Source organism: Saimiri boliviensis, chromosome 17 (assembly GCF_048565385.1).
Source record: "Saimiri boliviensis isolate mSaiBol1 chromosome 17, mSaiBol1.pri, whole genome shotgun sequence".
Classification (NCBI taxonomy): Eukaryota; Metazoa; Chordata; class Mammalia; order Primates; family Cebidae; genus Saimiri; species Saimiri boliviensis.
The window spans coordinates 71130564-71262268 of record NC_133465.1 but is presented as its reverse complement, the minus strand read 5'-3'; the positions used below and the strand labels follow the sequence as shown (position 1 = coordinate 71262268).

General features: G+C 57.3%; 11 protein-coding genes, 1 long non-coding RNA gene and 1 pseudogene across 32 annotated transcripts in view; 10 read left to right on the top strand and 3 right to left on the bottom strand.

Moving 5' to 3' along the window:
• The window catches only part of MAFG (MAF bZIP transcription factor G), a 5618-nt gene extending 5284 nt beyond the window's left edge, over positions 1-334 (top strand). For all 6 annotated transcript variants that reach the window (XM_039475835.2, XM_039475837.2, XM_074389066.1 and 3 more), the window contains exon 3: positions 1-334. This exon is cut by the window's left edge and continues 920 nt beyond it. The gene's annotated coding sequence lies outside the window, so the exon portion shown is untranslated.
• A 3505-nt stretch (positions 335-3839) lies between these two features.
• Positions 3840-10150, top strand: SIRT7 (sirtuin 7). 3 transcript variants are annotated; one of them, XR_005581334.2, is made up of 11 exons: positions 3840-4043; positions 4115-4252; positions 4365-4469; positions 6444-6514; positions 6612-6684; positions 7394-7492; positions 7566-7802; positions 7927-8007; positions 8215-8321; positions 8796-8882; positions 9481-9571. XR_005581334.2 is itself a non-coding variant. In XM_039475834.2 (10 exons), exons 1-10 carry the CDS (start codon positions 3840-3842, stop codon positions 9677-9679), a joined length of 1314 nt encoding a protein of 437 aa, XP_039331768.2. In that variant the 3' UTR covers positions 9680-10150. The 3 variants fall into 3 exon arrangements, 2 of the variants coding, with proteins under 2 accessions (XP_039331768.2, XP_074245166.1); XM_039475834.2 differs by lacking the exon at positions 8796-8882 and having other exon boundaries at positions 9481-10150; XM_074389065.1 differs by having other exon boundaries at positions 8796-9573.
• A 536-nt stretch (positions 10151-10686) lies between these two features.
• PCYT2 (phosphate cytidylyltransferase 2, ethanolamine) lies at positions 10687-17784 on the top strand. 2 transcript variants are annotated; one of them, XM_039477041.2, is made up of 14 exons: positions 10687-10867; positions 12625-12713; positions 13192-13353; positions 13586-13652; positions 14310-14394; positions 14568-14612; positions 14916-14969; positions 15274-15412; positions 15658-15740; positions 16045-16122; positions 16458-16523; positions 16706-16771; positions 17001-17089; positions 17164-17784. In XM_039477041.2, exons 1-14 carry the CDS (start codon positions 10779-10781, stop codon positions 17273-17275), a joined length of 1224 nt encoding a protein of 407 aa, XP_039332975.2. In that variant the 5' UTR covers positions 10687-10778; the 3' UTR covers positions 17276-17784. The 2 variants fall into 2 exon arrangements, with proteins under 2 accessions (XP_039332975.2, XP_039332976.2); XM_039477042.2 differs by lacking the exon at positions 14916-14969.
• Positions 17785-18959: 1175 nt separating this feature from the next.
• NPB (neuropeptide B) lies at positions 18960-19651 on the bottom strand. The gene is made up of 2 exons (XM_039477043.2): positions 19337-19651; positions 18960-19245 (listed from the first exon to the last, which is right to left on the bottom strand). Exons 1-2 carry the CDS (start codon positions 19577-19579, stop codon positions 19117-19119), a joined length of 372 nt encoding a protein of 123 aa, XP_039332977.1. The 5' UTR covers positions 19580-19651; the 3' UTR covers positions 18960-19116.
• Positions 19652-22094: 2443 nt separating this feature from the next.
• LOC104651978 (anaphase-promoting complex subunit 11) lies at positions 22095-28918 on the bottom strand. Its single transcript, XM_039477039.2, has 3 exons — positions 28836-28918; positions 27370-27489; positions 22095-22437 (listed from the first exon to the last, which is right to left on the bottom strand). Exons 2-3 carry the CDS (start codon positions 27476-27478, stop codon positions 22292-22294), a joined length of 255 nt encoding a protein of 84 aa, XP_039332973.1. The 5' UTR covers positions 27479-27489; positions 28836-28918; the 3' UTR covers positions 22095-22291.
• A 115-nt stretch (positions 28919-29033) lies between these two features.
• Positions 29034-32787, top strand: ALYREF (Aly/REF export factor). Its single transcript, XM_039477038.2, has 6 exons — positions 29034-29353; positions 29829-29960; positions 31309-31456; positions 32056-32119; positions 32220-32397; positions 32491-32787. Exons 1-6 carry the CDS (start codon positions 29096-29098, stop codon positions 32503-32505), a joined length of 795 nt encoding a protein of 264 aa, XP_039332972.1. The 5' UTR covers positions 29034-29095; the 3' UTR covers positions 32506-32787.
• Positions 32788-46790: 14003 nt separating this feature from the next.
• ARHGDIA (Rho GDP dissociation inhibitor alpha) lies at positions 46791-50390 on the top strand. Of its 3 annotated transcripts, none has more exons than XM_039477037.2 (6): positions 46791-46889; positions 48170-48386; positions 48502-48585; positions 48713-48789; positions 48871-48934; positions 49029-50390. In XM_039477037.2, exons 2-6 carry the CDS (start codon positions 48197-48199, stop codon positions 49226-49228), a joined length of 615 nt encoding a protein of 204 aa, XP_039332971.1. In that variant the 5' UTR covers positions 46791-46889; positions 48170-48196; the 3' UTR covers positions 49229-50390. The 3 variants fall into 3 exon arrangements, with proteins under 3 accessions (XP_039332971.1, XP_074245164.1, XP_074245163.1); XM_074389063.1 differs by lacking the exon at positions 46791-46889 and adding an exon at positions 47149-47555; XM_074389062.1 differs by lacking the exon at positions 46791-46889 and adding an exon at positions 47578-47778.
• Positions 50391-57622: 7232 nt separating this feature from the next.
• P4HB (prolyl 4-hydroxylase subunit beta) lies at positions 57623-74748 on the top strand. Its single transcript, XM_039475753.2, has 11 exons — positions 57623-57882; positions 58805-59011; positions 62556-62689; positions 62847-62984; positions 70808-70912; positions 71069-71194; positions 71505-71705; positions 72127-72247; positions 72377-72558; positions 72904-72990; positions 73821-74748. The coding sequence occupies exons 1-11, from the start codon at positions 57732-57734 to the stop codon at positions 73899-73901; spliced, it is 1533 nt and encodes a 510-aa protein (XP_039331687.1). The 5' UTR covers positions 57623-57731; the 3' UTR covers positions 73902-74748.
• A 7936-nt stretch (positions 74749-82684) lies between these two features.
• Positions 82685-83914, top strand: PPP1R27 (protein phosphatase 1 regulatory subunit 27). Its single transcript, XM_003931647.4, has 3 exons — positions 82685-82998; positions 83107-83257; positions 83600-83914. The coding sequence occupies exons 1-3, from the start codon at positions 82809-82811 to the stop codon at positions 83721-83723; spliced, it is 465 nt and encodes a 154-aa protein (XP_003931696.1). The 5' UTR covers positions 82685-82808; the 3' UTR covers positions 83724-83914.
• A 211-nt stretch (positions 83915-84125) lies between these two features.
• On the top strand, positions 84126-95495 carry MCRIP1 (MAPK regulated corepressor interacting protein 1). Of its 2 annotated transcripts, none has more exons than XM_039475750.2 (5): positions 84126-84185; positions 93343-93398; positions 93492-93610; positions 94389-94490; positions 94588-95495. In XM_039475750.2, the coding sequence occupies exons 2-5, from the start codon at positions 93391-93393 to the stop codon at positions 94650-94652; spliced, it is 294 nt and encodes a 97-aa protein (XP_039331684.1). In that variant the 5' UTR covers positions 84126-84185; positions 93343-93390; the 3' UTR covers positions 94653-95495. The 2 variants fall into 2 exon arrangements, with proteins under 2 accessions (XP_039331684.1, XP_039331686.1); XM_039475752.2 differs by having other exon boundaries at positions 84154-84180.
• Positions 84562-93222, top strand: LOC120366833 (uncharacterized; annotated as a pseudogene).
• Positions 95496-100853: 5358 nt separating the features above from the next.
• GCGR (glucagon receptor) lies at positions 100854-113517 on the bottom strand. Of its 10 annotated transcripts, none has more exons than XM_039476755.2 (15): positions 111154-111369; positions 107714-107822; positions 106327-106554; positions 105887-105989; positions 104075-104182; positions 103877-103998; positions 103677-103783; positions 103430-103604; positions 103195-103354; positions 103062-103122; positions 102755-102824; positions 102342-102430; positions 101942-102080; positions 101826-101867; positions 100854-101396 (listed from the first exon to the last, which is right to left on the bottom strand). In XM_039476755.2, the coding sequence occupies exons 3-15, from the start codon at positions 106381-106383 to the stop codon at positions 101169-101171; spliced, it is 1461 nt and encodes a 486-aa protein (XP_039332689.2). In that variant the 5' UTR covers positions 106384-106554; positions 107714-107822; positions 111154-111369; the 3' UTR covers positions 100854-101168. The 10 variants fall into 10 exon arrangements, with proteins under 10 accessions (XP_039332689.2, XP_039332691.2, XP_039332694.2 ...); XM_039476757.2 differs by lacking the exon at positions 111154-111369 and adding an exon at positions 110367-111146; XM_039476760.2 differs by lacking the exons at positions 107714-107822; positions 111154-111369 and adding an exon at positions 113368-113517.
• LOC120366881 (uncharacterized) lies at positions 111901-116063 on the top strand. The gene is made up of 3 exons (XR_005581403.2): positions 111901-112618; positions 112957-113658; positions 113807-116063. It is a non-coding gene; the product is annotated as an uncharacterized LOC120366881 (long non-coding RNA).
• The last annotated feature ends 15642 nt before the right edge of the window (positions 116064-131705 follow it).

Sequence of the window (131705 nt, the reverse complement as noted above, 5' to 3'; positions counted from 1 at the left end):
GGCATGGCCTTGAGGGCCCTGATGGGTGGACCGCCAGCCTGGGCACAGTGGTGCTGGGGCCTGCAGCTGGGGCCAGGGCCTGCGCGCTCAAGCCTGACCCGTTGCACTGAACAAGACCAAATCGCTGGTTGTGCGCTTACGTGAGGGTGAGTCCAGTGTTCCCTGCGATGGGCCCGTGTCACTGTTTACATGACCTGTTTGTGTGATTATATAGCCCTTTATTTAAAAGAGAGAAGTTCCTTTTACAAAGTTATTAATTATATGTTTAAAAGTTAAAGAAAAAAGCTGCAGAGTATTTATAAAACTGTCTTTTAGAAAAAAAAAAAAAAAACAAGCAAGAAGACCATTTGACCCTATCAATGGAAAAAAAAGAAAGTATAATAGAAACTTTGCTAGTTAAAAAAGAAAAAAAACAAAAAACAAAAAAAAAATCCCTTTCTTGTAAACTTATGGACAACTCTTTGTGGCTGTTGGAGTTTAGTTTTTATATACACAGAGTTATCAGACATTATTTATAAAACTTAGTTTAAAAAAAGACAAAAAAAAAAAAGCCAAGCGGCGAACCGACCCGAAGGCCGTCCTCTTTGATATCTTTTGCAATTGTACCGAAAGTGACTTACTCCTCTGCCCTCCTGCTTCCGTCTCTTGCCGGTGCCGTGCTGGTGTCCGTGCCTGGTGAGGTTTTGTGCAGCGGTAAAGTGCTGGTGCTTCTGGTGACCTTTGACCTGTGGGTGTCACTTCTTGTGTCTGTTTTCCCGTGTGTGTTTTTTTGGGTTTCGTTGTGCTTTTGCTTCTGCTGGCTTGCTGGACCTGGGCTGGGGTGCCAGGGGGTGCCTGCTTCGTCACAGCTCAAGGAGTCTGTGCCCACCACCGGCCCCTGGTCCCTAGGAGGTGAGATGTGGGGCTCTGTCACGCTCACCCCATTGAACCTTGGCTACATCTATGTCTAGGGCTGGGGCTGATCCTGTGGCGCGGTAGGTGACATTGGGGGTCCCTTGGGGCCCCCCACGCTGCTTCCACACCCACCACCTCTGGCCTTGGGTGGTGGCATTGCAGGGACCAAGGAGTCACTGTGGGTGGCCACAGGACTGTGGCCACTCGTTCCCTGGCTGTCTTCCTCTGGCCTCTTCACGTGGGGCCTCAGCTGGGAACCCCAGGGGTCCGCACCGTGGGCTGCAGGTTCCACCGCCCACTTGACCCCTGAACTGTTTCCATGCTGCGGGGTGCTTCCAGGCAGAGTGGTGGGGGGTCTCCACCAGTGCAGACAAGGGCTACGATCTCCAGGGCCGGGTCTTATCCCTCTTCTCCACTGGTCCATCCTGGCAGCTCTTGGCTTCAGGCCTTCCTTCTGCCTCCCTTTGGGATCTGTCTTCCAGGGATCAGTTGCTTGGCTTCACTGGGGGTGCCTCCCTCTGGGGGCCCAGCCTGCCTCTTGCTCCCAGTTCCTCGCCAGAGGCTGCTGCCCTTCCCGGCTGGGCTCAGGAGGCTCCTGGTAGGCATATGATGGGGAGGGGTGCCCCCACCCACCCCCAAGAGGCTGCAGCCCTGTGTCTGGCCGTGTGAACCTTGACCTTTCACCAGGGTTGCTGGTTTCTTCTCTGTGGGGCCCAGTCCCCTGTAAAGCACAGAAATGTGGGCTGGTGAAAAACTGTGGCCGACAGGGCTTAACCCTGTGGGTGGTGGGATTTTCATCCAAGAGTTTGGCCTGGTGTGCCCGTGAGATGTGAACAGGGATGTACCATCAACATTTGTCTTAATGAGCTTCTCTTTGCTCTAGGTGTTCAGAGACAACTCTTGTTTCTACCTGGGCCAGCCTGAAAATGGAAATGTCGACTCTAGTCCTTTAGTGACTTCATCCTCCTCCCCTCAGTCTAGTTTTGTCTAACTAGAATCCAGGCATTAGTTGGAATCATATCATAAGTATCTATGAAGCAAACGTCATGATCTGCCTTGGAGCAGGGAGGAGCAGGCAGGCCCCCCTTGTCCTTGTGTGGCCCCCACTTTTGTCCTGGCTGGGGTGGCCATCCATTTTGAGCCCCTCTGCCAGGCTGCAGACCTGGAGGCGGAGGGAGTGGGGAAGAGGAGGGTGTGAGGGTGGGCACGGGCTGAAGGGAAGGGTGGTCCTTGATGTGTTGGCAGAAGAGGCTTCTGGAGTGTCGAGGCCATACCTCCTTTCAAGAGCTTTGGATCTGGAGCAACTTCCCTAGATCCAGGGGAGTGTTCTGTCTCCTGTCGGGCCAGCCCTGTGGAGCCACTCCATCCCTCTTCCCCCTCCCTGGATTTCCTGACATAGATGCTGTGTTCATGTGCACATGTGAGTGTGCTGTCATTCTGATACCTTCATCCCGCTTTCCTACTGAGAAGAGGGTGGTGGCCGCCTCTTCTCACCTCAGCTTTTCTGACACAGCGAATCGAGGGCTATGGCCAAAGCCGGGTCTCAGACTTGTCCGCCAAGTAAACCATGATGTGTGTCTCCCCTTCCACCTTGACTTTGCCCCAATTCCTCCCTTACCCTAACATGGATACTCAGATTTCAGAGAAATGCCCGGTGGGGACAGGTCAGCTCTCACCCAGAGAGGGAGGCCCTGGCTGCTGCTCCGGGTGGTGCTGGTGTTGCTGGGGCTTCAGCTCTTGGTGCGTGTTTCAGATACGTGTGCACACTTCTGAGCAGCAGCAGCAGCCTCAGTGGTCAGTGCCCAGCCCGCAGCCCTGAGGAGCTGCCGCCTGCTTTGGGACGATGGTAAGTTTCCGTGTTGTCCTTGCTGCCTCCCTCTCTGGAGTGGCCACTTGACCAAAGCTCCCATCTGCATCTGGAAAGTCTGAGCCTCGGCCTGCTACACCTTTTCCGCTCTGGGATCTTGTATTACTTTTTTAGGCTGTGGTTTGGTGAAAGGAACCAACACATTAACGATTCCCCCCCCCCCCCCGCCGCCCAGAAGCCACTGAATAATTCTTTTGGCATATTTTTGCCTTCCTGTTGGCTGTCTGGCCTTGGAGCAGGTGGGGAGAGTGGAGTGCATAATCAGTGCCACACAGAGGCAGGGTGTGTCTGAGAGACCCATTCCTGGTCTGCCTCTGGCCTGTGTCCTGGGCGTGTGCCGCACCTGCCAGACCAGTCCCACACATTTCCACCCCGCCCCTGGAGCAGCAGCTTTGATACCATGGGTGTCCCTTGAGTCTGAGATACAGTGTGAGAGTGTGTCCCCTATAGACTGTGAGATCTCCCTGTTCTTGGTGACCCCAGTTGGGCTTTGGCCCCTCCAGCAACCTGTGTCCCAGCCCTGCCCTTCTTCCCATCCCCTCAATCTGCTAGTCCCTGAAGCCTTTAACCAAACAGGAGTGGGTTCAGAAAGCCTTCTCCTGGCAACTTAGGGCAACAGGACAAGGGCTGCCCGCGTGTCCAGCCCTGTTGCTCTCCTGGCGCTGAGAGGTGGGTCCGAGCAGAGTTGGTCAGTCCCTGCCTGCCCTGCCTAGGTCTAGCCAGGGTAGGCTGTGTGTGGGAGACGACCTCGGGATCTGCTGGGGTGGAATGGAGGTTATTAAAGATCCAAGTGAGGAGGGGCTGGGGTTTGGATGCGGGGTGAGGCCCGAGAGCTCACACTTCGTGTAGGGCGGGCGGGGGCCTGACCTCCCGCAGGGCAGTGGCCTTAGTGCCCACCCCTGCCCTGCGCAGTATTTATTGCTAAATTATTGTCCAGGAGGGGCAGCACTGGGCCTGGCCCCCCGGGTATTTATTGCTGTACATAGTGTATGTTTGTGATATATAAGGTTTTCTTTATTTTGTATATGATCAATAAACCTTTTAAAGAGACTGACAGGTGCTTCTTTGGAGTGACGCGATGGGCGGGGCCGGAAGAGGTGGGGGGGGGTGGGAGCCCGGCTCACGCATGCGCCCTGGGTGCGGCCTGCCCTGCGAGGCGGAAGCGGAAGCGCGGGTCTCCCGGGGAGCCATGGCAGCCGGAGGTCTGAGCCGCTCCGAGCGCAAAGCGGCGGAGCGGGTGCGGAGGCTGCGGGAGGAGCAGCAGCGGGATCGCCTCCGCCAGGTACGCAGCCGCCGCTCCCTGGCCCAGCCATGCCCGGCCCCCGCTGCCGCTCACCGCCCGCCCGTCCGCAGGTGTCGCGCATCCTGAGGAAGGCGGCGGTGGAGCGCAGCGCCGAGGAGGTCCGGCTGCTGGCCGAGAGCGGGGAGCTGGTGACGGAGTTGCAGGGCCGGAGCCGGCGGCGCGAGGGCTTAAAGCGGCGGCAGGAGGAGGCGAGTTCGGCGCGCGGCGGCCGCGGGCGCCTCGGGTTTCGGGAGCAGCCGGGGCGACGGGCGGCCCAGGGTGGAGCGACCCGGGGCGGTGACCACCCTGGCGTCTCGACAGGTGTGCGACGACCCGGAGGAGCTGCGGGGGAAAGTCCGGGAGCTGGCCAGCGCCATCCGGAACGCCAAATACTTGGTGGTTTACACGGGCGCGGGAATCAGCACGGTAGGGAGGAGGCGGGGGCTGGCGGGGGGCGCCCCTTCTGGGAGGTGGACCCCAGGACGGAGTACGCGCTCCAGTTGGGTAACTCCCCAATCGCGAAAAACTCGCCTTTAAAGCAGCTCTGAGGTTTTTTCCTTTTTTAGAAAAACACGAAACGACCAAAACGACCAAAACTTACCTAAGGCAAAGACTTGTTAAACGCTTGGCCTCTGTTAAAGCCAGTTAAAAACAAAAAAAGGAGATACGAATGGGATGTAGTAGCCAGCTGCTCTCGGGCACCCCCAGGTTGTGTGGACAGAGCTAAGCCCAAAATTGTCCTGTGATTCTCCACTCTGTTCTCTCCATGTTGAGGGAAGATAAATGGAAAGTGACACAGTCAGAGCCGGAATATACCAGGTAAAGGAGAGAATTGCGATGTGTTTTGAGAAGTTTCACTGACAAGCTCTCCTGGGCTGTGAGACATCACTGGCTTCGAAAATGTAGCTGGCACCTTGTCCATCGAGTCTGATGGGTGAGTGTGGAATGCTAGGCACGCCTGGGCATAGCAGATCTGAATGCCAGGTGATTTCTGTTCTCAGGAAGCCTTTAGATGACAAGAATCAGGCATGTGAACAAACAACTGTAAGGTAAAGCTGACTGTGCTGGGTCACTAGAACAAACCCAGACACACACACTGTCTTCATGGAGTTGGGAAACCCACCTGGGTTGGCTTTTTGTGGGAGGTGGCCATGAGTTGGGTCTTGAAGAAGAAAAGGTGGGAATGAGGCACTCCAAGCAAAGAATAATAGAGGCTCAGCAGCAAGAATGCAGAAAAGGAGTTCACTGTTGACTTAAATACTTGGAGCCCTTCGGGTTTGAGTCTCCTACCTCCACAGTCACATGTGAAAGTCCATTCATGCTGGGCGCAGTGGCTTACGCCTGTGATCCCAGCACTTTGGGAGGCTGAGGCGGGCGGATCACGAGGTCAGTAGTTCGAGACCAGCATGGCCAACATGGTGAAACCCTGTCTCTACTAAAAATACAAAAATTAGCCAGGCATGGTGGCAGGTGCTTGTAATACCAGCTACTTGGGAGGCTGAGGCAGAAGAATCACTTGAAACCGGAAGGTGGCGGTTACAGTGAACCGAGATCTCGCTACTGCATTCCAGCCTGCTCGAAAGAGCAAAATTCCATCTTTAAAAAAAAAAAAAAAAAAAAAAAAGTCCAGTCATATAATTATATAGCAATCATGTGACCTCTTAGAGCTTCCAGTGGCAACTGAGAGCACATGCAGCTTGTGGATTTCATGTTACTGTTTGAGGTTTCCCTCTTGAATGTGACTGTCTGAATACTGCTGTCCAGGGCGGGTTCGTGTTTCCGAGTTTAAGCAGGAGGTGGGAGATGACTTCCCCAGTAGGAAACACAAGACACCTTTATCCTGGCATGTCTTCTCAGTCCTTCTCTGGGCCTCAAGTTTGTTTCACAGGATTGGAAACCTGGGAAGTTAGATGTTTATCTCATCTGGAGAGGTGGTTCTGCCTTTGTTAAGATGGAGCAGGAACCCTTAGCATCAGGATATGAGAATGGACATTTGCCTGCCCCCACCTAGGGATTCACCGTTTGCTAAATGTGTGAGCTGTGGGCTCGGCCCTGGGGACGCTTAGGAACATGACTCGTCTTCTCCTGCCATGCGGAGGACGCATGTGCCACAGAGCCCAGCTTTGTGCTTGGTGCCAGAGAGGCTGCCAGAGGGCGACTGTGTTTAGCCTGGAAGGATGAGCCAGGCCAGGTGGGAAACGGAAGTCCAGGTAGAAGGGAGGGGCCGAATTGCGGTACACACCATATGGGCTCAGGCAGGTCAGCCTGTGGAATGAATAGAGGCCAACGTGCAGGCCACCCGGACGCAGCAGGAGGGACGATGGCTCCCCGTTCCTGGGAATCCTGCCAGTACCCGTGGTCGTGCCTTTTACTTGGCTTGCCTTTTTTCTTGACATGCAGGCAGCCTCTATCCCAGACTACAGGGGCCCTAATGGAGTGTGGACGCTGCTTCAAAAAGGGAGAAGTGTTAGGTAAGTGGGCCAAGTGTGGCCTCCCACATGGGCTGAGCAGGGGCAGTGTGGGCCTGAGCTCCAGCTCCCCTCACCTTGCCTTCCCTCCACCTGGCAGTGCTGCCGACCTGAGCGAGGCTGAGCCAACCCTCACCCACATGAGCATCACCCGTTTGCATGAACAGAAGCTGGTAAGAGCCCAGGGCGGCTGATACACTTGGCAGAGCACCTTGGTGCCCAGTGGGCAACTGCATCCTACCTCTGTCTGCCGCTTGACTCCCATGATGAGCACCCACCAAGTGGGTTAGACCCCGGGTTGGATCCTCCCCTGCTTCCTCTCCAAGACAGAAGGGCAGCGCCCCCTCTGAACCATCTCATCCACAGCCAGCCTCGGGCCCAGAGCTGCTGGTGGCCTTTCCCCTTTGTGATTCCTTTGCATTTTTCTGTGGATCTCAGAAGCCATCCTAATCACAGGGGAGGCTTGTAGAAAGTCTCTGGGGACCTTCTGCTGAACACCCTCAACCAAGATGCGGGTAGGGGTTGATCTGCTTGGGTCCGCAGGGACCTGAAACATCATGACCCATGAGAGCATGGATCCAGGGCGGAGTGGCCCTTGCCAAAGCCCCGAGCCATTTCCCAACCTTGCTGGGATGGTGCAGCCTCTTGCCCTCCCAGCCACTCTGGGTGCATCAGGGCTGGAGGAAGGGCACAGCGCCACCCACCGTAGGCCCTCTTGAGTCTTGGTGGTTGGACCTATGGTGTGTTGTACTTTCAAAGGCTCTCTGTGGGGTCGGCGTTGCTCCTGGTCTTGGGACCCATTGGCTGGGCTCAGAACAACCTCCGTGTGGCCTTGTTCTGACCTCCCCACCCTCTGACAGCCCTTCCCATTCCACCTTCCAGGTGCAGCATGTGGTGTCTCAGAACTGTGACGGGCTCCACCTGAGGAGCGGGCTGCCACGCTCGGCCATCTCAGAGCTCCACGGGAACATGTACATTGAAGTGAGCAGTCCTGAGGGGACCCGGGAACTCCACGGGCAGGCGGGTCGCACTCACTGTGCCCTCTCCTCTTCAGGTCTGCACTTCCTGCGTTCCCAACAGGGAGTACGTTCGGGTGTTCGATGTGACGGAGCGCACCGCTCTCCACAGACATCAGACAGGCCGGACCTGCCACAAGTGTGGGGCCCAGCTCCGGGACACGATTGTGCACTTTGGGGAGAGGGGGACGTTGGGGCAGCCTCTGAACTGGGAGGCGGCAACGGAGGCTGCCAGCAGAGCAGACACCATCCTGTGTCTGGGGTCCAGCCTGAAGGTGCGTGCCAACGACACCAGGAATGAGCCGAGCCCCCACCTGCCCAAGGGCGTCCAGCTCTGCAGCCCGGCGCTCTACAGCCTTGTCCCTTGTGTGTGCCGTGTCTGTCCGTCTGTTCCCACAGGTTCTAAAGAAGTACCCCCGCCTCTGGTGCATGACGAAGCCTCCTAGCCGGCGGCCCAAGCTCTACATCGTGAACCTGCAGGTAACTCGGGTGCTGAGAGCCACGTCCTCAGACCTGGGCCTTAGAATACAGAGCCAGAGACACCTGACACCCATGCACCAGGGCAGTCTGATAGGGCCCCCCGTGGGTGTTCAGGGGGCAACCACCAAGGCCATAGGGGCCGAGGCTGACAGGCCACTGCGAAGGGCTGGGCTGCTTTTACCCTCACTCGGCTTTCCTCGTCCTCAGTGGACCCCGAAGGATGACTGGGCCGCCCTGAAGCTACATGGGAAGTGTGATGACGTCATGCGGCTCCTCATGGCCGAGCTGGGCTTGGAGATCCCTGCCTATAGCAGGTGAGTGGGCCTCCGCAGCAGCCCGCTTCCCTGCACCCCACGTGCTGGGCCTTGTCTGTCTTCTCTCATGAGCGGAGCGTGGAGGAGGCTCTGAGGTGTTCGCAGCGGTGTCTGAGGCGTGACTGAGGCGTGGTGGTCTCCAGAGGGCCTGACCTCGGTGTTTGACGAGACCGTGCATGGGCCGCTCCTGCGCCGGCTGGTGTGGTGCGCAGAACCCCTGAGGGGAGAGGGCTTCTGCCTGCATGCTGCTGCTCCAGGCCTCCGCACGGAGCTCTCCGCGATGCCTGGTGGGAAATGTCTCGAGGGGACGTGCACTCGGCAGTCTGGTCAGACAGAATCTGTGTGCTTGGTTTTGGGAGCTGGCGTATTTTGGGAAAGCTTAAACTTGTGCCTTAATACAGAATTTGTGCTAATTTAGACTTGGTGTATGTATTGAGTAAAAAGTTTACACTCTTTTTCTCTGTGAATTTTCAGGGTCTTATAGGGGAAATCAATAACTTCTTTTAATCAAAGGGTTCAAGAATTAAGGATCCCTTCGCCTTCTGGGCCTGGCACTTCCTTGTATGTTATGTGTGTGGTGTTCTGTGATGTGGGCTATCGTGTACTGTATTTTTTTTTTTTTTTTACATTAACTTAGCTCATTTTCCTTATCAGTGCTTATCTGTATCTTAAGTTACGATCTGTGGTTCTACATCTCAGTCAGACACATGGTTTCTTCACGGTGTCGTCTGTAGGCCACACCTCCCTAGTCAGCTGGGAAAGGGGAGAGGGTCTGGTCCACCTGCCCCTGGCCTTACAAGTCGAAGGTGGGGCCCAGAGTTGCTAGTGACTCATCCCTGGAGACGGAGGCAGCCCCGGGGCCACTGCTGCCCTGCCCTGTGTGTGCACGCTGCTCAGTGGTGGATGAGGACATGGAGTTCTGAGGAGACCAAGTTAGCTAATGTGGGCACTGACCTTTAGTGACTACCTGAGAGGTGACCTCTCCCACATCCGTTCTGCAGCTTGGTAACAAGCTGCTACCAACTGGAGCCCAGCTGCGGTTGACACGGGAGGGAAGGGGATGGGAAGGCAGGGACCGCAGACAGCTTTCCCGAGCTGGGGCGGGTGTGACTGCGAGAGGCTCCCAGGCCCGCCTGATGCAGCTTTCCCTTTTTGGCAGGTGGCAGGATCCCATTTTCTCACTGGCGACTCCCTTGCGTGCTGGCGAAGAAGGTAGCCACAGTCGGAAGTCGCTGTGCAGAAGCAGAGAGGAGGCCCCACCTGGGGACCGGGGTGCACCGCTTAGCTCGGCCCCCATTCTAGGGGGCTGGTTTGGCAGGGGCTGCACAAAACGCACAAAAAGGAAGAAAGTGACGTAACCCGGTGCTCAGTGAAGAACAGTTGGCACTTTGCAGATGGCCAGTGTCACGGTGAAGGCTGGGTTGTCCCACAGGTCTAGCGAGAACTTTGGTGATGACGTTTTCACCGTGATATCTTTAGCCATTTGTCCTTGCGGAAGCCCCTTGCACTGCTGCGGTTGTCTCCTGATACGGCTTGGCCATCGAGGACACCTCCTGCCCATCCATCCTCGATGTCAAGAGGTGGCAGCCGCCCCTTTCTGTGAGAACGGAACTCGGGTTATTTCAGCCCTGGCCGGCAGAGGAAGCGCCCAGCGGCCTTCCCTCACTCACCAGGCCAGTCTCAGGGCCTCACCCTAATTCTACTACTTAGGAAAAAGTGTGAACTTTATAAAACCCTCTTTCTGTACTGAATGTGCGGTGGAGGGGTGGCTCCGAGCCTCGGCTCTATGCAGACCTTTTTATTCCTATTAAACATCTCTCTGCACTGGCCTCCAGTGTCCGCGAGTGGTTGGCGCGGGCTCCCTGGGCGCAGGTCCACTGCCTGGCAGTGTGGTCCTGGCTTAAAAACACCCGTGGCTGGATGGTGGATATTATTGTGCCAAAAAATAAGGATTAAAAAACCCTGCTTGGGACAGCGCCCCGTGGGGGTTCGCGGAGGCGGGGGAGGTGGTGGCGGCGGCGGCGGCGGCGGCGGCGGCGGCGGCGGTGGTGGGACGCCCGGCGCTCCGCACTGCCAGGCCCGCCTTCTGCCAGGTGTAGGCAGTGCGGAGAGGCCAGGTGTGGGCCGGGGGCGGGGCTCTGGCCGCGCGGCACGCGCCATTGGCCGTGCGTGTGGAGGGGGCGGGACCGCGAGGGTCTGACGCTATTGGCCGTGCGCGGAGGTGCGGTGGGGCGCGGCCTTCGAGGGCGGGGCTCGGCCCGGAGGTCCCGTGGCGGGTCGGGGACGGCGGGGGCGGGGCTCGGATGGGCGACTCACGCCATTGGCTGTGCGGAGCGGGTGAGGCCCTCGTGACGGCGGCTGCGCATGCGCAGGGCGGGTAGAGGGGGGCGGGCGGCGGGCGGCGGTTCTCGGAGTCGTCGGGAGTTGCCAGGCTGGCTGCGCCGCTGCTGCGGAGCCATGATCCGGAACGGGCGGGGGGCTGCTGGCGGCGCAGAGCAGCTGGCCCCGGAGGGCAGGCGCGCCGTGCGGGTGTGGTGCGACGGCTGGTGAGCGCATGGCCGAGGCGGGCCGCGGGGGCGCCGGGGCCGGCTTCTTTCCGGAGCGCTGAGCCGGCCGTTGCACGGGGACCGGGCCCGCGTTCTGGGTAGCGTCCGCGTCCGGCGTGGGCCGGGGCTGCCGGGCTGCCAGGCTGCGAGGCGCGCCCGCCGGGAGGGTCGGGCTGCAGAGGCTTCGCGCCCTGCCGTGGGCGCCCCCGTCTGTCTATGGCGGAGGCCTCGCCCGGTCGCGCCGACCCGTCCGGTGCAGCCGCCGCGCCGAGATCTGGAGCGAAGGCCTCCCCGCTTCTCCGTGACCACCAGACGCCAGCTTGCCCGGCTCCGACCCAGGGTTCCCCTGGCCCTGGGCGAGCGCCCCTGAAGCTGGACCGCAGGCGTGACCTGCCTGTTCGGGACCCGCAGTGAAGCCTGCGGGCTCCTGGGTCCTCCGCGGGTCTGGAATGCGATCGTCCTTCTCTCGCCGGACAGAGGGCATTGTTTTAAGAAAAGTTTGGGGTTGTCAACAAGTGAAAGGAAGATGACCTTTACCGATAATTTGCTGTCTCTGATCCTTTCACGTGCCTAACGGATGGCACATGGGTTACCGTGAAGAAAGCGCCTCTTATCGGGTTAGCCCTTCCTAGGAGAGCAAGCGGGACCTTGTCCTCTGTGTCTGAGCCACCTCTTGGGAGAAGGAATGTGGCTTTGTGTCAGTGGACTTTGCCCTTGCCCTGAGCAGGCCCCAACCCCGCGTGCTTACAGGCTGCAGTGGCTAGACCCAGCCCCATTCCGGGCTGCGCTCCGCCGGCCCAGCCTCTGACCCCTCCTCCCCTCCAGCCTGTCCCGTGGGTGCATGGACCCACCAGACTTGACGCTGCGTGTCTGCTGGGGCTCCGTGCGCTGTGGCAGGGGTGCTCCCGCGCATGCTGGGAGGAAGCAGTGACACTCGTGGAGCAGCTCTGTGTACTGTGTGGGGCTGCCAGGGTCACATCTCTCCCTGAAGAGGCAGGGACAGCTTCGTCCACTCTTGAGGGGATGGGCAACTGCTGTAAGGAAGAGGCGAATAACCCAGGGCAGTGGGGCCCAGTTTGTGGCAGGGCTGTGTAGCCTTGGGCTTGAGAGTTCATGTGTTACCAGACCCAGATTTGTGAATGAAAACTCTAGAACCAGGTGGCAAGGCAGTGGCTGCTCACCCTGAGAGTGAAGACTGCTAAGCTTCAGAGACCACTGGGGTGGAGGAAACAGGATCTTCAGGGCCAGTGATTCCCAGGGCCACTTTCTGTGGTTGGGTTTGTTTTGGGTTGGCCCCAGGGACTGTTCACTTGTCTCAAGGCAGTCTAGGATCCAATCCCACCCCAAGAGTTAACACTGGCTTATTTTGAAGTGACTGCCCAGGGCCGTTTATATTTGGTGAGGAGATAGGACAAGGGCAGAGTGCTCGGAGGTGTGGGACACGGGGCCCTGCAGCTTTCAGTGGGTTCCAGTCCGTCCTACACCCACCAGTCCTCTGTACCCTGCCAGGTCTTGACGTCCCTGTCCCCGCTACCCTTTCTAGATCTGGCACAGGGGTCCCACCGTCAGGCCCAGGAGCCACTGGGGTGGAGAGCTGAGCACCTGCACCCTGAATCCCAGCCCCAGGGCTCCCAGCGGCAACTTCTCAGAGCGCTTCCTAAGGAGTCCTCAGAGGAGCAAAGCTTTGCCTTGAAGCCATAGGGCCACCTGGTTCCCACCCTTGGCATGGGGACCAGCTGCTCTGTCTGTCTCCACAGCTATGACATGGTACATTACGGCCACTCCAACCAGCTGCGCCAGGCACGGGCCATGGGCGACTACCTCATCGTGGGCGTGCACACGGATGGTATGCACAGGCAATCTCGCCCACTCACTGCCCCACAGCCGTCCTGTGGGTTGCGCCTGTTGACTGAAAGCCTGCAGACCTGGGACTGCCTTGCCAGGACATAGCTGCAGGGGAGGGCACTGTAGGCTCACCCAGCCGGCCCCAGCTGAGGATGGCCTAATGTCTTTCCCATCTTGCACTTCCTGTCCCAGCTCAAGAGAAGGGGCACCTGCTCCTCACTGCCGCCAGCATGGCTCCCAGTCCCTCAGGGGCTGAGCACCTGCTTGTCGGCAGGAATCCCTGCCTTTGCAAACTGAGACTCTCAAGGGGGAGAGAGACACCCAGTTGACCAGCACTAGTGGGCTAAGGACTGGCAAGAGACACAGTCTGCCCTCCACCAGCTCTCATGTGTGGCTACAGCTGGGGGCTGAGAAGGGGCCTCCTACCCCAGGGGCCGGGTGGGCTGGGGTCCCCAGTGTCTTCCTTGTTCTTTTCCTAGAGGAGATCGCCAAGCACAAGGGGCCCCCGGTGTTCACTCAGGAGGAGAGATACAAGATGGTGCAGGCCATCAAGTGGGTGGATGAGGTGGTGCCAGCGGCCCCCTACGTCACCACATTAGAGACTCTGGACAAATACAACTGTGACTTCTGTGTTCACGGCAGTGAGTGTCGGGGCTGGGGCCTGGGGGCCTGGGAATGTTAGGTGGCTCAGGATCAGATCTGCTGATGGGACATCCGGGGACAGGGGGCCTCCATGCCCTTCGAGGATCTGAGACTACCTAGAAATGGGCATGTGGACACTAGGGCAGGCCAGGGGCTTGGAGGCCCCTGGGCCCTGAAGGTCCTGTGATGGCTTTGGGTTAAGGATCCTTGTCCTTGTGTATTACTGCTTAGATGACATCACTCTGACTGTAGATGGCCGGGACACCTATGAGGAGGTAAAGCAGGCTGGGAGGTACAGGTGAGTCTCCACCTCGGGCCCGGCCGTCCAATGAGCTGGGCACGGGGCTCCCTCCAGCTCGTGCTTTGCTATTTCCTGGGAGGCCATGGTGGAGCGTCTGAGTCCTGGGAACTCGAGGGATGGGGGCAGCATTGTGGGGTGCACCTGGTGGCCCAGGCCATTTGGTGCTGCAGACTCATGGCCCCAGAGCTCCAAAGGCACAGCTTTGTGAGGTGGCGGCTGCTGAGCTCGGGGGATGTGGCTGGCATTGCCGGGGAGCTGGCACTATATCTCAATTACCAAACGTCAGGGAGCTGTGCTCCTGCCTCCCTCATGCCCACGTCCTGCCCAGTGAGCATCTGTGGCCAAGCGAATTCCCGGCTGCAGCATCCCATGCAGGAGCAGAGCCACCCCCCCCAGTGCCTGCCCTCTCCCTACCATTGCACACCTGTGCTCCCTGCTCCCATCCCTCCCTCCAGTCAGTAAAGGAATGGAGGCCTTCCTCACGTTCCCAGCCCAGGTTTTCTGTCCTGGCCTTGCACAGGGAGGGGACCCTCAGTCTTCGGGCAGCCGCAGGTTCTGCCACAACAGGGCCGCTAGTGTCCCTAGTGGTGGTAGCTGGAGGCAGAGCCTTGCAAGTGCCCCAGGAAGAGACCCCACTCCCTCTCTGTCCCCCAGAGAGTGCAAGCGCACACAGGGGGTGTCCACCACAGACCTCGTGGGCCGCATGCTGCTGGTGACTAAAGCCCACCACAGCAGCCAGGTGAGTAGGGGGCGGAATCGCCGAGATCCCTGGGTCCGGGTCGCCATGGGAAAGGAGGAGCATCTCCCTGCCCCCTCAGGGCCCTCCTGCCCACGCTCCCCGTCCCCGCCTAGTCCTGGGGTGGCCACGCCTGGAGGGCAGGCCCTTCAGCCCTGCTCTGCTCTTCTGTGCAGGAAATGTCCTCTGAGTACCGGGAGTATGCAGACAGTTTTGGCAAGGTGAGTGGGGCCATGCAGGGGAGCTGAGCATACAGCTACGGGGGCTACCCTCAGCCGCCTGTCCCAGCCATCCCTTGGGGAAAGGCCAGCCCAGAGCCTCACCCTCCACCCTGCCTCCTCTCTTCCTGGTGCTGGCCAAGCAGTGACGGCCAGGCGCAGCCCACTGACAAGCACTGGGAGGGAGGGCAGTCAGGTGGTGGCACCAGCTGGCCGGTCCCAGCAGCCACTGCTTGAGGAGGAGCATGGACTGCCCGTGGACAGGTGGCCTCTAACCAAGTGGCCTGGTCCTCTCTCCCTTTGTAGCCCCCTCACCCGATACCCGCCGGGGACATACTTTCCTCAGAAGGCTCCTCCCAGGTGACCAGACGGTGGTCTCAGGGTGCCGGGTCCCTCCCAAGGGCTGTATGCACCGGCCACCCGGCTCTGGGCCTCCTCCTGGCGGTCAGTGGCTGGGCTGAGGTGGTGTCAGCTGTGGTGCCTGCTATGGCTGTGGGGTGCGCCACAGTCCCACCTGCCACCTGGCCTGGCGGTGTGTCCCCTGCCCAAGGTGACTGCCTGGAAATGGGGTTGCTGGCAGGCAACAGCTGAGGGTTTGGTGACCTGACAAGGGCAGCACCTGGGAGGCCTCCCCTGCCAACCTGCTCCCTCTCTCGGCTTACAGTGCCCTGGGGGGCGGAACCCCTGGACTGGGGTATCCCAGTTTCTGCAGACATCCCAGAAGATCATCCAGTTTGCTTCTGGGAAGGAGCCCCAGCCAGGGGAGACAGTCATCTATGTGGCTGGCGCCTTTGACCTGTTCCGTATCCTCTGGGCCTCGGCTGCTCCCTATGTGTGCCACATGGGGTGGGACCCAGGGGCCTCACTTGACTCCTTGGGGCCCCCAGACTGGGCTGGGTTGCAGGGGAGCAGCTGTCAGAGGGAGGATGGCGGGAGGCCCCTGGGCACGAGCTGTTGGAGGGAGGATGGTGGGAGGCCCCTGGGCACGAGCTGTCGGGGAGTTGCCCCCTGCCCTCCCCGTCCCGGCTACTTCTTAACCTGGGCACAGACATCGGGCATGTGGACTTTCTGGAGAAGGTGCACAGACTGGCAGAGAGGCCCTACATCATAGCTGGCTTGCACTTTGACCAGGTCACTGCCCAGTGCCCTCCTGTTCCCGGGGCCCCTGATATCCCCTCGGCAGCTGATAGGCCCTCGAGGGGCCCGGGGGGTTGGTGTTGGGCGCAGGTGGTCTCTGGGAGGAGGAGGCCCGAGGTGCAGTCAAAGGAGACCCTGGGGGGTGATCATGGGCTTCTGGGGTCCAGGGCGGTCCTGTCTGGGCATCCCCACAAGGGCGGGCATCCTCCTCAACCTCTTCCCACAAGGGACAGCAGGGAGGGGTCATACCCTGTCCGCCTGAAGTCTCTGGGCTGAGCCAGCATCACTCTGGCCACAGGAGGTCAATCACTACAAGGGGAAGAACTACCCCATCATGAACCTGCATGAGCGGACGCTGAGTGTGCTGGCCTGCCGGGTGAGCTGGGGCCAGGAGCCAGCCCAGGAATGGGGGGACATCCCCACTTCTCCCCACCAAAGGCTCCCTGAACCAGGGCAGGGCCACATCCAGCACTCCCGAGTTCTGTGGCACCTGCCCCTACCTGTTTGGTGAGGCAGGAGTGGGGGTGGCCAGGTCTCCAGGTACTGTTCCTTCTCGACTCAGAGAAGCCCAAGGGGTCCCCAGCCTGCCCAGCCCAGCCCTGCTGCTCACTGGCAGCCCCGCCCCATGTCTGGACTGTCTCCCACCACCCCCTGGCCCTGGCTTAACAGTAGCAGAGACCAAGCAAACCTTTCTGCCCACTGTCCCCACAGTACGTGTCAGAAGTGGTGATTGGGGCCCCATACGCAGTCACGGCAGAGCTCCTAAGTCACTTCAAGGTGAGGCTCCGCACGGGCTGGGAGTGCTGTCTTGGCCGTGGGCTCCTAGGTGGGGCCTAGGAGGTGCCTGGGCTGAGGAAGGGGCAGGATCCGCTCTCCCAACCTCGGGACCTGTGCTGGGCTGTGGGTGGCGACGGTGGCTGCCTCCCTGGGGAGGGCTCCTGACCCCCCTCCTCCTCCAGGTGGACCTGGTGTGTCACGGAAAGACGGAAATTATGCCGGACAGGGATGGCTCCGACCCATACCAGGCAGGTCATGATGGCCCTCGCTGGGCACAGGGGGTTGCCATTGGCACTTCCCAGCCACTTAATGCCTCACTGTGCCTGCCTGGGAAACGGGCACAGTGGCCACAGCTGCTCTGACTGTACCACCCCCACGGGACCCTGGGTGCTGGTCTCCCTCTGGGACAGGGCACTGGATGGATCCTGGGGAGGTCAGCAGGGACCTTCATCCCCCTCCTCCTCTCTGGACCCCCAGGAGCCCAAGAGAAGGGGCATCTTCCGTCAGATTGACAGTGGCAGCGACCTGACCACGGACCTCATTGTCCAGAGGATCATCACCAACAGGTGAAGCTGGGAGGGGGCACTTTGGAGCCACCCCGTAGGCGCCCTCCACTAGACTCACCCTGCCCTCCCCTCAGGTTGGAGTACGAGGCACGAAACCAGAAGAAAGAAGCCAAGGAGCTGGCCTTCCTGGAGGCTGGCAGGCGGCAGGCGGCCCAGCCCCTGGGCGAGCAAGATGGTGGCTTCTGACCTGGTGGGGGCCCTGGCCAGCCCTCACCCTGCTCTGCTTCTGCGCCTTCTGCATTTGGCCATAGGACTCCGGGCCGCCCTCTCTGACTGGCCTGGCTCTGGAAAGGCTGGTGAGGGCTCTGCCTCCTGCCTGCCTTCAAGGTGCCTGGTTCACAGCAGGCTCTCCGCCCTTTCAGAGGGCGTCCAGCAAAGTGGAACGGCCAGTGCCCCCAGCACCTGGACAGAGGCCACACCCTTCCCCCAGCTGTGGTGGGAAGTGCAGAACAGAGGGCTTTAGGGAGCAGTGACCGGGGTTAGGGTTAGGGTTTAGTCCTCTGGGTGCAGACCACGCCACCTCCCACTTGGCACCCCCCAACACGGTGTCCTGCCACCTGGCGCCTGCTCCAGGAAGACAGGCTTGCCTTCCTCCCTGGCAGCTTCCTGGCTCTCCTTATGGACTCTGTTCTGTTTGTACATAATGGCTAACGTAAATCTCTTTGGTATAACCGAATAAAGCCTGGTGGCAGTGCTGTGCGGGTGTCCCCGCCCTGCTGGGAAGGACTGGGGAACCACCTACCTAGCAAGGAGAGCCTCTTGGCCCTTGTGGGCATCCCCACGAGGGCAGGCACCCTCCCCAACTTCTTCCCACAAGGGACAGCCCCCACAACGCACCCAGCAGCTGGTAGGGCAGCGGGCAGCCTGGCAGTGAATGGAGCCCCAGCCTCCAGCCCTCCGAAGCGTAGGGCTGCCCCCTATAGCAAGGGAAGCTAGAGTAGGGAGGAGAATCTGGGCTAAGGCTCCTTGACCCTGCAGGGGCCACGGGATCTCTGCTTCCTGCCCCCGCCAGGGCCCACCTGGGGCAGCCCAGAGGCCAACAAGGCTCTTATGGCAGCCTCCACTAGCAAGGAAGCCGGAGGCGAGGTGCGCCAAGGCTCTCCCGCAGCCCAGAAGGCGGCGTCTCGCCTTGCTCTCCTAGCCAGGGGGCAAGGTGTGAGAAGCACAGACAGGCCATCCTGGTCCCACCAGGCCCCCACCTTCCGGAGTCGGGTGGTGCCAGTGCTCCCCCTCAACCCCTGGGCTTCGGGGTCCCCTGAGCAGAGGGACCAGCCAGTCCCCCAAGATTGGTGCAGGGGCAGGGACTGCCTGGGCCCCAGGCTGGGGGGGATGGGAAGGCCCCAAGTGTGCTGCCTGGGCTTGGCCCTGTTCCCTTAGCAGCACTGGAGGTCAGGGCCCACACCAGTGCCCCAGAGACCCAACCACAGAGGGAGGGCCCACCCGTCTCCCACCCTCAGCTCCAGGCCTCTGGGACCAGGGCTCAGGCCCCCAACTTTTCTGGCCCCTGCCCCCTTGGACCTGGCCTGGCCAGAAGGGATGGGGGGAAGGCAGCCAGGGGCACTAGGCCACGCCCTCACAGATTCGGCTCTCAAGTGTGGGTGCAAAGGAACGGGTGAAGACGCTGGGGACCGTGCCAGCAGTGGCCCTGCACTTTCCCCCAGGAAGCACCAACACCAGGTTCGTCTTCACCTTGGGCTGGGGTCCGGGCAGGCATGGGTCCTGGCCAGCTTCACCCCGGGATCTGAAAACCTCTGGGCTGCCCAGGCCAGCTTTGCCCTGCTGCCGCATACCCGGCTGCCCTCTCCTACCCAGATGTGGCAACTTCCAGGCCCGCTACCCCTCGTGGTCCGACTGCCCATCCTCCAGCAGCCCGAGGTCGCCTTATTTATTTATTTACCATTAACTGCAGGGTGGGTGGGGTAGGGGAGAGCTGGAGCGCCATCCCGCGGGGTCCGCAGTCTCCCAGTGGGACGGTGGGGGCGGGGTTCCTAGCGGTGCCAGGCGAGGTCCGGGTCTGGGGTCCAGGCTCAGGCGGCGCGGCAGTCGGCTGTGCGCAGGGACAGGAAGACGTCCGCCTTGCACTGGAAGGTCCCGAGGCCGTCGGGGAGCCGCTCGCACCTCTGCAGGTTCGGGGCCACGTCCTGGACGCACAAGGCCTAGGGCGGGTGGGCGGAGGCTGAGGGGCCGCCGCGCCCCCGCCCCTGTCCTGCCGCCGCCCCCCGACAGCTCCTGGCCCACTGGACTCACGAGACTCCGCAGCCTGGGGTGCAGCTCGAGGGAGGCGCCGGCCGGGCCCGGGGGTTGCGCCCCGCTGTGGAGCTGGGAGCGCCGCGCGTACGGGGACCTGCGGAAGCCGGACAGCAGCCCCGCCGCGCGGCCCACGGAGTAGGAGTTGCGCCCCGCCGCCGACTTGTACCACGCGAGGCCGGGCGGCGCCAGCAGCAGGCACAGCGCCAGGGCGGCGGCCGCCAGTGTCGCGGGCCGGGCCATGGGGCTGCGGGCGGGTGGGCAGCGGCGTCGGGGCTCGGAGCAGCCACCTCCTGGGCTGCCTTATATCCGCGGTGGGGCGGGGGCGGGGCGGGCGGAGGCCGGGGGGGCGGGCTGGCTGGGGGTGCAGCGGGCGCGGGCGCGGAGGGCTCGCCGCACCTCTCCACCCCGGAGGAACCGGCGGCGCGGGGGAGCGCTGGAGGCGCGCCGCGGTCTGGCGCTTGGTGGAAACCCGACGCCCCCTCAAGCTCCCACTCACACCGCTCGTGCCCTCCAGGCCCGGCCTGCATGGGCCTCAGTGGGAGCAGGGGAAGGCCCACGGGCGCCCAGCCCAAGGAATCGTCCCCCGGCGGTCCGCGGTACCCCTGAGGCTGGAGAGGACTGCACGGTGCCCAGGGGGGCGGTTTCTCCCACCCTAAGGGAGATTCCTGGCCGGAGTTTCACGCGAGGCATGGGAGTCCACGCGGCTTGCGGGGGCCCTCATTTGCTTCGTGCCCATCGGGGGGTTCCACCAGCAGGGCTGCTACTGGCCGGGTCCTCTGGGAGCGGGGCAGGAAGGCCAGGCACCGACCTCGGGAAAGCCACAGGAGGCCCTGGAGCCCCAGGATTCCTGGCCTAGAACTGGAGGCCCCTCCCTGCCCAGCTCTGCCCCTGCGGCCGCCGGCCTGGAAGCTCCTTCATTCACGCAGCAGACATGGAGGTCCGGTCAAGCGGGAGCTCAGTCCCCCATCAACGAAGTGGAGCTGGCGGCAGAGCGCCAAGGGGAGTTGCCCCAGGGCTGCAGCAGGGAGGCCTGGGGCATGTTTTCAGAGGGCCCCAGACTTCTGGGCCTGCCTGGCGGGTTCTCAACCTGACAGATCCCCAAAAGGGCCCCAAAAGAGCTTTCATAGGGGAGGCAGATAGTGGGGCAATGCAGGCGATGGGGCAGAGCTGGCCCAGGAGAAGCTCCTGTCGTGCCCAGGAATCCCAGAATTGGAGGAATCCGGGTGGCTGGGAAGCCAAGAGGCGGGCAGTTGTCCACAGCGGGTTCAGAGTTGAGCCTGCACGTCCCGTCATTGAGGAGGAGGCGCCAGGAAGGACGGAAGCAGAGCACATTCCCTAGAAGACGCTCCATCTCCCAGGAGACGGTGGGCACTCCAGGAAGGGGGGCAGGCAGGGGCCTGACCCCACCGAGCCTGGGGAACCGGAGCCAGAGAACAGCCAGGAGGCTCTGAGGCCACTGCATCACTGCAGCCCCCGTGGGGGTCCCAGCCAGCTGTGTCCTGACTCCTCAGTATTGGCACCCATGCCCAGATCCAGGCTTCAGTGCCTGCCCAGCACTGGCCAGATGTAAGTTTGCAGAGCTGCCAGGAGAAGCTCTGTGGGGCACCAGGCAGGGCTGCTGGACTCTCTCCTGGCAGGTGCCATTCAAGCTCACGGTGCCCTCACCATGTCATGCTCGCCCCAGGTCCTGGTCACATCTTCTTTTAGGTATGTCCTCAGGACAGGCACTGGCACTGCAGCCCTGACACCTGCTTCTGGGTTCCAAGCTTCCCAGGTGTGATGGTGAGTACTGAGCGTCAACTTGATAGGATTGAAGGATGCTGGGCGCTTCCTGCTCTGGAACGTCGGAACCAAGTTCTTCAGCTTTTGGACTCTTGGACTCACACCAGTGGTGCGCCAGGGGCTCTCGGGCCTTTGGCCACAGACTGAAGGCTGCCCTGTTGGCGTCCCTACGTTTGTTTTGGGACTCGGACCAGCTTCTTTGCTCCTCACCTTGCAGATGGCCATTGTGGAACTTCACCTTGTGATTGTGTGAGTCAATTCTCCCAGTAAACTCCCTCCCTAGATACGTCCTGTCCCTCTAGGGAACTCTAACACATATTTCTGGTGAGTTCTGGTCTAGTCCCCAGGTTGCTGTGAGGAAGGAAGCAAGGGTCAAGAGGCTCACACTGGGCACGGGGCACTTGCCCTGTGCATGCCAAGGGCTCCCTAGGTTATTGGACACAGCCTGTGCCATCTCCATCCAGAAGCAGCCTGAGACGCTGGGGCTGGGCTACTGCTCCCCCAGCAGCCCCTCCGCTATTGTGGTGAGCAGACGCACCCCAAGGAGCCTCCCAGGACCACCCATCCCTAGGCAGGGGACCCTCAGACATGTGTGGACATACTTCCCAGTGTCAAGACATCAATCCCTACACTGCAAGAGGCCCAGCCCCAATGAGGAGCTGCCGTCAGTCCCAGTGAGAGAGAAGGGATGGAGAGAACAGATGACCGCTCAGAGATGGCGGCCTTCAGTCTGGAGGGACCATGAGCAGCAGCTGCCAGCTCAGGGCCAGCCCGAGGAAGGGTTCCAGGGCCACCGCCAGGCTTCCAGCAGGCAAGAGCATGCCCCAGGCCCTGTCTCATCCTGCTCCTTGACTCAGGGTTTGATGTGGGCCTTGGCAGTGTTTCACGGAGATGTTTATTCATGAGTTTTCATATCAAAACACATGGAGACCACATCAATATGCAGAGAACAGAAGCACCCAAAGGCCTCCGGCAAGATCTGAGTAGTTTAATGAGTTTTACTTATTGGATAAAAGTGTCAACATTGTGATGAAAAAACAAACAAAGCCCCAGCCTCGTTCCACCTTGTTGCAGCCCAAGAGAACTGTCCCCAGCAGCGACTACAGCCATTGGCGCCAGTGTGAGGCGAGGTCTCAGGACGCCACCTTCAGCGAGGGCAAGGCTGGGCCCTCACTCCTTGAACTTCCACTCCTGGCGACACATGGGGCAGTGCTGCTGCACCTGCTGCGCGTGAAGCCACTTAAGGATACAGTGCATGTGGAAGCAGTGGGAGCACTGGCCCCACACCAACGGGCAGTCGTCGCCGGGCACCTTGCCTGCAGGGGGGGGCGGGGGGAGAAGAGAGGATGGGCGTGACCAGGCTGGACACAGAGATGTGACAAGTCAGGCAGGGGCGCAAGGAGGGACCCTGGGCAGTGTAGTTTCTCATGTTTCAGAAAAGCCGAAATCAGGAGAGTTACCCAATCAGTCTCCTGACTAGACTGCCCCCAGGCAAAGAGCAGCAATGACCAAGGGACGCCAGACAGGAGGCCCCCACCCAGGACAACTGCAGCAGGCACTCATCTTGCTCAGAGGATAGCCAGAGGGCCTCTCTGAGGCAGTGCTATAAGGGAGGAGGAGCTCTGGCCTAGCCTACCATGTCTCCCCTGTGCTTGAGACTGGGGAAAAAGGGCCTTGTCTGACCTACAAGCCCTGGGGCCCATCTGCAGACACTTGATCTGTGATGACAAGAAGGTCATATGAATGGTCAAGGCACCAAGGAGACTCCCACATGGGTAGTGAACCGGTCTCTTGATCAAGGGCAGGAGGGGTGGGGCCTGCAGACCTAGAAGACTCTTCCTAGACGTCCAGGATTGGGTGTGCTGCCCAGGCGCTGGGAAAAACATGCTGATGGGCAGCTGTGGATGGGCCCTGCCAGCAGAACAGCACTGCATCCATCTCTTTCCCATCTGCTACCTCAAAGGGCTCTGCCTCCCAGGACAGGCGCAGGCTGTGGGCACTGACCCAAACACCCAGAAATGCTTTCTCCACGGAGGGGGCCTGGCACAGAGGATGCTCGTATCACCCATGATCAAGAGAAACAAGCATCCCTGATCTCCAAGAACCTGGAAGACCCCACGGAACAGCTGCAGCCAGCTGAGCACAGCCAGTCCCAGCCGTAGCCCCACAGCAGGGTCAGCCTGGCATTGTGGAGCTGGAGCTCCCGGCTGCCCCAGTCCCCAGTCCCAGCAGCGCCAGCCCCACAGCAAGCCGGCTCCCAGCCCTGGGAGGACCCGCCCGTGGGGGCTTTCTGGCCGCAGCGCAGCTCTGCTTGAAATCACCTCTTTCAAATTAGAGTTGTGGGACAGGGGTCTGGGCCACTCTGAGTCCTGGGGGGAGGGTTCATTGGGACAAAGGTGCTGCTTCATTCTAGTGTGTCTGCCACGTGATTCTGGCCTGGGGTGTCTGATGAGTCTGTTGAGTCCGAGGACGCACTGAGGGTGACTCATTTGAGGACCTGCCCGTCTCTCTGACTGCATTTTTTAAATTAAAATACCTCTCGGCAACATTCATTGTTCCCAGAATCCTCTGGGATGCGGAATGGATTCACTGTTTACCAGCCTCGGGCTCCCAGGGTCCTTGTTGAACTTAGTCACTCTGAATTTTTCACAGGAGTTCAGTTTTAGTAAAAGAAACCTGGGGCTGCTTATCTATGGAAAGCACATTAGACTTGTCAAACACTGTGCCTTAAAACTGACTCACTAAAGGCTGGGTGGCGGGGCTCACACCTGACAGCCCAGCACTCTGGGAGGCCGAGGCGGGCGGGTCATCTGAGGTCAGGAGTTCCAGACCAGTCTGGCCAACATGGTGAAACCCTGTCTCTACTAAAAATACAAAAATTAGCCAGGCGGGGGGTTGCATTCCTGTAATCCCAGCTACTTGGAGTCTGAGGCAGGAGAATCGCCTGAACTCAGAAGGCAGAGGTCGCAAGTGAGCCGAGTTGGTGCCATTACACTCCAGCCTGGGCGAAAGAGCAAGACTCCATCACACACACACACACACACACACACACACACACACACCCCAAACCCAAATGAGTGTGGTGGTATGCTACCAGGCAGGCTGAGGCAGGAGGACCGCTGGAGTCCAGGAGTTCAAATCCAGCTAGGGCAACATAGTGAGACCCTGTCACTAGAACAACAGAAACAACGAAAAATGCCAGGCGCGGTGGCTCACGCCTGTAATCCCAAGCTGAGGCCGTCAGATCACAAAGTCAGGAGTGAGACCAGTCTGGCCAACACAGTGAAACACTGTCTCTACTAAAAATACAAAAAAATTATCTAGGTGTAGTGGTGTGCACTTGTAATCCCAGCCACTTGGGAGGCTGAGGCAAAAGTTGCAGTGAGCCAAGATCATGTCATGACACTCCAGTCTGGGTGACAGCAAGACTCCATCTTAAAAAAAAAGCCTCTATTATCAATATGGGCATTCACCTGGCCCCACCAAAACACACCTGGTTACTTGGGGTAGTGAGAAGGAGCTTCTCGGCTCTCCCCATTTCCCACTGTCCTCTGGGGAGTTTTTCCTGTCCTCCCTGGGCAAAGCCCTGGCCCTTGCTTCTGGTTTACATTCATTTTGGTGTCATGAAAAACCATTTCATTGGTGTAAAACTTTGCTTTCAACCTAAATGTAATCAAACATCTCCACTTTACAGAACTTACTGGGGACAGAGAGAGAATGCAAAAGACACTATGAAGAAAAAATGTGATAAGCCTGATGACAGAGCACCCTGCAAGGAAACATACCACATTTTTAAGAGAGTCAAATGTCCTGAAAAAGTTAAAGTTGGATAGAGGAGGGAGTTTGTAGAGTACAGGGCTAAGAAATGGATTAATGTTGAAAAGTTAAGTCCTGTCCAGGTGTGGTGGCTCATGCCTGTAATCCCAACACTTTGGGAGGCCAAGGCAGGCAGATCACCTGAGGTCAGGAGTTTAAGGCCAGCGTCTCTACTACAAATACAAAAATGATCCCGGTGTGGCGGTGAGTGCCTATAATCCCAGCTACTCAGGAGGCTGAGGCAGGAGAATTGCTTGAACCTGAGAAGTGGAGGTTGCAATTCACACCACTGCCTGGCCAACAGAGCAAGACTCCATCTCAAATAAATAAATTAACTAATTAATTAAAATAAATAAATAAAAGTTGAGCCCTGTACCGGGCACAGTCCCTCACACCTGTAATCCCATTAAGGCATATTGTGAGGTCAGGAGTTCGAGACTAACTTGACCAACATGGTGAAACCCCATCTCTACTAAAAATACAAAAATTAGCCAAATATGGTAGCACATGCCTGTAATCCCAGCTACTCAGAAGGCTGAGGAAGGAGAATTGCTTGAACCCAGGAGGCAGAGATTGCAGTGAGCCAAGATCATGCCACTGCACTCCAGCTGGGAAACAGAGCGAGACGTTGTCTCAAAAAAACAAATAAAATAAAAGCCGAGCCCTAGCTCAAGCCACTCAGCCATAAAAAAGACATTTGGGGACAGCTGGTGGAACAAGAAGCAGGAATGACTGAAATTGCCAGATAGACAACAGTGGTGGCTAAAGAGACACATAGCTGAAGTGTGTGGGAAGAGGAATCAGATTTAAAATTTTATTTTATTTTTTATTTTTATTTATTTATTTATTTATTTATTTTGAGATGGAGTTTCGCTCTTGTTACCCAGGCTGGAGTGCAATGGCGCGATCTCGGCTCACCGCAACCTCCGCCTCCTGGGTTCAGGCAATTCTCCTGCCTCAGCCTCCTGAGTAGCTGGGACTACAGGCACGCGCCACCATGCCCAGCTAATGTTTTGTGTTTTTAGTAGAGACGGGGTTTCACCATGTTGACCAGGATGGTCTCGATCTCTCGACCTCGTGATCCACCCACCTCGGCCTCCCAAAGTGCTGGGATTACAGGCTTGAGCCACCGCGCCCGGCAGATTTAAAATTTTAAATCATTAGGCACAAAAAATAAAGCTAATATGGAAACATGATTTGCTGTTTTTCAATGAGCTGGAAAAGGAATGCCCTTATTCCATTCAACTTTTTTTTTTTTTTTTTTTTTAGATAGAGTCTTGCTCTGTTGCCCCGGCTGGAATGCAGTGGTGCAATCTCGGCGCACAGCAACCTCCACCTCCCAGGTTCAAGTGAGTCTTCTGCCTCAGCCTGGAGTAGCTGGGATTACAGGCGCCCACCAACATTCACAGCTAATATTTTTGTATTTTGTTTTGTTTTTATTTTTTTGAGACGGAGTTTCGCTCGTTACCCAGGCTGGAGTGCAATGGCGCGATCTCGGCTCACCGCACCGTCCGCCTCCTGGGTTCAGGTAATTCTCCTGCCTCAGCCTCCTGAGTAGCTGGGATTACAGGCACGCGCCACCATGCCCAGCTAATTTTTTGTATTTCTAGTAGAGACGGGGTTTCACCATGTTGACCAGGATGGTCTCGATCTCTTGACCTCGTGATCCACCCGCCTCGGCCTCCCAAAGTGCTGGGATTACAGGTGTGAGCCACCGCGCCTGGCCTTTTTTTGTATTTTCAACAGAGACAGATTTTTGCTATGTTCACCAGGCTGGTCTCAAACTCCTGGCCTGAAGCAATCCACCCACCAGCCTCCTAAAGCACTGGGATTACAGGCATGAGCCATCAGGTCCAGCCTGTGCCATTCAATTTTAAGACCTTTCAAGTAAAAAGTTTAAACTAATCTCTTTTTAATGCTATGTATTTCACAGCTGAGTTTCATCTTATCAAATGCAGTGACAGGATCTTTATACAGACCTGGGTTCCAACCACCTGGCTTTTTTTCTGTCAACTTTTCTTGAAGAAATGAAAATAAAAATGTGTGGCCAGGCACACTGGCTCACGCCTGTAATCCCAGCACTTTGGCAGGCCGAAGCGGGCAGATCACCTGAAGTTAGAAGTTTGGGCCCAGCCTGACCAACATGGAGAAACACCGTCTCCACTAAAAAAAACAAAATTAGAAGGGTTTGGTGGTGCATGCCGGTAATCCGAGCTACTTGGGAGGCTGAGGCAGGAGAATCCCTTGAACCTGGGAGGTAGAGGCTTTAGCAAGCCAAGATTGCGTCATTGTACTTCAGCCTGGGAAACGAGCAAAACTCAGTCTCAAAAAAAAATAAATAAATAAAGGAAAATGTGGGGATTTCCTGCAAGTGTATTTAACAGGAGCCACGGAGGCTAGTCCAGCAGGCAGACAGCGGAAGGGACACTCACAGTCGGGGCAGCAGCCGTTAAACGCCATCCTGCAGATGCCACAGTTTTCATCGTTGGCCACCCAGAGCCACGTGGCCACCCCGTTCCAGCACTTAATCTTCACCTTCATGGCAGCAGAGCCTGTAGCCGATGGGAAGAGGAGGAGGGGCTAAATTCAGTCTGCAGAGCTAGAAGATTTAGGCACCAACATAGGAATAAGCCTGGCACAGGGGAGTCCCAGGTACTCAGAGGGCCCAGGCGGGAGGATGCCTCCAGCCCAGGAGTTTGAACCCAGCCTAGGAACGCCGTGAGCCCCGTTTCTATTCTACTTTTCTTTTCTTTTCGAGACGGAGTCTTGCCCTTGGAGGCTGGAGTGCATTGGCGCACTCTTGGCTCACCGCAGTCTCCGCCTCCCAGGTTCAAGCCCGCCTCCCCGGTAGCTGGGATCACAGACGCGCGGCACCACGCCCAGCTAATGTTTGTGTTTACAGTAGAGAGGGGGTTTCACCATATTGGTCTGGCTGGTCTCAACTCCTGACTTCATGACCCGCCCACCTCCGCGTCCCAAAGTGCTGGGATTACAGACGTGAGTCATCGCCCCCGGCCTAATTTTATTTATTAATTATTTTTTTGAGACGGAGTTTCGCTCTTGTTACCCAGGCTGGAGTGCAATGGCGCCATCTCGGCTCACCGCAACCTCCGCCTCCTGGGTTCAGGCAATTCTCCTGCCTCAGCCTCCTGAGTAGCTGGGATCACAGGCACGAGCCACCACGCCCAGCTAATGTTTTGTATTTTTTTTAGTAGAGACGGGGTTTCACCATGTTGACCAGGGTGGTCTCGATCTCTCGACCTCGTGATCCACCCGCCTCGGCCTCCCGAAGTGCTGGGATGACAGGCGTGAGCCACCGCGCCCGGCCTGATTTTTTTTTTTTTAAGAGACGGGGTCTCGCTGTGTTGCCCCGCGGGCCTCGCCCAGCTCGAGCGGTCCTTCCCCCTCGGCCTCCCCAGCCGCCGGGACGACGAGCGGGCAACGCCGCGCCCGACTTCCGACTTTCCTTTGCAGATGTGGGCGTCTCCCGACGACGCCCCGGCCGGCCTCACACCCCTAGGGCGACGCGATCCTCCTGCCTCGGCCTCCCCAGAAGCCGGGAGTTCCGGGTGAGCCCCGCGCCGGGCCCGCACGGACACTCGCACAGGATACGCCCGGCAGAACGAGGCCGGACACCCGCTCGCAGCCCCGACGCCGCCCGCGGCAGGTCCGCACCGGGGCCGCCCGCACGACGCCGCCGCGAGCCCGGCGCACAGCCCTCGGGCGGGCGCGGACACGAGACCCCCCGAGGCTCCCGGACGCCCGCCGCGCCCGCGGCGCCCCCAGCCCCAGCGGACCGGGCGGGGCGGGCGGGGCGGGCGGGGCGCGCAGGCCCCGCCCCCGGCGACCGCCGCCCAACCACCTGCGCCCTCGCCCCTTCGCCAACCTAATCACGCACCGCCCTGCCCGCCCTGCCGTTGGCAGCGCTGACGTCCGCGCGGGAAGGTATAAAAACGACCGCAGCCGCAGCCGGCTCGCACAGCAACTCCCGCCGGGTCCCGCGCCGCACTGCGCACGCGCCTCCCCGCCTCGCCCCGTCCCGCGCGCGCCGTCGGCGCCGGGCGGCCAGTCAGCAGCCGCTCCGAGGCCGTGGCACCGGAAGGCCCCGCGCGGCGCCGGAGGTGACGTGCCGGCGTGCTGACGCGCGGGCTCGAGCCGATGCCCGATTCCGCGCCCGCCATGGCCGACAAGATGGACATGTCTCTGGACGACATCATTAAACTGAACCGGAGCCAGCGAGGAGGCCGCGGCGGAGGCCGGGGCCGCGGCCGGGTCGGCTCCCAGGGCGGCCGCGGCGGCGGGGCGCAGGCCGCCGCGCGAGTGAATCGGGGCGGCGGGCCCATCCGGAACCGGCCGGCCATCGCCCGCGGCGCGGCCGGCGGAGGCGGCAGGAACCGACCGGCGCCCTACAGCAGGGTGAGTGCGGGGGCCGGCCGCGCCGGAGGGCAGGAGTGGGCAAGCCGGGGCGGCTGGCGGCGGAGCCCGAGCCCGGCTGGCTGATGGGGCCGGCGGGGCGGCCGCCCGGGGGTCCGGAGGGTGCGAGCGGGCGGGCGCGCGGGGGCGGGGGGCGGGGGCGAGGTCGCTCGTTCGGGGCCCGGCCCGGGAGGCCGAGACCCTTTCCGACTCTTTGTTCCGGCCGCCGGGACCTCGTGGCGGCGGGAGCGGAGGGGTCGCTGGGCGCGGCAGCGGCGGCGGGAAGTTAGTGGCAGGGAACTGAAGTCGCGCTGCCGCGGGGGGACCGCGCGGCCTCGTGCTGGGGCTGCTCGAGCGGCCTCGCCTCCGCCGCGTCCTCCCAGGCCGGGAAGGGGAAGGGTCCGGGGTCGCCCCGAGGGCCGGGAAAGCCCTGGCCTGAGACTCACAGGTCTGCTGTCGTTGTGGTTTTTTCCTCCAGCCGAAACAGCTTCCCGACAAGTGGCAGCACGATCTTTTCGACAGTGGCTTCGGGGCTGGTGCCGGCGTGGAGACGGGTGGGAAACTGCTGGTGTCCAATCTGGATTTTGGAGTGTCAGACGCCGATATTCAGGTAAGAGACGAGGCGTTCTCGGCGAGCCGTTCGCCCTGCACAGGGCGGATCACGTTTTGGGGGATGTGGCCCTGAGTCCCCTTCCCGCCTTGGCGAAGGGAGCCCTCCCAGCTCTGAAGGGCTGCGGGACAGACCGAGCGCGGGTACAGCAGGGTCGGTCCGCAGGCAGGGGCGAGCCTAGCCCAGCCCGAGGGTCTGCTGCTCTTAGTCTGAGGATGGGCCCTGTGAGTGCAAGTCCTCTGCCAGGGCTTCCAGTTTCTGACAGAGACAAAGACTGATCCAATGTGAGTGGTTCTTGGCTGTTAGACTCAGCCCGCTTGCTCTTTAAATTTTGCGCCTGGTTTAGTGGGCTAATGTGACAAAAAGAATCTTACTTAATGTACCTTGTAAAGCAGAGGGAGCCTGTGTGTTTTTTGGCTCTGTTTGGCTTGAGTACTGTCTTAAAAAGACCTTGTAACTTGTGGTTTATCACTCCCCACCCCGGTGTCCTGTCAGCGACATGATTCTCCAACCCATTGAAGCTTTTCTTTTTAAAAAGAAAAACTGAAACCCAACGGCATTTAAACTTGTTTTCTGGTTAAGAAGTCACTTTTTGGGAGTCAGTTTTGGAGATGGCTGGGCAGGGTCAGTTGTCCACAGCCTAGCCATTTGCCTTGGGAGGACAGAGTAGGGCCAGTGAGCACTCACAGTGTCTCAACACTTTTTTTAAGGTGGTTTCTAGCATCCACTGGAAACCGCTTTTGGTGAACTCCACTTCCCGCTGTGTGCCTGCGGCCGGAGTATCCCCACACTCTGGGTTCCCTCTCCAACTCCCAGCCTGCCTGAGGTCAGGGCAGTTTCCATGGCAGCGCTTGACTTCAGACTTTGCGGCAGGCTTGAGTAGGAGGAGAGGGAAAGGTGAGCCAGAATCTGCCTTTGGGGGAGGGGCCGGGGTCAGGGTTCCCAAGTCAACAGGCCCTTCAAGCTGGTCTGATACTGGACCAGTTCCCTTGCTCTTCATCTTGGCCTTTACAGTTTCTTGGAACAGCCCTTGGGTGTGTTGTAAATTTTCCTTTGTTGAAGAGGATAGTGGCTTAATTTTGTGCCCCTTTCTAGTGGGCTTTGCGACTTCCTCTGCCTGCATCGTGGTACACCTGTCAGGTCCCCTCAATGGCAGGAGCCCTCAGACCCAGGCACTCTTGGAAGTTGCTGTGCCTCCTGCCCGTCCCTTCCCTCGTTTCCCATTACCACTGCCCTGCCTCCCAGGGAACCACCCCCCAAACCGCTCACTCTTCCAGGGCCTGTCCCTGGGCTACCAGAAGGAGCACGGTTTTCTTGCTCTTCTGACAACTGCTCTTTGCAACTCCAGGAACTCTTTGCTGAATTTGGAACACTGAAGAAGGCAGCTGTGCACTACGACCGCTCTGGCCGCAGCTTAGGAACAGCAGATGTACACTTTGAGCGGAAGGCAGACGCCCTGAAAGCCATGAAGCAGTATAACGGTGTCCCTCTGGATGGTGAGTGTGTGTGGGGGGGGAGCCACGCTGACTGTGGGGCTTGTGGAGTTTGGGGCTGGCACCTGTCCAGGTAGGAATATGGGGTACCCCTGTGGCTGAGGACACTTTGCATTTGCCCCTTTGTCTCTCTCTTCCATCTGCCACCTCTCATGCTGCCCCACACATCTGGACCAACCTCTTGTGAACCCCCATCCAGCAAGCTACATCCCTCCCCTCCTTCAGCTCCTTCCGGAAGATTCACTTCTGTGGAGCCTTCTCAGAACCACCATAGTACACCTCTGAGTGCGGGGCTGTAGTCGTAAAGACAAAGGTACCGGTTCTTCTTCGTCAGGTCACCCACACCTCTCCACCCACGAGCACCCCGACACCTCAGCAAGCAGCCCACCTAGTCTGGACTGAGAAGGAGTGAGGAGGTGTTGGTGGGGTTGCTTCCTTGCCATTTTGTTCTCCCACCAGTATCTCCAGGCCATTTCCCTTGTCGGGGGCATTTGAGACGCACAGAGGCCCTTTCCAGTGTTTGCATGGAGACCAGGGTGTGGTGCCAGCTGGGTTGGTTTCGGAGCCTCTCAGAACATGTCCTTTTGTATTCTTTGTCGCAGGCCGCCCCATGAACATTCAGCTTGTCACATCACAGATCGATACACAGCGGAGACCTGCACAGAGGTGACTTGCGGGGCCTCTGGGGAAGGGAGTGGCCTGCGGTGTGGCTGCATCGCCCTTGGGGTCTTCCCAGGTATGTGAACAGTTCTATTTTCCTTGCTAGCGTAAACAGAGGCGGCATGACTAGAAACCGTGGCGCTGGAGGCTTCGGTGGTGGCGGAGGCACCCGGAGAGGCACCCGTGGAGGCGCCCGGGGAAGAGGCAGAGGCGCCGGCAGGAATTCAAAGCAGCAGCTTTCGGCAGAGGAGCTGGACGCCCAGCTGGACGCCTATAATGCGAGAGTGAGTCCGGGAGAGCCGGCTGGGGGCCTGGTCAGAGCCCCGGTGGGGAGCAGGCCTCAGTGAGTGCGAGCCGCTTTCTCCTCTGTGTTTCAGATGGACACCAGTTAAACAGACCGGCAAATCCGTGTGGACAGGACCCAGGCGTCTCCTCTTGCTCCCTGCTTGGGGAGCGGTGGCTGGGGTTGTGCAGCCAATGATGGATTTGTTTCTTTTATGTTTTAAAATAGAATTTAAAAACTCATGTAAAGGTTTTTTTTCTTTTTTTTTTTTTTTATTTCTGAAACAGACCTGTTTTGTACCGAGTTATTTTTGGGATAAATTTTACTGGTTGCTGTTGTGGAGAAGGTGTTGTTTCCACCTTTTCCATAATAAATAGAACTGTGTGTAGAACTGGAAATGTTTGGTTTGTCCCACTGGGCCAGGACTTTGGTGTCTGTCCAGCTGGGAGGGGGGGAACCTGAGTGGAGGGTAGAGGGAGCAGCCCCATCTGGCATCGGAGACCTGAAGTTGGCGCGGGTTTCGGAGTGGGGTTACCGGCTCCTGGAGGGCCAGGCCTACCTGCCGTGTTTCATCCCCTTTCCTGCCTCACACCTAACGCCTTCCTCCCTAACTCAACCAGCTGAGAGGACACCTTTGCCGGGAGCCACCTGTTGACCCTTGTGCCTGTGCCTCCAGGTGAGGGGAGGTCGGGTGGGGTGGGCTGCCCTGTGTACCGCCCACAGCCAGAACGTCGCCGGGCTGTTCCTTTCCTTTTTGTACTCTGGTTTTCAGAGAATCATGCATTCAGCAGTTTTCGACTTTGTAGCGTAATTCCTTGGTTTTTCTAGGCCTTTTTTTTTTTAACTTTGCCACATAACAAGGCACAAGGATGCTCTCTTAGTTGTATATTTGATGAAATAGCTGCTAGAAGCTGAGTGCTGCGACATCTGATACCTGTAATCCCAGCACTTTGGGGGGCCAAGGCGGGAGGATCTCTTGAGTCCAGGAGTTCGAGACCAGCCTAGGCAACATGGCAAAACTGCGTCTCTACTAGGAATACAAAAATTAGCCCAGTGTGGTGGAGCGCCCCTGTAGTCTCAGCTGTTCCCTAGGCTGAGGTGGGAGAATCTCTTGAGCCCTGGAGGTCAAAGCTGTGGTGAGCCATGGTCACGCCACTGCACTTGAAGCTGGGCAGTGGAGAAACAGCCTTCTGCCCCTTGATGCTGGGTTGGTGACAGCACTTCAAGAATGAGATGGGAAGGGGGACTGAGTGATGCTTTGTGCAGACAGTGAGCTGTAGCCGACGGGCAGCCTGTGCCCTGTGGGCACTTGGAACCCCCTCTGCCTCAGGCAGTCCTTGGTTTTGTGTTGGTACGCACCTCTGTAGTCCCAGCTACTCTGGAGGCTAAGGCGGGAGAATCACTTGAACTCAGGAGGCAGAGGTCGTGGTGAGCCGAGATCATGGGTCATGCCATCGCACTCCAGCATGGGCAAAAAAGAGTGAAGCTCTGTCTCAGAAAAAAAAAGCAAGCACAGGGATTGGCCCAGATTGGACGCATGACTTAAGCGTGGGCAAGCTGAGTTCTACTCGGGGCGTTCGACTGTGTGGAGAGACGGGAAGCCGTGTTCCTCCGGGTCCCTTTCCCTGGCCAGCCCCGGGGAGGAGAGGAAGCACTCCCGTGGGACCTGGAGCTCTTCCAGGGTGGCACACGGCCTGCCCAGCTCTGCCTTCAGCCTGAGCACCTTGGGAGAGGCTCTCAGGTGCAGTCGAGCAGCTCCCACAGGTGCTCTGGCTTCTGGTTGGTGTGCAGAGATCTAAGGAGCAATCTACACTAAGAAACAGATTGAATCAATTGTGTTCCACCTCACATGGGTTAAGGGGCTACACTGCTGCTCTCAGATATCCTTTGTGATCCCATGGGATGGCTGTGTCTATACCAGGTAACAGTTGTAGCGTACATGAGTGTGACTTTGTTCTTACCTTCAGTGAACTGATGGTCTCATAGAGGAAACGTAAAAATGATAGGTTGCGGTCTGGCCTAACAGGAGTGGAGTGTGGGACGTGGTGGGAGCGCAGACGTCACAAGCACTCCAAAAACAACAACAAAAAAGCACTCCTCCCTTTGGCTGCACCTCTGCTGGAAGTTCTACGTAGGTTTCATTGATCCTGTCAGCAATCTAGTGATACAGTCTCTTGTATTCGAATTTTTAATTTATTTTGAGAGTTAGGCTTTGTCACCAGGCTGGACCACAGCGGTGTGATCAAGGGTGCTCACTGCAGTCTCAGCCTCTTGGGCTGTTGATCCTCCCATCTCAGCCTCCTGAATAGCTGGGACCACAGGCACATGCCACTGTGGCTGGCTTATTTTTTGTATTTTTTTTTTTTTTATAGGGACTGGGGTCCCACTATGTTGCCAGGCTAATATTGAACTCCTAGACTCAAGCGATCCTTTCACATTGGCCACCCAAACATTACAGGTGTGCCACCATGCCCAGCCTCATTTTAGAACTTAAAAGGAAGTGGCTGGGCACGGTGGCTCACACCTGTAATCCCAGCACTTTGGGAGGCCAAGGCGGGTAGATCACAAGCTTAGGAGATGAAGACCATCCTGGCCAACATGGTGAAACCCCGTCTCTATTAAAAATACAAAAAATTTAGCCAGTCATGGTATTGCATGCCTGTAGTCCCAGCTACTTGGGAGGCTGAGGCAGGGGAGTTACTTGAACCCAGGAGGCAGAGATTGCAGTGAGCCGAGATCATGCCACTGCGCTACAGCCTGAATGACAGTGTGAGACTCCGTCAAAAAAAAGGAGGGAAGTTGGTTTTCTTAACTCCACAGATATGTGGGTTCTGCTGCACTCCAGGTACCCATTAGGTGCCAAGGAAACCAGCAGTGAGTGAAACACAGAATCTCTGCCCTTGTAGAGCACGTGTTCTAATGCGAAAACAGAAAACAGTGAAATGCAGGATGTCAGATGGTGAAAAGGCTGCGGAAGAAAACCAAGCAGGGACTGGGGAGGAGTTGGGCAGGGCCTGGCTCGTCTTAGTTCTGCAGGGTCACAGGCCTGAGCTAAAAAATGGTTATCTAGGGAAAAGCATCACTGGCAGAGAGAATGGCATGTGCAAAGGTCCCGAGCTGAGAACACACGGGAGGTTCATTCAGGAACGAGCCAGGCCAAGACATCGCTCAGGCTGGGTAGGCAGCAGGATGCAGGGCATTACTATCTGCCCTTGCTAGGCCTTGAAGGAAGGAGCCCTTTGAGGACATCACCCAGAGGTGGTCTGCCCGGGGGAAGAGCCACGAGTGTGGGGAGGTCATGGGCTGGGACCCAGCATGGAGGCCTTGATGTGGATGACACCTGGAGGCAGACGCTGTCGAGTCAACTTTTAGTTGTTTTGTTTTAAAAATACATAAAATATAAAGTGCTTTCTTTTTTTGTTTTGAGACAGGCCGTTGCCCAGGCTGGAGTGCAATGGCATGATCTCAGCTCACTGCAACCTCCTCTGGGATTCAAGGGATTCTCCTGCCTCCAGCTAATTTTTGTATTTTTAGTAGCGACAGGGTTTCATTATGTTGACCAAGCTGGTCTCAAACTCCTGACCTCAAATGATCTGCCCACCTTGGCCTTCTAAAGTGCTGGGATTACAGGTGGGAGCCACTGTGAGTCAGCGTGCCCGACCTAAAGTTTGTTTGTTTGTTTGTTTGTTTTTGAAACAGTTTCTGTCGTCAGGCTGAGGTGCAGTGGCACGATTTTGGCTCACTGCAACCTCTGCCTCCCAGGTTCACGCAATTCTCCTACCTTAGCCTCCCAAATAGCTGGGAATACAGGTGCACACCACCACGTCCAGCTATTTTTTTTTTTTTTAATTTTATTTATTTTTTTGAGACAGAGTTTCGCTCTTGTTACCCAGGCTGGAGTGCAATGGCGCGATCTCGGCTCACCGCAACCTCCACCTCCTGGATTCAGGCAATTCTCCTGCCTCAGCCTCCTGAGTAGCTGGGATTACAGGCACGTGCCACCATGCCCGGCTAATTTTCTGTATTTCTAGTACAGACGGGGTTTCACTATGTTGACCAGGATGGTCTCGATCTCTTGACCTCGTGATCCACCCGCCTCAGCCTCCCAAAGTGCTGGGATTACAGGCGTGAGCCACCGTGCCCGGCCCTAATTTTTTTATTTTTATTTTTGAGGTAGAGTTTTGCTCTTGTTGCCCAGACTGGCGTGCAATGGCATGATCTCGGCTCACTGAAACATCCACCTCCCAGGTTAAAGCAATTCTTCTGCCTCAGCCTCCCAAGTTGCTGGGATTATAGATGCCCACCACCACACCAGGCTAAGTTTTTGTTTTTAGTAGAGACGGGGTTTCACTGTGTTGGCCAGGCTGGTCTCAATCTCTTGCTCCTGATCTGCCCGCCTTGGCATCCCGAAGTTCTGGCATTATGGGTGTGAGCCACAATGCCTGGCCTCAAGTAGTCTTAAAACTTTCTTGCTGGGCGCGGTGGCTCAAGCCTGTAATCCCAGCACTTTGGGAGGCCGAGGCGGGTGGATCACGAGGTCAAGAGATCGAGACCATCCCGGTCAACATAGTGAAACCCCGTCTCTACTAAAAATACAAAAAAATTAGCTGGGCATGGTGGCGTGTGCCTGTAATCCCAGCTACTCAGGAGGCTGAGGCAGGAGAATTGCCTGAACCCAGGAGGCGGAGGTTGCGGTGAGCCGAGATCGCGCCATTGCACTCCAGCCTGGGTAGCAAGAGCGAAACTCCGTCTCAAAAAAGAAAACTTTCTTATGAGGCCAGGTGTGATAGCTCACACCTGTAATCTCAGCACTTTGGGAGGCCAAGGCGGGTGGATCACAAGCTCAGGAGACCAAGATCATCCTGGCCAATATGGTGAAACCCCATCTCTACTAAAAATACAAAAATTAGGTGGGCGTGGTGGCGAGCGCCTGTAATCCCAGCTACTCCAGAGGCTGAAACATGAGAATCGCTTGAACCCAGGAGGCAGAGGTTGCACTGAGTGAAGATCGTGCCATGTTAAAGAAGGTAGACACAAATTTTATGAAACGTCCAGAATAGGCAAATCTAGAGACCAAAGGCAGATTAGTGGTTGCCAGGGACTAGGGAGTGACTGCTAGTGGGTAGGTTTTTCATTTGGAATTCGATGGTGATGGATGTGACATGGTAAATAGAGGGAAAGCTACTGACCTGTGCAATGACTTTAAGTGGGTAAACTTTATAACGTTAATTACATCTCAGTAAACGGGACAGCCCTCCAGTGAGTGAGTAACAACATTCCCCCTGGAGGGTGCTGGAAAGGCAATTTGGTGTGTATCAATTTGTACCAAATTGAACCACAAAAAGGAGGGTTTACCCTTTAGTGATGATTGAATGCTACTTTTTTTTTTTTTTCCAATGAATAAGAGGTTCTTATGTTGCCTCTAACACATAGCCTCATCTCCTCAAGCGCTAGGACAACTCGCCTGAGCCACTGCGGCTCCCCTGAATGCTACGTTTTCAACTAAAAACTAGTTTTCTTTTCCTTAATTTTTATTGGGCAGGGGGAGGGGCAGGGTCTCACTGTATTGCCCAGGCTGGATTCCAACTTCTGGGCTTAAGCAAACTCCCCAAGTAGCTGGAATTAACAAGCAGATGCCACCATACCCAAGTGTAAGCAAGTTTTTGTTTTTGAGACGGAGTCTTGCTCTGTCACCTGGGCTGCAGTGCATTGGCACAATCTCGGCTCACTGTGACCTCCGCCTCCTGGATTTCAGCAATTCTCTTGCCTCAGCTTCCCAAGTAGCTATGATTACAAGCACCTGCCACCATGCGTCCCTAATTTTTTGTATTTTTAATAGAGATGGGGTTTAACCATATTGGCCAGGCTGGTCTCAAACTCTTGACCTCAGGTGATCAGCCCACCTCGGCCTCCCACAGTGCTGACGTTACAGGCATGAGCCACTGTGCCTGGCCTCTAGTTTTTTTTTCATTTTCAGGAGAGATGATGTTCCCTAAGTTTCCTAGGCTGGTCTTGAACTCCACAGCACAAGTGATTCTCCCACTGTGTTCAGCCAGTGTTTTTCTTTTTGTTGTTGTTTGAGATGGAGTCTCGCTCTGCCACCTAGGCTGGAGAACAATGGCGTGATCTTGGCTCACAGCAACCTCCACCTCCAGGGTTCAAGCAATTCTCCCTGCCTCAGTCTTCCAAATAGCTGAGGTTACAGGCACCTGCCACCACGCTGAGCTTTTTTTTTTTTTTTTTTTTTTTTTTTTGTATTTTTGATAGAGAGAGGGTTTCAACTGTGTTAGCCAGGATGGTCTTGATCTCTTTACGTCATGATCTGCCCACTTCAGCCTCCCAAAGTGCTGTGATTACAGGCATGCACCACTGTACCCAGCTTCCAGATAGCGTTTTTAAAGGTACATCTGTGTTGTACCCTAAGACTTTTTTTTTTTTTTCACTTTTTAATTTTTTTGAGAGGGAGTTTCACTCTTGTTGCCCAGGCTGGAGTGCAATGGCACAATCTTGCCTCACTACAAGCTTCACCTCCAAGATTCAAGCAATTTTCTGCCTCAGCCTCCAATGCAGCTGGCATTACAGCTGTGCGCCACCATTTTTTTTTTTTTTTTTTGTATTATTAGTAGAGACAGGAGTTTCACCATGTTGGCCAGGCTGGTCTCGGACTACTGACCTCGGGTGATCTACCCGCCTCGGCCTCCCAGAGTGCTGGGGCTCACAGGCGTAAGCCACCATGTACAACCAAGACTACTCCTTTTCTTTCTTTTTTTTTTTTTTTGAGACGGAGTTTCGCTCCTGTTACCCAGGCTGGAGTGCAATGGCGCGATCTCGGCTCACCGCAACCTCCGCCTCCTGGGCTCAGGCAATTCTCCTGCCTCAGCCTCCTGAGTAGCTGGGATTACAGACATGTGCCACCATGCCCAGCTAATTTTTTGTATTTTTAGTAGAGACGGGGTTTCACCACGTTGACCAGGATGGTCTCAATCTCTTGACTTCGTGATCCACCTGCCTTGGCCTCCCAAAGTGCTGGGATTACAGGCTTGAGCCACCATGCCTGGCATAATTTTTAAAACTTTGCAGAGATAGGATCTCACTCTGTTGCCCAGGTTGGTCTCGAATTCTTGGGCTCCACACCAACATAACCTATTAATAGGAGCCTATTTCTCTCTTTATGAATTTCCTGAAGTGTTATAATGTTTACATTCATAAAAGAAGGGACAGGCTGGGCATACATCTTCGCTTTTAGTGATTCAGCTTTTGTCTTTTATGACCCTGACAGTTTTGAAGGATACTGTCAGCTACTTTGTAGAACATCCCCCATTGGGAACTCTGACCTTGTGATTGGACAAGGTTTATTTTTTAATTTAATTTTATTTTTTGAGACAGTCTTCCTGTCAGCCAGGCTGGAGTGCAGTGGCGCAATCTCAGCTCACTGCAACCTCTGACTCCCAGGTTCAGGCAATTCTGCCTCAGCCTCCCGAGTAGCTGGGAATACAGGCGCGTGCCACCACGCCTGGCTAATTTTTAGTAGAGACAAGGTTTCACTGTGTTAGCCAGGATGGTCTCGAGCTACTGACCTCGTGATCCACCACCTGCCTCGGTCTCCCAAAGTGCTGGGATTAAGAGGCATGAGCCACTGTCCGCAGCCTATTTTTCGTTTGTGTGTTTGTTTTGGCATGAAAACCTCAGCTGCCATGTCCTCTCTTTCTTTCTGTCAGCATTTCACAGACATCCTCTTCTCAGTGCAGTGTGGAGATACAGTACAAGTCTCTCCAGCTCCTGGTCACGTTAGTTGGGTGGTGGTTGCAGGGGTTTCTCCACTGCATGGTTACTGTTTTTGTTTTCTCTTTGTCATCCATAAATACTTTGAGATACTTCCAGACTACGTGAATGTCTGTTTCGCTTCCAAGTTATACCCACTAACTTCAGCATCCACTGGTGGGTCTCACATGCAGTAATTACTAACGTGGTTTTCAAAGGTGATTTTCGTGTTTTCCTCATTCCTTTGACATCTATTAATTGGGATTCATCTCTAAGAAAGAGCAGTCCCTTCTCCACCTTCCCCCTTTTTTTTTGAAACAGTCTTGCTCTGCCGCTCAGGCTGCCTTGCAGTGGCTCAGTCATGGCTCACTACAGCCTCGGCCTCCTGGGCTCATGCAGTCCCCCCATCTAAGCCTCCCGAGTAGCTGGAATCACAGGTGCTCACCACCATGGCCCAGCTAATTTTTTGTATTTTTTTGTAGAGATGGGGTTTCCACATGTTGCTCAGACTGGTCTCAAATTCCTGAGCTTGCCTCAGTCTCTCAAAGTGCTGGGATTGCAGGCATGAGCCACAGCACCTGTCCTACTGTTTATTTCTTCAGATATTTATATCAGTATAGGCCCAAGGGATGTTTGTTGTAAGTTACAATCTGATACTGTTTTCATGCTGATTGTTACAGCTGTGGCCACTGGGAGCTCCGGGAGAGTGTCTCCTGTGCCCCGTCCCTATTGAAGCACTTCCTTGTTTTGGGATGTCTTCGGTTTTCCCTGGCCCAGCTCTGGACTCAGCTGCTTCTCCAGGGAGCTGTCCCTCACTGGAGACTCGGTGTACAATTTTCATAAATGTTTATATGGCTTACATGTGTTAGCTGATATTATTAAGAAATCACCCTGGGCCGGGCACGGTGGCTCACGCCTGTAATCCAGCACTTTGGGAGGCCGAGGCGGGTGGATCACGAGGTCAAGAGATCAAGACCATCCTGGTCAACATGGTGGAACCCCATCTCTACTGAAAATATAAAAAATTAGCTGGGCATGGTGGCGCGTGCCGGTAATCCCAGCTACTCGGGAGGCTGGGGCAGGAGAATTGCCTGAACCCAGGAGGCGGAGGTTGCGGTGAGCCGAGATCGCGCCATTGCACTCCAGCCTGGGTAACAAGAGCGAAACTCCATCTCAAAAAAAAAAAAAAGAAAGAAAGAAATCACCCTGGGATGGACTGGCCAACTGATTTGTTGGAAGGTAGCAATAAACAATAATCAAAAGATTTTAATGTTAAGCCACAAGAGTACCAGAAAATAAATCTGTTCATTTTAATTACATCAGCTTGTCTATGATCATGTAGCCTAAAGTAGGCCACAATTTTTGTGTTATCTATACATGATGTTGAAGCAAATTATAAAATGTTTTATCATGTTAATTAGTTGTACATTAATATCTATATATAAAAATGTGAGAATATATTTAGTATATAAATCCTTTATATACAAGTAATTCTAGTTGCTATTAATGATATCATGGACTTCACATTCCTTTTTTTAGTTTGTGTTGACTATATAAACATCCAAGAGTTGGCCAGGCACAGTGGCTCATGCCTGTAATCCCAGCACTTTGGAGGCTGAGGCAGGCAGATCACCTGAGATCCAGAGATCGAGACCATCCTGGCCAACATGGTAAAACTGCCCGTACTGGAAAAAAAAAAATTACCTGGGCATGATGGCGCATGTCTGTAGTCACAGCTAGTTGGGAGGCTGAGGCAGGAGAATCACTTGAACCCTGGAGGTGGAGGTTGCAGTGAGCCAAGATTGCACAAGTGTACTCCAGCCTGGCAAAACAGTGAGATTCCATCTAAAACAAAAATCCAAGAGTTCACGATGCTGCTTAAGGAAGGATGCCTCATGTGCCTTTGAAGTTGTAACGGCACTCTCTCGTCAAAACTGGCAAATAAGGCTGGACGCGGTGGCTGACGCCTGTAATCCCAGCACTTTGGGAGGCTGAGGCAGTTTGGGAGTTTGAGACCAGCCTGACCAATATGGAGAAACCCCGTCTCTACTAAAAATACAAAATTAGCTGGGTGTGGTGGTGCATGCTTGTAATTCCAGCTACTCAGGAGGCTGAGGCAGGAAGAATCACTTGAACCCACGAGGTGGAGGTTGCCGTGAACAGGATTACACCATTGCACTCCAGCCTGATCCAACAAGATCAAAACTCCATCTCAAGAAAAACAAAAAAATTGACAAATGAAAGAATCAGGCAATTGATACCTTTTCTGGCTGGGCGTGGTGGTTCACACCTGTAATCCCACCACTTTGGTGGGATCAAGAGATTGAGACCATCCTGGACAACATGGTGAAACCCCATCTCTACTAAAAATACAAAAAGCCAGGTGTGGTGGTGCGTGCTTGTAATCCCAGCTACTCAGGAGGCTGAGGCAGGAGAATCTCTTGAACCCTGGAAGTGGAGGTTGCAGTAAGCCAAGTTCGTGCTACTACACTCCAGCTGGGCGACAGAGCAAGACTCCGTCTTAAAAAAGAAAAAAAATTTGTCTTTCTGTATGAACCATTGAGTTTTGGGGCAACAACTGATGACAGGGGTCCTTTAAAAAACAATTTCCAGGCTGGTCACGGTGGCTCATGGCTGTAATCGCAGCACTTTGAGAGATGGAGGCGGGCATATCACAAGGTCGAGTTCGAGACCAGCCTGACCAACATGGTGAGGAAGCCCCGTCTCTTTTAAAAATACAAAACTTAGCCGGGTGTGTTGTGGCACGTGCCTGTAATCCCAGCTACTCGGAAGGCTGAGGCAGGAGAATCACTTGAACCCCAGAGGCGGAGGTTCCAGTGAGCCGAGACTGTGCCACTGCCCTCCGGCCTGGGGGACAAAGCGAGACTCTGTCTCAAAAAAAAAAAAAAAAAAAAACAGCTAAGAAATACAGAAATAATTAGAAAATCAGGCTGGGCGATGTGGCTCACACCTGGTACCTCAGCACTTTGGGAAGCCAAAGTGGGTGGATCCCTTGAGGTCAGGAGTTCAAGAGCAGCCTGGCCAACATGGTGAAACCCCGTCTCTGCTAAAAATGTAAAAATACAAGCATTAGCTGGGCGTGGTGGTGTGCGCCTGTAATCCCAGCTACTCGGGAGGCTGAGGCAGGAGAATGGCTTGAACCCGCAAGGCAGAGATTGCAGTGAGCCGTTAGTGTGCTACTGCACTCCAGCCTGGGCAACAGAGCAAGACTCTGCCTCAAAAAAACAAAAAAACAAAAAACCATCATTTTGCAGTGCCTAATAAAATGATGCTTGTGAGAAACCGAAAATTGAATATGACCGTTGTGGCCACTAATAATAGGTAGGCTAGCCCAACTTCCCAGAAACAGCCAAACCTCACTACAGACAGGACCAGAAGACAAGTCCACGGAGGTCAAACAGGAGATGCACAGCGCCACCTCTGAAAGTTGAACTGGGGCTGGTCATGGTGGCTCACACCTGTAATTCTGACACTTTTGGAGGCCAAGGCAGGCAGACTGCCTGAGCTCAGGAGTTCCAAGAGCAGCCTGGGCAACAGTGAAATCCTGTCTCTGCTAAAATACAAAAAAATGAGCCGGGTGTTGTGGTGTGTGCCTGTAGTCCCAGCTTCTTGGGAGGCTGAAGCAGGAGAATTGCTGGAACCCAGGAGGCGGAGGTTGCAGTGAGCTGAGATTGTACCACTGCACTCCAACCTGGGCAACAGACCAAGACTGTCTCCAAAAAAAAACCTTCAACTGGGTGCATCCTGCTTAAGAGCCACAGAAGATGGAAGAGCATTCACAGGACACCTGAGGGTTCAGCCCAGCAAATCCAGAACACGGGACACTGTTGGCAAAACAACCTGGACTCCCCGACACCTGAGTGGCACCAACATGGCGTGATGAGACCAGGAGACAGAACTGCCCAGCTGAGTTGCTCTGTGATCTTTGAACACTGTGTAAATAATGATTGTGTGAAGCTGCTAAATTTCAGGGTACATCTTTCAGAGCATTAAATTACTAATTTTTTTTGGAATAAATTACTATACTATACGAATAAATTACTAATAACATGTTTGGAATTTGCTGCAACAGTTTCTTTTCTTTTTTGAGATGGAGTTTTGCTCCTTGCCTAGGCTGGAGTGAAATGGCACGATCTTGGCTCACCACAACCTCCGCCTCCCAGGTTTAACTGTTTCTCCTGCTTCGTCCTCCCGAGTAGCTTGGATTACAGGCGTGTGCCACCATGCCTGGCTAATTTTGTATCTTTAGTAGAGACAAGGTTTTTCCATGTTGGTCAGACTGGTCTTGAACTCCCAACCTCAGGAATCTGCCTGCCTCGGCTTCCCAAAATGCTGGGATTACAGGCATGAGCCACCGTGCCTAGCCACTCCCCCTGCCCAGCTTTTTTAAAATTTCTTTAAAGACAGGGTCTTGCTCTGTTGCCCAGGCTGGAGTGCAGTGGTGCAATCTCAGCTCACTGCAGCCACGATCTTGGCTCAAGCAATCCTCCCACCTCAGCCACCTTGAGACCAACCTGAGCAACATAGTGAGAACCTGTCTTTACAAGAAACAAAAAATGGTGCCCACCTGTAGTCCCAGCTACTCTGGAGGCTGAGGTGGGAAGATTGCTTGAGCCCAGATCGAGGCTGCAGTGAGGTGAGATTGCACCACTGCACTCCAGCCTGGGCAACAGAGTAAGACCCTGTCTTTAAACAAACAAACAAAAAAGGTGGGGTGGGCTAGACGACGTGGCTCATGCCTGTAATCCCAGCCCTTTGGGTGGATCACCTGAGGTCAAGAGTTCGAGACCAGCTTGGCCAACATGATGAAACCCCGTCTCTAGTTTAAAAAAAAAAAAAAAAAAAAAAAAAAAAAAGCCAGGCAAGGCTCACACCTGTAATCCCAGTGCTTTTGGAGGATGAGGCGGGCAAATCATGAGGTCAGAAATTTGAGACCAGTCTGGCCAACATTGTGAAACCCCGTCTCTACTAAAACTACAAAATATTAGGCGGGCATGGTGACAGGCACCTGTAATCCCAGCTACTGGGGAGGCTGAGACACGAGAAATGCTTGAACCCGAGAAGCGGAGGTTGCAGTGAGCCGAGATTGCGCTCCAGCCTGGGTGACGGAGTGAGTAGCCGCAAAAAAAAAAAAAAAAAAAAAAAGGGCCAGACGTGATGGCTCACACCTGTAATCCTTGCACCTTGGGAGGCCGAGGTGGGTGGATCACCTGAAGTCAGGAGTTCAAGACCAGCCTGGCTGTCATGGTGAAACCCCATCTTAAAAAAATAATAGGCTGGGCGCGGTCGCTCAGGCCTGTAATCCCAGCACTTTGGGAGGCCGAGGCGGGTGGATCACGAGGTCAAGAGATCGAGACCATCCTGCTCAACCTGGTGAAACCCTGTCTCTACTAAAAATACAAAAAAGTAGCTGGGCATGGTGGCGCGTGCCTGTAATCTCAGCTACTCAAGAGGCTGAGGCAGGAGAATGAGAATTGCCTGAACCCAGGAGGCAGAGGTTGTGGTGAGCCAAGATCGTGCCATTGCACTCCAGCCTGGGTAACAAGAGCGAAACTCCGTCTCAAAAAAAAAAAAAAACCAATAATTAAAAATTAAAATAAATAAATAAATAAATAAGCTAGGTAAGGTAGCTCATGCCTGTAATCCCAGCTACTCGGGAGGCTGAGGTAGGAGAATTGCCTGAACCCGAGATGGAGGATGCAGCGAGCCGAGACTGCGCCACTGTACTCCAGCCTGGGCAAGAGAGTGAGAGGTTGTCTCAAAGTCAGGAGTCCACGTGAACCTCACCACAGTCCTAACAAGTGCTGCGGGCTGGGGGGGCGGCGGCGTCCTACCCAGCGTCTGGTGCAGGGCCTTCAGGGACGTGGCCTGCAGGACAGGGGGGAGTCCACGGCTGGGTCCAAGCCCTGCAGCTGCGCCAGGCCACTTATGTCATGCGACTCCTCCTGAGGCTTCAACATGGCCCTTGCGGGGCGAACCTGTGAAATCTCGGACAAGTGGAATGGAGAACTGGGTGTCGGGGTGAAGCCCCGGCTGAGGCAGCTCCTCATCTCCCTCCTCGTGGTGCCAGGAGCTCCCTGCGTCCTGGTCCCGAGGAGCCGCGGGATCCCTCAGGGGCACAAGGGCCTCTGCGGGGTGCCCAGGCAAGGCAGCCACGTGCTGCGCACGAACCGACGGCCTGGAGGAAACGCCCCGGCTGCGCCCACTCGCCCGGCACGAGCCCGCCTGTTCTTCCACCGGGGACACCAAGGCGCTGGAGCATCGAGATCCCAGGAGCGGCTCTCGCCTGCGTGGGACGAAAACTTAATCCCCGTGCCCCTTACGACTCCGACGTCCCGGGACCCGGTGACAAGGCCCCAAAACGAGGCGCGGCCGGACCGAGGTTGGACGGCGGCGCCCTGGGCGCGGGCACCTTGGGCCGGCGGGGAGAGGTGCCCTGGCTTACGGAGATGACCGCCGACGGGGCTTCGGGCCGACAGCGACGACGCCAGAACCCACGCGAAGCGCGCCCACGAGGTCCCGCCGCAAGATGGCGGCTGCGCGACCCCGGCCTCCCACGCGCCGCGCATGCGCCCTGGCCTTCCCCGCCCGGGCGAGCGGAAGTCGCGTGACCCCGGAAGTGACAGGCAGGGCGGGCGCGCGGGCGGGGCGGCCTACGAGGTTCGTCATTTAGTGCGGGAGGGAGCCAGAGCCGCGCCGCCGAAGCCTCCGGTGAGTGGCCGTGGCGTGGCGGAGGCGGCGGGCCGGGGCGGGGACCGGCGGGGGCGGCGGGGCGCCCGGCGCGGGGGAGGGGGCTTCCGCCTTTGTCCGCGCCCCGCCCTGAGTCCGCGGCGGGGTCTCGGCGGGCGGGGGCCGTGACAGCGGGCGGCTTGCGGCGGGCGGCGCGGGCCAGGGCGGGGCCGGGGCGGGACAGTGCGGCGGCGGCCTGGGTCCCACGTGCGGGGCCCTGGCCGGAGGGGCGGCGTGGCCCAGGGCGGAGCGGGCCCCGCCCGAGCGGTCGGAGGCTTCTTTTCATGGCCGCCAACGATTTTGGGGCCCGGGCAAGACCTGAGGGTTCCTCCCTTGGGACGGGGGGCGCCAGGCAGGCAGACGCGGTCATCGCGCCCCAGGGCGGCGCGGGGATTGGGGCGCGGCCTCCCCTCGCGCCCGGGCCACGCCCGGCGCGGATTGCGGGCCCTGCGGAAGTGCGGGCCGCGCCCTAGGATCCCGGCGCCTGCGGCCACCCTCGCGCGGCGCAGAGGCCCCAGCGCCTGGCGGAAGCAAGGCGGCCTGGACCCCGGCCTGGGCGTCCCGGGTGGGCTGCTCCCCGACCCGTCTCCCACGCCGCTGGGAAGGATCTGAGCCTGAGGGACAGACCCGCGCTCGGGCCCCTGTCGGGTCAGTGCTGCCCAGCGCGCTCCTGGCCCACAGTCTACAGGAGGGTCCGAGAGCACTGAACGGCTGTGGTAGCTCCCAAGTTGTAGGTCACAGACCCTCCCAATCGGAGAGAAGTTGGAGATACTTAATATCCCCATGCCCCGTTGGCCCCCTGCGGGGTGCTGGCTGCCCCCAACTTCCGAGCTCCAGGGGCTTGATGGATGAGGCTGAGCACAACACACAGGTTTGCACGTGACTAGCACGGCCTGGGGAGCATCCCTGAGCAGGGATACCCAGCTCCGTTACCCAGTAGGGCGAGGGCCTGGGCAGCTCAGGAGCAGGAAGACCCTACAGAGGTTTTAGTGTGGGCGCTGCCAGTTGGGTTTGGGGCCAGCTAGTCCTGCCCTTTGTATGCAAGGGACTGCTGCCTCCTCCTCCGTGGAGGGAGGTGTGCTCTCTCCCCCAGACTGGCTGTAGTTCCCATTTTGTCGTAGATGTTATACCTGGGGTGGGGAGGAGCAAGGGTGGCCCCCCGGGAACCCTTGTAAAGCTCTGGCTGCAGCCTCCCTTCTTGCTTAGAAAGTGCGCCTCCCATGGGGACCTAGGTCCAAGGCCTGCCACCGTCCCGCCCCTAGGTGTCCCGACCCGGGTTAAGAGTGAGCATGGCTGAGCAGGAGCCCACAGCCGAGCAGCTGGCCCAGATTGCAGCAGAGAATGAGGAGGATGAGCACTCAGTCAACTACAAGCCCCCTGCCCAGAAGAGCATCCAGGAGATCCAGGAGCTGGACAAGGATGATGAGAGCCTGCGGAAGTACAAGGAGGCCTTGCTGGGCCGCGTGGCTGTTTCTGCAGGTGAGTCTGGGCTGCGCTAGCTGGGTGGCGTCCAGCACACCCCGGCTCTCCTGCTGCTCCCCGGCTCCTACTTCTATTGGCGGGGATGGAGCCCTCACCTGCTGTCCCTCCCTAGACCCTAACGTCCCCAACGTCGTCGTGACTGGCCTGACCCTGGTGTGCAGCTCGGCCCCGGGACCCCTGGAGCTGGACCTGACAGGTGAGTGCCCTGTGGCCTCAGGGGTTCGGGCGGCCCCTGGTGGGGGGTGCGGGAAGTGCAGCCAGGGGGCCCCTCGGGGCTCAGGCGTGGTGTTGGGCCGTCACTGAGGCAACGGTCTCCACGACAGGCGACCTGGAGAGCTTCAAGAAGCAATCGTTTGTGCTGAAGGAGGGCGTGGAGTACCGGATAAAAATCTCTTTCCGGGTAAGGCACAGGCTGCTGTGGCCAGGGAACGGAGGGGTGGCCTCAGCCAGCTTTCCCTGATCTTTGCTTCGGGTCCTGCAGGTGAACAGAGAGATCGTGTCCGGCATGAAGTACATCCAGCACACGTACAGGAAAGGCGTCAAGAGTGAGTGGGGTCCCGGGCAGGGCAGGTGGGGGCCTCTCGGGTGCGCTGCTGGGTGAGGGACGGGGCCACCGACTGCCCTCTTTCTTTGCTGCAGTTGATAAGACTGACTACATGGTGGGCAGCTACGGGCCTCGGGCCGAGGAGTACGAGTTCCTGACCCCCGTGGAGGAGGCGCCCAAGGGCATGCTGGCCCGGGGCAGCTACAGCATCAAGTCCCGCTTCACAGACGACGACAAGACTGACCACCTGTCCTGGGAGTGGAATCTTACCATCAAAAAGGAGTGGAAGGACTGAGTCCCGGCCAGAGGCAGACAGGGCAGATGGACGGACGGACGGACGACGGACAGGCGGATGTGTCCCCAGCCCCTCCCTCCCCCATACCAAAGTGCTGACAGGCCCTCTCTCATCACTCCCACCCTGGTCCGCCTTCCTGGCGCGGCCCAGCCGAGTGCCTCCGACCCTCTCAGCCCTCCCCTGCCCACAGGCCCAGCCTCCTCGGTGGTCTCGTGTCTCGTTGCTGCTTCTGCCTGTGCTGTGGGGGAGAGCGGCCCTGGCCAGGCCTCTGCTGCCCTTTCCTTGCCCCTCAGGTCTTGTCTCCCCATCACACCTGAGGCCTGGCCTCAGGAAGGAGTGGAGCAGCCCAGGGGGCGCACGGGTGCTTCCATTCTCCCAAGCCCCGTGGCTGCCCAGGACACGTTTGTCTGCTGCCCCACGGCGGAGCTGGGATGTGGGATGCAGGGCCTCCTGGGGACCAGGCCGCCCTCCAGCCCCGCCCCTCCCACCCCGCCCGGTTGCTGTCAGTCCTGTCTAACCATGATGCCTTAACATGTGGAACGTGCCGTGGGGGCCTCACTAACCTCTAACTCCCTATGTCTGCATGAGCATGTGGTCTCCCCCTCCCGTACCCGGTGGCAAACCCAGTGATCCAGGGAGGTGTGGGCTGCTGCTGCCCTCCAGCCTACCAGTGCCTGGCCCACCTGCCCCTCCCCTGGCCAGGGCTGTGGGGATGGCTCCAGCGGCTTGGGGAAAGCCAAATTGCCAAAACTCGGTCACCTCAGTACCATCCAGGAGGCTGGGTGTCGTCCTGCCTCTGCCTTTTCTGTCTCGGCGGGCGGCGCCCAGAGCCCACCCCCGAGAGAGCCCTGGACGGACAGCCTCACCCACCCCACCTGGGCCCAGCCGGGAGCCCTGCCTGGCCATCAGTATTTATTGCCTCCGTCCGTGCCATCCCTGGGCCACTAGCCTGCTGCCTGTTCCCCCAGGCTCGGTGCCACCACCCCCGGCAGGCCCTCCCTGACCCAGCCAGGAACAAACAAGGGACCAAGTGCACACAGAGCTGAGCGAGTCTCCTGTGCCTCCCCCGCCCGCCCCCGGTCTTTGTGTTGTCTGCTGGGCTCAGGCAGAGGCGCCTGTTCCTGCTTTTCTGACCGGGAAATAAATGTCCCTGAAGGAGCCAGGGGTGTCTGCTGCTTGGCATCTGCGGGGACAAAGCTCGCAGGCTTTTGGAGACAAAAGGGAAGATGGGGACCCTGGTGGGAAGGTGGGGGAGGGTGGGGCCCCCTGAAGTGCTGTGGCTGCTGGGTCCCTCGCAGCTATCAGGGAGAAAGGAATGTGAGACTCCTGGTGACACCAGCCCTAGGCAGTGGGAATCAAACAGCAGACAGCCTTGGCTGGGGGTGCTGGGCCTGGCAGAGGGAATGGGGGAAGTGGGAGCCTGTGCAGCTCAGGTGCTGCCAGAGAGCTGCTTGATTCCCTGACCGGGCTTGGAGGTGTCCAGTTGGCCCAGATGTGAGCACGCCTTCCAATGACAATCCCAAGAAAACCTAGGGAGGACCAGGCCCAAGCCAGGGTCAGCCCAGTGGCCCCTGGTGCACATCAGCACAGGCACGGCTGAGGCAGGAAGTCGGTGCCGAGGCAGTCGGGGCCACAAGCGCCCTTCACAGCTGCAGCCTAGCACCCTCCAAGATGGGACAGTGCCAGGAGCCCAACGGCGAAAAGGCCTGGTGGGATGCCATCAGCCAGAGACGGGCATCCTCACTGTAGTATGGGGCACAGGTGACTAGGGGAGCCACATGGCCCTGGGGGCAGGCGTGCTCAGCCAGGGGCAGTGACCACTGCAGCATCGGGAAGCCCAGCGCCTCCATGTCTGCAAGCACATGGGAATGGCACTGCCCCCTCTCAGCACCATCTCCAAGAACCCCCAGTAACTTCAAACCCATGCCCCTCTGCCCAGCCGGGGGAAGAGGCAGACCACTTAGAAGTGTCCAGTGAGAAATCTTTCTGGCCTGATGCCAGTTTCAAAATCTGCCTTCTGTGGTGAGGCGTTGAGAAAAATCGTATTTCACACAGGGGTGGCCGGGATGGGCTGCTGCTACCCTGGGGCCCTCCTACCGGTCATGCTGACACAGGCCATGCTGCTCTGGGACCTGACTTATCAGCAGGGCAGGCCCTGCAGGGGCTTATCGCCAGCTGGGGTGGGCAGGGAGATACCTTCATACCTCAGGTCCCGGACCACACCTGTGCCAGGGCAGCACGCACACAGGCCCCACTGTCACCTCACCCCATCCTTGCCAGGCCCTCATCGCAGCCACAGAGGCTGAACCTACAGTTGACCATCAGACACCGCAACAGAATGGCATCTTCCTACAGAAGCTGGCCCAGACCCTGATCTGAGAGCAGCCACAGAGAGGCTGGGTCAGCCCCCAGCCCTAGATTCCACAGGAAGCAAAGACCCTACCCAGCCTCCCAAAACTGCTCCAGGCCCCAAGTGACAGGGTGGGGCAGTGAGTCCACAGGTTGAAGGCTCATCTCATGGGACAGACGGCAGCCCCTGCCAGCCAGTCTCCACTCTCCCGAGGGAGTTCCCAAGCCCAGTGCCAGGGCGTTGTCAGCAGTCAGGTCATCAGGCAAGGGCCTTCTGAGTCTGGGCAGAGCCGGAGGCCTTTACCTTCTTGCTCCTGGATTTTCCCAGCTTTGCTAGACATGTGAACTCAGACCTGCCAAGCTGTGTGGGCATGCTGCCAGCAGCCAGGACTTTGGGCTGGCTCCTCCCCTGGTGCAGGATAACGTGGCGCACAGTGCACATGACGTGTCTCTCAGGTCCCAAGTCTAACCTGATCTTCGGGGCCCCACCCAGGACCTGTTTGCACTGCCTGGTGCTCAAGACAGGCCTCCCCGCCCCCAGCAGCCTGCACCTGCAGTCCCCTCTCCACACCTCCCGAGGCCCGTGGCTCCCAGCAGTCCCCAAGCATCCACCTCTTCAGCCACTCCCAAGTGGACACTTCTTCCATTCAGGAGGGTGGCAAGTCACAGTGCCAGCCAGTGCTAGGTCAGGGTCTGGGATGTGACCAGCTGATCACAGGTTACTGTGATTTCTTTTTTTTTTTTTTTTGAGACGGAGTTTCGCTCTTGTTACCCAGGCTGGAGTGCAATGGCGCGATCTCGGCTCACCGCAACCTCCGCCTCCTGGGTTCAGGCAATTCTCCTGCCTCAGCCTCCTGAGTAGCTGGGATTACAGGCATGCACCACCATGCCCAGCTCATTTTTTTTGTATTTTTAGTAGAGACGGGGTTTCACCATGTTGACCAGGATGGTCTCAATCTCTTGACCTCGTGATCCACCCGCCTCGGCCTCCCAAAGTGCTGGGATTACAGGCTTGAGCCACCGCGCCCGGCCGGTTACTGTGATTTCTGAGAACCTTCTCTGTGCCCAGCCCTGCCCTGCCCTAGGATCAGCACCTGCCACACTCCACAAGGCCAGCACTCACCACTGCGCTGCTGCTGGATTTCTTACCTCCACTCCTGGCTCACCATGGGCCGCTGCTCATAGTGGGAACAAAGGAGACCTGGGAGTACTGCCCAGGTGTTCGTTAGCCTGCTTCAGCCCCGCCACACCTTCAGCCAGACTGCAGGCTGAAAGGGAGTGTTTGTTCTAAGAATTCTATTTTTTTTTTTTTTTTTTGAGACAGAGTTTCGCTCGTTACCCAGGCTGGAGTGCAATGGCGCCATCTCGGCTCACCGCAACCTCCGCCTCCTGGGTTCAGGTGATTCTCCTGCCTCAGCCTCCTGAGTAGCTGGGATTACAGGCACGCGCCACCACGCCCAGCTAGTTTTTTGTATTTTTAGTAGAGACGGGGTTTCACCATGTTGACCAGGATGGTCTCGATCTCTCGACCTCGTGATCCACCCGCCTCGGCCTCCCAAAGTGCTGGGATTACAGGCTTGAGCCACCGCGCCCGGCCTCAATTAAAACATTTAATCACTAACCAGTTGGGCATGGTGGCTTATGCCTGTAATCCCAGCACTTTGGGAGACCAAGGTGGGTGGATCATCTGAGGTCAGGAGGTCGAGACCAGCCCGGCCAACATGGTGAAACCCCATATCTACTAAAAATACAGGCGTGGTGGTAGGCACCTGTAATCCCAGCTACTGGGGAGGCTGAGGCAGAACTGCTTGAACCCAGGAGGCAGGGGTTGCAGTGAGGTGAGATCGTGCCATTGTACTACAGCCTGGGCAACAAGAGTGAGTCTTTATCTCAAAAATAAAAACAAAAAATCACTAACCAACATTTAATGGATGTTTTCTCCAAGCCTGAGACTCCCTAAAGGATGTTCTGGAGCACCTGTGATGATCCAAAGAAATGCCAGCCACAGGTGGTCTCTGGCCCCCAAGGCCACACCACTTGAAGGGCCTGGCCCATCTTCTCACCCTAGGGCTGGAAGCCACACGAGCGGGCCTCAGGAAGGTGACACCAGCCTGCATGCTGGGGCAAGACCCAGACCCCGCACATTTCCACCCAGTGAACAATCACCACAGAGAAGACTGTCTCAGGCCACCGCAGGCCACACTTCCTCCTGACAGCCTTACCAGAGCCCAGCTTTGCTGCACCTGTAGGGTTGGTGCAGGAGGCCAGTCCAAGGGAAGAGGCACCTCGAGAGGACACGATGGGCAGCCACAGCATCCGTCTAAAATCCTGGGGTCTGGCTGGGCACACCGGCTCACACTGTAACCCCAGGGCTTTGGGAAGCTGAAGATGGGAGGATCCTTTGAGGTCAGGAGAGATCAGCCTGGGCAACAAAGCAAGATCCTTGTCTTTAAAGAAAAAATAAATGCTGCCATCTGTCTAGGCTACAGTCCTGGTTGGGCGCCCTGGTTTTCATAGAATGTCAGCTCAGCCACAGCCACCTGGGCTGCTGTCCTGCAGTCCTGCCCTCTGCTGCCCTGGCCAGGCCTTCGCCAGCACTGACGTGTGTTCCAATAGCCCCCCGCTTCAGCCACCAGTGGCCCAGAGCCAGCCTGTGAGACGCATCCATGGCCACCTGGATCCTGGTCTGGCCTGTGTGCCTTGAGCATCCTCCACCTGGCCCCAGTTTTCGTTGTCTGTGAACGTTTTCCCTTTCTACTTTACAGCATGCTCTGAGCTACGCTGCTGACAAGCTAATCAACATTACGGTATGTCAGATCTCTTCACTCTTCCCAACAGTGGACAAAACACAAGCGCCAGTGTTTAGGCATCTGACCTCTGACCTCGTATCTAGATGTGGCGCAAGTGTGGTTTTTTTTCTTAAGATACAGGGTCTCCTTCTATTGCCAAGACTGAAGCGCAATGATATGATCATGGCTCACTGCAGCCTCAACCTCCTGGGACCAAGCTATTTTCCTGCCTCAGCCTCCCAAGTAGCTGAGATTATAGGCATGAAACACCACCCCTAGAATGTCTCAGGCCCCAAATTGTGGTTTGTAAAACAGGTCATGGCAACCACAAGAACGTTGGAATATAGTGCAGCGACCTGAAGCAACTTCCATCTGTCCAGAAAGCAGAAGGGACGACGCCTGCGATCAAAACGAGTTATGAAGAGCTGGTGTCTCCTGAGTGAGTTCCAGGCCAGTGCCCAGGCAGGCACATACTCATGTTACCTCTAAGCCGGTAAAGTCACCTGGAGAAGCAGACAGTTCTCCCAGCAGGTACAACATATACCTCTGACTGACCTTTGCTCTGCTGGCACTGGGAGGAGGGGCACAGGGGACCCAATCTTGACCACAAGGGACTCCTGTTGTAGTTGAGGGAGTTCCATGGGTGAAACACCAGAAATACGCTTTCAGGAACAAGTGATCAACAAACACAAACTTTTTTTTTTTTTTTTCTATTTTTCTTTGTGAAAAACAGAAACTCTAAAAAGTATAAAAGCAACTTCTCCTACCTGTTACTATTTCTGAGTCAGGATGTTACTGCAGTCAACACGTATACCTTTACTGTGGGAGTATTTCCCTTTTCCCTGCCAAGATGAAACTTTAACATCAGTGGTGGTGCTGTTTCCCAGCAGAGTAAAGTGAGGAGGAATGGAGAGGGGCAGGCACCTGGGGAAAAGGAGAGATGGCAGCAGGTTCCTGGCAGTGCAGGAGAGGGAGGGCTGCCTGTGTTCAACAGTAACAAAATGCAGCCCTTCTATGTAATTTTAAAGTTTCTAGAAGCCACGTTAGAAAATGAAGAGGAGGCCGGGTGCGGTGGCTCAAGCCTGTAATCCCAGCACTTTGGGAGGCCAAGGCGGGTGGATCACCAGGTCAAGAGATGGAGACCATCCTGGTCAACATGGTGAAACCCCGTCTCTACTAAAAATACTAAAAGTTAGCTGGGCGTGGTGGCTCGTGCCTGTAATCCCAGCTACTCAGGAGGCTGGGGCAGGAGAATTGCCTGAACCCAGGAGGCGGAGGTTGCGGTGAGCCGAGATCGCGCCGTTGCACTTGAGCCTGGGTAACAAGAGCGAAACTCCGTCTCAAAAAAAAAAAAAGAAAAGAAAAGAAAATGAAGAGGAGGCTGGGTGCTATGGCTCACGCCTATAATCCCAGCACTCTGGGAGGCTGAAGTCGGTAGATCATATCAAATCAGGAGTTCGAGACCAGCCTGGCCAACATGGCAAAACCCCGTGTCTACTAAAAATACAAACTAGCGGGGCATGGTGGTGCATGTCTGTAATCCCAGCTACTTGGGAGGCAGAGGCAGCAGAATCGACTGAACCCGAAAGGCGGAGGTTGCAGTGAGCTGAGATCGTGACATTGCCCTCCAGCCTGGGAGACAAAGTGAAACACTGTCTCCAAAAAAAAAAAAAAAAAAGGAAAAAAGAAAAAAATAAAGAAGAAACAAGTTAAATTATCATTTTTTGAGTTAGGGACTCGATCTACTGCCCAGGCTGGAGTGCAGTGGTGGGATCATGGCTCACTACAGCCTTGACCTTCTGGACCCAAGTGATTCTCCCGCCCCACCCTCCCGAGTAGCTGGAACCACAGGTGGACGACACCGCTCCTGGCTAATTCTTTGCATTACTTTTTGTAGAGACGGGGGTCTCACTATGTTGCCCAGGCTGGGCTGGAACTCCTGGGAGGAAAGGATCCTCCTGACTCGGTCTCCAGAAGTGGTGGGATTACAGGAGTGAGGCACGCCGCGCCCGGCCGGCCTCAATACTTACATAATCCAACGTATGTATACTAAGTATTTCAACATGTAGTCAATACAAAGGAATTACCGAAATAACGTATCTTCTCTCCCCCAGCGCCTACACGCACACTCAGAAGTCTGATGTGCATTTCGCACTCACAGCCCGTCTCCGATGGACTGGCCACATCTCAAGTGCTCTGAAGCCTCGGTGGTTTCGGGGGTCGGGAGAGAGACCCAGCTGCTGCCTTCGGGGTGAAGCAGCACACAGGGTATCTCCACAACCGTGTCACGGCTGGGAGGTCTCCCGAGTCGACCCGAGCATCTAAGGACCAGACTGGGGGCAGCTTCATAGGATCTGGCAACCAGTGGGAAGGGAGAGAGAAGATCCCACAGGGCAGAGGACCGCGCCCTAAAGGCCTTGGCCGGGAGGACCTTTCCCGTGGTCACTCCACGCGCGAGCAGCGTCTTCCTGGGGCTCGGGAGCCGACAGGTTCCCTGTGCCCTGGCTGCGCCCCTCCCGCCCGTCTCGGTCCCATTCTCGTAACCCCTGCCCCGTGCCCGCATCCCCTCCGAGACTTTATCGCTCTGTGCGCACGATCCCTGTGACCAGACACCGCCGCGATCCCTCGGTAGGTGCCCGTCGGGGCGGGACGGCTGCCGCACCCCGAGCCCACCGCGGCCCCTACGCGCAGGACCCCACCTGCCAAGGCCGCCGCAGCACGCTTGACACGCGCGCCGGAAATTGCGTCACGCCAGCTTCCGGCCCGGGGTCCGGGGGGCGTGCCAGTCGGGTACACGGTCCAGTCAGAATGCAACACGAGGGTTTCGGAGGCGCCGCTGCAGCTCCGCCCCTCGCCTGGGAACCCCGCCCCACTGCCACGTTCGACGACGGAACGCGCAGAGTGCGCGCATCCCTTGGCCAATCAGGAGACGCAGAGCCCGGGCTGCCGAAAGTAGCAGCCATTCCGGACCCGTAGAAGGTGTGGGCGACAGCCACCAATTAGAAGCCGAGGCAGAAAAAGTTCTCGTGGGAAACCAATGAAAGGCTGAGAAGGACAGCGAGCGCGAGGCTCTCGGCCAGTCCCGAGCGAAGGCCAGGGAGGCCTCAGGAGCGTTTCCGAATCCGGGGCCAGGCCCAGTGCGAGCAGCCAATGCGGGCGCGGCAAACCCGAGGCTGGGAGTCCGCCGGCCAATCGGAGACGGGCCCCGAGAGCGCGTGCGCGCCGCGGCCAGCGCGCGGGCGGGGGGGGCAGGCGCGCCCCGGGCCCAGGATTTATAAAGGCGAGGCCGGGACCGGCGCGCGCTCTCGTCGCCCCCGCGGTCCCGGCGGCGCTAACCGAAGCGCCCCTCCCGCTCCGCGTCCGACATGCTGCGCCGCGCCCTGCTGTGCCTGGCCCTGGCCGCGGCCGCCCGGGTGGGCGCCGACGCCCCCGAGGAGGAGGACAACGTCCTGGTGCTGCGGAAGAGCAACTTCGCGGAGGCGCTGGCCGCGCACAAGTACCTGCTGGTGGAGTTCTGTGAGCGCCGGGCCTGGCGGGCGGTCGCGCGGGCGGGACTCGGAGCCGTCGGGCCAGGCCCTCGGGACGCGGGCACACCCCGGCCGTCCCCGGGGCCGAGACCCCTGGCGAACCGGGGGCCGAAGGCTGCGCTGATGGCGCGCCGTGGGGGGCCGTGTCCGGGGCTCCTTGGGGCTGGGCGCCGGGCTGGGAGCCGGGGGCCGTCCTGGTGCCCGCCCTGCGCACGGCAGGATCCTCCTGTTAGTGCGAGAAGACCTGGATCGACCTGTGGGGGCACAGAGCAGGCCAGGGTCCATCCAGCCCTGCCGAGTCCTCCCCGGGGCCGACCCGGAAGGCGCCCCGCTCCTGCCCACCCCACCTTCGGCTTGCCCCAGCCGTTCTTCCGATAGTGTCAAGGATCAGAATCCCAAGTCTTCCTCCTGTCCGCAAGGATGTGACATCTGTTCCCGGGGTGGGACTCTCGTGCCCAACACAGTTGCTAACTTTGTTGACAGACCGTCTTATTCCCAGACTCTTAAGGAACTCGGGGCCTGCGTGCATGGATGTGCATCTCCCACTCAGCTAGTTCTGGTACAGGCCGCCGCGTGAACTTCTTCGCTTTTGTTTGTAGTGGTAAAGGGGGATTCTAGGGAGACCCTGGCCTTAATTGCCTACAGGCAGTAAGAAGTCAGCAATCTTTCAAAGGTTTGTCTTCTGTGCTGATGGTGACATAGAATGGGGGCTGGTGTTGGTTGGGGTTCACTTGTTCGCGGCCTCTGTCCTGATATTGCCCAAGAGTACCAGGCTATCAGCTCAGCTGTGCGTTAGGAGGGGTTATCTTGGTGAGTAGATAAGGTTTTTATGAAGGGAACTGCCAGAGGAGAGAGGGAAGGGTGGCCGAGGGATCAAGGGCTGTTTTCTAGCATCTCATTTCCGCTTCCAGATGCCCCATGGTGTGGCCACTGCAAAGCTCTGGCCCCCGAGTATGCCAAAGCTGCTGGGAAGCTGAAGGCAGAAGGTTCCGAGATCAGGTTGGCAAAGGTGGATGCCACGGAGGAGTCTGACCTGGCCCAGCAGTACGGTGTGCGAGGCTACCCGACAATCAAGTTCTTCAGGAACGGAGATACGGCTTCCCCCAAGGAATATACAGGTGTGGCTGTGGCACTGCCCTGGAACTGCGTTTAGGGAGGGACTGGTCTGCGGGTCTGGGAAGCTGGGAAGCTGAGCATTGGGGAGGCTGGTTCCCAGAGGCTCGGAGGGAACCCATTCGCAGACTGGATTCTCTGTCCACTTGTATCCTGAGGGTGCTGTGAGGAAAGTTCTCTCATCCTAGAAGAACCTTCGAGTGGAGAACGTGTCTTGTCCCATGCCATCATGGGGGCGGCTGGCCGAGGCCTGTTTGGAGACTGACCATCGAGGAGAGGGAGGCTGGTGCCTTCTGGCCACATGGGCTCTTTGTGCTGCCCCAGTTCCTAGGAGCATCAGCGTAGCTGTAGCTCTCAGGGTGACCACCTGCTAGCTATTGCTTGTAGCGTGCCAGCTGCTGCGCCATGCGCCTGCGTGGTTTCTCCTCGGATCCTCTCTGTGAGACAGGAGTTTCCCAGACAAAGGGCTGAGGCTTAGAGCAGCTGAGTCACAGCGTCGCGCCTGTTGGTGGCGGACTCGAATCCAAGCCCGTCCCGCTCTGCCTGCAGCCCAGACCCCCAGCTGCTCATCTGCCACCTCTGAAGCTACCTTAGTGGAGGCCGGGGCCTTGTGTAGCCAATCAGTGACTGTGGCAAAAGAAGACACTTTGTCTATAAAAGCAGCTCTGTGGCATGTCAGATGCACATGGTGGGCGGCCGAAAGCAGCTCACTCCAGTGTTAGCAGGGCTGTCCCCTGAGCAGGTGAGCTCTGTCCTGTAGCAGCAACTCCGTGGTTGCCACTCCCTTGGCTGTTTTGATGTTCCCGTTTTTTTTATTCGTGTTTGCTTTTGGCATGGGAAGTGCTCTGTCCAAAGTCACTGTGGTTCTGTCACTGACACTCAGGTTTGCAGAGGAGATGAGCACGTCTAAGTCCACTTGTTACTGGTGACGGTCTGGTTGGCACTGGCAGAATCCTTCTGCCTCTGAACAGGGTTTTTCCCGCTTGGACCAGGGAATCAAGCTCCAGGAGGGAAAGGGTCATTCTGTAGCCTCAGTCCCCCAGGAGGAGTCGCTTTCTTCCTAGTCATGTGACTGCTTTTTGTGGCATACAAGTTTGTCATCTACTTTCCGGTCTGTGACACATGTAGAGTGGGCCATGGGCGAGAACTCCTGACGTGCCTGGGGTAAGTTAGGCGGTGGGAGGTAGGTGGGCTAGGTGTCAGCCTATTTCCACAGGTAGGAAAAACTGGCCCTGAGGCTGAGTGGCTGATCACCACTGTCAAGACGAAGATGGTGGCAGGCTCCTGGGTGACAATGTGTGTATGATGAATGTATGTGTCAAGGAAAATTTAGAAAATGCAGAGGGCTGGCCGGGTGCAGTGGCTCATGCCTGTAATTCCAGCACTTTGGGAGGCTGAGGCAGGCGGATCACCTGAAGTCAGGAGTTCGAGACCAGCCTGGCCAACATGGTGAAACCCGTCTCTACTAAAAGTATAAAACTTAACTGGGCATACTTAAGCACACCTGTATGTAATCCCAGCTATTCAGGAGGCTGAGGCAGGAGAATCACTTAAGCCTGGGAGGCAGAGGCTACAGCGAGCCGAGCTTGTGCCATTGCATTCCACCCTGGGCAACAGAGTGAGACTCCGTCTCAAAAAAATAAAAAAGAAAAAGAAAATGCAGCCCGGGCGCGGTGGCTCATACCTGTAATCCTAACACTTTGGGAGGCTGAGGCGGATGGATCACCAGGTCAAGAGATCAAGACCATCCTGGTCAACATGGTGAAACCCCGTCTCTACTAAAAATACAAAAAAAAATTGAGCTGGGCATGGTGGCGCGTGCCTGTAATCCCAGCTGCTCAGGAGGCTAAGGCAGGAGAATTGCTTGAGCCCAGGAGGCAGAGGTTGCAGTGAGCCGAGATTGCGCCATTGCACTCCAGCCTGGGTAATGAGGGAAACTCCGTCTCAAAAAAAAAAAAAAAAAAAAAATGCAGAGGGCAGGCTGGGCGTGGTGGCTCACACCTGTAGTCTCAGCACTTTGGGAGGCCAAGGCAGGCAGGTCACTTGAAGTCAGGAGTTGAAGATCAGCCTGGCCAACATGGTGAAACCTCATTTCTACTGAAAATACAGGAGGCTGAGGCAGGCACATCACTTGAGGTCAGGAATTCAAGATCAGCCTGGCCAACATGGTGAAACCCTATCTCTATTGAAAATACAAAAATTAACCAGGTATGGTGGTGTGTGCCTCTGATCCCAGCTACTTGGGAGGCAGGAGAGGCAAGAGAATCACTTAAACCCAGTGGGTGGAGGTTGCAGTGTGCCAAGATTGTGAGACTCCCTCAAAAAATAAAATTTAGAAAACGCAGAGGGCCAGCCTGGCCAACATGGTGAAACCTCGTCTACAAAAAAATACAAAAGTTAGCTGGCCCCAGGCACAGTGGCTCATGCCTGTAATCCCAGCACTTTGGGAGGCTGAAGTGGGCAGATTGCTTGATCCCAGGAGTCTGAGACCAGCCTGGGCAACATGGTGAAACCCTGTCTCTACAAAAAATACAAAAATTACGGTGGCTCACGCCTGTAATCCCAGCACTTTGGGAGGCCGAGGCAGGTGGATCACGAGGTCAAGAGATCGAGGCCATCCTGGTCAACATGGTGAAACCCCGTCTCTACTAAAAATACAAAAAATTAGCTGGGCATGGTGGCGTGTGCCTGTAATCCCAGCTACTCAGGAGGCTGAGGCAGGAGAATTGCCTGAACCCAGGAGGCGGAGGTTGCGGTGAGCCGAGACTGCGCCATTGCACTCCAGCCTGGGTAACAAGAGCAAAAACACTCCAATACAAAAATTAGTTGGGTGTGGTGACACATGTCTGTGGTGCCAGCTACGTAGGAGGCTGAGGTGGAAGGATTGCTTTAGCCCAAAAGTTGCAGTGATTGCTCTCCAGCCTAGGTGACAGAGCAAGACCCTATCTCCCCAACCCACCCCCCAAAAAAAGGCTGGGATTGGTAGCTCATGCCTGTAATCCCAGCACTTTGGGAAGTCAAAGTATGGCAGGCAGACTGAGCACAGGAGTTAGGAGACCAGCCTGGGAGACTTGGTAAAACCCCTGTCTCTACAATTTAAAAAATGAGCCAGGTGTGGTAGTGTGCACCTGTAGCCCCAGCTACTCACGAGGCTGAGGTGGAAGGATCACTTGAGCCCAGGAGATGGAGGCTGCAGTGAGCCAAGATCCTGCCACTAGACTCCAGCCTGGGTAACAGAATGACCCCCTGTCTCACAAAAAAAGAAAATGCAGAGGATTAAAGGAAAAAATGGGTTTGTGATCCTGTTATTCAGAGATCATCACCCTCTTTCCTCCCCACCCCCCATAAACACCACCATGATCTCATGTACACCAGGGTTTAGGAGGTGGGCAGACGGTACCAGCCCTCTTCCATGGTGAGAGAACATCTTGCTTAGGTTGAGTCAGGTGTTCTCAGCCTGGTTGGCAGGGAGCGGAGATGGGAACAGGCCTGGCAGGGTGGGTGGCACTGCCTGTTTGAGTGTGGAACCTGTATTTGTTTGGGGTGTAGCTGGCAGAGAGGCTGATGACATCGTGAACTGGCTGAAGAAGCGCACGGGCCCAGCAGCTACCACCCTGCCCGACAGTGCGGCCGCAGAGTCCTTGGTGGAGTCCAGCGAGGTGGCTGTCATCGGCTTTTTCAAGGTAGAGGCTAGAGCTTCGTTCCAGTCTCCTTTCTTTGGTCATCTGTCCAGGAGGGGTCCCCTCTGCCCGGGCACTTCGGGATCCGCCCTCCTGCTGGCCCAGGCAGGGCTGCTCAGTGCTGGGGGCTCGTGACTACCTCTGCTTTTCCCTCGTTCAGGACGTGGAGTCGGACTCTGCCAAGCAGTTCTTGCAGGCAGCAGAGGCCATCGATGATGTACCCTTTGGGATCACTTCGAACAGTGACGTGTTCTCTAAATACCAGTTGGACAAAGATGGGGTTGTCCTTTTTAAGAAGGTGAGTGGCCCCGGGCAGCTCTGCTCAGGTTAGTTCCAGGGTTGGTCTGCAAAGGGTGGCATTGCCCTACTTGTTAGGGGAGCCTTGCCCCTGGCAGCTTTGGCCCAGTTGCTGTGTTCTGTAGCTTTGCCCGAGTTGCGGTGTCGGAGGCACAGATGCTGTGGCCTCTGTATTCAGCTTGGGCCCTCTGGTCACTCTCCCGCCACAGCCGCCCCATGCTCTTTCACAAAAGACCCCAGGGGGGCTGCTTTTCACAGTTAGCTTTTTTTTGCAATTACGATGAAACGTGTAACAACATTTGTTCTTTTTTTTTTTGAGATAAGATTTCTCATTCTGCCACCCAGGCTGGAGTGCAGTGGTGTGATCTCAGCTTATTGCAACCTCTGCTTCCCAGGCTCAAGTGATCCTCTGATCTCAGCCTCCAAAGTAGCTGGGACTACAGGTGCATGCTACCACTCCTGGCTAATTTTCTGTATTTTTTGGTAGACATGGAGTTTTGCCATGTCGTTCAGGCTGGTCTTGAACTCCTGAGCTCAAAGAGAGCTGCCTGCCTCAGCCTCCCAAAATGGTGGGATTACAGGCGTGAGCCACCATGCCTGGCCACTTTTTTTTTTGGAGACAGAGTCTCGATTTGTCATCAGGTGCCAGGCTGGAGTGCAGTGGCACCATCTCGGCTCACCGCAACCTCCGCCTCCTGGGCTCAGGCGATTCTCCTGCCTCAGCCTCTTGAGTAGCTGGTATTACAGGCACGTGCCACCACGCCCAGCTAATTTTTTGTATTTTTAGTAGAGACGGGGTTTCACCATGTTGTCCAGGATGGTCTCGATCTCTTGACCTTGTGATCCGCCCGCCTTGGCCTCCCAAAGTGCTGGGATTACTACAGGTGTGAGCCACCGCGCCCGGCCACACTATAACTCACATTAGAGTGTCATGCATTATCCCTCTAATCTGGAACGTGTTCCTCACCCAGAGGTCTGAAGTATTGGCTCTCTGGGCGTGTTCTCACCCAGTTGGCACCCATACTTCCTGTGCCCCTCAGCCCCAAGGGCACTATGACCCCTCAAGATCCACTTTGGAAACTGCCATCCCGATCCCGCTGTCCTTCTCCTGGGGAAGGGCTCCTGGACAGTGTGGCCTCTGCCGCTCTCCCCATTACCAGGACACGGCAGCGTCCATGTCTGCAGTGTGATGATGGGGCCTGTGGGTTTGGCTCTTTTCTCTGTCACCAGGCAGGGCAGCGGGGATGACACACTTGTGCTCTAGAGACATAGCTGAACCTGGAAGTGGGTAATTATGGGCTCATGCTGCTCAGAGCAGGGGTTAGTGTGGACAGGAGAGAAAGTTCCATGGGAGGAGGGACCTTGGGATTGAGGGGCAGGAGGGCGGCCAGGGGCGGTTGGACCTTCAGCTCCTGTCCTGTAAGAGAGAAGAGCTTTTTAGACAGCAGCATCTTGAGCTGTGTGGGACGGGCAGCCTCTGGGATTGGGGCTGAGTGGTTTAGGCCATGAGGAACCCATTCCCTTTCTGTAGGAAGCACTGAGCATCTAGCACTCCCTGGGACTTGGGAGGGGAGGGGAGCGCCCTCTTCCTGGAGCATGGTGGTGCAGGTGGGCAGGACAGCTTGCTTCCACATCCTTGTTCTCATCATTCAGCTGTTTTTGCAGCCACTTCCTCAAGATAAGACAGTAGCTGCTCTTTACCAGGAGACAGTCTCTTGAAGTTCCCTGAAGGGAACAGAATTGCTAAATTAGTTGCCATTGCAAGGTGCCCAGGAAATGAAAAATCTGACTAGAAAAAGCCAGTGAAGGGTCAGGAGTTTGAGACCATCCTGGCCAATAAGGTGAAGCCCCGTCTCTACTAGAAATACAAAAATTAGCTTGGCATGGTGGTGCTTGCCTGTAATCCCAGCAACTTGGGAAGCTGAGGCAGGAGAATCACTTGAACCTGGGAGTCAGAGGTTACAGTGAGCTAAGATCGTGCCACGACACTCCAGCCTGGGCAGCAGAGTAAGACTCTGTCTCAAAAAGAAAACGCCAGTGAAGTGTTGGAAAAAGTTGAGGGAACCAAAGGTCTTTTTAGAACTTTTATTAAAGAGAAAGTTCCAAGTCTTGTCCTGAAACTTGGGTTCTGGGGGAGACTTTCTGCAGGGCCCATGAGACTTGCGAACCCTGTTTCGTCACTCAGCCACGCAGCTCCTTCAGTGCCCTCGGTGTCTGGAGTGGCCATTTGACTCTGTGTAGACAGTTTGGTGATTATGTGTCGGTGAAGGCTGGGAAGATGGTTTCGTTGCTGTTGCCTGCAAAGGCTCACGTGTGGCGGTCATCCATGTGGGCTCCCCACAGCTGAATGTTCGCCTCAATTCTCTGGAGCCCACTAGAACTGGGCACAGACAATCCCACTTGGGACTGATGCCAGATGGTGGGTGGCACTTTCTTGCCCACTGAGGGGTCTTCTGAAGGGAAGAGATGCGGGCGTTGCAGGGGCCCAGGCAGGAGCCCAGCTCGCTGTGCCATGTGTGCAGTAAGGGATGCCCTGGAAGTCAGAGCTTGCCCTGCAGCTGGGAGGATGAGCCCAACTTCTTCCTTTTCCTCCAGGCTGTTAACCCCGGCTCCTCAAAGTGAGGGAGGCCTTCCTGTGTGTGCAGTGGCCACAGGGCCGATCACCTGCTTCTCCCTTCTTTCCCTAGGGGCACTGCAGCTCAGGAAAGCCTCTGCGGGGCACTGGTCACTGGGACCCAGGGGCGTGAGAGCTTCTGATACTTCATTTTTTCCTTCTTCACCAGCTGGCAGCACTGGGCCTGTCAGTAATGTTGCTTGAGAAAGGGTCTCCCTGTTACCAGACTGCAGTGCAGAGGCACGATCACAGTCTACTGCAGCTTCGACGTCCTGGGCTCAAGCAGTCCTCCTCCCTCTGCCCCCTGAGTAGCTGGGACCACAGGTGTGCACCATCACACCTGGCTTATTTTTTAATATTTTTGCAGAAATGGGGTTTCACCATGTTGCCGAGGCTGGTCTTGAACTTCTGAGCTCAAACAATCCACCTGCCTTGGTCTAAAACATTGGGATTCTAGGCGTAAGCCATGTCACCCAGCCTGCATTGGACCTTTCTATGCTGTTTGTCACTGTGGCCTGGCCGGGCTGGCCTCCCGCTGCTGTCCCCAGCTAAGTGCAGCAGTTTCTTAACACAGTAGCCCGAGATGGAGAGTGATGTGGCATCTATGCCAAAGTGGTGGCAGCCCTGGGACAGCTGTGGTCACCGTCTCCTCCCGGCTTCTTGGCATGAAATGGTGTAGGCCGCTTCACACTCTGGAGGGAGCACATCTCTTTTCCATGGGGGCAGGGGTGATTTTCGGTTTGTGGTCTCTGCCCAGCATTACTCCTGGCGGAGTGTGAGCCTGCCAGTGCCGTAGGGAGCCCGACCGTCGCCAGCAGCTCATGTTCCAAAGGGTTCTCTCCAAGGGCCTCCTGGCCTTGGCTTTTCTGCCTCTTTTTATTCACCTTTGCCCCTCTGGGGAAGATGGAGCAGACTTGGAAGCCCCTGCCCCTTGGGCTCGGGCGGGGATGGTTGGCGATTATGGCCTGGTTTAGCATCAGCTCTTTGGGGGTCAGGGTGGCCCAGGCACAGTATGCACAAGAGCAGGAAGTGGCACCTGCTTTTAAAGTTACTCTGAAGACACATAAAGGGAAATGACCAGGAAGAAAGGATGAGTGATTTATTTCCCCAAGTCTCATTTAAGAAGTTTGAGGTGACCAGGCTTGGTGGCTCATACCTGTGATCCCCTAAACACTTGGAGAGGCCAAAGCAGGAGGATTGCTCAGCCAGGAGTCTGAGACCAGCCTGGGCAACATAGCAAGACCATCTCTACAAAAACTAAAAATGAATTTGTGAAGAGTAGTTCTGCTGAGCGTGGTGGCTTACCCCTGTAATCCCAGCACTTTGGGATGCCGAGGCATGCGGATCACCTGAGGTCTGGAGTTTGAGACCAGCATGACCAACATGGAGAAACCCCATCTCTACTAAAAATACAAAAATTACCCAGGCATAGTGGCTCATGCCTGTAATCCCAGCTACTCAGGAGGCTGAGGCAGGAGAATGGCTTGAACCCGGGAGGCGGAGGTAGCAGTGAGCCGAGATCACACCATTGCACTCCAGCCTGAGCAGCAAGTGCAGAATTCCATCTCAAAAAAAAAAAAAAAAAAAAAAGTTCTGGGCTGGACACCATGACTTAACACCTGTAATCCAGCACTTTGGGAGGCTGAGGCAGGCGGATCACGGGGTCGAGAGATTGAGACCATCCTGGCCAATATGGTGAAACCCCATGTCGACTAAAAGGTGGCACATGCCTGTAATCCTAGCTACTCAGGAGGCTGAGGCAGGGGAATCGCTTGAACCCGGAAAGCAGAGGTCGCGGTGAGCCGAGATTGTGCCATTGCACTCCAGCCTGGGTGACGAGCAAAACTCCGTCTCAAAAAATAAAACAATAGGCCGGGCGCGGTGGCTCAAGCCTGTAATCCCAGCACTTTGGGAGGCTGAGGCGGGTGGATCACGAGGTCGAGAGATCGAGACCTACCTGGTCAACATGGTGAAACCCCGTCTCTACTAAAAATACAAAAAATTAGCTGGGCATGGTGGTGCGTGCCTGTAATCCCAGCTACTCAGGAGGCTGAGGCAGGAGAATTGCCTGAACCCAGGAGGCGGAGGTTGCGGTGAGCCGAGATCGCACCATTGCACTCCAGCCTGGGTAACAAGAGCGAAACTCCGTCTCAAATAAATAAATAAATAAATAAATAAATAAAAATAAAACAATAGTAGTTCAGAGGGAGAGATGGAAGGCTCACCTGAAATTCTCACTTGAAGAGCCTTAGCACAGGAGCACCTCTCTGAGCCTGAGCAGAGGCTGCATCCTCTGCTCCAGGCTGACCCCTCGTGTCTGGGCTACCATGGACTCTCCGTGTGGCCTCAGGATTCCCTGAAGCTGCTATACATTATTAGGGCTCCCAGAGGGCTTATGGGCATGCGGATTGTGCCTTTTGGGATGTATTGTATTAGAAACTAGAACTAAGAATAAGAAAATTTTTTTTGTTTTTGTTTTTGAGACGGAGTCTGGCTCTGTCACCCAGGCTGGAGTGCAGTGGCACCATCTTGGCTCACTGCAACCTTCAACTCCTGGGTTCAAGTGATTCTCCTGCCTCAGCTTCCCAAGTAGCTGGGATTACAAGCATGTGCCACTACACCTGGCTAATTTTTTTTTTGTTTTGAGACAGAGTTTTGCTCTTGTTGCCCAGCCTGGAATGCAATGATATGATCTTGGCTTACTACAACTTCCACTTCCTGAGTCCAAGCTATTCTCCTTCCTCGGCCTCCTGAGTAGCTGGGATTACAGGCGCCCACCACCACGCCTGGCTTATTTTGTATTTTTAGTAGAGACAGGGTTCCTCCACATTGGTCAGCCTGGTCCCAAACTGACCTCAGGTGATCCGCCCACCCTGGCCTCCCAAAGAGCTAGGATTATAGGCATAAGCCACTGTACCCAACTAGTTTTTTTGTATTTTTAGTAGAGACAGGTTTTCACCATGTTGGCCAGGCTGGTCTCGAACAAGTAATCCACCTGCCTCAGCCTCCCAGACTTTTAGTACTATAGATGTGAGCCGCTGTAGCCAGCTTTTTTTTTTTTTTTTTTTTTTTTTTTATTGAGACAGTTTTGTTCTTGTTGCCCAGGCTCAAGTGCAATGGTGCTATCTCAGCTCATTGCAGCCTCTGCCTCCCAGGTTCAAACGATTCTCCTGCCTCAGCCTCCTGAGTAGCTGGGATTACAGGTGTCCGCCACCATGCCTGGTTTATCTTTGTATTTTTTTTTTTTTTTTTTTTTTTTTTTTTGAGACGGAGTTTCGCTCTTGTTACCCAGGCTGGAGTGCAATGGCGCGATCTCGGCTCACCGCAACCTCCGCCTCCTGGGTTCAGGCAATTCTCCTGCCTCAGCCTCCCGAGTAGCTGGGATTACAGGCACGCACCACCGTGCCCAGCTAATTTTTTGTATTTTTAGTAGAGACGGGGTTTCACCATGTTGACCAGGATGGTCTCGATCTCTCGACCTTGTGATCCACCCGCCTCGGCCTCCCAAAGTGCTGGGATTACAGGCTTGAGCCACCGTGCCCGGCCTATCTTTGTATTTTTAGTAGAGATGGGGTTCCACCATGTTGGACAGGCTGGTCTTGAATTCCTGGCCTCAAGCCATCCATCCACCTTGGCTTCCCAAAATGCTGGGATTACAGGTGTGAGCCACTGTGGCCAAATTTATTTTATTTATTTTTTTTGTTTTTGAGATGGAGTTTTGCTCTTGTTACCCAGGCTGGAGTGCAATGGCGCAATCTCAGCTCACCACAGCCTCTGCCTCCTGGGTTCAGGCAATTCTGCCTCAGCCTCCTGAGTAGCTGGGATTACAGGCACGCGCCACCATGCCCAGCTAATGTTTTGTATTTTTAGTAGAGACAGGGTTTCACCATGTTGACCAGGATGGTCTCCATCTCTTGACCTCGTGATCCACCTGCCTCGGCCTCCCAAAGTGCTGGGATTACAGGTGTGAGCCACCGCACCCGGCTCCAAATTTATTTTAAAAGAACAGTGATTCCATTACATGTTATCATAAATAATTTTTTTTTTTGAGATAGTCTCACTCTGGAGTGCAGTGGCATGATCTCAGCTCATTGCAACCTCTACCTCCTGGGTTCAAGCAATTCTTCTGCCTCAGCCTCCCGAGTAGCCGGGATTACAGGCACTTGCCAGCACACCCGGCTAATTTTTTTGTGTGTATTTTTAGTAGAGACAGGGTTTCACCATCTTGGCCAGGATAGTCTCAATCTCCTGACCTCGTGATCCACCTGCCTCGGCCTCTCAAAGTGCTGGGATTACAGGCATGAGCCACCGCGCCTGGCCCCTAAATAATATTCTTTTTTTTTTTTTCTTTCTTTTTTTTTTTTTTTTTTTTTTTTTTTTTTTTTTTTTTTTTTTGAGACGGAGTTTCGCTCTTGTTACCCAGGCTGGAGTGCAATGGCGCGATCTCGGCTCACCGCAACCTCCGCCTCCTGGGTTCAGGCAATTCTCCTGCCTCAGCCTCCTGAGTAGCTGGGATTACAGGCACGCGCCACCATGCCCAGCTAATTTTTTGTATTTTTAGTAGAGACAGGGTTTCACCATGTTGACCAGGATGGTCTCGATCTCTTGACCTTGTGATCCACCCGCCTCGGCCTCCCAAAGTGCTGGGATTACAGGCTTGAGCCACCGCGCCCGGCCCCCTAAATAATATTCTTAATGGAAATTATTTTTTCCCAGACAAAAACAATTTAGTGCTGAGTGATATTTTAGGTTCTGCCAAGAGGACCCTCCTCTCCCACTCTCCTGCTGTTGTGACACCAGGCACCCAGCAGCCTCTATGGGTCTGCGCCACAGCACATGAGAGGGAGAGTGAAAAGGCAGAGGCCATAGAAGTGTGAATGTGAAAACAGCTTTGACCACGTGGTGCCCTGAAAGGGTTGGGGGCCCTGGGGATGGATCACACTTTAAAGGTTGCTGGAACGCCATGGGCTCCAGGCTTGAGTTGTGGCTGTGAAACCAGCCATGGAATTCACTGGTGGTCATAAGGCTATGGCCGGGGCCAGTCTGGCTGTCAAGGAAATCGTGTCCTGTATCCATTGCTGCGACCTGTGGGTCGAAACCCCCCAGAGGGCGGGGCTGCAGGCTGCTGTGCCTGCCCACGTCCAGGGAGACCCGAGCCCCAGGGTCTGTGCTCCCAGCAGCAGTGCTCAGGGCCGCCTTTCTGTCCACAGTTTGATGAAGGCCGAAACAACTTTGAAGGGGAGGTCACCAAGGAGAACCTGCTGGACTTTATCAAACACAACCAGTTGCCCCTTGTCATCGAGTTCACTGAGCAGGTACGGCTCCTCCGATGTCCTACAGCCCCCAGGCTGGGGGTGGCATGAGGCCCCTGGTCACCACTGTTCTCCAGCGTCTGGCATTGGAGGTTGTTGGGAAAACATTCTGCATTAATAGTGTATAGCTCAGACCAGTAACTCACGTTTATAACACAGACAGCCCCGAAGATTTTTGGAGGTGAAATCAAGACTCACATCCTGCTGTTCCTGCCCAAGAGTGTGTCTGACTACGATGGCAAACTGAGCAACTTCAAGAAAGCGGCCGAGGGCTTCAAGGGCAAGGTCAGCTGTTTCTCTGGGTGGCTCCTGGGGTGGTGCCAGGGAACAGCACGACTCTTGCCAACGTGACAGAAGTGTGGAGTCTTCCTGCGGCTGCCTCCTGGACAGGGCACCTGCTGGACGTGGGCGAGGGGCCAGACAGGCCAGCCCTCTGTTCCCAGTCACCTGCTGGTCTGGTTGGGCAGCCCCAGAGCCCATCCGTGTTGGAGAGAGGCGCCGGGAGCACAGCCTGCTTCCGAGCAGTCAGGGATGGAGGCAGAGGGCAGCCTGCCCGCGTCTCCCACACCTGCACACCCTGCCGTTTCTTCCCCAGATCCTGTTCATTTTCATCGACAGCGACCACACCGACAACCAGCGCATCCTCGAGTTCTTCGGCCTGAAGAAGGAAGAGTGCCCGGCTGTGCGCCTCATCACGCTAGAGGAGGAGATGACCAAGTACAGGCCTGAGTCGGACGAACTGACAGCAGAGAGGATCACAGAGTTCTGCCACCGCTTCCTGGAGGGCAAAATCAAGGTGGGCACGCGCTGCAGGCCAGGGCTGCCTCCCCGGTGGAGCTGCCCCTTTGGGGTTTCTGGGCCTCGTCCTCAAAGTAACATCTTCAGAGTAAGAGGACGGGCCCCGAGACGAGGTGAAGACCACCATTCTTGTCACACCCTCGAGGACCTGGAGGAGCCCCCTTGTCGACACGGCTGGCCCACGTGCTCCTCACAGAAGCCTCCTGGCTGGCGAGGGTGCCGCCTGCTCGGGCTCACTGGGCCCAGCCCACTGGCTTGGCCCCCTCTTTCCGGATTCTTGGCACTGTCGCCTTCCGCAGCCGCCATCCTGGTGTGCCAAGTGCGGCCACTCACCTCAGCCCCGGCCAGGGGTGGGGGTCGGGGACGTCCGCGTTCCCCTGGGCGGTGCCGCCCCTCACCGTGCCCTGCCTGCCCTCCAGCCCCACCTGATGAGCCAGGAGCTGCCTGAGGACTGGGACAAGCAGCCTGTCAAGGTGCTTGTTGGGAAAAACTTTGAAGAGGTGGCTTTCGACGAGAAGAAGAACGTCTTTGTGGAGTTCTGTAAGTGTCGCTCCTCAGCCTGCAGGGGCTGTGTCCTCAGGGCATGCGAGAGGGGTGTGGAGTCCTGGGAAGCGTCTCTGCCAGCAGCTTTGTGGTCCAGGACAGACCCTAGAACTGCTTCCTTTTCAGATGCCCCGTGGTGTGGTCACTGCAAACAGTTGGCTCCCATTTGGGATAAACTGGGAGAGACATACAAGGACCATGAGAACATCGTGATTGCCAAGATGGACTCCACTGCCAACGAGGTGGAGGCCGTCAGGGTGCACAGCTTCCCCACGCTGAAGTTCTTTCCAGCCGGCGCTGGCAGGACGGTGCGCCTTCCCTCGGGCAGGGCTGGGGTGGGCTCCGGGAAGAGCAGTGGTCCCCATGGCAGCCTGGGTGCCTGTCTGGAAGGAGCCTGGGGCTAGTCAGGTGGGAGGAGAGCTGTGGGGGCTCCTTGAGAAGCACCCATCTTTTTTTCTTTTTTGAGAGATGGGGTTTCACTCTATTGCCCAGGCTGGTTTTGAACTCCCAGCCAAGCAGTCCTCCTATCTTGGCCTTCTGAAGTGCTGGGATTCCAGGGCCTGCTCTGCCTTTCTGTAGAGAGGAAGAGCCCATGCCAGGGAGATTGGCTCGGGGGCAGGACCGGCCCCTGCACTTACTCCTGCCTTCCACAGGTCATCGATTACAACGGGGAGCGCACGCTGGATGGTTTTAAGAAGTTCCTGGAGAGTGGTGGCCAGGATGGGGCAGGAGATGACGACGTGAGTTCATTTACAGCCTCGGGCTGGGATTCAGCCTGCTGGGCTCGACTGGAGGTGGGAGTGGTACTGCTGGAGGCATGTCTGTGTCCTGGGCTCTGGGGCCCCAGACCTCTGCCCAGCAGGGCCACGGGATGTGCTCCCAGCACTCTGAGGAAGTAGCTCTCCCTGGTCAGTGCTGCTTTAGGGGGGCGGTGTTCTTTAAAAACCAGATTTTGTTTTCAGACACACGGCATTGGCTCCTCACTTTCTGTTAACTTGGACTCGAATGTCCATCCCCAACCCACTGGCCCAGATGCAGGGGAGCAGGCACGGGTCTGCCCTCGGGAGCCCAGTCCTGCCCAGCAGCGTGGCCAGCAGCAGTGCTGACTTGGGGGGAGGCAGGAGGGCAGGTGTCAGGAGAACACAGCAGGCACAGGGTGTTTGACCCCAGTGAGGGAGGCCCAGGCATGGCCAGCTCAGGCTGGGAGTGCTGGGACACAGTGGGAGGGAGACACACGCTGCCTGGGCTGGGGACGGAGGGCCAGCCCCTTGTGCTGCCTGTGGCCTGTTGCTGGCCGGACCCTGAGGGTTGGAAGGATTCTGGTCACACCTCAGCAGTTACTGTGCTTGGACTTCATGCTGGGGCTGTTGTCCCTGCCAAGATGGGACCCTCTGTAGGTTCCATGGTGCCAAATTGGGAGGCACACATACCCCTGCCAATCTCATAAAGACCAGGGTTGGCTGCTCTGGTGGTTGTGGCCAGCTGGTCCCTGGAGAGAGCAGCATGGGTGCTGGGTGCTGGCAGTCTCGGCCACTGCAGCCAGCCCGTCCCCGCTCATCCTGCATCCCAGGATCTCGAGGACCTGGAAGAAGCAGAGGAGCCAGACATGGAGGAAGATGACGATCAGAAAGCTGTGAAAGATGAACTGTAACACGGAACGCCAGACCCGGGTGCCGCCAAGACCCCTCGGGGGCTGCACACCCAGCAGTGCACGCCTCCGAAGCCTGTGGCCCTCGCCTGAAGGAGGGCGTCGCCGAAAACCCAGGGAACCTTTCTGAAGTGACACCGTGTCCCCCCACAGCGTCCATTCACACCCGTCTCTTCCTTTTGCTTTTCAGTTTTCGGAAAGGGATCTATCTCCAGGCAGCCCGCCCTGGTGGGCCTTGTCTCTTGAAATCGTGATGTACTTTTTTGTACATGGGTCTGTCCAGAGTGCTTGCTTGAGTGTTCAGAGAATCGCTGCCTCCCTCCTGCGGGAGGTTTCTGCTCTCTTTGAAAATTCCATTTGTGGGATTTTTAGACGTTTTTCGACATCAGGGTATTTGTTCCACATTGGCCAGGCCTCCTTGGAGACGCTTGTCCCGTGTGGGAGGGATGGAGCCAGGCTGGACACGGCCAGTGAGCACCGCGTGCAGTGTTGCCGTGACTGAACGTGGCTCTTGCATTTTTTTGGGTAAATGGAGACCTCCAGATCCTGTCAGGGTGTCCCCCATGCCTGGAGTGGGGCTGGTGGCTTCTGGCCGTGGGGCCCAAGACAAGCCCTTGCCCTTCCCTTCCTCAAGCCAGAGCTCCTCGTCCTGTCGTGGGCTGGTTGCTTGTGACCACTGGCCTTTCTGCAGCACAGCCCGTGACCTGCTCCAGGCAGAACCAGGACCCCTGACTTCCAGCCTGGGAGGTGGCTCAGGATGCTGGAGCCGAGTCAGACGTTGACAATTCTTCAGGCATTTCTAGCTCACAATCGGAATTGAACACATTGGCCAAATAAAGTTGAAATTCTACCACCTGTCCTTGCCTCGGGTTTATCTCACCCAGCCCAGGGAGCTGGGCTGGAATGCTGATGCGAAGGCCACCTGCCAGGCCTTGGTGGGGTCACTGGTGTTGAGAGGCCTTCCCCTGGAGTGAGGGGCAGATGCAGAAACGCACCAGTCTCCCCCTCAGAGCTGTGGCACCCAGGGAGGATGCTTCACCTGAACTGCGACCGGGCTTCTACTGTGGGGCTAGACCCTGGATATGGACACAGGTGAAGCCACCCAGCCCCACGTCATGTTCGCAGGCTCCAGGTCATGCCCTCCAATCCCTGCTGTGGAGTGACGAGAAATCAGGTGGACTTGGGCTTTAAGGATGGATGAGAGGGTCAGGATGGCCTCCGTATCACTAGCCCTTCACACAACAAAGGGCTGTGGGCAGGGACTCGTGCCTGGACTCCCAGTGCTGAGGCAACGTGGCGAGACCCCATCTCTACAAAAAATTAAAAATGAGCGTGACATGGTTTGCACCCAGCTACTTGGGAGGCTGAGGTGGGAACATCGCTTAAGCCCGGGAGGTCAAGGCTGCAGTGAGCAGAGATCGCACCACTGCACTCCAACCTGGGTGACAGTGGGACTCTGCCTTATTCTTTTTTTTTTTTTTTTTTTTTTTGAGACAGAGTTTCGCTCTTGTTACCCAGGCTGGAGTGCAATGGCACGATCTTGGCTCACCACAACCTCCCCCTCCCGGGTTCAGGCAATTCTCCTGCCTCAGCCTCCTGAGTAGCTGGGATTACAGGCACGTGCCACCGTGCCCAGCTAATTTTTTGTATTTTTAGTAGAGACGGGGTTTCGCCATGTTGACCAGGATGGTCTCGATCTCTCGACCTCGTGATCCACCCGCCTCGGCCTCCCAAAGTGCTGGGATTACAAGCTTGAGCCACCGCGCCCGGCCTGCCTTATTCTTAAAAATAAGAAACTCCAGTCTTTACGTTGTTATTTGGCTTAACTTCAGACCTCTTATGCTTCACATACAGAAAAACAGCCGATTTTTTTGAAGACAGCTGCGACCTGTGTGCAGGGCTGGGTGATGCCTCTGCTTAGCCTGGATTTGCTGCTTCTGCACAAGGGAGATCTTGGAGGCTCTGTGGTGTCTGTGGGTCCCACTGAGGGCAAGAGCAGGGGCCCCCAGGGTGCAGCGGGGCTCATGGTGGTCTCAGAGGACTGGTGGAGCAGGAGGAAGGAGCCCAAGGGCACAGGAGGGCATGGGGGTGGAACTATGGCTCTAGGGAGGCTGCTTGGCCCTCAGAAGGTCACAGAACGAACGGCCCTCGCCAGGCTGCCTTGAGCCCTGCCTGTGACTGGGTGAGCCCTACCAACTTTGTGTCCTGACGTGCTCCCTGGAGCAGGAGCTTCTGCACCGCCCAGGTTCCCGGGTACCCTCCCAGTTCCCAAGCTTGCGGGCTGGCTGGAGCTGCTGCAGCCAGAGACAGCTCTCAAGCCAGACCAGGCCTTGCGGTGCGCCCGTGGTGAGGGAGGCGAGGGCCGCTTCGGCCCTTCCTGGTCCCCCAGGCCCTCACAAGCCCAGGCGCTCCTGGCGCAGCTGTGATCTGGCCAGCGTGCTGCAAGGACCTGCGTCAGCCTGTTGCCAGCACCGACCAGCCTGGTTTGCCCACTGTCCATGGCCCAACACGATTCACACCAGCTTGGCAGTCTCGGTGCTGCCATCTGCCCTGGCCCCTGGCTCTGCGGTGTTGGAGACGGTTTCTGACTAGTTCATCTCCAGGGCCTCAGCGGGGTTTGTGTGCCTTGCCTGGGTCCTGCAACGCGGTGAGCCACATATGGAAAAGTGGGCATGGGCATCTGGAGGTGCCATGGGAGGATGTTAGCTTTGCCCCCAAGATGTGAACAGAGGCCCAGGAGCTGTGGCTTTTTGCAGGGTCTCTGAGGAAGGAGGCTGTCTTGAGTCACAGCTAAAGGGGTGGCCTGTGTTTGTGCCTGTGCTTCCTGCCCTTGAGATGGGGTACAGTGGCCTGTGGACCAGCTGTGTGGGGAGCTGCCCCTCTGGAGAGAAAGCTGGGACACGGTGCAGCTGCCCGGAGCACAGAGCAGGGGTGTCATGTGCTCCTGGGAGGGCAGGGAGTCACTGATACCTTTACAATTTTGCAGAGGCAGCTGATGAGCACATTCCTGGGCTTGGCTGTCTGGGGAGGCTGTGGGGCCACCTCCGCAACCTCTCCGGCTGGGCTGCTGGATCAGCAGCGAGACTTCGCAGGCTCTTGGGGGAGGCGGTTAGGGCTTAGCAGCCTGGGATTTCCCAACTTCTGTCTCTCCAGGTGCCAGGGAAGCCACTGGCCAGGAGGCTACAACTGGCTGCCCGGCCTGTGTACTCCACCCTGGGGGCCCTCTGGCCTTGGGGAGGGAAGAGCCCCTCTGGCCCTAGGCTGGCCCTCCTGCCAGGCTGCAGTGGGAGCTGCACTGACTTTCCTTTTTTTTTTTTTTTTTTTTTTTTTTTCAGATGGAGTCTTGCTCTGTCGCCCAAGCTGGAGTACAGCAGTGTGATCTAGGCTCCCTGCAACCTCTGCCTCCTGGGTTCAAGTGATTCTCCTGCCTCAGCCTCCCAAATAGCTGGGACTGCAGGAGTGTGCCATCATGCCTGGCTAATTTTGTGTATTTTTTAACAGAGACCAGGTTTGACCATGTTGACCAGGCTGGTCTTGAATTCCTGACCTCAGCTGATCTGCCCGCCTCTGCCTACCACAGTGCTGGGATTACAGGCGTGAGCCACCAGGCCGGGCCTAGCTGACTTTTCTAACAGGGTCTCTAGGGTGCTTTCTGCAGAACAGTGCTGGCTGCATTCACTGGACTTTTTTTTTTTTTTTTTTTTAATTTGAGACAGGGTCTTACCGTTGCCCAGGAGTGCACTGCACTGGGGTGCAGTGGTGTGACTATAGCTCACTGCAGCCTCAAACTCCAGGGCTCAAGCAATCTTTGCACTCAGGCATTCCAAGTAGCTGGAAGCACAGGCGCACAGTACATGCCTGGCTAATTTTTAAATGTTTTGAACAGAAGGGGGTCTCCCTCTGTTGTCCGGGCTGGTCTTGAAATTCTGGCTTCAAGTGATCCTCCCACCTTGGCCTCCCTGCTGGGATTACAAGCATGAGCTACTGAGCCTGGCCTGGCCTCACCGGACTTTTAAAGTTGGATGTAGCCGGGCATGGTGGCACGTGCCTGTAATCCCAACTACTCGGGAGGCTGAGGCAGGAGAACGGCTTGAACTCGGGAGGTGGGGGTTGCAGTGAGCCGAGATCGCGCCATTGCACTCCAGCCTGGGCAACAAGAGCAAAACTCCATCTCAAAAAAAAAAAAAAAAAAAAAAAAAGTTGGATGGTAAATCTTTTCCATTAGATGTTCTAGTTCATCCTCCAGAAGGCAGAAACTTAGAATCATGCAGACGAGGTCAATTTGCAAGTTCAAATGAACCATGAAGAATCAGAGACAAAACTCCATGAATACAGGTTTTGTCCTGACGTGGTGCCACGTGACCAGCATGCTTCGCCCACTGTGGAGCAGGCTCAACTGTTTATGGATGGCTTCTGATGGAAAGCTTCACAGCTGAGGTGCTCCAGCTAGTGTCCATCATGGCAGAGAACACACAGTTTCCACATCCTGGCTGGGCACGGTGGCTTACGCCTGTAATCCCAGCACTTAGGGAGGCAGAGGCTTGTGGATCACGAGGTCAGGAGTTCAAGACCAGCCTGGCCAAGATGGTGAAACCCCATCTCTACTAAAAATACAAAAAATAAGCCGGGCGTGGTGGCGGGCACCTGTAATCCCAGCTACTCGGGAGGCTGAGGCAGAGAATTGCTTGAACCCGGGAGGCAGAGGTTGCAGTGAGCCAAAATCGTGCTATTGCACTCCAGCCTGGGCAACAGAGCAAGACTCTGTCTCAAAAAAAAAAAAAAAAACCCAAAACACCAAAACACAGTTCCCACATCCTTATTAGAACAAAGGGCACATAAATACCTTTCAAGGGATCTGTTGTGACTGGCGAGGCTTCAGGCATCAGTCCCTTCGGTGATCCAATTAGAAACCCCCAAGCCAAAAGCTCTGAGTGCTCCCAGCTCTCCTTTGACAGGAGGGACAAAGGGGCTTGCTTGGCGTCCTCAAACAGGCTCACCGGATGGGCTTGCCCCGAATATCTCTAGCCTGAGGCTGGTCACTCCCGGAAAGGGCAGAAAGGGCGTTCCTTCTGGTCACACTGTCGGTGGCAGCTTCATCCAACGTGCTTTCATCTGATCCTCTGAGGGGGGAGGGCAGACAGAACTTTCCACAACATGAGAAAAGGCAATCTTCACATCACAGGCGATTCTGTCTCCGGTCTCCACTGTAGACAATGTTTTGTCTCTAGGCTTCATGTAAACAAGCCAGGATTACAACTATCTGCATCTTTCTCTGAGCCCCTAGAAATGCAGCAACATGCAGGGTGTCTGCAGGCCTGGGCCGGGCTAGAGGCTCCAGGGTCACTCCAGCACGTGACTGGGAGAGGGCGCGGCACTTGGTGTGCCTGTAGTGAGGGGCCCAGGGGCCAGGGGTCCACCTGGGCACCAATGCAGGTCAAGGAAACCTTCACCAGCGAGGGACCCTCTGTCAGCGACACTTCTCCAGCAGCATTCTTCCTTTTTCTTTCCTTTTTGAGATGAAGTCTTGCTCTTTCATCAGGCTGGAGTGCAGTGGTGTGATCTCAGTTCACTGCAACCTCCGCCTTCTGGGTTCAAGGGATTCTCCTGCCTCAGCCTTCTGAGTAGCTGGGATTACAGGCCCATGCCACCACATCCAGCTAATTTTTGTATTTTTAGTAGAGACGAGGTTTCGCCATGTTGCCCAGGCTGGTCTCAAACTCCTGACCTCATGATTCAACCTCAGCCTCCCAAAGTGCTGGGATTACAGGAATGAGCCACCGTGTGCCCAGCCTTCCCATAGCATTTGGCCAAGGCTTTGCACTTAGAGGTGTCTAATATGTTTGCGGATACGATTTTGTTGGCTGCAGATCAGCCCAATGAAGCAAGGCTGTTGGTGACTTGGCTCCTCTCTCCCAGCAGAGAGCTGCTGGCCAGTCTTGGCTCTGTCCTCTTCAGACCCTTAGTGGCCACCTGCAGGGTTTTACTGGCATTATGGGTTGAATCATGTATCTCCTAAATTCATTTTGAAGTCTTAGCCCTGGAAACCTCAGAATGTGACTGTTTGGAAACAGGGTGCTGGCAGATGTCACTGGATAAGATGAAGCAACACCCCACTATGACCCCGGTGTCCTTATATAAGGGAGAGATCTGGACAAAGACAAACGCAGAAAGAACACCGTGGAGAAGAAGGCCGAGATCATGGCGATGCTGCTATAGCCAACGACACCAGGATTGCTGGCAGCGCCAGACGCTCCTCGGAGCCTCTGGGAGAACTGGACCCTGCCGAAACCTGGATCCCAGACTTCAGCCTCTAGAACTATGGGAATGATTGTCTTTTTCTTTTTTCTTTTTTTTTTTGAGACAGTATTTTACGGTGTTGCCCAGGCTGGAGTGCAGTGGTGTGATCTCGGCTCACTATAACCTCCGCCTTCTGGGTTCAAGTGATTCTCCTGCCTCACCCTCCCAAATAGCTGGGGCCACAAGAGTGTGCCACCATGCCTGGCTAAATTTTTTGTATTTTTGTATTTATTACTATTATTATTTTTGAGGTGGAATCTCGCTCTGTAGCCCAGGCTGGAGTGTAGTGGCGCAATCTCGGCTCACTGCAAACTCTGCCTCCCAGGTCCTGGTTCAAGCAATTCTCCTACCTCAGCCTCCCAAATAGCTGGGATTACAGGTGCGAGCCACCATGCCCACCTAATTTTTGTATTTTTTAGTAGAGACGGGTTTTCACCGTGTTGACTAAGCTGGTCTTGAACCCCTGACCTCAAGCGATCCACCTGCCTCAGCCTCCCAAAGTGCTGGGATTACAGGCATGAGCCACTGGGCCTGGCCATGACCATGTGTTTTTTTTTTTTTTTTTTTTTTTTTTTTTTTGAGACGGAGTTTCGCTCTTGTTACCCAGGCTGGAGTGCAATGGCGCGATCTCGGCTCACCGCAACCTCCGCCTCCTGGGTTCAGGCAATTCTCCTGCCTCAGCCTCCCGAGTAGCTGGGATTACAGGCGCGTGCCACCATGCCCAGCTAATTTTTTGTATCTTTAGTAGAGACGGGGTTTCACCATGTTGACCAGGATGGTCTCGATCTCTTGACCTCGTGATCCACCCGCCTCAGCCTCCCAAAGTGCTGGGATTACAGGCTTGAGCCACCGCGCCCGGCCAACTATCTGTTTTTTAAGCCAGCCTGTGGTCTGTCATGGCAGCCCCAGCAGACTCATCCCGCCAACTTGAAGTGCTGCAGTGTTCCCAACACAATTGATGGCTGTCCCTGACCCCAGAGACCTCCTTGGTCAACTGTGTGTCTGTGTCCTGTCCCATCCACTGGCTCTTCCCGTGTCCTGCAGTCCAAGCCCCACCTTGGACCTCCATTGGGGCTGTTGCAAAAGTAAAGGCAGCCAGCAATGAAGAGCCTATTGGAACATGGTTCTTTTTTTTTTTTTTTTGAGGCGGAGTTTCGCTCTTGTTACCCAGGCTGGAGTGCAATGGCACGATCTCGGCTCACCGCAACCTCCGCCTCCTGGGCTCAGGCAATTCTCCTGCCTCAGCCTCCTGAGTAGCTGGGATTACAGGCACGTGCCACCATGCCCAGCTAATTTTTTTGTATTTTTAGTAGAGACGGGGTTTCACCATGTTGACCAGGATGGTCTCGATCTCTCGACCTCGTGATCCACCTGCCTCGGCCTCCCAAAGTGCTGGGATTACAGGCTTGAGCCACCACGCCCGGCCGGAACATGATTCTTAAAAATTCCCTTGGCTGGACGGGCGCGGTGGCTCATGCCTGTTAATCCCAGCACTTTGGGAGGCCAAGGCCCGTGAATCACAAGGTCAGGCATTTGAGACTAGCCTGGCCAATATGGTAAGACCCCGTCTCTACTAAACATACAAAAATTGGGGGCGTGGTGGCCCTGCTACTCAGGAGGCTGAGGCAAAATAATCACTTGAACCCATTAGGTGGAGGTTTCAGTGAGCTGAGATCGTGCCACTGCACTTGACCCTGGACGACAGAGCAAGACTTGGGGCAAGCTCACAGGGGCCAGGGCAGAGATGGCACATCACCTGGGTGTGAGGGCCCCTGAACGTGGGGAGCAAACCGGACACCATCTTAAGTGTGAGCAAGTGCGTCAAACCTGGAAGCCAGAGACACTGTACAGGGCCAGCCCATGAGTGTGGGGGACACCGTGTCCCCTGCAGGCTTTCAGGGCAGGGGAGCCAGGCACTCAGAAGAAGTGTTGCAGGACTGACTGAGCAGGAGCCTGAGGCATTGAGACCTCAGCCAAGGAAGCCTGGAGGGGAGGTTTCTAGGCAGGAGGCAGGGCCATCAGAGTAGTTTTGGGAAAACTATGGAGAGTGAGGCAAGCCACGCTAGAAGGTGAAAACTGACAGGTAGGGTGAGGGAAAGGGCTCGGGCCTGCTTCCCCACAGCATAGTGGACCTGCGCTTCTGCAGATGTGGAAGGGGTGGCCACCCTCACTTTCCAGGAGGTAGAGAGCAGGCCCTTCCATTGACCTCGGCACCTGCTATGCCCTTGATTTCATGTTCCTGGCCATCTCATGGGCTCTGGACTGATGCCTCCTCCCGCCCTCGGTAAGGCACCTTCTTGGTCCAGCTGTGGGGCAGGGAGCGACAGGCAGGAATGGTCTGACCCTTTGGCCAGGCACTGTGACAGGTGGGCTGAAAGATGAGTCACTAAACATGATCTGGGGCGCGGGGGGGTGGGTGCAGCTCAGTTTCAGCCCCTCGCGCTGGGGAGGATGACCATGCAGCTTTATATAGCCTGCTGAGCCCTATATAAGCAAGTCAGAGGCAAGGGTGCATCCAACAGGAGCCCTCGAGCAGACCTGGTTGGGGCCGGAAACATTATTCACCCCAGTGCAGCAGGGTCCCCAGGGGCAGCCAGCCCCACAGCACCCAAGATGCCTAGCAGAACTGCCCGCTATGCCCGATACAGCCCACGGCAGCGGCGGCGGCGGATGTTGGCTGATCGCAGCGTGCGTTTCCCTAATGATGTCCTGTTCTTGGACCACATCCGTCAGGGTGACCTGGAGCAGGTGGGGCGCTTCATCCGGGCTCGGAAAGTCTCCCTGGCCACCATCCATCCCTCAGGTGAGCAAGCCTTCGAGGAGCTGGCCAGGGGCTGTGGGGTGGTGGGGGAGGCCAGCAAGGAGGATCCGACCTGGAGTTCGGTCTTGACCCCCGCTGTCCTCTGCCCAGGCCTGGCCGCCTTGCATGAAGCTGTGCTCTCTGGAAATCTGGAATGTGTGAAGCTGCTGGTCAAATACGGGGCGGACATTCACCAGCGAGATGAGGCAGGCTGGACACCCCTGCACATTGCCTGCAGCGATGGATACCCCGACATAGCCAGGTGAGGGAGCCTGGGTCTACTCAGGCTTGAACCTGACCCCTGCAGGCCTCAGTGGGCCCCCAGGATGTGGGCCCCAGAATGTGGGCCCCAGAAGGCAACCCTGGTGGTGTAGGCAAGGATCCTGAAAACCCTAAAGGCTTCTGGAATCCTGTTTCTGCCCTTGTCCTCAATAGAGCCAACTGGAAAAGCTGGCCAAGTTTCTCCCTCCTTACCTTACCTGGGCCTCCGAACCCCAAGGTGGGGGACACACATGTGACCCCAGGAGTCTGCCCCTCTGTCAGGTGGGGGTGAGCACTCTGCAGGCTCCTCCCCGCTTCAGCCAGGGAGACCTTTGCACTCCAGGTACCTCATCTCCCTGGGAGCAGACAGGGACGCAGCCAACGACGATGGCGACCTGCCCTCCGACCTCATCGACCCGGACTTCAAGGAGCTTGTGGAGCTCTTCAGAGGGACCACCATGGACTGAGCCAGCCCTGCCCGCCCGGGGCCCTGGAGAAGCTGCGTGTCGCCCAGGGGCCAGAAAGCGCCCCATCCACGGGCCGGGGCGGCCGGACCCGTCCCTTCACGACCTCGCCACCACTCCCAGGCCTGGCTTTGTCTCCAGGTGAATTTTTTTACCGTGACACTTTTTACTTTTTCAATAAACGTGACTCACGAGCCAGTGGTGGTGGCCTGATTACTGGGCTCCGGCCGCTGCCCGCGGCCGGCGGCGCTCGCCGTCCAGGCCGGGCGGACCCGGAGCCTCCGCCACGCGCCGCGACCCCGCACGAGAACCCCGGCCGCCCCCGCCCCCGCCCCCGCCCCACGCCCGCCGGGCCGTCACGTGGTAGCGCGCTGCGTCTGCGCCTGCGCAGCCGGCGGTGGCGTCACTTCCGGCGGGGCCTCCCAGCTGGAATAGGCGGCGGCGGCGGCGGCGGGTCGGGGTGAGGTGAGGCGGGCGCGGCGCGGGCGGCGGGACGGGACGGGGCGGGGCGGGCGCGGCCGGGCCCCGCCCTGGTGTCGCCGCGCGGTCGCGGGTGCCCAGCCCGGCCGGGCGGGGCCGCGGCGCGGGGGTGTGGCCGGGCGGCCGGGGTCCGAGGGAGGGGCCCGCGTTCCCCTCCCGGCACCTGCAGGAGGGCGCGGCCCGCGGGGCGCCCGGGAGCGCGCGTGGGGAGGGCGCGGCTCAGGCGGAGCGCCTTTCCCGCCCGGGCCGGGGCAGGGGCCGCAGACCCAACGCGGCCGGACGCTCGCCGTGGGCCCGCCTTCTGCCGCCGCGGGGGCTGACAGCTCCGCGTTCCGGGTCTCCGGGGGGCACGTGCCTGAGGATGCCTCCGACCCGGAGCGCCGCGGGCCCGGCCGGCCGCTTCCTTCTGTCCGTCTTCCGGCCGTGCCCTGGTTCCCCTCTCCCCGGACGGTGGTGCTGGGCCTAACCAGGGAACGGGGCCTCCGCTCGCCTTCGGGGCGCTCAGCGGGCGGTGATTATGGCCGCAGGGGCGCCTCCGGGGGAGCACAGGGCGGAGGGGGCGGCAGCCACACGGCGCGTGGGCTGTGCTGCTCTCAGTCCTGCCCCAGGGTCGTCGTGGCCGGGAAGATGGGCTTTCAGCTAGACCCCCAAGGATGAGGGATAGTTTGGGGCAGAGAAGACACGTTGAGCAAAGGCCCTGAGATGGGGACCGGGGAGTGGACTTTTGGGTGGGGTGTGGGGAGAACGTTTAGAGAGGGTGGGAAGTGGGACGTGAAGGAAGAAGGGGCCAGCTGTTCCTTAAGGAAGGATTTGGGGCGAGTCGGGGGAGGCTGTGGTTTGAGTGGGATCAGGATGGGGAAGAGGGCACCACACTCAGTCCGTTGCTGCCACCACCCAGGGAGAGGGTGAGGAGGTGGGGGCAGCGCTTAGAGGCTTTCTCCGGGGGTCTTCAAGGGACCAGGAGTTGCCAGTGTGGCAGCCGTGAGAGCAGAGTCCTCGTGCACCTGCTTGCGTGGTAGATTATCTTGGAGCCTCATTGGCTGAAAAAAGACACAGAACATGAAGAGAAAGTGGAGTGTGAATCTCAGAAACTCCAGAGGAGCACAGAGTAGCGTCACCGATTCTAACTCTGGAACCTCACAATATTGTCATGTTGCTGGTGTGTCGCCTCCCATTATGTTCTTAGGCATGTGGCTGTGTAGGGAAAAGAATTTGGGACTGGGAAGCCAGAGACTGGGGTTCTGTCCTCTCCCCATCAGGAAGTCTCTGAAGCCCTTGGGTCCCCTGGAGGAAAAAGTTACACGTTGTTCTACCCGGTAAGACTCCCCTCCCTGTCTGGAGGGAAAACCGGTCTCTGAGCAGAGCCATGAGGATGTCAGTGGGGAGTAGGTCTTTCAGGGGTACAGGCGGAGTGGAGGCAGGCTGCAGCTTCGGGCCAAGCCCCAACTAACTGCTGTGGCCCTGGAGGCCCTGGGAGGGCTCGGCTGCTTGGTGCAGGTTCTTTCAGCGCTGAACTGGGAGTTCCCAGGGTATCTTCTTTCCACCCCAGCTGTGGGGATGTGGGCAGTGTGTGTAAGGGCCCAGCGCCGTGGCTGCCTGCACTCAGCCCCTGACAAGTGTTTGCTCTGGCTGGTGGCAGTCTTTGCTTTCAGTCCCCAGTGCTTTTCTGGGCCTCCACCTCCCTAAGAGTGGGCTGGTTCTACATTCCTGTCTGCCGAGAACAGTTGTTTTGTGCTTAATAATCAACAGCATCTGCCGGGCACGGTAGCTCATGCCTGTAATCCCAGCACTTTGGGAGGCTGACACAGGAGAATCTCTTGAACCTGGGAGGCGGAGGTTGCAGTGAGCCAAGATTCGCCGTTGCACTCCAGCCTGGGCGGCAGAATAAGACTCTGTCTCAAAAAAAAAAAAAAAAAAAAAGGGCCGGGCGCGGTGGCTCAAGCCTGTAATCCCAGCACTTTGGGAGGCCGAGGCGGGTGGATCACGAGGTCGAGAGATCGAGACCAACCTGGTCAACATGGTGAAACCCCGTCTCTACTAAAAATACAAAAAATTAGCTGGGCATGGTGGTGTGTGCCTATAATCCCAGCTACTCAGGACGCTGAGGCAGGAGAATTGCCTGAACCCAGGAGGCGGAGGTTGCAGTGAGCCGAGATCACGCCATTGCACTCCAGCCTGGGTAACAAGAGCGAAACTCCTTCTCAAAAAAAAAAAAAAAAAAAAAAACCCAAAAAACAGCATCCCTTTTCTTTCCTTATTTATTTATTTATTTCAGGGCAGAGAGCGGAGATGGGTTTTTTTTTTTTTTTTTTTTTTTTTCTTTCTTTTTTTTGAGACGGAGTCTGGGACTGTTGTCCAGGCTGGAGTGCAATGGTGCAATCTCAGCTCACTGCAACCTCTGCCTCCTGGGTTCAAGCCATTCTCCTGCCTCAGCCTCCTGAGTAGCTTGGATTACAGGCACATACCACGGCACCCAGCTAATTTTTGGTATTTTTAGTAGAAACGGGGTTTCACTGTGTTGACTGTATTGGTCTTGAATGCCTGACCTCCTCTTCCGCCCACCTTGGCTTCCCAAAGCGCTGGGATTACAGGTGTGAGGTATCATGCCAAGTCATTTCTTTCTTTCTTTTTTTTTTTTTTTTTTTTTGAGATGGAGTCTTGCTCTGTCGCCTAAGCTGGAGTGCAGTGGTGTGATCTTGGCTCACGGCAAACTCCGCCTCCCAGGTTCAAATTGATTCTCCTGTCTCAGCCTCCTAAGAAGCTAGGATTACAGGCATGTGCCCCTAGCTAATTTTTGTATATGTGTGTGTGTATTATTATTTTTTTCCCAGGCTCACTGCAGCCTTTGCTTCTTGGGTTGAAGCCGTTCTCCTGCCTCAGCTCACCAAGTAGCTGGGACTGCAGGCGTGCACCACTACGCCCAGCTGATTTTTGTATTTTTTAGTAGAGTTGGGGTTTCACTATATGTTGGCCAGGCTGGTCTCAAACTTCTGACCTCAGGTGATTCTCCCACCTCGACCTCCCAAAGTGTTGGGATTACAGGCGTGAGCCACTGGCCTAATTTTTGTATTTTTTTCAGTAGTGAAGGGATTTTGCCATGTTGGCCAGGCTGGTCTCAAACTCCTTGACCTCAGGTGATCTGTACACCTCGGCCTCCCAGAGTGCTGGGATTATAGGCATGAACCACTGCACCTGCTTGTCATGGAGCTGCTGCTGCTGCCTTTTTTTTTTTTTTTTTTTTTTTTTGAGATGGAGTCTGGCTCTTGTTGCGCAGGCTGGAGTGCAGTGGCATGATATATGTTGGCTCACTGCAACCTCTACCTCCTGGGTTGTGCAAGCGATTCTCCTGCCTCAGCCTCCTGAGTAGCTGGGACTACAGGTACATGCCATCACACCCAGCTAATTTTTGTATTTTTAGTAGAGATGGGATTTCACCATGTTAGCCAGGATGGTCTTGATCTCTGGACCTCGTGATCCGCCCGCCTTAGCTTCCCAAAGTGCTGAGATTACATTTGTGAGCCACCGCGCCCAGCCAAGGTGGGGCTTTTTCTCTGTTGACCAGGACGGTCTTGAACTCTTGGCCTCACAAAGTACTAGGATTGACACACCACACCCAGCCCCTTTCATTTTTTTCTTTTTTTTTGAGAGGGAATTTTGCTCTTGTCACCCAGGCTGGGGTGCGATGGAACGATCTCAGCTCACTGCAACCTTCGCTTCCTGGGTTCAAGTGATTCTCCTGCCTCAGCCTCCTGAGTAGATGGGATTACTGGTGCCCGCTACCACCCCTGGCTAATTTTGCATTTTTGGTAGATACAGGGTTTCTCCATGTTGGTCAGGCTAGTCTCGAACTCCAGACCTCAGGTGATCCGCCCACCTCAGCCTCCGAGAGTGCTGGGAATACAGGCGAGAGCCACTGTGCCTGGTCCCCTTTCATTCTTAATAGCATCCAGATGAACGATATGGCACATGCCTGTCCTGTCCATCGTCATGTTGGATAAGGAGCCACAGAGACCTCACTGAGGGACTGGCTTCCTGTGGCTGTGCTTCCGTCCCCATTGGAGCAGGCGAGCATCACTTTGGATGTGGATGCTGAGGCTCAGAGGAGCTTGCCTGGGGCCGCAGAGCCCCGGAATACCTGCAGCCCTAGTAGGCCAGGCCCTGTAGGCGGGACAGCCACAGAAGCAGGCAGTCAGATCCTGCAGAATGCACAGACGTGCGGGTCGCCTGTACCCTGGGTGGCTGGCAGCAGGTGGTCCTGTGGCAAAGGCTGTGTTTGGGATCAGGGCAGGAGTGGAGTAGCAGGTGGTGCTTGATCACACAGGTTGGGGTTGGACAGTGGGCTTGTAGGCAGCAGAGGGCCTGGGTGACGCCCTAGTGGTAAGTGAGCTTCGGAAAGGGTGTCAGGAAGATCGTGTAGACATCCGTGTGCACCTGTCCTGATGCTGGGGGGGTCTGGAACCAAAGGTTGTCCCAGCACGGGGTGGGGTGAGGTGGCGTGGGGTGTGGAAGGCTTTGCGGGGAAGGAGAGAAGGTACCTAAAGACCATGTTGCCTGAGGAGCTCTGGAAGGGCAGTCCTGGGCCAGGAGAGTGTCACTGAGGGTCCTTCCATGTGAGACCCCAGCCATCATAAGCTCCGCTATGTTTCACAGTATACTGAGAAAGAAAAGCCGCCATCGGGTAAACTCTGACGTGTTAGCAATAGTCAGGTGCAGCCCAATTTCAAAGATACTGAAATGTGAAAACTAGGAAGGAAAACTCTTGGAGGCAGTGGGATGTGGTGTAGTGACTGAGGAGTGCAGGGCCGTGCCAGGTGGTCAGCAGGCTCAGCCTGGTTTCTGACTGAAAGAGGGAAGGAGGATGGGACAGAGGCCTCGCCTAACCCTTGCTGCTCTCACCCTGGGGGTGGCCCAGGTAGGATGAAGGCTGTGGGGGCTGGGCTGGGCAGGCTCTTGAGACCTCGGAAGCAGAGCTGTCTCTCTGGGCTGAATGGAGCCCCCTCCCTCCCACCCTTCATCTATGGTTGGCCTAGGTCGGGCAGCCACTCACCTTTACCTGGGCAGCTGAGCAACAGGTCAGGGTCTTGCCGGCTCAGGGGCCACTGCCTAAGGTGGCCATCACCGCATGCTGGGTCTTTTCCAGCCCCCGGCATTTCTCTGGGCCTACGTCATTCTCTCCTGCTCACTCTCACCTGCCTCGGGCCCGTCCCCTCCATACCCACCACCTCAGGGACCCTGTGTGTGCGTACTGTGCCTAAGGGCTCCGTCTGTTTAGCCAGACACCAGCCTGCTGCCCGTCGGGCCTGATCTAGGGCCAAGCGGCCTGCCTGCCACACTTGCTCCCCTCTCCACGCCATGTGCCCCGCCTTGCTAGGCCGCCCTGCTGAGGCTGTCGGAGGCTTTCTCGTTGCAGATCCACAGTGACCTCTTGGTCCAGAGGTCGCTCGACCTCCAACCCTCTCCATGGAGGGCTCCTTCCTGCTCTCCCTGCCACCATCCTGGCCCTGGCTCCTCTTCTGCCTGTGCCTTGGCCCTCCACAGGCTCCTCCCATGCCGTGTGTGCCAGGGCCCGTCTGTGCTCCCCCAGGCCCTGTCCCGTGCTCGGTGCTGTCTCTGCCACAGGTGCAGTGGTGCCTGCCTCCAGCTGCTGATTTCCTTACGGGAATAGGTCAGGTGTGCACTGCCACCCTTAGGGTAATTACAAGTGGAGATTCTCCAGCTGTGCTTGTACATATCTTGGGTGTGTGTACCTAGGAGCAGAACGGCTGGGTCATAGGGTATGCACGGATGCTTGGTTTTTAATGGAAAATTCCTTTAGGGTCAGAATTGACACCCAGCTCCTTGGCAGAGCCCCAGGAGGCAGTGAGGCTGAGTGAGCTGCAGAACCGTTTCTTCTGCTTCCAGGGGGACAGCAGGCCACTGGCCTCTTGGGAACTGCTGGCACATCCAGGAAAGCCTGGGTCTGAGTGTGCAGGGGTGAGGTCAGCTGGAGGCCCTGGGGGTCCCTGAGCCCGAGTAAGAGGTAGGGAGAGGTCAGAGGGCTCCTCAAGTCTGGGAAGACTTACAGGACACAGACAGTGGTGTTGGGGACAGTGGGCACCTGTCTTCTTCTAGTGAGAGGAGGCACATGGGACTCCCTATTGACTTAAAAAAAAATGTATGGGTACACAATAGGTGTATATATTTAGGGTTTTTTATTTTTATTTTTTATTTTTTTTTAAAGATGGGGTTTCACCATGATGGCCAGGCTGGTCTTAAACTCCTGACCTCAGGTGATCTACCCACCTCAGCTTCCCAAAGTGCTAGGATTACAGGCGTGAGCCACCACACCCAGCTCTATTTAGGGGGTTTAAAAACTTTCATTTATTTAGAGACAATCTTACTTTGTCACCCAGGTTGGAGTGCAGTGCCTCAGCCACCACTGCTGGCGAAATTTTTATATTTTTTGTTAGAAATAGGCCTTTATCATGTTGCCAAGGCTGGTCTTGAACTCTTGGGCTCGAGTGATCCCTCTTCAGCCTCCCAAAGTGTTGGGATTACAGGCCTCTTTTAGTAGGTTAGCCATTTTGCCTGGCCTGTTTTATTTTTTGTGTGTATTTATTTATTTTTTTTTGAGACAGAATTTCTCTCTGTAGCCCAGGCTGGAGTGCAGTGGCGCAATCTTGGCCCATTCCAACCTCCATCTCCCAGGTTCGAGTGATTCTCCTGTCTCAGCCTCCCGAGTGGCTGGGATTACAGGCACCTGCCACCACGCCAGGCTAATATTTGTATTTTTGGTAGAGAAGGGGTTTCACCAAGTTGGCCAGTTTGGTCTTGAACTCCTGACCTCGGCGATCCACCCACCTGGGGCCTCTCAAAGTATTGGGATTACAGGCTTGAGCCACCATGCCTGGCCCTTTTTTTAAAAAAAATTTGAGACAGTCTCTCACTCTGTCGCCTGGGCTCGAGTGCAGTGCCACGATTTTAGCTCACTGCAGCCTTGACCTCCCGGGCTCAAGCAGCCCTCCCACCTCAGCCTTCTGAGTAGCTGGGATACAAGTGCCTGCTCCATACCAGCTACGTTCAGATGGGTATGTGCAGCATGTGTATGGGCGGGGCTGTACCGACAGGTGTGTGTGGACATGTGTGTGGCAGGTGTATTCAGCTAAGGTGTGTGCAGCAGGTGTGTGTGTGTGTGTGTGTGTGTGTGTGTAGCAAAGCAGAGGGAACCCCGGAAGGGTAGTTTCTTGAGAGGATGTGGGGCCAACAGTGGTATTTGGAGCAGGAGTTAAAACTGCAGGAGGCCGGGCGCAGTGGCTCACGCCTGTAATCCCAGCACTTTGGGAGGCCGAGGCGGGTGGATCACGAGGTCGAGAGTTCGAGACCATCCTGGTCGACATGGTGAAACCCCGTCTCTACTAAAAATACAAAAAATCAGCTGGGCATGGTGGCGTGTGCCTGTAATTCCAGCTCCTCAGGAGGCTGAGGCAGGAGAATTGCCTGAACCCAGGAAGCGGAGGTTGCGGTGAGCCGAGATCATGCCATTGCACTCCAGCCTGGGTAACAAGAGCGAAACTCCGTCTCAAAAAAAAAAAAAAAAAAAAAACTGCAGGAGGGCCCCAGGCCAAAGATGTGGCTGCATAAAGGCCAAGTGGCCACTGGAGGCAGAGGCTGCCTGGGGAGAAGAGCCACTGGGGAGGGCAGGCTGGGAGGCAGGTACCCCTGAAGCAGCAGGTGGTCAGTGGCTAGAGCTGGCAGTGGGCAGGGCACGGGACTGGCTCGTCTACCTGTTACCGGAGCTTCCCTTTCTCTCTTAAGGGGAGCTTCCCAGCAGGCAGCATGTCCCTGTGGGACCCTCAGCCCAAAGAGGCCTTTCTCTCTGTGCTCTGGTGCTCTGGGCTGGAGTCCCTGGCAGCACTGTGGGCAGAGAGATCCCAGAGTCCAGGAGAGGAGAGGTGACTTTGTGAGCAAACTGGGTGCTATTACAGGCAGGGAGCCCCTGGCCCTGCCTGGACCCCACTCCTGGCCTGGGGTGGGGCACAGAGTTCCAGGGCTGGGAGCTGGTTTTCTGCTCTTTGCTGGTTTGGCCCTTGAGTCCTGGGCTTCTGTTCACATGTGGTCTTTGAGGGCTGGACTGTTGACGTGAGGTGGAGCGGGCCAGAGAGGACTAGGAGCCTCAGTGCTCTTGGCCCTCTGTGAGGGCTGCAGCCATATGCCCTGGAGTATCTGGAGCCTCATGCCCTGGGATTGGGCAGCGGCGTTGCTTATGCTAAAAGCCCCCTCCTGGGAATCCTGAGACTCCCCTCCCCCAGCACCTAGAGTTGTCGCCTCCAGAGCAGGGCCAGGCTGGAGACCAGCCTGTTGGCTTCCCCACCTTGGGATTGTGTGTCCTCAGCTGAAGAGGGGACACTCCAGCCAGCCAGTGTGAGAGTCCGAGCCCCAAAATAGACTCCCTTTCCCAGAGCCGTGGAATCCCCTGGGCTGAGAGGCCATAAGCAGGCAGCAGCCCAGGGTTCTGGTCACCAGGTTAGGCCCGGCAGCTTTCTCCAGGGTCACTCCCTCTGATCACCGGTGGAGTGGAGTTTGGTTCCATCTCCAGGGCACTGTTGTGGCTCATGCTCTAGGAAACCAGGAAGCTGGGCCTGGGTTGGTGCTGGGGAGCAGGCATCACTGTTAGGAAGCTCATCCCCATTTTACAGGCAGGAAATCAAGGCTTAGCAGAAGCTGTGTGCCCAGCTCTGCAGCAGGGACAGCAGGGTCGGTTTCCTCAGGGGCTGCAGGCCGTCCGCTACAGTGAGAGGCAGTCCCACATCAGGGATGCTGACAGGACCCCCCAGCCCACGGGAGGGACCCAGCCTCAGTGGTCCCGGTGCTGAGGCTGAGGATCACGTATTGCAGAGCTAAGGCCACTGAGTGGGCTTAATTGATTCAAGTCATGCATGTGTCTGGATGGCTCTGACCGGCTCCCTGCTACCTCCTAGGGTTGCCTGGAGCCCACTGGCTGCCCATAGCTGGACCCCAACCTGTGGGAGACCCCCTGGTGGTCAGGGCGACCTGTACTTTGTTTACGTCTGAAGGGAGGAGGCAGCTGTGCCCTGCGCCTCGCTCACCCCACCCCTGGAGAGGGTGGCCGTGCGTCCTGCTCCTACCCTGGCTTGTGTTTCAGAGGCTGAGGGGATCTGGCGGCGGAGCGCTAGGATCAGACGCCCCCGCGATGACCAGGTGGGTTTCGGGCAGGTGGGGCGGCCTCCACAGGGCAGGGGTGTGGTCTCCCACCCTGCCACCTGCCCCGCCTCACGCACTGCGGCTCCCCAGCTCCCCCGTCTCCAGAGTCGTGTACAACGGCAAGAGGACCAGCAGCCCCCGCTCCCCGCCCAGCAGCAGCGAGATCTTCACCCCTGCCCACGAGGAGAACGTGCGCTTCATTTACGAAGGTGGGTGTGCCCACCACACGAGGCTCCTGTCCGTCCTTGGTCCTTGTTGGAGTCAGCTCTGCCCCCAGCCCGGGACCCAGGCTCCGAGGAACCTCCTGCAGCCCCTGCCCTGGCCCCTCCAGGGCGCAGATACCCCATCACTGCATCCACAGCCTTCAGGGCCCAGGTGGGTGGGGGTGACCAAGGGGACCCTGTGTGGAGAGGAGACCTGGTTCTGATCTTGTGGGGAGCCCAGCAGGAGGGGTTGAGAGAGGGCCGTGCCCTGATAGAGGCCGTGGTGGAAGCCAGTCATCAGTGCTGGCAGCACTAGAGGAGTTTGCTGGGGAAAGAGAGACACCTTTGAAGAGAGATGGGGGTGCACCCAGCCATGAGTGGGTGTGCTGCAGAAGTGCCAGGGGGTTGTTGTCTGGGACTAGGGGAGTGTTCGTGTGTGCTGGGGCTGGGGAAGCGTGTGGATGAGGTGGGAAAGGCAAAGGCCTAGCTGAGGAGGACACGCTGCCCCTGAGGCACCGAGAAGCCTGGGGTAGGGTCATAGGGGTCCCTTTGACCACAGAGCTGGTCGTCGTGTAGGGAAAGGACAGGCCTGCCGGAGGAGCAGGGACGGGGTCTATGGGTGAGTGAGACTGGGATGGGCAGAGGGCCGTGGAGGGAGCTCGGAGGACACTTCTGAGGGAGAAAAGGTCTGGGAGGGCAGGAGCTGAGGGCAGGCGTTCTCCTGGTGTGGATGCCACCCCCTCTGTGTGTGCGGCTCTGAGCACTCTGCCTTCTGCCTCTGCAGCCTGGCAGGGCGTGGAGCGAGACCTTCGCAGCCAGGTGCCGGGTGGCGAGCGGGGCCTGGTGGAGGAGTACGTGGAGAAGGTCCCTAACCCCAGCCTGAAGAGTGAGTGTGGGCTGACCTGGGGATGGGCTGGGCCGGCAAGCCGGGCCATACGGGCTGGAGGGTCCTGTGCCTGCCCTACCGAGTCGTTCCCTGGCAGCCTTCAAGCCCGTCGACCTGAGTGATCTGAAGCGCCGGAGCACTCAGGATGCCAAGAAGTCCTAGAGAGCCCGGCGCCCCTCTACGGCCTCCGGAAGATCAGGGTGCCAGGTGTCGGTTCCCTCCTGTCCCTTGGCCCTGCTCCTGGGATGGGGGTTCTTGCTCCAGCGGGCTGCAGACCCCAGGACCGGCGTGACTGACAGCTCAGGCCTGTCCCTCCTCCCCAAGACCCCTTCCTTCCTCCTTGGGGGTCTCAAGCTGCCCCCATCATGGGGGTCTGGGCCCTGCCCACCCTCCCACCTCCCCCAGCCACCTGGCTGCATCTTTGAAGCTGCCTGGCCCCCAGGGGACCTGACCTGACCTCTCTCTGCTCCCCTCACACGCCCTACACCCCCGCCCGTCCCTGGCCACTGCAGGATCAGGAGGGGAGAAGAATGAGCCTCTGCTGCCTCCCAGGCTGCTGAGACTGGGCTGGTTTTGTCCTTGAAGTGGCCAGGACACAGGACAAGGGCAGCCCCACCTCATCCAGCTTGGGTCCCCCGAAGACCCTTGCTGCTCCTATGGCCTGGACATGCTGGGGGGCTTCTCACCCCCACCCCCACCATCTAGCCTGGCCCCTTCCCTGACTTAGCTTCAAGATGGCACCAGCTCTCTGGGCCTAGGATACTGCCGGGCCCCCCAAAGGGGTCCCCAGCAACCAGGCCTGGCCTCCTGGTGTCTGCGGCCACAGTGGCCCCGTGGGCATGGGCACCCAGGCTGACCCTGAGGTGCTGCTGCTGGGTCTGTCCTGGCTTGGGGGTGTGCTGGGAGGGTCACCAGGGCCCCTTTTTCTTCTTGTGCCCTCTGAAAGCCAAGTGTCTGTGTGGCTGTGGAGCATGAGGGTCTGTGAATAAAGGCAGTGGCACTGGGCATGGCCTCCTGGCAGTCTGTCAGGTCTCTGTCCCTGAAGCGCACATATGCACAGCTCCCCGGCAGGGCTGGAAACTCCAGATCACTGTGAAGGCTCCTCAGGCCCAGAAATTCTGTCTACGTCACTGGCCTCCTAGGGGCAGGTGGTGGCAGGGAGCGTTCTGGTGGGAGAAGCTGGGCTGCCCAATGTCACCACCCTTGTTCCACTACAGGGGCTCCCCAAGGGGCCCCAGGGGTACTAGGCATCACCCTGAACCCACCCTCTGGGGCACTATCTGTGGCCCCTCCAGGGAGTTGGCTCCTCCCTTGTCCAGATAGAGGGGATGCTGCTGGGCCCAGGAGAGACCTGGTTGCACTTGACCTTCAAACCTGGAAGCTGCCCTGGCAGGCCAGACACGGAGCTGTATTCCTGCCGCTGTTAGAAGCCAGACCGGAATTGATTCCAGGAACACCCTTTCCCAGAAGAATGTTTGGAGCTTGAGTGGCCCCACAGGCGCCTCCTGGCGGGTGGGCTGGTGCAGGAGATGCTGGCTCAGAGCCGGCCTCCCTGGGGAGGGGGAGGAGCGGGGAAGGGTGTTCCAGTAATAAACCAGCCCAGCTGCTGCCTGGCAGCCCGTGTGCCCTACTGGTACCCAGCCGCAAGCCAGCTCCCTCTAGACTCATGGGCTTATCTAGCCCCTCTAGGGCCTGTGAACCCTTCAAGGACCGCCTGAGAGCCCACCAGGCTAGGGTGACCCAAGCTGCCCCCCACTGTCGCTGCTGCAGCTTGAGGGAAGCCAGCATGGGGATGAGGGGTGGGTAGCTCACCGTGGTCCTCAGGCTGAGGCTGTGGAGGGGCACCCCCCGGGACCAGAGCCCTGACCTCCCAGTGAGGTCAGCCCTGCAGTCCCACAGGCGGTCTTACCCAGCAGTTTGTAGTCACATTCAGCTTGAACAGGTAAAGGACTGGGGCACAGAAGCTAGAGCGGACACCTGCCCCCTGGGCCGCGGGAGCTAACCGTGGGATCTGATCCCCAGAGGGTCGCGGCCCTCCCACCCAGCCTGTTCTTTAGCCCTGCTGCTGGGCTAAGCGGCTGGAGACGCTCCCTTTTCTTCATCGACGGCACCGGGGGAGATGAGGCAGCCGTGACCACTGCGTGTTGTGCTGTTGCCATCCACGCATGCACACGCCACTATCCGCTGTCACTCAATGTCGACAACTCCATGGGGCACATTTTAGCCCAGTTTACAAGTGAGGAAATAGTGACCTCTTTTGGGGGGGGTAAGCTCTTATGAAAATTGTAATTAATGCTTATTGAGCATGAGCAATTTCCTGATAGTCAATACACCCCGCTATTTCCCTAAGGGCTGAATGGATAGGCTCCAGGTGGGCTGTTGGCTTGGCATGGAGGGCAGAGTGCGAGTGTCCCTAAGCCTTTCAGTAATGTGCCCCTCCTCTTCTGTTCATGTGAGGACCCTTGGGCATTGGACAGTCGTGTAGCCTACATTCTGCCTTTGGCTGCTGCATCCTTGTGTCTACAGGCCCCGCTGTCCCTTGTTCTTCTGTAAAGTGAGGTGCAGTGCAGAGGTCTGATCCGATTCATAGGAGACTGCAGGTGCAGGGTTCAGGCAGAAGCAGGGTCCTGTTAGGAGGCTTCTGCAGTGGGTGGTGGGGGGAAGCAGTCGGGGGCGCGGTCAGCAGCTGGGGCTGGACGTCCAGGTCTGTGTGCAGAGCTGGGTCTAAAGTGGGGATTCAGCAGGGCCACAAGGCTCTGGAGATAGATGAGTTAGATGAGGAGTTAGCTGAGCACTGCTGATTTCTAAAGACCGATAAAGAAGAACTGAGGGTGGTGCCTTTTTCCTGGGCACAACAGGGAGAGGAGGTAGAGAAAGAAACAGTGAAGAGCAGGGTCAGAGAAAGAGCAAGCCGAGGAGGATCGGGGCTGAGTGAGTGCAGGGGGAGGACCCGGGGCTGAGCGCTGCCAGGGTGTCTCGGGGGAGGCTGAGCCAGCTCACCTAGTGGACCTGCACCCTCAGGCATCTCTCACCCACCTTGCCTAGAAATGACCACTTTGAACTGTTTTTAAATTTTGGTCTGCACTTTTATTTCTTTCTTTTTCTTTTTTTTTTTTTTGAGACGGAGTTTTTGCTCTTGTTACCCAGGCTGGAGTGCAATGGCGCGATCTCGGCTCACCGCAACCTCCGCCTCCTGGGTTCAGGCAATTCTCCTGCCTCAGCCTCCTGAGTAGCTGGGATTACAGGCACACGCCACTATGCCCAGCTAATCTTTTGTATTTTTAGTAGAGACGGGGTTTCACCATGTTGACTAGGATGGTCTCGATCTCTCGACCTCGTGATCCACCCGCCTCGGCCTCCCAAAGTGCTGGGATTACAGGCTTGAGCCACCGCGCCCGGCCATATTTCTGACGTGAATTGTTACTTCATGCTTTTCCCATTTTGTTCTCTCCTGCACCCCCAGCACATAACAAAAGATTCCTGCCCACCACAGTCCCTAGTTCTTTTTTTGCCCATGATTTTGGTTACATCAGTGTTCGTGTTTACATTACGATGTCTGTGTTTGTATTCACAACTGAGTCATGTGGCAAATTCTGCTCGTTTGTTCTTTTGTGACCAACTTCTCTTTCCTTTGGCGTTACTATTTGCCTTCTTTTTTCATTTGTTTAGTTTTCATGTGCTAGTCCCTAAGGCCTGAACTCTCCTCTGCATCTTAGTGCCTTCAGTCACGTTCATCCCCTTGAGGGCGTCTCTCCGGAGCCTTCTGCCTGGTCAGGGTCCCCATTGCTGGGGCGCACCCCCGACTCTCCTCGCTCTGACCCTTGATGTAGTTCCCGTTTCCCTTGTTCTTGGTCCCCCGTCTCGGTAGTGTGTGTGTGTGCACACACCAGATCCCGGGGGTCACGGTCCTCCCTCCCAGCCATGCACGCAGACGGCACACAGCTCTTGCAAATACCCTTTTGGGATGCTGGGTGTTGCATACCTGCCCCACTGGACACACACAGGTATGCGTTTCCCTTCCTTCATTTTCTTTTTTTTTCTTTTTTTCTTTTTTTTTTTTTTTTTTTGAGACGGAGTTTCGCTCTTGTTACTCAGGCTGGAGTGCAATGGCGCGATCTCGGCTCACCGCAACCTCCGCCTCCTGGGCTCAGGCGATTCTCCTGCCTCAGCCTCCTGAGTAGCTGGGATTACAGGCACGTGCCACCATGCCCAGCTAATTTTTTTTATTTTTAGTAGAGACGGGGTTTTACCATGTTGACCAGGATGGTCTCGATCTCTCGACCTTGTGATCCACCCACCTCGGCCTCCCAAAGTGCTGGGATTACAGGCTTGAGCCACCAGGCCCGGCCTCCTTCCTTCATTTTCACACAGCCCTTCCCTGTGCAGTGTGCTCTCACACACACAACCCTGCTGGCAATACCCATGCATTCCTTTGGGGGAAGGGGGTTGAGGCACCGGAGGTAGAGGTGGGAGGGGAGGTAGAGATGGGGAATTCGCAAAGGGCCCAAGTTGGAGGGAGATGCTGTGGACTGAGTTAAAAAATGGGTTTCAGCTGGGCGTGGTGACTCACACCTGTAATCCCGGCACTTTGGGAAGCTGCAGTGGGCAGATAACTTGAGGTCAGGAGTTCAAGACCAGCCTGCCAACATGACAGAACCCCGTCTCTACTAAAAATACAAAAATTAGCAGCAGGGGGTGTTGAGGTGCATGCCTGCAATCCCAGCTGCTTGAGAGGCTGAGGCAGAGAATCACTTGAACCTGGGAGGCGGAGATTGCAGTGAGCTGAGATCTCGCCACTGCACTCCTACCTGGGCAACAGAGCGAGACTCTGTCTCCAAAAAAAAAAAAGGTGGGTCCCTCCACCTACCTGCCTGCGGGGCTGCCTGGTTAGGGCCAGTGTTTATTGCAGAGGTGAGTCCAGCCCCTGCCAGGCCCCCAGCTGTGCCGGACTCCACCAGCCTGCTCCAGTTCCCTTAAGGACGAGGGCTGGACGGGTGAAAGGACAAGGGCAGAGGGACTCGGGATGGGGAGGGCCGTCAGGAAGCCCCAGGTGTGGGGCACACTCCCCAGGGCAGTTGCCAGCCTTGAGCTCAGCTGGCGTGAAGGAGAATGCCAACCTCCCTGTGCTGACTGAGCCTCGTCCCCACACGGGCACCTGGGCATCCAGGGCTCAGAGGAGAGCCAGGACCTGAGGCTGGTGGGGCCTATGGCTGGCCTGAAGTCTTAAGGGCAAAGACCACAGGCCTCTAGCAGGTGCTGCTGGAGGGACCATCTCCTGGCCTTGCAGCCCCACCAATCACAGTAACCACAGGGCCCCAGGCTTGCACGCACGCGCTGTGGTGGGTGGCAGGGTGAGCGCCCCCCCCCCCCAAGGAGGGCCCCAGTGCCTGGCGGGTGAGTAATTCTATTTACCTTTCCGCAGCAGCCTCCTGTTCCCTCATTTGCTCCAATTAGTCCGGCTCTGCCTGAGTGGCTCCAGCCCACGTGGCCCAGGCGGGGGCTGTGAACACCCCCTCCCCCAGGGCCCAGCAGCTCCTCAGAGCAGGGCCACCTGGCTGGCTCCTTCCCCAGCCCATGCACACACCTCAGCAGGTCTCACAGCGCCTGCTGCGGGGACCACCCTGAGGGCTGACCTTACGGCCATCCACCCTGGACTTGCCCCACCCCTGCTGTGTGGTCCCGGGGACCTTACACTGAGGGTGTGTCGCAGACAATGGGAGCCCCCACCCTGAAGCACCTCCTGTGTACAAGAGGCAGCTCTTTCCTGGTGCTCCCTGGCTGGCAAGCAGGGTGCCCACCCACCATGTGGTAGCACAAAACCTGGCATGGGCTGGACCTTTCTGTGTGGCATGGGTGCTGTGCAGAGCTGAGGCATTGGGCACTGCCCCTTCCCCTGGACTCGTGGCAATGTTCAGGCCCATTTCTTCCTGCTTCAATCTGCTAGGTGGCCTGCAAATTGCCCGAGGCAGCTGGAGTGGAGATGAAGTGCAGGCCAGGGGGCTCAGGAAGGGCAGGCCTCCATGGAGAAGATGCCCTCAGGTGAACCTGGTGCTGATGGGTTTGACAGGGGGACTGATGTCTCATGCTCCCTTAGCCACTGTGCCCCTCACATCTCTGGAATGGGGACCCTCTGGCGGTGAAAGGGTCCGGGGGGACTGCCCGCCAGGACCAGGAGGGGAAGGTGTCCAGCCTGCTCGGATGGGCACAGGCTGGCCGCCCTCTGGGGTTCCAGTGCCAACTGTCTGTGAGCTGGGGCATCGGGGGACCCTTAGCACCCGTACTGGTGCTGACCACCCACTGCTGTTCCATCCCCCACCGCTCCGGCCTCGGCTCTTCCAGCCCTGCTTTCCAGGACACGCGTGGTGGCTGCCTGAGCTCTTTATTGTTGGGGAACATTTCCACGCACATAGGACATCACGGCACACGTGGGGACACAGGCGTGCAGTTCCCGGCACAGTGCCCCACCCCCGCCCTGGACTCTTCTGCTCACCCCTGCACCAGGGACAGGGCAGGCACAGGGAGGGGAGGCCCCACCTCACAGATCGTCACACTGGGGGTGGGGGTTGGAGGCTGCTGTTGGCTCCCCGACCCCAGCCTCAGCTGGGCATCCCGTTCTGGGTTGTTCAGTGCCACCGTCTGGGTGTCTGAGTCCAGCTCTAGCTGGGGTTCCAGCAGGGTTCAGAAGGGGCTCTCAGCTAACCTAGAGAGGCCACCGGCCAACGGGGTCGCCACAGATGAATCCTGGCCAGCGCCGTGGCTGCCTCCACCGCTCCCAAACCGCAGCTTCTTGCTGGGAGGGCTGAGGCCGGGCACAGACGAGGCCCTGTGGCCGCTAGTGTTCTGTTCCTCCTGTAGCACTTTGCCCAGGCGCCAGCGGTGCCAGCGCCGCCGCAGCTCTGACTGTACCTGGGGGCAGGGTGAGAGGCCAGTCCCAGGGACTGCCTGTCCTCTCCGCCCCGCCGGAACCTGCCGTGGGCCTCGCTGGAGATGCCCAGTCTCCACTCGGAGGCGCACAGAGCGACACAAGCTCCCTGCTGGGCACAGGTGGCCAGCCTTCCTGGCGGCTCACTATGCCACGCAGCCATCACCACAGAAAGCACAGTCTGCAGACACCTGGGGACTCCCCACTGTGTACACCCTGACGATGGGGTGGAGGCCAACCTGCACTGGGGGCCTGACACCCAGCGCTATGGTAACTGCACCCAGTAAGTGCAGGTGGAGGAAAATGCTTGGGCTGTGCCCTCCAACCCCTGGGCAGGGGTGGGGCTGGCATCCATGTGCCCCTGACCCTGATGGCCAGGGCTGATGGTCTCAGACATCCCCACTCCCACTTACCTCCTTGTTGAGGAAGCAGTAGAGGACAGCCACCAGTAGGCCCTGGAGAGAGAGAGAGAGTGGTCAGGGGTGGCTCTCTCCGCCCTGGGTGGGGGTGCTGGAGGGCGGGCAGGCACCTGGAAGGAGCTGAGGAAGAGGTCGAAGAAGAGCTTGGCAGAGCGCAGGGTGCCCTGGGCGTGCTCATCTGTCACAAAGGCGAAGACCACTTCATGGACCCCCAGCAGGGGGATGAGAGTCAGCGTGGACTTAGCCAGCCTGCAGAGGCAGAGCCTGAGCCACCCGCCACCTTCACCCTCACCCTCAACCCCCACCACTCACATGGAGCTTGGAGTCCCGACCGCAGCTGCCCTCTGGCCCTGAGGGTCTCCAGATCTCAGGATGCCATCCCCACCATGGCCCCCACCACCCTGCCCCTTGGCCCACATCATCCATGTGGAGCTTGGGGTCCCCACCCCAGGTCCCCTGTGGCCCTGAGGGTCTCCAGGTCTCCAGGAGCCGGCCAGCCACGGCACCCACCGGAACTTGTAGTCTGTGTGGTGCATCTGCCGTGCTCGAAGCTTGGCCACAAGCAGATGAACGACGCGGATGAAGATGAATAAGTTGATCTGCGTGAGAAGGGTGCCGGTCAGGGCCACCCTGAGCCCCAGGGGACAGCTCTGTGCCCTTGGAAGGCCCCAGCCGACTCTCCTGCAGGTGGGCCTGGCAGCCAGATAGGCCCTGGGCTACACAGCCCTGGGGATGGTGGGCATCCTGTCAGGGAGGAGCAGCCTGGCTCAGTGCCCAGGGAGTTGGCCAGTGTCCTGGTGTCCTTGCTGGGTGCCAGGCTCCCTCCTGGCCCTCCCAGGCAGGATGCTGCTGTCTCTTGGGGCAAGCTGGGACACCAAGGGAGGAGGGGCTTGGGGTGTGCTCTTCAATCTTCATCTCCTCACCAGGATGGCCAGGAAGACAGGGAACCGCAGGATCCACCAGAAGCCCATGTTGTCATTGCTGGTCCAGCACCTGCGATGCGAGACCACTCGCATAACGGGGCCCCACCCCCTGCCCCTCAGCCCCTCAGCACTCCCAGCCGGGTTCTGCCAGGATCTAATTCACACCTCAGTAAAGACAGGAAGAAGGTTGAGAACGACCCCCTTCCCCAAGCACCAGGCCCATCGCAAGCCCCTCCCTGCTTCTGGCCAGAGCCCCACTCCCCAGCCCCCAGACCCCTCCCTGGGCTGCCCGGCTGCTCATACTCACTGGATGTTCTCAAACAGACACTTGACCACCGCCCAGGGGATGACGAACAGCATGGGGGCACCTGTGGGGGGCAGTAGCTGTGGTCGCAAGGCTGGGCCAGTGTGCCCAACCCCTCCTGTGCCAGCTCACTCACCCCAGCCGATGCCCAGGTAGAGGCGGAAGAAGCTCCTCTCGGGGAGGGTGGCAAGGCCCAGCAGGCTGTGCAGGTACAGGCCCTCCACCAGCAGCCAGCAGTAGTTGGCCATGATGCCATAATGCATGAACACCGCGGCCACACGGCAGCCGGCCACCGCCTGGCACAGGTGCAGTGTGAGCATGGCCATGTGGCCACCTGCCTGCCCGCCCGCCCGCCCGCCTTTGTGGGCCACCTGGGCTGGGGGGCTCACTCCGTCGCTGAGCCAGATGCTAACAGTGAGGTCGTCTCCGATCTTCTGGCTGTAGCGGGTCCTGAGCAGCCCGTCAATGACCAGCACGGAGCCGGCCTTCAGCACGAAGGACGCAAACAGGTTGGCGTGGATGGCGTTGCGGGTGCAGTGCAGCTTGCTGTGGGGACAGCCGGTCAGCACCTCCTCCCCCTGCCCTCTGCAGCCGCCCCGGGCACTGGCAGGATCCTACCTGAGGCCCCCCAGGAGGGCCAAGGCGAGGAGCAGGGCTCCCAGGGACAGGCTGTAGCCCACCGTGTACACCGCCTGGAAGCTGCTGTACAGCTTGGCCACCTCCTTCTGTGGGTCACAGTGGTCTGTGAGGACCGGGTAGAGCCCCTGTGCCCGTACCCATCCAGACCCACCTTGCCTGCCTGCCCGCCACCGGCTGACCTGGACCTCAGTCTCCTCGTCGTCTATCTGGCACTGGGAGGCGTTTCGCCAAGGCTGCCCCCGGGGTCCTCGCACCCACTGCCCATCGGGCCCACATCTCTTGAACACGAAGCGGTGTTGCACTGGGGGTGTGGGGCAGGCTGGGGTCAGCTCCACCCCAGGCCCACCCCTCCCACAGCCCTGCCTCTCGATGGGTACCTTTGTGGTGCCAAGGCAGGTACCAGGGGCAGGAGATGTTGGCTGTGGTATTTGGAGGAGTGTCCGGCCAACAGGAATACTTGTCGAAGGTCCTGTTGCAGACCAGCTCTGCAGAGTGGGGTGGGGCCGGGCAGAGTGGGGTGGGGCCGGGCAGAGTGGGGTGGGGCCGGGCAGAGTGGGGTGGGGCCGGGCAGGACAGGGCGGGAGGAAGGGCTCCCTCAGCAGGCCTCTTTCCTCCCTCTGGCAGCCTGAGTCCTGCAGTCACTTTCCCCAGGAGGTGGTCTGGGCTGCTGCCTCCCTTACCTGACCTCCACCTCCCCCACCTGACCTCCACCTCCCCACCTGACCTCCACCTCCCCACCTGACCTCCACTTCCCCACCTGACCTCCACCTCCCACACCTGACCTCCACCTCCCACACCTGACCTCCACCTCCCCCACCTGACCTCCACTTCCCCTACCTGACCTCCACCTCCCTTACCTGACCTCCACCTCCCCACCTGACCCCCGCCTCCCTTACCTGACCTCCACTTCCCCACCTGACCTCCACCTCCCACACCTGACCTCCACCTCCCTTACCTGACCTCCACCTCCCCAACCTGACCTCCACCTCCCCACCTGACCTCCACCTCCCCCACCTGACCTCCACCTCCCTTACCTGACCTCCACCTCCCCCACACCTGACTTCCACCTCCCACACCTGACCTCCACCTCCCTTACCTGACCTCCACCTCCCTTACCTGACCTCCACCTCCCACACCTGACCTCCACCTCCCTTACCTGACCTCCACCTCCCACACCTGACCTCCACCTCCCTTACCTGACCTCCACCTCCCTTACCTGACCTCCACCTCCCTTACCTGACCTCCACCTCCCCACCTGACCTCCACCTCCCCACCTGACCTCCACCTCCCCCACCTGACCTCCACCTCCCCCACCTGACCTCCACCTCCCCCACCTGACCTCCACCTCCCTTACCTGACCTCCACTTCCCCACCTGACCTCCACCTCCCACACCTGACCTCCACCTCCCCCACACCTGACCTCCACCTCCCACACCTGACCTCCACCTCCCACACCTGACCTCCACCTCCCCCACCTGACCTCCACCTCCCCTGGACCAGCCTTCCCAGAGCCCGCAGCCCTACCCTGAGTTCCAGCTCTGCCAGGACAGCTGCCCTTGAAGACCTCCCACCTCAAATGTGCCCCAAACCCACACTGGTGTCCTCCCTTCCCCATGACTGTCTTGAGTCACCTCCCTCTCTGAGGCTGAACCCAATGTGGTTTTTGTCCTTCCTAGGTGCACCACTAAGCTATGGCTGCCACACCTGCTCCCCTCTGCCCAACGGAGGCCGCCTCCCTTGTCTGACCATGGCACTGCCTCCCCAGCAAGTCCTCCAGCCCCAGCCTCTCCCTGAACTCCAAGTGTCCAGGTCATGAGTGCCCTCCCAGGCCTGTGTGCTCTGCTGACCCTCTGGGTCCCCCCTCCCACCCCTTGGCACTGTCTGCCCACTGGAAGCTCCATGGGCATAGGTGGTGGTGCCCGCCTGGGCCTGGGGGCGCACAGCAGCAGCAGCCAGTTTCCACCGTTCTGTTATTTCCTGCATCTGCGGCCTTGGGTGGGTCCCCAGCTTCGTGGCTCAGTTACCTCATTACCTCACCTGCCAGTGGCAGTGGGCACCTGAGGAGTGACAAGCCTCCCTTGGCAGGGTAGCTTCAGGGGCTGCACAAGCACCCAGGAAACTTCCCATGAAGAGAGCTCAGGGTGTGCTGAGGTGGGGCCCGGGCGGGAAGGCTCTGGGTGGGGACTCACCAGTGGGAGGGGGCAGCAGGCTCAGGTTGTGGTGACACTGGTCACCGTAGAGCTTCCACTTCTCAAATAGGAAGTCCATCACCTGAGCGGAGGAGGCCTGTGGCTGGGGGACACATGCACAAGCAGCCAGGCAGATGGACAGACGGGCAGGCAGGCAGGCGGACAGATAGGCAGGAAGGCAGACAGGTGGGCAGACAGACGGGCAGGCAGACGGGCAGGTGGGCAGACGGGCAGACAGGCGGATGGGTAGGCAGACAGACGGGCAGGCAGATGGGCAGGCAGACGGATGGGCAGACACAAGCGGGCAGACAGACGGGCAGGCAGGCAGGCGGACAGACGGGCGGGCAGACAGGCAGGCAGGCAGGCGGGCAGGCAGAGAGCCATCAGTGTTCAGTCCTCATGGGAGGGCTCCGGGTGCTGAGGGTGGTGTGAGTCCTCACCTTGAAGACCAGCAGTAGCAGCAGCAGCACAGCTTGGCGTGGCTGGCGGAGAGGCATGCCTCTGGGCAGCTAGCTGCCCCCAACATCTGGCAGGGACTGCACGTCTGAGGCCACTTAGTCCTGGTGTCTGTGCATGCTCCTCTGGGGGCTGCTGAGTGGCAGAGCCTGGGGAGTCCTGGCCGGGGGGGCGTCCTTCTCCCGTTAAGCTGCTCCTCTGAGCCTCCTTATCTATGGATAAAGAGGGAGCTGGGAGGGAGGAGACCCCAGGAGGGGCCCCTTTTTGCCAGGGGGAGCTTGGGCCACCTGACCAGCTCCCACGTGCCAGGAGGTCTTGACTAGGGTCGTGGGGGCTGCACCATCTCCCCTGGTGGAGCTGGCTTTCCTGTCACCCAGGGCTGGCTGGCTGGGAGCTTTCAGGGTCCCAGAGACCCTTGTCTCAGCGCTGGTGGCAGCCACCCTCCTGTCAGGTGGCCCAATGCTCTTGGAGGGGGACCGGCCTCCCCAGATGCTGACCTCCTCCCTCAGTTGACAGCCCCCGGCTGGTCAGTCCTCACCATTCTCCTCACCTATTCTTTTTTTTTTTTTTTTTTTGAGACGGAGTTTCGCCCTTGTTACCCAGGCTGGAGTGCAATGGCGCGATCTCGGCTCACCGCAACCTCCGCCTCCTGGGTTCAGGCAATTCTCCTGCCTCAGCCTCCTGAGTAGCTGGGATTACAGGCACGCGCCACCATGCCCAGGTAATTTTTTGTATTTTTAGTAGAGACGGGGTTTCACCACATTGACCAGGATGGTCTCGATCTCTCAACCTCGTGATCCACCCGCCTCGGCCTCCCAAAGTGCTGGGATTACAGGCTTGAGCCACCGCGCCCGGCCATCTCCTCACCTATTCTTAGCCCCTGGGAAAGTTGGCTTGTCAGGCTGACGAGCCAACATGCCGAGCGTGAGGGTGGCAGTGCCTGGACCGTCCATCACTTGGCCCCAGGGTCACAGTGAGCAAGGTGGCTGGGCTAAATTGCAGCTTCGCTAGGCCAAGTGAGGAGCCTACACTGGGGGGTCTATTTCATGCATGCCCCCTGCCCAGCAGTGGGGTGCGTCGATGCCCCATGGGTGCTGTGCAAGGCTCAGCTGGGCTTCCTGGGTCCCTGGGATGCCCCTAGCTGGCTGCACATTCTTTTGAGATAAGCACTGCCAGCACCAGCTCAAAGGAAGAGCTGGCCTGGGGTGGGGGCACAGGGTGAGGAAGACAGCCTCCATGGTGCCTGCTGGGGCTGCAGGAGGCACAGCGGCTGGTCCCCGGCCAGAGCCAGCATCTGAGCTGGGAGTTCAGGGCAGCAACAGCCCCAGAAATCGGCCTTTTACTGCTATGGAGCCCAGTTTTCGCACCCACCGAATTCCATGGGAGAGGCAGGGAGGGTCTTCTGTGGGGCCTGAGTGCAGGGTCCTGCGAGTGGCTGGCTGTGAGCCCCGGGCTGCGATGGGCTCTTCTTTGGGGCACCCTCAAACAGAATAAGAGGTGTGGATGGACGGTTGGGCAGATGGAGGGCAGTGCCAGGAGAAACCAGGGAGAGGGTGAGGAGGGGCAAAGGCTGCAGCTGGAGCAGAGGGTTTCTGGGCAGGGCTGGACATCGGGCCGCCACAGTACAGCCTGGATTTTAGCCTCCTCCAGGCAGTGGCTGTGACCCTGAGCGGGGCCAGCTCCACCTGGGGTTCGTCCTGATAATGGGGCCTGAGATGCGCCATGCAGGGTGACAGCTGAATGACGGGGACAGGCACCTGTGTCACAGGCTGCTAACGGGCTCCCAACCCCAGCCCTTGGGCCTTGGGCTCATGAAGGGGCTGCTGGGAGGCAGGACCTGTGTGTCGCTGATGCCCAGTCCCTGAGCCAGGTGAGGAGTCAGGCAGGCTTAGCGCTGAGAACCAAGGAACCACAGAATCGGGGGCTCTCTCTTGACGGACAGAGCAGCAGGTGGGTGGGGCAGGAGGGGCAGTTTTGGCGTCCCCAGCTCTGGGGTCACATAAGGGGCCTTATCTTCCCTGATTCTAATCAAACAGCTCCATCTGCTACCACTGCCCTGGGCGGCTCTGGCCACTGCACCAGGCTGGGCAAGGAGCAGCAGGGGCTGCCTCTCCCCACTGTGCGCACCCCCCACCCAGAGGGGCCCTGGAGGAGGGGCGGTGCTGGATGGACAGGCTCAGGAGCACAGGAGGGGCCAGGGGCTCCGGGCAAGGGGCAGGGAGAGGGACAAGGGGCGGCTGGAGCAGGGTGGATGGTGGAGACGCAGGCCGGGGCTAGGGAGGAAGGACAGTGACCGATAAGCTGTTCCCTGCCTTAGGGCCCTGCAGTGGGACATGGGGGATGCGTGCTGGCCCTAGGGGTAGATGGTCCAGCCAGGAGCTCCCTGGGCAAAATGACAGCCCCTTAGAATGCAGTGTGGCCAAGGCTGGCTCTGCCGCCACTACTCTGCCAGAGAAACAGGAGCCATTTCAATGCCTGCTGTGTCAACCCCAGAGCCACTGGGAACACCCCAAGCCAGCGAGAGGAGATGGTGCCGCCACACACAAGGGCCTCCACTCCAGGGCCCTGCCTTCCGGCCCGGCGCTCACTCTGGAGACCCCCTCGAGGTTAGGGAGGGTTGGGCTGCCCAGTCCCCCAGGCCTTTTTAAAAAGCACTTAGGGCCTAGGAGTAGGGAGGAGGGAGAGGGACTCTGCGTCCTCCAACCCTCAACAGAAGGTTGGGAAGGTGGGGCTGGGGATCCTGGAGGATTGCCCCCCACAGCGCAGCACCCACCGGCCACAGGTGGGCTACCCATCAAGGCACCCCTAGTCCAGGATCCCTGGGGGTCAGAGCCTCTGAATACAAGAGGTGGGGTGGAGGCAATTCTCCACTGGGTCTGATAGTGAGACAGAGGGTTTCCATTCCCTGAGGGCAGTGGGTCCTGTGTGGGTAGGGACACTCCAGCTGCTTATCCCAGCAGGGGTGGGTGGAGCCAGCTGAGCCTCCAGGAGACAGCCCAGCCTGGAGAGCAGGGCTGAGCCCGTTGTGGTCCTGGGACAGAGCACAATTTAACTTCCCAAGTGGGTACCCCACAGCACATCAGTGACAGTGACACACCAGCTCACAATGGGAGGGGCTTTGCTGCCTGAAGGGAAGAAGGGACCCTCCTCTGTTGATCTCACCCAGCCCTCTCCCCCCACAGGAGATGACCTCACCCAGCCCTCTGCCCCCACAGGAGACCCTGACCTCACCCAGCCCTCTCCCCCCACAGGAGACCCTGACCTCTCCCAACCCTCTCCCCCCACAGGAGACCCTGACCTCTCCCAGCCCTCTCCCCCCACAGGAGACCCTGACCTCACCCAGCCCTCTCCCCCCACAGGAGACCCTGACCTCACCCAGCCCTCTCCCCCCACAGGAGACCCTGACCTCACCCAGCCCTCTCCCCCCACAGGAGACCCTGACCTCACCCAGCCCTCTCCCCCCACAGGAGACCCTGACCTCTCCCAGCCCTCTCCCCCCACAGGAGACCCTGACCTCACCCAGCCCTCTCCCCCCACAGGAGACCCTGACCTCACCCAGCCCTCTCCCCCCACAGGAGACCCTGACCTCACCCAGCCCTCTCCCCCCACAGGAGACCCTGACCTCACCCAGCCCTCTCCCCTTCTCCCATTGCCATCTGTTGGGCCACACCAGTCACCAGCAGGGCTGGCACCCCTGTCCTGTCCTATGCCCGCCCTGGCAGAACACGTGACTAGGGCGCTCATGGCTCCATCAGGCCCCACCAATTCCCACGACGGGGGCGGTTGAGGGACCCGCAGACCTGGAGCTGGGCCCCTAGGATGGGTGGAGCAGCCGCTGGTCGAGGAAGGCAGTGGGCCTCCCCAGTAGGTTCCCAAGGGGCCTCCCGGAGGCTCTCAGTAGCTCGGAGGAGCGGTGGGAGCCGGGGTGTTTTTGTGAAACCAGAGAAGGTAGCGGAAGGTCAGGGCACCAGGGCGGGATCAGGGGCCACAGGCTGTTGACAAAGCCCGATCCCTGCGTCCTCACCCTGTGGGGGCGGGGCAGGCCTGGGTCCCGGCCAGGTGCGCTCCGACCCCCCGACCCTCGCGCCGCAACGTCAAGGGCAGGAAGCAGCCCTGGCTGGTCCTCGGAGCATGCAGGCGCCGAGAGGTCCGGGGTCGGTGGGTTCGGGATCGGAGCATAGACCCCGTGGCCGAGTAGGGGGGCGAAGGGGGGCCGGAGAGGCCGGAGCCGGACAGGGCAGTGACCGGCTTGTCGGGGTCAAAGTCGCCAGTGTGGGCCGCGGAAGGGGAGCGGCCAGGCGGGGTGCAGACACCCCCACCCATCCCGGGCAACGCCGGCGCTCCGGGGCAGTCCTCGGGGCGGGAGCCGGCGGAGGGGAGCGCGCGCTGCTGAGACCCCGCTCCCGAGGGCGCATCCACGGCGCTTTGTGCGCTCCCAGGGCGGCGGAGCCCGAGACCGGAGGGAGGAGCGAGTCCGGCAAAGGGTGGCAGCCGCAGCGCCAGGCAGCCAGCGACGCCCCCTCCCCCAGCCGCGCTCCCGGGACCAGAAGACGCGGGAGGGACTGAGACCCCTGGGCCTGCCCGACGGTGCAGGACCAGGGTTGGGGGGCGTCCGAGCCAGGGTTGGGAACGGAGGTGTCCGTCGGGACTGAGGACCGCGCCAGCCGGGGCCCCGGAGACCGCCAGCCGCTTCCCCCTCCTCGCGCCCCGCGCCCTTGCCCCGGGCCCCGCTGCGCCCCAGGCCCCGCAGTCTCCGTCCCGCCCGGGTCTGCTCCGAAACGTCCCCCCGGGGCCACCGCCCAGGTGCTCACCGCGCGGCGCTGCTCTGGGCTCGGCTCGGCTCCCCGCCGTCCTCCAGGAGCGCTCGGGTCGGGTCAGAGCCCCGGTGGCCGCGGGTCTCCGCGGCGCTGCCGGATCCGGGTCGGCGCCGGCTCCGCGCCCGCGCCCCGCGCCCCACGCCCCGCGCCAACTTTCCAGCTGCGACGCAGGGCGAGGGCGGCGGCGGAGGGGCGGGTGCGGGGCGGGGGCGCGGGGGTGGGAGCAGCAGCCGAGGGTCCCCGCCCGCCCTGCGCGCAGCCTCCCGGAGAGCTTCGGCTCTGCCCACCCTGCGCGGGGAGCCCCAGCGCCTCGGACCCGCGAGCGACCCCGTCCCGGCCACACGCAGACCCCGAGCCCTGACCTCCGCCCGCGGCCCCTCGCCCCGCAGACCTTGGTCCCCTGGATCCTGGTGCAGCAGGCCCCCGACCCCGCGGACCCTGGCACAGCAGGTGGCGATCACGGCGGGTCCTGGCTCCCCGCGGGGACACCCCAGGTGTGGAGGAGCGCGGCGGGGCGTGGGGGCCGTGGCTCAGCGCCCCTTCCTCTCGCTCCCTCCGCGTCCCTGGGCGGGCACCTCCTTGCACCCTTCCTCCAGTGTCCCCGGGTTCTCGCCGCTTCTTTCTGCTGCCTTCCTGATTTTCTGGATGAACCCACACCCGCACTCGCCCCCACCGCGCCTCTTTGCAGAGCAGATGGGGGCTGGAGTGGGAGCCGACATGGGTGGACCGGGGGGCGGTCCTTGGGGTGCCCTTTAACTCTTTCTGTGCCACATCCCCGGTCTCCAGCCAGTTCTGTGGCGCGGAGGCTCCTCCGGCACCGCTCAAACCCAGCAGCGCGCGGACCTGGGCCCCAACCGGCTGGTCCTCTCCCCTCCCTGTCGCACCACCTCCTTTCTTAGGAGCGGAAAAGCCCCAGCCAGAAGCCCTACCTTCCCCAAGAGGCCCGCTCAGGGGACATTCTCCCCTCCCTCACTCCCCCTAAAGCCCACATCACGCCTGGCTTTGGGGTCACCGGAACCTCGGCCCCCGCCCCTCCCCTTCCAACCCCAGCAGTCCCTGCTCTGTGCCTAGTGATCTTGGCGTCACCACAACCCCATGGACGCCTTGAGGCCTCACCTCTCCCGGCCCGTCAGCATCCTGGGACACTGATGTTCATGCCCTCCTTCTGGAAAGTTCTCCCCCCGGCTGTGGCTTCCAGGATGAGCACTCTCCGCCTCCCACTTCCGCCCCTTCTCCTGCCCGCTCTTCCCTTCTCCCCGAGAGGTCCTCTTCCCCACCGAGCCCCTCCCGTGTCCCTGACCGTGTCCCTGACTGTAGTGCCCTGCTCCTGTCCGGTGGCGATGGCGCCTCTGTGTCCACTGCGAAGCCTCCCCCCGCGTCTCCAGTCCTTCTCCTGGTCCGCCTGCATTTCCCTAGAGCTGTCCTGGTCACCCTCACCCTGGGACTCCCCCTGTCCGTGGTGAGCTCCTTTGATAGATGAACCCTTGGTTTTGGGGGGTCCTTTTTCCTCCCTAATTCTACTTCTGTTTTAGGGGCTATGGGAATGCAGGACCCTAATCCCAGCCGCTCTCCTCACCCATGGGCTACTTCCCTCTGAAGCTTAGCCCAGCTCTGTGACCCCCACAGGCCTGCCCCGCCCCTCCCCCACTTCCCTGCTAGGCCACACTGTGGGGGCGCCATGCTTCCCAACCCATAGGAAGCCCCGTTCCTGGAGGAGGCATTCTGTTTTAGTCTGAGCAGTGGGCAGAGGCAAAGGTCAGAAGGCAAAGGTCATAAACGTTTGTCTCTGCCTGCCAGAATCTGCCTCGGCTACCCCATCCTCTCCCCTGTCTACCGACAAGAGCAGAGGCGGACGTGGGACAGGACACAGGGTGGCAGCCCTGCAAACTGCATCCACCCGTTGGGATAAGCAGCTGGAGTGTCCCTACCCACATGGGACCCACCGCCTGCAGGGAACGGAGGACCCCTGCCTCACTATCAGAGCCACTGGAGAATTGCCCCCACCCCACCTCTTGTATTCAGAGGCCCTGACCCCTAGGGATCCCAGACTAGGGGTGCCTTGATGGGGAGCCCACCTGTGGCCTGCGGGTGCTGGGCTGTGGGGGGCAATCCTCCAGGATCCCCAGCCCCACCTTCCCAACCTTCTGTTGAGGTTGGGAAGACACGGAGAGCCCCCCTCCCTTCTCCTCCCCACTCCCCACTCCTCACTTTTCCAGGGGCACAGACAACGAGGTTTTGATCTTGGGTAATGGTGCCCTCCAGCCTCGGTCTGAGACCTCTGTGAGTGGGGGTGATGAGCAGTGGGGTGACGGGGACCACCTCCTGGTGGCTGCAGGGACTGGGATGAGGCTGCTGCAGGCTCTGCACAAATCGGGTGCCATGGGGCTCAGGAGAGGGCGCCCGGCCCTGCAGGAGTCCTTCCTGCCCCTGGGTCCAGGCCGGAGACTGGCAGCTGGAGCCTGGTACCCGCAGGAAGACAAGCAGAAGAAAACATTTGGGGTGAGTGAAGGGGGCAAGGCCTGAAACGTTTGGACTCAGTGCGGGGAGGGAGAGGGACCCGAGGGGGTGGGGACCCCACCCCTGGGCTGGGTGGCCCATATTTATATGACTAAATCCAATACAGGATTCTTTGCTTGACCAAATGCAGTCCAGCTTCTCACAGGCCCGTCTGAACCCTGCCAAGTCAGTTTGGCAAGAAGCCCCCATCCCCCACATCTGATCGGGGTCCTCAGCCTGCCTGCAGCGAGATTCCTGTTACCTGGGTCTTGCCAAAATCCCCCAGCTGCTTCCTCCTAGGGATCTTCCACCTCCCGACCGCGCCCCGCTCCCCCGATCTGAATCGCCTCCTGCCGGTGCTGCCTTCGGAGTTGAGCCCAGGTCTCTACTAAAGCCTTTTTCCCCGATACGATAGTCCTCAACAAAGTCTGTTTGTTAACTGCTATCCCCTGCTGGTTTCCCTTGACACTGGTGAGATATATAAACAGACGGCAGCTGGGAATGGAGGGGGCGGGGCCTTCCCAGGCAGCGGTGGGGACCCTCCATCCAGTCCCCAGGGTCCTCCTCACTTCGGGGGTCCTTCCTGGAGGTGTGCTTGGTCCTGTGCTGCAGTGCGGGCTGCAGGGGGGCTGGGGGCTGGTCTGCACCCCCCCACCCCTGAGACGTGGGTTTCTCTGTGCTGGCGATTCTGGAGACAGCATCTGCAGGGCTTAATCCCGGCGTCTGGCAAGACTTACAGAGCCCATACCACCAGCGAGGTTCCAGGTCTACGGGCAAGCTCGGACGCCCCACCTGCAAGGGACAGGTGCAGGGGCTGCCGAGGAGGAGGGGCCACGGGGGCCCCCCGAAGCCAGGGCGGAGGAACCAAGGGTGGGAGGGAGGCAGATTCTGGGACCAGAAAATGTGGGAATGCAGGAAGGGAAACAGGAGGGGCGGTGGGGCTGCCCCACAGAGAGGACCTCTGTGAGATCAGGGGCATCATTTCCCAGGTGTCTTGAGTGTGCATTCATACATTTTTACTTGGATATTAGTTCTGTAATCAGATTTTCTCCCCACAGCCTGTAACACAAGCCCTTCCTCAGACTAATAAGAAGGCCTCTCCACGAGGCCCGGTGAGGTGGCTCACACCTGTAACCCCAGCACTTTGGGAGGCCGCGGTGGGGGGATCACGAGGTCGGGTGATCGAGACCATCCTGGCTAACACAGTGAAACCCCGTCTCTACCAAAAATACAAAAAAGTAGTCGGGTGTGGTGGTGGGTGCCCATAGTCCCAGCTGCTTGGGAGGCAGAGGCAGGAGAATCGTTTCAACTGGGAAGGTGGAGGTTGCAGTGAGCCGAGATTATGCCACTGCACTCCAGCCTGGAGACCCAGAGTAAGACTCCGTCAAAAAAAAAGGTCTCTCCACATCATTACGAAGGGGCACTTAGTGCTGGAGGGTGTGGGACGCTCAGGTTTTACTCAATCCCTGCAGGACTGAGGAAGGGCACAAACCCACGGCGACGTGAACGGGCCTCTGAGCTGCGTCCTAGCACCTCGCCCTTAGCTGTGAAAACCAAGACCTCCATCACCTGGAAAAGAGGCAACTAGAGGAAACGGAGCTACGACAGGGAACGGAAGAAAACGTCAAGAACATTTTAACCACCGGATTCTCCTTAGAGGTATGAAGGGATGACACCCCCATAAGAACTAGAAAGGAACGCTTTGGAAAACAAGCAGAGCACAGGAGAACCCTTGCTGGCTACAAATAGGATATCTAGAATTTTAAAAATTTAATGGAAGGATTGGAAGATTGAATTGAAGAAATCTCTCAGAAGAAACAACAAAAATCTGAGAAAAATAAAAGGTAACAGGGTGGAAAGTTCACTAGAGCTGAGGGTGGGCGAGGTGGCTCACGCCTGTAGTCCCAGCACTTTGGGAGGCCAGGGCAGGAGGATCACTTGAGCTCAGAAGTTCAAGACCAGCCTGGGCAACATAGTGAGACCTCATCTCTACAAAAAATAAAAAATGAGCCCGGCAAGGTGGCAGATACCTGTAGTCCTAGCTACTTGGGAAGTAGCTGTGAGCCGAGATCCTGCCCTGCACTCCAGCCCGGGCAGCGGAGCAACAACCTCCCAAAGTGCTGGGATCACAAGCATGAGCCACTGCCCCGGACCGGTTGGTTCGATTTTTTTGATCCATCCTGGTTGGTATGTCACAATACCTCGTGGTTTTAATGTGTATTTCCCTCATGACTGAAGATGTTAGTTCTTTTCTCCTTCCTCTTTCCATCTGCCCGTCTTCTCTTGTGAGTCACTGTTCACATCTATTGCTCATCTTAAAAATTGGCTGGATTTTTGGTTTTGTTTGGTTTCTGGGTGTTGTAAGCGTGGCTTACTTTTTAAATTGAGTTGTAAGAGTTCTTTATACATTCTAGGTAGTCTTTTTTTTTTTTTTTTTTTTTTTTTTGAGATGGAGTTTCACTCTTATTGCCCAGGCTGGAGTGCAGTGGCGTGATCTCGGCTCACTGCAACCTTCACCTCCAGGTTCAAGCAATTCTCCTGCCTCAGCCTCCCGAGTAGCTAGGATTACAGGCGCCCACCCCCACACCCAGATAATTTTGTATTTTTTCCAGTAGAGACAAGGTTTTGCCATGTTGGTCAGGCTGGTCTCGAACTCCTGACCTCAGTTGATCCAACCACCTTTGCCTCTCAAAGTGCTAGGATTACAGGTATGAGCCACCATGCTGAGCCTCTAGGTAATCTTTTATCAGATACTTGTTTCATAAATATTCTCTTCAGTTCAGTGGCCTGCTCTTTGATTTTCTTAATTATTTTACAGAAAAATAATTTTTTTTTTTTTTAAATAGAGACAGGATTTCACTATGCTGCCCAGGCTGGAGTGCAGTGGCTATTCACAGGTGTGATCCCACTACTGATCAGCACCGGAGTTTTGACCTGCTCCGTTTCTGACCTGGGCTGGTTCACCCTCCTTAGGCAACCTGGTGGTCCCCCGCTACTGGGAGGTCACCATATTGATGCTGAGCTTAGTGCGGACACCCAAATGGCATAGCGCACTACAGCCCAGAACTCCTGGGCTCAAGAGATCCTCCTGCCTCAGCCTCCGAGTAGCTGGGACTACAAGCACGCGCCACCGCACCCGGCGAGAAGTTTTTAATCTTCATAAAGTTCAAATATAAAATTTTTCTCTACCTCATGTAAGAAATCTTTGCCTAACCAAAAGTCACTAATTTTTTTTCTATCAAGTGTTACTGTCTTCACTGTTTGTCTTTTTTTTTTTTTTTTTTTTTTTTTGAGGCAGTTTCACTCTGTTGCCAGGCGCTAGGCTCAGTGCAGTGGCTCAATCTCAGCTCACTGCAGCCTCCGCCTCCCGGGTTCAAGCAATTCTCCTGCCTTAGCCTCCTGAGTAGCTGGGACTACGGGTGCATGCCACCTGTATTGTATTTTTGGTAGAGATGAGGTTTCACCATGTTCACCATGAGGGTCTTGATTTTTTTTTTTTTTTTTTGAGACGGAGTTTCGCTCGTTACCCAGGCTGGAGTGCAATGGCGCGATCTCGGCTCACCGCAACCTCCGCCTCCTGGATTCAAGCAGTTCTCCTGCCTCAGCCTCCTGAGTAGCTGGGATAACAGGCAAGCGCCACCATGCCCAGCTAATTTTTTTTATTTTTAGTAGAGACGGGGTTTCACCATGTTGACCAGGATGGTCTCGATCTCTCGACCTCGTGATCCACCCACCTCGGCCTCCCAAAGTGCTGGGATTACAGGCTTGAGCCACTGCGCCCGGCGGGTCTTGATCTTTTATCCTTATGATCCACTTGCCTTGGCCTCCCAAAGTGCTGGACTTATAGGCATGAGCTACCATGCCCGGCTCAAGTTTGTTTCAAAGATGTTTTGGTAATGTAGATTAATGGCATTTTTATTTGAATTTTAAAATCAGCTTGTCAGGTGCTACAAAAAAAAAAAAAAAAAAAAAGCCTACTGGCTGGACGTCGTGACTCATGCCTATAATCCCAGCACCTTGGGAAGCTGAGGCACGCAGATCACTTGAGATCAGGAGTTCAAGATCAGCCTGGTCAACATGAGAGGTTGCAGTGAGCAGAGATTGCACCACTGCACTCTAGCCTGGGTGACAGAGGGAGACTCTGTCTCAAAAATAAATAAATAAGCTGGGCACGGTGGCTCATACCTGTAATCCCAGCACTTCGGGAGGCTGAGGCGGGCGGTTCATGAGGTCTGGATATCCAGATCATCCTGAATAACACAGTGAAAACCCGTCTCTACTAAAAATACAAAAAATTAGCTGGATGTGGTGGTGGGTGCCTGTAATCCCAGCTACTCGGGAGGCTGAGGCAGGAGAATTGCTTGAACCCAGGAGGCGGAGGTTGTGGTGAGCTGAGATGGTGCCACTGCACTCCAACCTGGGCAACAGAGCAAGACTCTGTCTCAAAAATAAATAAATAAATAAATAAAGAATAAATAAAAGATTTCAATTGAGATTCAGTTAACTCTATAGATCAGTTTGGAAAGAACAAACAACAACATTCAATCTTCCAATCCGTGAACATGGCATAGCTCTCAATTTATTTGGGTCATCTTCAATTTCTTTCAGCAATGTGTTCTAGTTTTCAGATGCAAATCTTGTACATTTCTTGTTAGAGTCTTCCCTTAATATTTTATGATTTTGAAAGCTATTATAAATGATAATTTTGGCCAGGTGTGGTGGCTCATGCTTATAATCCCAGCTCTTTGGGAAGCTGAGGCAGGAGGATCACTTGAGACCAGGAGGTCAAGACCAGCCTGGGCAACATAAGTGAGACCCCTATCTCTACTAACTTTTTTTTTTTTAAAGACACAGTCTCACCCTGTTGCCCAGGCTAGAGTGCAATGGTGTGATCTCGGCTCACCGCAACCTCCGCTTCCTGGGTTCAGGCAATTCTCCTGCCTCAGCCTCCTGAGTAGCTGGGATTACAGGCAAGCGCCACCATGCCCAGCTAATTTTTTGTATTTTTTTTTTAGTAGAGACGGGGTTTCACCATGTTGACCAGGATGGTCTTGATCTCTTGACCTCGTGATCCACCCGCCTCGGCCTCCCAAAGTGCTGGGATTACAGGCTTGAGCCACCGCACCCGGCCCAACAATTCTTTAAGATATCCGAAAAAAAAAAAAAAATTAGCCAGGTGGGCTGGGCACAGTGGTTCATGCCTGTAATCTCAGCACTCTGGGAGCCCGAGGTGGGTGGATCACAAGTCAGGAGATTGAGACCAACCTGGCCAACATGATGAAACCCTGTGTCTACTAAAAATACAAAAAGTACCCAGGCGTGGTGGCTCGCACCTGTAGTCCCAGCTACACGGGAGGCTGAGGCAGGCAAATAGCTTGAAACTGGGAAGCGGAGGTTGCAGTGAGCTGAGATCAGGCCACTGCCCTCCATCCTTGTGACACAGTGAGAGACTCTGTCTCAAAAAAAACAAAACAAAACAAAACAAAAAAAGCCAGCTGGCGGTGCATGCTTGTAGTCTCAGGTACTTGAGAGGCTGAGGCAGGATAGCTTGAGGCTAGGAGTTCAAGGTTGCTGTGAGCCATGATTATGCCACTGCACTCCAGTCTGGGTGACAGAGTGAGGCCCTGTCTTTAATAAGTATATATATTATGTAACACACACACACACTGTTTTAACATTGTAATTTTTAAAGACTTTAGTTTCCAATTGTTCTTTGCTAGTTTATAGAAATACAATTGATTTTTTTGGTTTCCTATGACCTTGCTAAATGCATGTATTAGTGCTAGTGTTCTGTTTTTGTGAATTCTTTGGGGTTTTCTATAAAGATGACTCTGAAGCCTATAAAGAAAAAGAAAACTTTTCTTTCTTTACAATCTGTAAGCCTTTTATTTATTTGTTGTAACTCCCTGTGCCGGCTCTGACCTGAGCAGTTCACTGCTTCACACATGTGGTGAGGGCAGGTATCAGTGCGTTGTTTCCAGTCTTGGGGGGAAAAGCATCCAGTGTTTTTTTGCCGTTAGGTATGATGTTATTCCCAGGGTTGTCACAGATGCCGTTTATCAGTTTGAAAGTGTTTCCATAAACCCCTAGCTGCTGAGAGTTTTTATCGTAAATGGATGTTGAAGTTCATCAAATTTTTATTTTTATTTTTTACTTATTTTTTTGAGACGGAGTCTCACTGTGTCGCCCAGGCTGGAGTGCAGTGGCTCAATCTCGGCTCACTGCAACCTCCACCTCCCGGGTTCAAGCGATTCTCCTGCCTCAGCCTCCCAAGTAGCTGGGATTACAGATGTGCACAACCATGCCCAGCTAATTTTTGTAATTTTAGTAGAGACACGGGGTTCCACCATATGGGCCAGGCTGGTCTTGAACTCCTGACCTCGTGATCTACCTGCGTCAGCCTCCCAGAGTGCTGGGATCACAGGCATGAGCCACCTCTCCCAGCCTATTTCTCTTTTAATGAGATGATCTTATAATTTTTTTTCTTAGTCTATTGCTGTGGTTGAATACATTGATTTACAAAAGTTATACCAACCTTAGATTTCTGAGATACATCTCACTTGGTCATTATGTATTTATATACGTGTATATATATATATGTATCTAGATTTGATTTTCTAACATTTTATTAATATTTTTGTACCTATGTTCATTCAGGATATTTATGCAATTTTTTTCTTGTAATAAGGAAAGGGTCTGGTTTTGGTAGCAGGGTAGCGCTGTTCTCCTAAAATGAGCTGGAAAGAGTTCCCTCTTTTTCTGTGTTTTGGAATTTTGTGTAGAATTTCTTTTTTTCTTTGAGACAAGTTCTTACTAGGCTGCCCAGGCTGGTCTCGACCGCCCGGTCTCAAGTGATCCTCCTGTCTCAGCCTCCCAAAGTGTTGAGATGACAGGCATGAGCCACTGTGTCCAGCCCTGTTTTCTCTGTTCTTTCTTTTTCTTTCTTTTATTTTTTTTAGAGACCAGGTTTCTCCACGTTGGTTAGGCTGGTCTCAGACTCCCGACTGCAGGTGATCCGCCCACCTCAGCTTCCCAACATGCTGGGATTGCAGGCGTGAGCCACCGCACCCGGCCCTATTTTGTTTTTAAATATGTGCGTGTGTTACTTTCCTAGTATATTTTTTTTAAGTGAAGAGAAAAAAGAGCACCAGGTCACTCTTTGATGGAAGGTGGGGTGATGGAGTAGCCAGTTCTAGCCACAGGCAGGCCTTTGGGCAGCTCCGTTGCTCCGGAGACAGCATCTACCCACCCTGCTGGGAGGCACCCACTGGACAAACCCTGCTCCCTCAGCCACAGCCGGTTCTGTTGACCAGAGGCAGAAATCTAAAGCCACCTCTGGGGAAACTCCCTCCCTGCTGGGCTCTTCAGTGGCACCACCAGCCCCTGGGCACCTGACCTGACCCAGCATCTGGACCTTGGGCTGGGGAGAGACTGTCACCCTATACCTGCTGCTCATACCTCGCCACGTCTGGAGACGGGAACTTGTTCTGGCAGAGAATATGTATGTCTGTGTGTGTATGTGTGCGTCTGTGTGTGTCTGTGCGGGTCGATGTGTGTCTGTGTGTGCCTGTGTTTGTGCGTGTGTCTGTGAATATCTCTATGTGAGCCTTTGTGTGTCTATATGTGTTTTTGTATGTCTGTGTGTCTCTGTCTCTGTGTGCATCTGTGTGGTCTGTGTGTCTCTATGTGTGTGTCTTCATGTGCATCTGTGTGTGCCTGTGTCTCTGTGTGTGTGTTTGTGTCTCTGTGTCTGTCCCTATGTGTGTCTGCATGTGTTTCTGTGTCTCTGTGTGGGTCTGTGTACGCCTATGTGTGTCTCTGTCTGCGTCTGTGTGTGCCTGTGTATGTCTCTGTCTCTCTGTGTGTGTCTGTCTGTGCCTGTGTGTCTCTACATGCATCTGTGTGTGTGTCTGTGTGTTTCTATATCGATCTGTGTGTGTGTGCCTGTGTATGTCTCTGTCTCTCTGTGTGTGCCTGTGCCTGTCTCTGTCTCTATATGCATCTGTGTGTGTCTGCATGTGCCTGTGTATCTCTATGTGCATCTGTGTGTGCCTGTGTCTGTGTGCCTGTGTGTTTATGTCCCTCTATGTGTGTCTCTGTGTCTGTCCGTATGTGTGTCTATGTGTCTCTGTGTGGGTCTGTGTACGCCTGTGTGTGTCTCTATCTGTGTCCGTGTGTGCCTATTTATGTCTCTGTCTCTGTGTGTGTGTCTGTCTGTGCCTGTCTGTGTGTCTCTAGATGCATCTGTGTTTCTGTGTCCATCTATGTGTGTGTCTCTGTGAGCTGATGGTTTGTGGAAAGTTGGGCCAACCTTAGCGAGTCCTTTGGCCTGAGGGACTGCCATGGGCCTGAATCTTGGGGCTGGGGCAGGGGGGCTAAAGGTGCAGAGTGAGGCTGGGGGTCCCGGCCTCCAGAGGTAACAAGAGCCTGTGTGCTGTGGAGCTGCCTGCAGAGCCTGGGGTCTGAGTGTGCCCCACCAGGAATCTGCTGAGGGTGTGGCTCTGGACCCAAACTCTGTCCCTGCTTCTGTCATGTGTGTGCCTGCATATGTCATGTGTGTTGTGCATGTGGTGTGTGCCATGTTTGTGTCTCGTGTTGTGTGTCTGTCGTGTATGTCATGTGTTGTGTTTGTGTGTGTGTTGTCTCTGTGTGTGCTATGTGTGTGTAAATGTATGTCATGTGTGGTGTGTATGTCATGTGTGTTGTGTGTGATGTATGTGTATTGTGTTTCATGTGTGTCGTGTGTTTTGTGTGTTGTGTGTGTCGTGTGTCGTCTGTGGGGTGTGTGTGATGTGTGTGTGGGGTGTGTGTGTGGGGTGTGTGGTGTGTGTGTGGTGTGTGTGTGGTGTGTGTGTGGTGTGTGTGTGTGGTGTGGTGTGTGTGTGTGGTGTGGTGTGTGTGTGTGGTGTGGTGTGTGTGTGTGTTTGTGGTGTGTGGTGTATGTGGTGTTGGTGTGTGGTGTGTGTGTGGTGTGTGTGTGTGGTGTGTGTGTGTGGTGTGGTGTGTGTGTGTGTTTGTGGTGTGTGGTGTATGTGGTGTTGGTGTGTGGTGTGTGTGGTGTGTGTGTGTGTGTGTGTGGTGTGGTGTGTGTGTGTGTTTGTGGTGTGTGGTGTATGTGGTGTTGGTGTGTGGTGTGTGTGTGTGTGGTGTGTGTGTGTGTGTGTGTGTTTGTGGTGTGTGGTGTATGTGGTGTGTGTGTGTGTGTGTGTGTGTGGTGTGTGTGGGGGGAGTGTGTGTGTGTGGTGTGGTGTGTGTGTGTGTGTGTGGTGTGTGTGTGTGTGTGTGTGTGTGGTGTGTGTGTGTGTGTGTGTGGTGTGTGTGGTCTCTGTGGAAGTCTGGGCTCCCCTCCCCGTTTCACAGATGGGGCACCCAGGGCTCTGGAGGTGCCTCGCTCAGGGAAACCCTCAGGCCCCCTGGAGCTGGATCCTAGGGAAAGGTGAGGGGCCTTGAGGGCCTCCAGGACCGTCCAGAGCCAGGAGTGCCACTGGGCTGCCTGCCCCGGGCCTCCCACCCCGCGCCCGTCCTGCATGATGCTCTCGTCCTCAGTGCTTCCCCGACCAGAGTGGCGGGTGTTTCTACACCAACTTCCGTCCTGGGCGTGGGGTGGTGGCGGCTGCGGCTGTAGGGCTCCCCTGGGATGGCCTGGCTTGAGCCCAAGTGGACAGGGACTCACCGCCAAGCCTTGTCTCCCGCGTTTGAGAGGTGCAGGGGTGTCAGTGAGACTGTAGGTGACAAACATGCTCAGGGTAGCCAGAAGCACTTCACGGCCTCCGGTGAGATCCGAAAACCCAAACGTGGCGTGAGCTTGTCTGCTCAGAATGTGTTTACTAAAGTCCTGGCCCCCATTTCCTGAGAATGGGACTGTATTTAGAGCGAGGGCCTGTAAAGGGGATCATGCCAGGCGCAGTGGCTCAGCCTGTAATCCCAGCACTCTGGGAGGCTGAAGCGGACGGATCACCCAAGGTTAGGAGTTCAAGACCAGCCTGGCCAACGGGAAGAAACCCCATCTCTATTAAAAATACAAAACTAGGCCAAGGACAGTGGCTCATGCCTATAATCCTGGCACTTTGGGAGGCCGAGGCGGGTGGATCACAAGGTCAGGAGTTTGAGACCAGTCTGGCCAACATGGTGAAACTTCGTCTCTACTAAAAATAGAAAAATTAGCCAGGTGTGGTACCACATGCCTGTAATCCCAGCTACTCTGGAGGCTGAGGCAGGAGAATCATTTGAATCCAGGAGGCGGAGGTTGCGGTGAGCCGAGAAAGACAAGGTGACAGTGCCCATCCTACCCCTGTTAAATTCATGGGCATGATTCCCACAAAAACCAGATGGACCCTGGCAGATGCCATGGATGGCCATAAACTCAACAGAGCAGTGGCCACACAGCGGAGACGGAGCCACCTTGCTGTCTTCCCTGGAGTGAGCCACACGGTGCTGGCCCACGGGACATGGAGATGGGCCTGGGGCGTGTTCTTCCCAGCCTGGCTCAGCAGGAAGGCAGCTTGTCCCCCTGGAGCGCATTCAGCACACAGCCCCTGCCCTGCCCAGAGTGTGCCAACCTTCTTGCTGTCACCAGCAATTCAGGGCTTCAAAATCCCAAATATCAGTTGAGATGTTACTGGCTGTAAGTCACTGGGAACCCAACTGAAATGTACTGGAAAGACAAACGAATCCCACCCCTGGATGATGTGGGGAGCACCCTTGGGAGCAGACTGCTCAGGGCCTGGCTCCCTCTCCGGGTTCCCCGTGCTCCGCCCACTGCTGTGTTGGCTTCAGCTCAGGCAAGGCCACCATCCTGTCGTCTGCACCTCCTGCCACTCACACCCCTGGAAGGAAGGAGATCTCCTACTCCACCAGCCCTTAAACCAAAGCCCCCAGTTGCCCAAGACCAGCTCCGCCAGGTCACACACCCTCTGTGGCTCAGCCAGTGTGAATGAGAAGTCAGGGCCTGCTTGGCAGGAGGAAGGGGAAGTGGGGTCTTCAGGCACCTCAGAGCCTGCACTGATGGGCCACGTGTGGACACAGGCTGGGGAGCTCCTTGCCAGAAAGCAGGGGTGCATCTAGGGGGCTCCCAGGCCCCAGCCCGACTCCTGGCTGGAGGAAAGGCTAGGAAGATGCCCTCTCACCTGCAGGCGGGTGAGGGTGACTCAGTAGGGACAGAGCTGCCTTTCTGGGTGCCTGGTCCCACAGGGGAAGCCCCAGATTCTCCCCGACGGGACTGCGAGGAGGGGCCAGTAAAGCTCAACCCCTTGGGAAGCAGTGAGCATTCCCAGCAGGGTGAGTGTGGCATGTGCATCACACAGGGGACTCCAACAGGAGAGGTCCTGAGCCTTCAGGAGGGGACAGTGGGCCGCAGGGGCTGAGGCCGAGCTGCAGCTGTGGGAGGTGGGTCCTCCTCAGACCCCATCGCCGCTGTGGCCTCTGTGTTGTTCCTGGGCTGCAGGCAGTGGTGACTGGGGACCAGCTCCCTCACTAGGGGCTCATGGGGTTGGGCGCTGGGATAAAGGCAGCCCCGGAGCTTCCTGATCACCGGGCTGGAGTCGTCCCTGGAAAATAGAGCCAGGCCCGGTTTGTGCCCTGAGGACAGACCACCCACCACGGTCACAGCGCAGGGCGGGTGGACTGCAAGCTGAAGGGGGTGCAGAGACCCTGAGGGCCTGCAGGAAACTTAGCCAGGCCTTCTCCCACCCTCCGCCCCCTCCCACCCTCCGCCCCCTCCACACCCTCCGCCCCCTCCCACCCTCCGCCCCCTCCACACCCTCCGCCCCCTCCACACCCTCCGCCCCCTCCCACCCTCCGCCCCCTCCACACCCTTCGTCCCCTTCTCACCCTCTGCCTCCTCCACACCCTGCAGTGCCCACCCCTGAGCTCTGCCAAGTCCCAACCAAGCCCCACAATCACCCCCCAAAGTAACTCACTTCAGGCAGCCAGAACCTCCCCTCCACACTTGAAGCTGCTGGGGTCTCCCCTTCTGCAGACTCCCCATTCCCCGACCAGGAACCCAGACAGATAGACACTCGTGGCTGGACAGATGGGCCCCCGGTCTAGGCACCAGCCCGGCCCTCTGTCTCCAGTGTGGGATTGGACACTGTGGCAGGCGCTGTGGCTCCATCCTCTGTGGTCTGCCTGTCCTTCCAGGCTCAAGCAGACATCACCCTGCAGCCATCCCGAGTCACCTGCCCCTGCTGTGCCCTCCCCACAGGGCAGACGGGGCCCTTGATCTCACTCTGGATTCACCCATCGGCCCAGTGCCAAGTGGAGTCCACGGACTGCCTGCCCAGCACCGAGTGACAGTGATGGTGGTGACCGTGTGGGGCCCTCTGGCCTGTGGGAACCTGATCCCACCCCTGGCCCCAGGGCTGGCCAAGTCCCCAAAAACCCAAAGCTGGAGTTCTAGTCTTGCCTGGGCCTGGCCCGCCCTCCCACTGAAGCTCTGTGGGCTCCTCTGCCGGCGGCGGCCTGGCTGGGTCTGGGCCCCAGGCCTGCGGTGCGGTGTGTTCACCACCCACATCCCAAGCAAACTGGAAAAGGCCACCCACAGCAGGCCGGGGTGGGGTGGGGTGGGGAGGGCTCTCGGCTCGGACAGGCCACCTCCCAAGCCGAGCCTGATCACCCTAATCCTGCCTCACCCTGGACGGCCGAGGCCTCACCCAGGGCTGGCCAGGCATAAAGGAGCCCCCACCCAGTCCTGCTGGGCAGCACCCATCTGTCCAGGCTGCACTGGGCCCCACCACCCTCCTTACCCCGGCTGGGGGCCCCTTCCCAGCCCCTTTCCAGCCCCAAGCCCTCCTCAGCCGACGGCTGCCACCCAGAGGCCACTCAGGGAGGGACAGGCCGTGGACCACCCACCCCAGAGCCTCTGCCTGCTTCTTTCTCCTCCTCACTCGCCTGCTCACACACTCATTCATTTGTTCAATCATTTGTTCATCCATCCTCCATAACGGGGTGTCCTCAGCAGGCCGGCACAGAGGAAGAACAGGTCTGGTGGCCACAGGGACACAGTCAGAGAAGACACACCCAGCCCTGCCCCCCCCCCGCCCGGCGCCCAAGTGGGGACACAGCCAATGCCTGTAGTCTGGGTTTTTTTGAGACAGTCTCACTCTGTCGCCCAGGCTGGAGTGCAGTGACACGATCTCGGCTCACTGCAACCTCTACCTCCTGGGTTCAGAGAATTCTCCTGCCTCAGCCTCCCCAGTAGCCGGGATTACAGGCTCGCACCACCGTGCCAGCTAATTTTTTGTGTTTTTAGTAGAGATGGGGTTTCGTCATGTTGGCCAGGCTGGTCTTGAACTCCTGATCTCAAGTGATCCACCCACCTCGGCCTCCCAAAGTGCTGGGATGACAGGCGTGAGCCACTGTGCCCGGCTTAGATGCCTGTGGTTTGTAAAAACAGATAATGTCACAGAGAGGGGAGGTCCCTGGAGGGAGCAAACTGCCCCTGGATGTGCCAGGGCAGACAGGAGGGGCCAGAGGGCAGGAGGAAGGAAGAGCAGGGGGCCGACGGGCGGGGACAGCACCAGGATGCACAGAGCGACTGCACACCCACGTCGCGGGTGGGGCTGGGGGCGGGGCAGAAGGTAGAGCCTGTGTCTCCTGGAGACTTCCTGGGCTTCGAGGAGGAGGCGCAGCGGGTGAGGGTGTGGTGTGGCCTGAGTGGCAGGTGAGGTGGAGCCACGGCCTGGTGGCCGCTGACAGGGGCGGAGGGTCAGGGGCGAGGCGTCCCGCGCGCCTCCTTCCTGGCTCCGCCGCCCCGTGCACCCCACCCCAGGGCTTCCCCGAAGTCTCTGGAGCTCACACAGGACTCAGGACGTTCTGGCTTTTCCAGGCCACCGGAGGATCGAGCAGAGTCACAAACAAAGCAACAGAAGAAGGAAGCAAAGGACGACAAAGCCACCGAAACCGGAGTCACGAAGGCACAGTTTCGTCCGAGACGTGAGAGGCGCGATTCGGGCCGGACGCGGTGGCTCACGCCTGCAATCCCAGCACTTTGGGAGGCCGAGGCGGGTGGATCACGAGGTCAAGAGATTGAGACCGTCCTGGTCAACACGGTGACACCCCGTCTCTACTAAAAATAAAAAACAAAAATTAGCTGGGCATGGTGGTGGGCACCGGTAATCCCAGCTACTCGGGAGGCTGAGGCAGGAGAGTCACTTGAACCCAAGAGGCAGAGGTTGCAGTGAGCCACTGTACTCCAGCCTGAGTGACAGAGCAAGACTCTGTCTCAAACACACACACACACACACACACACACACACAAACCAAAAATCCCCAAAATTAGCCAGGTGTGCTGGCTCACACCTGTTATTCCAGCACTTTGGGAGGCGGAGGCGGGTCGATCATTTGAGGTCAGGGGTTCGAGACCAGCCTGGCTAACGTGATGAAACCCCGTTTCTACTAAAAATACAAACATTAGCCGGTAGCTGGGTGTGATGGCAGGCACCAGTAATCCCAGATGCTTGGGAGGCTGAGGCAGGAGAATCGCTTGAACCTGGGAGGCAGAGGTTGCCGTGAGGCAAGATCGAGTCACTGCACACAGCCTGGGCAACAGAGCGGGGCTTCGTCTCAAAAAAAAAAAAAAAAAAAAAAAAAAAGAGCAGATACCCAAGAGTCTACAAACCCAGGAACAAAACAGAGGCACACACAGTACATCCAGGAAGTAAAACTCAGGCCCAAAGCCAGCAGAGCACACAGAAGAAGATGCCAGGAAAAGTTTAATGCGCGCGATCTCCAGAGAGGCGGCAGCGTGTCGCAGCCAATACACAGCAAAGGTGCAGCTCTTCTCCCTCTCCTCATGCTCTTTATGTCGTCTGCTCTGGCCGAGACTGACTTGCCTCATGGTCACAAGGTGGCTGCCAGCAGCTTTCAAGGCCATTTGCTGCATGGTTCCCGCACGTCAGGAGCAGAGCTTTCACCAGTAGGGCGAGGAGCGTCTTTTTTTTTTTTTTTTTTTTTGAGACGGAGTTTCGCTCTTGTTACCCAGGCTGGAGTGCAATGGCGCGATCGCGGCTCACCGCAACCTCCGCCTCCTGGGTTCAGGCAATTCTCCTGCCTCAGCCTCCCGAGTAGCTGGGATTACAGGCAGGCACCGCCATGCCCAGCTCATTTTTTGTATTTTTAGTAGAGACGGGGTTTCACCATGTTGACCAGGATGGTCTCGATCTCTTGACCTCGTGATCCACCCGCCTCGGCCTCCAGGCGTGAGCCACCGCGCCCGGCTCAGGAGTGTCTTCGTCCAGCCAACCAGCTGGCAGAGAAGAGAAGCTTCCATCCCAGAAGCGACAATAAACAGCTTCTTACATACGATTGGCCCAGCGTGGGTGACAGGCCCACACCTGAACCAATCTCCGAGCCATGCTGACTGGTTTAAACCGACTCCATCCATGCTGGGAGCTGGGGTCAGCCCTGCTGTCCCTGAAGCCCAAGGGCTAGGGTGGGATTGGTGGCTGTTTGAACAAAATCACAGGTATTTTACTAAGTGGGGAGACAGGAGGTCAAATGGCCTGAAGCATCACATGACTGTTTATCCATTTATGTATGCGTTTTTGAGACGGAGTTTAGCTTCCTCGCCCAGGCTGGAGCGCCGTGGCGCGAACTTGGCTAACTGTACCGTCGGCCTCCCTGCTCCAGCCTCCCGAGCAGCTGGGATTATGTGGGGTATCTGTCAGAAAACCACATGGAAAGGATGCAAACCTTCTGAAACGTCGGAAAGTTTTGCAGAGCCGGGGAGAATAGCTGGAGGCGGCTGTTCTATAACCTTGAGGCAGGGGGCCAGTCGTGGGTACAAGGCAGTGTCGGGGCATTTATCTTAAACAGGCTTGTCTGCTTATGTTGACTGAACTTTGATCATCTGCATGTGTGCCTGCTGCTCCCTGAAAGGGGAACACGAAATGTTAATTACCCACAGGTGGTATGGGCTCCAGGTTTTCAGCCTCGTGACTGGGCGGAATAAAATCAAGCAGCTCCAGCTTCTCGGGGCTGCTCCCGGGCCACTAGAACCAGGCAGTCAGCTAGCGGCTCTTACACTGCACGTCTGTGTCTGAGTACCCATTTCATGTGTCGGTCGGCTAGGGTCTGTGGGACAGACCCAGCAGGATTACAGGTGTGCACCATCACACCCAGCTGATTTTTGTGTTTTTAGTAGTGACGGGGTTTCGCTACGTTGGCCAGGCTGGTCTTGAACTCTTGGCCTCAAGTGATCCACCTGCTTCGGCCTCCCAAAGCCCTGGGATTACAGGTGTGAGCCACTTTGTGCAGTCTGAATGGCCACGTGACCAGGCACACCCAAAACAAGATGACCCAGAAAAGCAGCACATAAGCAGGTACACTGACATTAACATCAGACAAAACAGAAGTGAAGGCAAAGATGATTACGCGGGACCTGGAAGAATATTCTATCACTGAAAAAAAGAATGGGGCCGGGCGTGGTGGCTCATGCCTGTAATCCCAACACCTTGGGAGGCCGAGGTGGGCGGGTCACAGGGTGAGGAGACCATCCTGGCTAACACAGTGAAACCCCATCTTACTAAAACTGCAAACAGTAGCCGGGCACGGTGGCCCGGGCACGGTGGCACGCGCCTATAATTCCAGCTACTTGGAGGCTGAGGCAGGAGAATTGCTTGAACCCGGGAGGTGGAAGTGGAGGTTCCAGTGAGCTGAGATCACTCCGCTGCACCCCAGCCCGGGTGACTATGGGAGACTCTGACCCCCCAAAAAAATTCGCCAATCGAGGTGGCTGGAGTCTGTGGTCCCAGCTGCTCGTGAGACAGAGGCAGGAGAATCGCTTCAACCTGGGAGTCAGAGGCAGGAGAATCGCTTGAACCTGGAGGGAGCTGAGCTTGAGTGCTGCACTCCAGCCCCTCCGGAGGGGCTGCCCCGGAACGCGGCTCTCCCTGCCTTTCTGGTCTCTCCAGTTGGTGAACGGGTAGGAAGTGGGGAAGGGAGGCCTCAGAGAATCCAACTTTCAGCCTGAAGATGAAAGAAGCGGAGAGGGGAAGAGAGGTGGGGGGAAGGGAGGAAGGTAAGAGGAGAGAGCAGAAAAAGCCGTGAGCGTTCGCGGCGGCTTCCCAGCGCCGTTGGGAGCTGGCGTCCCTGGAACTTCGTTTTCTGAAGACCCGTCTCCTTCCATCGCACGTGGCTCTTCTGTTGAGGTAACCTGGGGAAGGGCCCGAACCCCTGGCTGGGAATAGGCAGCCCTGGCCCAAGAAAACCCTCCCGTGTGCTCCGGCTTTGTTTTGAGGTGCTCAAGTTACTTTAAAAAATAAAAATAAAAACAACCCATGTATAATTCGAGCAAATGATCCCAGTACCAAGGGTGCAGGGAAGGGAGACGCCGGCCGCCCTGCTGATCGCCCTCCTCCGCCCTCCTAAGCCCATTCCGGACCCGCTGAGCTCCTTGAGGCCGATTTCGAGGCTGGACCTCATCCCTAGACTCTGTCCTCAAACCCCGCAGCCTCACTCAAGGCCCACAAACTCCGCGTGAGCCGGCTCACAGAGCAGCAGCAGGCCGGCCACGCAAAGCTGTCCATGTGAGGCGCGGGGCCGGCACTGTTTGCTGGTGTTTCTTCTTCCTTTTGAGACAGGATTTTGGTCTCTCGCCCAGGCTGGAGTGCAGTGGCTGATCTCGGCTCACTGCAGTCTTGACCTCCCCAGCTCAAGCAATCCTCTGGCCTCAGCCTCCCAAGTAGCCGGACTGCAGGAGCCCACCGCCATACCCAGGTAAGTTATTTATTTTTGTAGAGATGGTGTCTCCCTATGTTGCCCAAGTTCGTCTCAAACTCCTGGGCTCAAGTGATCCTCCTGCCACAGACTCCCAAGGTACTGGGATTACAGGCATGAGCCACTGGGCCTGGCCAATTTTTTTGTCTTTTTTTTTTTTTTTTTTTTGAGACGGAGTTTCACTCTTGTTACCCAGGCTGGAGTGCAATGGCGCGATCTCGGCTCACCGCAACCTCCGCCTCCTGGGTTCAGGCAATTCTCCTGCCTCAGCCTCCTGAGTAGCTGGGATTACAGGCACGCGCCACCTGCTCAGCTGATTTTTTTTTTTGTATTTT

What these genes read in the sequence shown, in the direction of transcription:
- SIRT7 (XM_039475834.2), top strand. Translation starts at nt 3,840, where the DNA reads ATGGGCGGGGCCGGAAGAGGTGGGGGGGGGTGGGAGCCCGGCTCACGC. An exon ending in CAAAAAGGGAGAAGTGTTAG is followed by an intron (nt 6,515 to 6,611) that starts GTAAGTGGGCCA and finishes TCCACCTGGCAG; the next exon opens with TGCTGCCGACCTGAGCGAGG. An exon ending in ACGGGAACATGTACATTGAA is followed by an intron (nt 7,493 to 7,565) that starts GTGAGCAGTCCT and finishes TCTCCTCTTCAG; the next exon opens with GTCTGCACTTCCTGCGTTCC.
- PCYT2 (XM_039477041.2), top strand. Translation starts at nt 10,779, where the DNA reads ATGATCCGGAACGGGCGGGGGGCTGCTGGCGGCGCAGAGCAGCTGGCC. An exon ending in CGGGTGTGGTGCGACGGCTG is followed by an intron (nt 10,868 to 12,624) that starts GTGAGCGCATGG and finishes CTGTCTCCACAG; the next exon opens with CTATGACATGGTACATTACG. An exon ending in CCTCAGAAGGCTCCTCCCAG is followed by an intron (nt 14,970 to 15,273) that starts GTGACCAGACGG and finishes CTCGGCTTACAG; the next exon opens with TGCCCTGGGGGGCGGAACCC.
- NPB (XM_039477043.2), bottom strand. Translation starts at nt 19,579, where the DNA reads ATGGCCCGGCCCGCGACACTGGCGGCCGCCGCCCTGGCGCTGTGCCTG. An exon ending in ACCCCAGGCTGCGGAGTCTC is followed by an intron (nt 19,246 to 19,336) that starts GTGAGTCCAGTG and finishes CACCCGCCCTAG; the next exon opens with GCCTTGTGCGTCCAGGACGT.
- LOC104651978 (XM_039477039.2), bottom strand. Translation starts at nt 27,478, where the DNA reads ATGAAGGTGAAGATTAAGTGCTGGAACGGGGTGGCCACGTGGCTCTGG. An exon ending in TAACGGCTGCTGCCCCGACT is followed by an intron (nt 22,438 to 27,369) that starts GTGAGTGTCCCT and finishes CCCCCCCTGCAG; the next exon opens with GCAAGGTGCCCGGCGACGAC.
- ALYREF (XM_039477038.2), top strand. Translation starts at nt 29,096, where the DNA reads ATGCCCGATTCCGCGCCCGCCATGGCCGACAAGATGGACATGTCTCTG. An exon ending in TGTCAGACGCCGATATTCAG is followed by an intron (nt 29,961 to 31,308) that starts GTAAGAGACGAG and finishes TTGCAACTCCAG; the next exon opens with GAACTCTTTGCTGAATTTGG. An exon ending in CAGCGGAGACCTGCACAGAG is followed by an intron (nt 32,120 to 32,219) that starts GTGACTTGCGGG and finishes TTTCCTTGCTAG; the next exon opens with CGTAAACAGAGGCGGCATGA.
- ARHGDIA (XM_074389062.1), top strand. Translation starts at nt 47,752, where the DNA reads ATGGATGAGGCTGAGCACAACACACAG. An exon ending in AGGCTGAGCACAACACACAG is followed by an intron (nt 47,779 to 48,169) that starts GTTTGCACGTGA and finishes TCCCGCCCCTAG; the next exon opens with GTGTCCCGACCCGGGTTAAG. An exon ending in CCTGGAGCTGGACCTGACAG is followed by an intron (nt 48,586 to 48,712) that starts GTGAGTGCCCTG and finishes TCTCCACGACAG; the next exon opens with GCGACCTGGAGAGCTTCAAG.
- P4HB (XM_039475753.2), top strand. Translation starts at nt 57,732, where the DNA reads ATGCTGCGCCGCGCCCTGCTGTGCCTGGCCCTGGCCGCGGCCGCCCGG. An exon ending in TTCCCCCAAGGAATATACAG is followed by an intron (nt 59,012 to 62,555) that starts GTGTGGCTGTGG and finishes TTTGGGGTGTAG; the next exon opens with CTGGCAGAGAGGCTGATGAC. An exon ending in GAACGTCTTTGTGGAGTTCT is followed by an intron (nt 72,248 to 72,376) that starts GTAAGTGTCGCT and finishes CTTCCTTTTCAG; the next exon opens with ATGCCCCGTGGTGTGGTCAC.
- PPP1R27 (XM_003931647.4), top strand. Translation starts at nt 82,809, where the DNA reads ATGCCTAGCAGAACTGCCCGCTATGCCCGATACAGCCCACGGCAGCGG. An exon ending in GGCCACCATCCATCCCTCAG is followed by an intron (nt 82,999 to 83,106) that starts GTGAGCAAGCCT and finishes TCCTCTGCCCAG; the next exon opens with GCCTGGCCGCCTTGCATGAA. An exon ending in GGATACCCCGACATAGCCAG is followed by an intron (nt 83,258 to 83,599) that starts GTGAGGGAGCCT and finishes TTTGCACTCCAG; the next exon opens with GTACCTCATCTCCCTGGGAG.
- MCRIP1 (XM_039475750.2), top strand. An exon ending in CGTGCGCTTCATTTACGAAG is followed by an intron (nt 93,611 to 94,388) that starts GTGGGTGTGCCC and finishes CTGCCTCTGCAG; the next exon opens with CCTGGCAGGGCGTGGAGCGA. An exon ending in CCCTAACCCCAGCCTGAAGA is followed by an intron (nt 94,491 to 94,587) that starts GTGAGTGTGGGC and finishes GTTCCCTGGCAG; the next exon opens with CCTTCAAGCCCGTCGACCTG.
- GCGR (XM_039476760.2), bottom strand. Translation starts at nt 106,383, where the DNA reads ATGCCTCTCCGCCAGCCACGCCAAGCTGTGCTGCTGCTGCTACTGCTG. An exon ending in TGCTACTGCTGGTCTTCAAG is followed by an intron (nt 105,990 to 106,326) that starts GTGAGGACTCAC and finishes TGTGTCCCCCAG; the next exon opens with CCACAGGCCTCCTCCGCTCA. An exon ending in TCTTCCTCAGCTCCTTCCAG is followed by an intron (nt 101,868 to 101,941) that starts GTGCCTGCCCGC and finishes CTCTCTCTCCAG; the next exon opens with GGCCTACTGGTGGCTGTCCT.